Source organism: Oryx dammah, unplaced genomic scaffold, assembly GCF_014754425.2.
Source record: "Oryx dammah isolate SB20612 unplaced genomic scaffold, SCBI_Odam_1.1 HiC_scaffold_18, whole genome shotgun sequence".
In the NCBI taxonomy this organism is placed as follows: Eukaryota; Metazoa; Chordata; class Mammalia; order Artiodactyla; family Bovidae; genus Oryx; species Oryx dammah.
The window spans coordinates 73,968,155-74,112,333 of NW_024070202.1; the positions used below are offsets into that span (position 1 = coordinate 73,968,155).

Here is a 144,179-nt window from a genome sequence, read left to right on the forward strand (position 1 = left end):
CATGAGTCATAGGCTCATAGTTTTAGGTTATAGTAACTGAGGACAGCCCTGAAAGATTAAGACCTTTAATTAGAGACAAAGTTAGAGAGCAGAACTCCTGTGATTTTAATAAGCAACTCCAACAACCAAGTCACTTATACTTAATAAACATATAGATATGTATTGGTGATTGACTGGATTAGTGAATCTAAATTTGTTACACAACTCAATTCATTTTTAGCATGGGTTTTAAGATGCATATCCTCGCTATGTTAAAATTCCTTTGGTCAAAGTTAAGCCCCAAAATGACATAGATCTAGTGACTTAAAAATAAGTCTAGTCCATACTAGTGATGTTTAGGTAACTTTGCTTAGATGCAAGGCCCTTAAACCTATCAACTATTCTGAGTTTTTTGGTCAGTAGGGAAAGAGCACTTTTTCTCCAAAGGGTTTTAATAACTTTAATCAAACACAATCTATTCTGTTATTCTTATCCAAGTAGAACTATCCTAACTATTCTTAAAAACACTAAGCAGGGAAATAGATTCAGGATTAGGACAGCCAGAACATGCTATCATACCTTTGCAATGTACTTTTACATTTCTTTAAGGAAGTGAAGAAAATACAAAGGATAAAATCTTGATTCCCAGATATGTCAAGAGAAACACAGTTACATTTGTGTTCTTAACCTTTATTCACATTATTGAGATTTGTACTTTGCCACAACTCTCTGCTCTGTAGCTCTAGAACAGGTCAATTTGATTACGTGATAGTAAATAATGATTTAAGGAAGTCAGCAGTTTGAAGGAGGCCAGAAAACCAGAAACTGTAGCTGTTTTAAGAGTCATGGAAATAATACAGAATTTGGAGTTGGAAGAATTTTGGTTCAAATCACATCTCTTTTACTTATCTGCTACTTAATCTTTTTAGGATGCAAAGTGTCCAGTGTAATGGAGACACATTCTGTGAGGACTAAATTAGCACTTTCAGTATATTTTAATACTATCTGAGTGTTCAGTATAGCAGCCAACAGCTACTTGCACTTATTGAGCACTTGAAATGTGACTAGTCTGAATTACCATATGCTATAAATATAAAAACAGCCTGTATATTGGGAGTGAAGTGAAGTGAAAGTCACTCAGTCATGTCCAACTCTTTGCGATCCTATGGACTAAACAGTCCATGGAATTCTCTAGGTCAGAATACTGGAATGGGTAGCCTTTTCCTTCTCCAGGGGATCTTCCCAACCTAGGGATCAAGCCCAGCTCTCCCAAGTTGCAGGTGGATTCTTTACCAGCTGAGTATATTGGGAGACTTAGTACTAAAAAAAAATAAATGTCTCATTCCTAATGTTATATTGATTGCATTTTGAAATGACATTTTAATAATATTTGACATATATCTAAACTTAATTTTATTTTTATTTACTTTATTAATGGAGCTACTAAAAAAAATACAAATATTTCTACTGTAAAGAATTGCCCTATATGAATATTTTGCCTTTCTTCTCCCCTCTAGACTAAAATAGGAGAAGGCAATGGCAACCCAGAGGAGCCTGGTAGGCTGCAGTCCATGGGGTCTTGAAGAGTCGGACATGATTGAGTGACTTCATTTTCACTTTTCACTTTCATGCATTGGAGAAGGAAATGGCAACCCACTCCAGTCTTCTTGCTTGGAGAATCCCAGGGATGGTGGACACTTTCCTAAAAAAGCATTGTATTTTTTAATAGGCAAATTCAAACCAATCTTTCTTGATTTTCTATCTCATTTATTACCTGTAGTTCCATATAACATTTGTTTTTGTCTCACTGTATCATATAATCCATGGGTTGAAGGAGAAATTACAAGAAAAATTAGAAGTTATATTGAACTAAATGAAAGTTTGAATAAAGCACATATTCACATCTGAAGAATGTATTTTATTTAGTTCCTAGAAGAATATTTATAGCATTATATGGAATGGGAATTCTGAAATAATCTAAATCTATACCTCAAAAATCACAAAGAGGCAATTAAAGTCAAAGGAAGCAGAAGAAAGGGGATAGAAAATTTTAAGTGAATAGATATCAGTTAAGTAAAGGAGAGAAATAAAGGAAAATAAATGTACCTAAAATCTTATTTTTTGAAAGATAAAAACGTATAAACCCTTAGCTCAGAAAAAAGATCCTATGTTAAATCATAATAGGAAATGATTATAACTTATTGCCAACAAATTCAACATATATGGAATAGACAATTTTCAAACTAGCAAAACACTAAAAAAAAGAAAAGAAAATACATACCCTGAATCATTTACAGCTATTATGTTAGTTGGGTTTGTAGTTTAAAACTCCACAAAGAAAATTCCAGACTCATGTGACTCCAGTGGCTAATTTCATCAAAGAAGAAACATCCATTTTATGCATACTTTTACAAAAACCAGAAGAGGAAATATGTGAAATGATGGATATGTTAGCTAACTCAGTGGGGGAAATTCTTTCACAATGTATACACATCAAGTTATCATGTTGTACACTTTAAATAGCTTACAACTTTATGTTAATTATACCTCAGTAAAGCTAGAAAAAAATCAAAAGCACAAACCAATATCCTTTATGAACATAGAAATAATATTTGCTAGCTAACTGGGTCCAGCAATATTAAAGGAGTAACTTATGACCAAGTATACAGTTCAAAGATTTTTGACCAATTTCCAGGAATTCAAGGTTAACTTAACATTATAAGTGATTATTATAATTCACAATATTAATAGAAAAAGAAAGTAAACCCATTAAATTGTAACAACAGAGCCAGAAAATACTTTGTCAAAATGTAACTCCCACTGATGATAAACAACAAGCACAACACAATAATTTGTGGCAAACTAGCTAACATTGTACTTAATGTTGAAAGACTAAACGTATTCACCCAGGATAGAGGAAAAGTCAAGTATATTCCACTCTCAGCGTGTGTATTCCACTCTCAGCATTTGTATTCAACATTGTATTGAGGCCCTAATCAGTGCAATGATATAAGAAGATAAAACAGTGTGTAGGTAGAAAAGAGCAAAAATTTATCTTTATTCATAAACAACATAATTCTAAGGAATCCTTAAAAAGAAAGTAAAAATTTATATATGACTTGAACAGAGACTTCACTAAATATGGCATATTAATTGCTTAAAAAATTAATTACAGATTTCATGGACTGTAGCCTGCCAGTCTCCTCTGTCCATTGACTCCTGCAGGCCAGAATACTGGAGTGGGTAGCTGTTCCCTTCTCCAGGGGATCTTCCCAACCCAGGGATCAAACCCAGGTGTCCTGCATGGCAGGTGGATTCTTTACCATCTGATCCACCAAGAAAGCCCAAATATGACATATTAATTGCTTTAAAAAACACATGAAAAGATGCTCGGCATTATTAGGCTCAGATGGTAAAGAGTCTGCCTGCAATGAAGGAGAGGAGACTTGGGTTTGATTACTGGGTTGGGAAGATCCCCTGGAGGAGGGCATGGCAATCCACTCCAGTATTCTTGCTGGAGGATCCCATGGACAGAGAGAAGCCTGGTGGGCTACAGACCATGGGGTTGAATAGAGTTGGACACAACTGAGCACCTAACACATAGATGATGCACGTAAAATCTACTATGCCATACCCAGATACCACATAAGCATCCTTTAGAATGGTTAAAATAAGAAACAGTGACTATACCAAGTATTGGTGAATATGTATAGTAATTGAGAAACATTTCTGATAGAAGTGTAAGTGATAAAACCAGATGGGGAAATATTTTTGCAAATCCTTAATAACCTAAATACTGTTACTCATCAATCCTGGGACTTCCCTGATAGTTCAGTTGGTAAGAATCCACCTGCAATGCAGGAGACCCCAGTTCGATCCCTGGGTTGGAAAGATCCACTGGAGAAGGGATAGGCTACCCACTCCAGTATTCCTGGGCTTCCCTTGTGGCTCAGCTGGGAAAGAATCTGCCTGCAATGCAGGAGAACTGGGTTCAATCCCTGGCTTGGGAAGATCAAGCTCATCAATCCTAATCCTAGGCATTTATCAAAGAGAAACAGGCATAGAAGCACACAGAAACTTACACATGTATATTTATAAGTTTGATTCATAATATTCAAAAACTGGAAATAACCAAATGTTCAACAGTAGATAGAGAAACAAATTTTGGTAATGTTTGTACAATAGTTTATTACTTGGCAATAATCACATAGATAAATCTTAAAAAAAAAAGTATGCTGAGTGATAGAAATCAGTAAAAAGGGTAAGTACTATATCAATCCTTGTATATAGAGTTCTAGAAAAGCAAAACTGTAGTGTTAGAGGACATAAGTCTTTGCCTCATTTTAGGGTGTATGTGAAGGGGTATAGAGGTGACAGCAAATTTGATAGTAAAGATTCATAAATAAAATCATGTGGATACATTCTGTATTTTGAATGTAGTGATAATTTGTCAAAATTCACTGAAACATTTAAAATATGTGCTTCTACTTGCTTGTAAGAACTTCCCAGGTGGCACTAATGATAAAGAATCTGCCTGCCAATGCAGGAGACATGAGAGACACAGGCTCCATCCCTGTGTCAGAAGATCCCCAGAGGAGGTCACAGCAACCCACTCCAGTATTTTTCCTGGAGAATCCCATGGACAGAGAAGCCTGGCCAGCTACATACAGTCCATAGTGTTGCAAAGAGTTGGACACGACTGAAGCAACTTAGTATGCACATACACTTGCTTGTAAATCACACTTCAATGCTATAAATTTAAATAGTGAAAATGAACTGGTTACTAGGGAGAGGGAATCAGTTTGAATAAGGTAAATGAGAAAGGCACCTAGAGAGGAAAGCATATGGCATGTGTGGGGAGCAGTAATGAGTTCCATTTGAGTGGAACAAAAGAGAAATGTATAGGAATTGTTGCAACACAAACTGGAAAGTTAGAGTTAGAACATGCAAGATCATAGATACCAGAATAAACATTTCAAACATTAATTTGTGAAACAATGAATGATGGGGCATCAATTTGTTTGCCTTTCCCTTCCCTTCCCTTTCTTAACATTTGGAGTGACATCGCTCAGACATGTGGATAGACAAGGCTTGAGCAAGCTATGGGAGAAAGAATGCCATGTTTCCTCCTTAAATGGTAGGATCTCTGGGTTGTCCGATTTGCATAAGCTCCCTGTCCATCAGTGGCAATGTTCATTTGTTTCTATCATGTCAGCCTTTCTCAGTTACCATGTCAGTTACCATCAGCAGAGCTCTTAAACACATATGTTCACACAACCAAAATTGAACCACAATGATGGGCTTTCAGCCTTTCTTGAAATTCTTTAAAAAGCACTGGGTAAAAATCAAGTATTTTTAAATATATATATTTTAGGCACTATTATTTAAGTCTTTCTTTCCAAAATAAGTGCCTTGAGATTTGGATGGAATATGAAGGCTATGTCCATTATTTATTCCCAACTCTCAAGCTTAATTTCCATGTGAAGAATCATAAGGATTGATCATATATACTGGAATACTGCAAAGGCTAAAAGATTCTTTATAAATCTATAAATCTGTTAAGCTCAATATTAAGTAAAACAATATTTTTCAATCCAGATGGCTAATTTGCATGGCTTCATTTAACACCTGACTTTTCCACACACATTTGCTTATTATAAAGACTGTTATAAAAAATGTTACTTAAAATTTTGACAGAAAAAAAAAATAACCTGCAAAAAAACTGCTTGCCGGATTTGAGTCATGCTATTCATGTTTCTAAAACAGAGAAAAGAAGTTTAAAGGATTTGGAGCTTTGAAAAGGCAGTAGCCTCTTCTGCACCCTCCAATGAATTAGTCTTCTCTTGGATTAACAAGCTATTAAAGTTTCAGATAAAAACATTTTAATGCAAAGTCTTACCAGAGAAGTATAGAGTCAAAATACAAGTAGAATTCTCTGTACTACTGTTATTTAATAGTTAAAACTATAATACAACATTTTTCAAAGGTTTTACAAGAAATAATAAAACATTTATAATAAAATGTTTATATTGCTATGATATAGAATTTTGACATCACTCATTTCTTTTAATGTATCACCAAGTGGACATTCATAATCCTTGCCTTCAAGACTAAACCCTACCAATGTTATTTCCTATTTATATGTGACACTCCTGAAATTTATTTATTAATGATTATTTTAGCACATTTTTATAATCCCATATATTGCATCCAGCATTGAGTACTGGACTTTAACAGTAAAGTACCTTAGAAGCACTTTCTGAAGTAGTTCAGTTCAGTCGCTCAGTTATGTCTGACTCTTTGTGACCCCATGGACTGTAGCACTCTAGGTTTCCCTGTCCATCACCAATTCCTGGAGTTTGCTCAAACTCATGTCCATCTTGTCAGTGATGCCATCCAACCATCTCATCCTCTGTCATCTCATTTTCCTCCTGCCTTCAATCTTTCCTGGCATCAGGGTCTTTTCCAATGAGTCAGTTCTTCACATTAGGTGGCCAAAATATTGGAGTTTCAGCTTCAGTCCTTCTGAAGTTGAGGTGATGAGATATAAGGACTGGTCATTTCCATTCCTTCTATCTGAAATTTTCATTCTGCACTGCAGTGAATTTGTACAGTCATTTCATAGTTATTACAATTGCTTTCTCCTGGGCAACTCAAGGTATAAAAAAGCCAGGCATTATCAAATAAAGGACGACATTTGAAATTATAGAGATTGGCAAAGGACATTTGGGAAGAAATAGATCTTCAACTTTGATTTTGTCATAATTCAGAATGAAGCCAGAGAGATAGAGGCTGAGATTTGTATTCTACTTCTCCAACTGAGTGTTGCTTAGGAGAACTGCAAAGTCTCTTGACCTCAGTCTTGTCACCTATAAAATGATAAAAGCCTACTATACATAATAGGGCCTTGTACAATAAATAAAGATAAGTTGTAAAATTTTCAAGCAAATTAAACATCATCTGTATCCAGTTCAGTTCAGTTGCTCAGTAATGTCTGACTCTTTGAGACCCCATGGACTGCAGCATACCAGGCTTCCCTGTCCATCACCAACTCCCAGATTTACTCAAACTCATGTCCATTGAGTCGGTGAAGCCATCCAACCATCTCATCCTGTCATCCCCTTCTCCTGCCTTCAATCTTTCCCAGCATCAGGGTCTTTTCAAATGAGTCAGTTCTTTGCATCAGGTGGCCAAAATATTGGAATTTCAGCTTCAACGTCAGTTCTTCCAATGAACATTCAGGACTGATTTCCTTTAGGATGGACTGGTTGGATCTCCTTGCAGTCTAAGGGACTCTCAAGAGTCTTCTCCAACACCACAGTTCAAAAGCATCAATTCTTTAGCACTCAGCTTTCTTTATAGTCCAACTCTCACATCCATACATGACTACTAGAAAAACCATAGCCTTGACTAGATGGACCTTAGTTGGTAAAGTAATGTCTCTGCTTTTTAATATGCTGTCTAGGTTGGTCATAACTTTCTTCCAAGGAGTAAGCGTCTTTTAATTTCATGGCTGCAGTCACCATCTGCAGTGATTTTGGAGCCAAAAAAATAAAGTCTGCCACTGTTTATCCATCTATTTGCCATGAAGTGACAGATAACTATATGGTATCAGCATCAACAAAAAGTTGAAATAGTGAAGATGAATTGAGCCTTGGCTCCAGAATTGTTAATTATATGAGCTTGAAGAATTTTCTAAATTTCTCTGAGCCTTATTATTTTTGATAATAATAATTTCTTTTTATAGAATTTATGCTATATGCTGTTGCTTCCATTGTGTCTAGCTCTTTGAGATGCTATGGACTGTAGCCTGCCAGGCTCCTCTGTTCATGGGGTTTTCCAGGCAAGATACGAGAGTGGGTTGCCATTTCCATCTCTAGGTAGTTTTTCTGACTCAGGGATCAAACTTGTTTCTCTTAACATCTCCTGCATTGGCATTGGAGAATAGCTGAGGGATTTAAGTGTTACTCTGCTTATAGAAACATATAAAATGGCTATTTTTTTCTATAATAGCAATTTTAAATTTTAAACAACTGCCCAACAAATGAAGTGGTTCTCTCATCTCTTGGTTCAAAAGAAAGGCAAACTCTTCAAACATACCTAAGGGAGAAAATATAGTCAAAGTTCTTTATACTACTCTAATAATTACTACTACTAGTTTTTTTTTTTTTTTCTCTCTTTAGGATAAGAATGAATGCTTTATCAATGGGTAGGTTGGTGTGTTTCCTTATAATGCTGCTAAGTTGCCTCAGTCGTGTCTGACTCTCTGTGACCCCATAGACGGCAGCCTACCAGGCTCCCCCATCCCTGGGATTCTCTAGGCAAGAATACTGGAGTGCGTTGCCATTTCCTTCTCCAGTGCATGAAAGTGAAAAGTGAAAGTGAAGTCGCTCAGTTGTGTCCGACTTAGCGACCCCATGGACTGCAGCCCACAGGCTCCTCCATCCATGGGATTTTCCAGGCAAGAGTACTGGAGTGGGGTGCCATTGCCTTCTCTGTTTCCTTATAATAACCCATAATAAATGCAATCCAAGTATGCTGAAGTATCAATACACAAATTTAACCCTATATTCTGTCTTTCCCTAACTATTTTTTGAAAACTAATTTCCATAATATACCTATGTCCCTTAATTGATCATCTCTTTCCCCCATTTTCTCTGTTTCTTCTGTTTTGTATACTTAGCAACCTAAACTGATTTTCTCAGTAGGTTAAAAATTATCATTTTCTACCCAAATTAAAGAACAACTAAAAGATCAGCAGAATGCAGTTTTTAAATTTCTATTTCAATTAACCAATTTTTCAATAGTCAGTTAGTTCTAGAAGATGTTGTGCTAAGTTTCCAAGGTAAATTTTTAAAGTATAGACCTCAATATATCTAATTGTAGATTTGAAAAAAAATGTACCTATATCCTGGATGTTAGATACATTATATTTTGCTTATTTAGTTCTCACAATAATCCTCTAAAGTGTGCATTATCATCATACAGATGGGGAAACCAATGTTTAGAGAGATTCCACAGCTTGCCCAAGGTCACACGACTAGGAAGTATATAATACCATTTGAATAGAACCCAATTTGGCTTCATATCCTTCATTCTTTTAATTGTGTCTCCTAACACATGGTTATGTTTTTTTTTTGAAAACACCCTATTGATGCATTTTATTTGCTAAATATTTTTCAGAGACATTTCATAAAGGATATTGGTCTCTAGCTTTCTGATGGTTTTGGTCTGCTTTTGGTATCAAATTTAATGCTGGCCTCATAAAATGAGTTGAAACATGTTTTGCTTCTTTTATTATCTTGAAAATATGTGTATAATGTCTATTGTTTATTCATCTGTTTGGTAGAATTCATAAATAAAGCTACCTGGATCTGGAGTTTTCTTTGTGGGAAGTTTTTAACTGTGACTTAAACTCCTGAACAGATAAAGGGACATTTTGGTCATATATATTTTTTACCTTGAATGAATTTTGTTATTTTGTGCCTTTCAGGACATTGGCCCACCATAAATTGTCACATTTATTGAAAAAAAAGTAATTCCTGATATTTTCTTATTTCACTTCCTATGTCTATAGAATCCAGTATGCCCTTCTTTCTGATACTGGCAATTATTTTTCCTCCTCTCTTTCACTGTCAGCCATTTATTTTGGTTACTATATACTAATATTTTCTGGGGCCTTCCCAGGTGCCTTGGTGGTAAAGAATCTGCCTGCTGATGCAGAGCATGCAGGTTTAATCCCTGGGTCGGGAAGATTCCCTGGAGGACGAAATGGCAACCCCCTCCAGTATTCTTGCCTGGAGAATCCCATGGACAGAGGAGCCTGGTGGACTTCAGCCCATAGCATTGCACAGAGTCAACTGAAGTGACTGAGCAGCGGCAGAAGTGGGACTGTAACCCACCAGGCTCCTCTTGTCCATGGGGATTGTAGGTAGATTCTTTACCATTTTAACTACAGGGAAGTCTTAAATGCATTAACTAATATGTACTACTTCTTATAATTAAGAAGATAAAAGTATAAAAAAAAGATAATTGTTTAAATTAAGATAGTAACAATGTATTATCAGATTTGTAGCATATAGAGAGCTAAGACGCATGATAAATTTTTAGGAGACCAGGGTTTTATACTTGTGTTGGGAAGTTCCTCTGGAGAAGGGAATGGCAGTCTACTCCAATATTCTTGCCTAGAGAATTCCATGGACGGAGAAGCCTGGCGGGCTACAGTCCCTGGGGTCACAAAGAGTCAGACATAACTGAGCAATTAACACACAGTGCATTTTAAATATATCCATTTTCCATTTCTCTCATATTTTGTGTGGATTCACATTTCTGTCTGATATGGCTTCCACTTGACGAACTTTAACATTTCTAGTTTTTCCTTATCTTTATTTTCTATTGAAGTAAAATTGATTTATAATGTTGTGTTAGTTTTTCAGATATATAGCAAACTGATTCACATCCATGGGCTTCCCACGTGGCACAGTGGTAAAGAATCCACCTGCCAATTCAGGCGATGCAAGAGATGCACGTTCAATCCTGGGTTGGGAAGATTCCCTGGAGTAGGAAATGGCAATCGGCTCTGATAGTCTTGTCTGAAAAATTCCATGGACAGAGAAGCCTGGTGGGCTACAGTCCATGGGGTCACAGAGTCGGACACAACTGAGTACAAAAGAATACATATATATTTTTTTCATGTTCTTTTCCATCATAGGTTATTATAAGATATTGAATAAAGTATCTGATGCCATATGGTAGGACTGTTTATCTATTTTACTTACAGTACTGTGTATCTGTTAATCCCAAACTTCTAAATTATCTCTATCTTCTCCATTCCCCTTTGGTAACCATAAGTTTGTTTTCTATGTCTGTGAGTCTATTTCTGTCTTGTAAATAAGTTAATATATATTGTTTTTTTAGATTACTCATAAACATATCATATATGATATCACTTATTTCTCTGATTTACTTCATTTAGTATGATAATCTCTGGGTCTATGCATGTTGCTGCAGATGGCATTATTTCATTCTTTTTTCACAACTAATATTCCATTTCATTATATATATATATATGTGTACATATATATATATACACACACACACACACACACATCACATCTTCATTATCCATTCATCTGTTGATGGGCATTTAGGTTGGCTCCATGTCTTGGCTATTGTAAATAGTGCAGCTATGAACACTGGGCTGCATGTATTTTTTTCAAATTATGGTTTTCTTTAGATATATGTCCAGGATGGGATTATGAGATCATATGGTAACTATTGTTTTTTTTTTTTTTTTTAAGGAACCTTCATATTGTTCTGCATAGTGGCTGCACAAATTTGCATGCCCATCAAGAGTGTAGGAGGGTTCCCTTATCTCCACACCCTTTTTAGTGTTTATCCATGGTAGACTTTTTGATGATAGCCATTCTGACCAGTATGAGGTAATACTTCATTGTAGTTTTGGTTGTCCCTTATCTAATAATCAGTGATGTTGAGCATCTTTTCACACGCCCATTGGCCATCTGTGTGTCTTTGGAGAAATGTCTATTTAGGTGTCTTAACATAGTTAGGGATTGGGGGCAGGAGGAGAAGGGGACGACAGAGGATGAGATGGCTGGATGGCATCACTGACTCAATGGACGAGTCTGAGTGAACTCCGGGAGTTGGTGATGGACAGGGAGGCCTGGCGTGCTGCGATTCATGGGGTTACAAAGAGTCGGACACGACTGAGCAACTGAACTGAACTGAACATAAGTTAGATTTTTATGTGTGTGTGATATTGAGCTATGTGAGCTGTTTATATATTTTGGAAATTAATACTTTGTTGGTCACATTGTTTGCAAATATTTTCTCCCATTCCATACGGTTGTTTTTTCATTTTGTTTATGATTTCCCTTGCTGTACTAAAGCATTTAACTTTATTTGGGTCCCCTTCATTTATTTTCATTTTTATTTCCAATACTCTGGAAGACAGATCTAAATAACTATTATGGCAATTTATGTCATAGAGTGTTTTGCCTGTGTATTCCTCTCATTTTATACTATTCAGACTTAGATTTAGGTCTTTAATCCATTTTGAGTTTACTTTTATATATGGTGTTCAATTCAGTTCAGTTCAGTCGCTCAGTCGTGTTCGACTCTTTGGTGTTAGTGAATGTTTAAATTTAATTGTTTTATAAAACAATTTATAAAAATTGTCCAATTTTCCCAGTTCCGTTTATGGAAGAGAATATCTTTTCTCCATTGTATATTCTTACCTCCATTGTCAAAGAATAATTTACTGTAGGTATGTGGGTTTATTTCTGGCCTCTCTTTTCTGTTCCATTGATTCATGTGTATATTTTTATGCCATTACTAAGCTGTTTTGATTATGGTAGCTTTGTAGTATTTTCTGAAGTTGGGAGGGTTATGCCTTCAGCTTTGTTCTTTTTCCTCAATTAGCTTTGGCAATTGTGGGTCTTTTGTGGTTCCAAAAAAAAATTTGGGATTTGTTCCAGTTCTGTGAAAAATATCATGGGTAATTTGATAAGGACTGCATTAAAACTGTCAATTGCTTTATGTAGTATGGCCATTTTAACAATATTAATTCTTTCCATTTAAGAGCACAGGGTATCTTTCCATTTCTTTGAATCATCTTCAATTTCAATGTTTTGTATTTCCCAGCATATAAGTCTTTCACTTCCTTGATCAGGTTTATTCCTAGATTTTTATTTTTTCTTTGGACACAAATTTGAAAGGGATTGATTTTTTTTTTTTTAACTTTCTGATTTTTCCTTTTAGGGTTAAAAAAAATGCAGCCAATTTCTATATGTTGATCTGGTATCCTGCTACCTTGCTGAATTTTTTCATCAGCTCTAATAGTGTTTGTGAGGAGTCTTTAGGGTTTCTATATATGTATCATGTAATCTGCATAAAATAACAATTTTACCCTCATCATTTTCATACTTTTATTTCTTTTTATTGTCTGATTGCTGTGGCTAAGACTTACACCAGTATGTTGAATAGAAGTGGTGAAAGTGGATATCCTTTTCTAGCTTAAGATTTTAGTGGAAAGACTTTCAGTTTTTAACCTTTGAGTATTATGTAGGTTTGTCATAAATAGTTTTTATTGTGTTAAGATATGTCCCCTCTCACACTGGTGAGAGTTTTTATCATGAATAGATGTTGAATTTTATCAATTGCTTCTTGTGCATCTATTGAAATGATTCTTATAATTCAGGTCTCTGCAGTCATTCATCTGAAAATACATTTATTTCTCCTTCACTTTTGAAAGATATTTTCTCGTTGTATATAACCTTGGATTGACAGGGGTTTGTTTTGTTTTAAGGTGTTTATGGCAATGCTACACAACTTGTGAGATCTTAGTTTCTCAATCAGGGATCAAACTTGGTCCCTGGAAGTAAAAACATGAAGTACTAACCACTGGAATACCAAGGAACTCCTCTTTTTTCCCCCATTTTTAAGGATGCCATACCTTTGTCTTTAAAAATGGGGGGGAAAAAAAGAGGAATTCCTTGATAGGCCAGTGGTTAACACTCCATGTTTTTACTTCTTTTGTCTTCTGGTTTAAACTCTCATAGTGCTTATGTTGAAATTGTTACAATTGTTTTTTATTTACAGTATACCCTCAAGATTTCTCTTTATCATTCTGTTTTCCACAATTTGACTATGCTATGCCTAAGTAGAATTTTTCTTTATATTTGGGAAAGGGTATTTAACTTTTGGTTTGTTGAAATTCATTAATTTGAAAACTTCTGGACTATTATCTCTCAACACATTATTGCCCGGGGGATTTTTGAAGACACTAATGCATATGGCTATAATGTCTCCAGTCAATAATGTATTAAAATAGTTCCGTCTTATTCTCTTGTTACTAAGATACCAATTCTACACGTGGTAGATGGTTTGACAGTATCCCAATGTTTTGGATGTTCTATTAAATTATGTTTTTCATTGTGTCTTTCAGTTTGGATAATTTATGTTAAACTATCTTAAAGATCACTGATTCTTCCTGGAACATGTTTATTTTATTGCTAAAAGCCTACTAGTAGGATACCTCTTCTCTGATAACCTTTTGATTTCTTGAATTTCTTATAGTTTTATATAGTTTTCATTTCTCTGATAAAATTCCTCATCTCTTCATACATGTTCTCTATATTTTCATTTTACTATAACTTTTTTATATACGAATCATGTGGTAATGGTGATTTGGTCTCTTAGTCCTGTCTGACTCCTGTGACCCCTTGGACTGTAGCCTGCCAGGCTCCTTTGTCCATGGGATTTTCCAGGCTAGAATACTGGAGTGGGTTGCCATTTGCTTCTCTAATAGATCTTCCTGACCTAAGGATCAAACCTGGCTCTCCTGCATTGCAGGCAGATTCTTTACCACTGAGCCAAGGTACATTATTTTAGTGTCTGATATTTCAAGTATCAGGATAATCTCTGGGCCTGGTTTTGTGGATTGAGTGTCTCTTGACAATGAATCTTTCTTTTTCCCCATGCATTTTTATGTCTCAAATTTTGGAATAAATTCCGGACACTGTGTTTAAAAGAAAAGTGGAAACTGAGTTATACAGTATTTACACACAGAAATAGATTCACCCCTTCCTTTATAGACCATCACTGTAGTTTTATTCAGTGGCTAAGTCATGTCAGACTTAGCCCATGGACTGCAGTGTGCCAGGCTTCCCTGTCCTTCACTATCTCCCTGAGTTTACTAAAACTCATGTCCATCAAGTCATTGATGCCACCTAACCATCTTATCCTCCGTTACCATCTTCTCCTGCCCTCAAACTTTCACAGCGTCAGGGTCTTTACCAATGAGTCAGCTCTTCACATCAGGTGGCCAAAGTATTGGAGTTTCAATTTCAACATCAGTCCTTCTAATGAATATTCAGGGTTGATTTCCTTTAGGATTGACTGGTTTGATCTCCTTGAAGTCCAAGGGACTCTCAAGAGTCTTCTGCAACACTATAGTTCAAAAGCATCAATTCTCAGTGCTCAGCCTTCTCTATGGTCCAGCTCTCACATCCACACAAGACTACTAGAACAACCATAGTTTTGAATATATGGACATTTGTCCAAGTACTGTTTCTGATTTTTAATAAGCTGTTTAGATTTGTCATAGCTTTCCTTCCAAGTAGTAAGTGTCTTTTAATTTCATGGCTGCAGACACCATCCACAGTGAGTTTGGAGCTCAAGGAAATAAATGAAAGTCATCACTGTTTCTACTTTTTCCCCATCTATTTACCATGAAGGGATGGGAGTGGATGCCATGATTTTAGTTCTGTGAGTGTGGAATTTTAAGCCATCTTCTTCACTCTCTTCTTTCACCTTCATCAAGAGGCTCTTTACTTCCTCTTAGATTTCTGTCATTAGAGTGGCATCATCCACACATCTGAGGTTGTTGGTTTTTCTTCCAGAAATCTTGATTCCAGCTTGTGATTCATTCAGCCCAAAATTTTGCATGATGTACTCTACATATAAGTTAAACAAAGATAACAATATACAGCCTTGTCATACTCCTTTCCCAGTTTTGATCCAGTCCCTATTCCATGTCTGGTTCTAACTGTCACTCCTTGACCTGCATATAGGTCTCTCAGGAGGCAGTTTAGATAGTTTGGTATTCCTATCTCCTTAAGAAATTTCCACAGTTTGCTGTGATCCACACAGTCAAAGGCTTTGGCATAGTCAATAAAGCAGAAGTAGATGTTTTTCTGGAACTCTCCTGCTTTTCTTATGATTCAGTGGATGCTGGCAATTTGATCTCTGGTTCCCCTGTCTTTTCTAAATCCAGCTTGTATATCTGGAAGTTCTTGGTTCATGTGCTGCTGTAGCCCAGCTTGAAGGATTTTGAGAATTATGTTGCTAGCTTATGAAATGAGTGCATTTGTATGGTAGTTTGAACATTTTTTTGGCATTTCCCTTCTTTGGAATTGGAATGAAAACTGATCTTTTCCAGTACTGTGGCAATTGCTGTGTTTTCCAAATTTGCTTGCATATTGAGTACAGAATTTTTAAAGAATCATCATTTTTAGGATTTTAAATAGCTCAGCTGGAATTCTATCACCTCCACTAGCTTTGTTCTTAACAATGTTTCTGAAAGCCCACCTGACTTCAAACTCCAGGAAGTCTGGCTCTAGGAGAGTCACCACACCATCATGGTTATCTGGACCATTAAGATTTTTTTTGTACAGTTCTGTGTTTCCTTGACATCTCTTCTGTATCTCTTCTGCATCTGTTAGGTCCTTACCATTTCTGTCCTTTATTGTGCCCATCCTTGCATGAAATATTCCCTTGATATCTCCAATTTTCTTGAAGAGATATCTAAGTCTTTCCCATTCTATTGTTTTCCTTTATTTTTTTCATTGTTCATTGAAGAAGGCCTTCTTATCTCTTCTTCCTATTCTGTGTAACTCTGCCCTCGGTTGACTATATCAGCCCCTTTCTCCTTTGCCTTTCTCTTCTCTTCTTTCCCTCAGCTATTTGTAAAGGCTCATCAGATAATCACTTTGCCTTCTTGAATTACTTTTTCTTTGGAATTATTTTGGTCATTGCCTGCTGTACAGTGTTATGAAATTCTGTCCACTGATCTTCAGGGAACCCTGTTCTACCAGGTCTAGTCCCTTGAATCTATTCATCACCTCCACTCTATAATCTTAGGGATTTGATTTAGGTCATATCTGAATGCCTTAGTGTTCTTCCCTGCTTTCTTCAATTTAAGTCTGAATTTTGCAATAAGGAGTGCAGCCACAGTCAGCTCTGGGTCTTAATTTTGCTCATCGTATAGAGCTTGTCCATCTTCGCTGCAAATAATCAATCTGATTTCAGTATTGACCATCAGGTGATGTCCATGAATAGAGTTGTCTCTTGTGTTGTTGGAATGGGGTGTCTGCTATGACCAGTGTGTTCTCTTGACCAAACTCTGTTAGCCTTTGCCTTGCTTCACTTTGTACTTCAAGGCCTAACTTACCTTCTACTTTTGCATTCCAATCTCCTATGATAAAAAGGACATCTCTTTTTTGGTGTTAGTACTAGATGTTGTAGGTCTTCATAGAACCCGTCAACTTCAGCTTCTTTGGCATCTGTGGTTGGGACGTAGACTTGGGTTACTGTGATGTTGGATGATTTGTTTTGGAAACAAATTGGTGTTATTCTGTCATTTTTAAAGTTGCCCCCAAGTACTGCATTTTGGACTCTTGTTTACCATAAGGGCTACTCCTATACATGTCCTTAAAGCTGACATGAGTTTACTAGGCAGCATATATTTGGGTACTATATGATTGTTTTATCTCCAGACAGTCTATACCTTTTGACTGTAGAATTCAGTTCAATTTAAATTTAGAGTATAAATGTTATTTAAGGACTAACAAATGACACCTTATTCTGTTTTCTGGCTATTTGTACTTCGTTTTTTCTTCTTTTTTTCTTGCTGCCTGTCTTTGTAAAGTACTAATTTTCATCAGTTGTGTGCTTTGATCCACTTCTATTTACCTTTTGCTTATCTATTGTAGATTTTGCTTTGTGGTTTTCATGAGGCTTAGATAAAAACTATACACATATACACATATATACACAAAAAAGGTGTATTTTACACTCATAAAATTTTAATCTTAATCACATATATGAGTATTCTTTTATTCCACCTTTTATGTCTTTGCTGTCACCATTTATATCTTTATTTTATTTTGTGTTCATTAGCATATTGTTTATACTAAAGCTACTTTTAATACTTTTGTCCTTTATTCTTTATTCTAAAGTTAGCATCTCAGTTTGTGTTAACATACAATAAAGTTCAGCTATTATTGTATGTTTTCACCAATTAACCAGAGATCTGTTGCTTCAGCTTGAAAACTCCTTTCAACTTTTTTTTTTTTTTTTTTGGTAAGTCATATTTAGTAGTGATGAGTTTCCTCAGCTTTTTTTAAATTAGGAGAAGTCTTTATTCCTCCTTTATTTCTTTTTTTTATTTTTTAAATTTATTTATTTTTTATTTTACAAGGACAGCTTTCATGGTTAAAGTATTTTTGGTTGGTAATTTCTTTTTTCTATCATTTTGAATATATCACCCCCTGCTCTCTGGGCCTGTAGTGTCTGAGGAATCTGCTGACAGCATTATTCCAGTGCCCTTGTATGAGAAAAATCATTTGTTTCTCTTGAAGATTTTAAAATTCTTTGTCTTTAGACAGTTTTATTATATGTCTTGGAGAAGAATCTTTTGGATTGAAATTTTAAGGTGACCTCTCAGTTCATAAACTTAGATGTCCAAATCTCTCCCCAGGTTTGAGAAGTTCTCAGCCATTATTTCTTTAAAAAGCTTTCTTCATTTTCCCCCTTCTCCTTTCCTTTGAGATTTCAGTAGTTCATACACAATTTGATGTCCTGTCCTTAACTCTCATAGGTTTCTTCATTCTTTTCTCTCCTCAGGTTGGATCATTTCAGACTCTTCTTGCTCGCTGATTTCTCTCTTCTGCCTGTTCAAGACTGCTATTGAAGCTTTCTATTGACTTCAGTTCAGTCATTGTATTCTTCATCTCCAAAGTTTCTATTGGGTTCTTTTATGTTTTCTCTATGAACTGCTGTTTTATTCCTGTATTGTATTCTGATGTCAAGTTGTTTATCTGTGTTCTCTCGCAGCTCTTCAAGCATATGAACAGTTGATTTCTTTGATCTCCATTTCTTTGTGGTCAGTTACTAGAGGTTTGCTATATTTCTTTTGTAGATATACTTCCCTGATGCTTTGTGATCCCTGTGGCCTTGTGTAGATGTCTGCACATTTGAAGAAGCAGCCACCTCTTCGAGAGTTTATGGATTGATTTCAAAAAGGGAAAACTTTTACCTGTGAATAGGAGCTCACTACATCATGCTGTGACCTTAGGTCTATTAGTATAGGGTGTCAAGCTCAGGAGCACATGGAAACATCCAGTCTGGGCAGAGTATTATGTCTCTGAGTTCACTAGTGTCCACAGTGTCAACAACTGTGTTGTCTTTGGTGAACACTGTGGTGGGTCCACAGGGTCTTTAAGTGGCTCTTCTCATTTCAGTAGCTAAGAACTAGGAAGCAGTGATGGCTAAAGACAGTGGTTTTCACACACTTGGCTCTGTGGGTCAACTGCAGTTGCCTATATAGTGGCAGAAGCAGGAGCAGACACACTGATAGTGATTGGGGTTGAGGAAGGTAGCAAGGCCAGAACCAACTATAGGCTTACTTGCAGCTGCCAGGGCCTTGGCTGTCGGAGTGCTCTCCTGTGGCTGCATATTCTATGTCTATGTGCACAATGCAGTGGAGACTGGTGTCAGGGATCAGGTGGGTGGGCATGCAGGTACACATGTGGAAGGGCTAGTTACAAGTTGGAACAGTGGTGTCAGCTGTGACGGAAGGCTGGGCCTGCAAGCGATTGTAGGGACCCAGGGGTCAGTGCGGTCACATGTAGCCCCACAGTCTCCCCCGAGCCTCTACACTGCACTTGAGGCCAGTGCTAGGGGTTTAGCTGGGAACATGCAGGTGCAGTGCTGGAGAGGCTGTCGCACTGTAGACACGGTGGTGGCCGGCAAGCACTGAGTGTGATCTGGACCCATGAGAAGGGGCCCTGATGTTGGTGTGTTCTTCTGTGGTGTGCACACTGCTATGGAGGCTGGTTATAGTATACAGCTGGCAGGGCAGAGAGGGAGTGAGGTGGTCACCATTAGTGAATGCAGACATTTCTGTGGTGATAACCTGCAGGGCGTTTGCAGTGGTTGTGCTATCATAGAGAAGCTGCTGGGTTTGGCTAGAACGTCTCTCTGAACCACAATCATGCCCCATGTGTGACTGCTAATAGTAGTCTCTGCTTGTTTTCCTCATTCCTGCCAACTTTCTCAACTTTACCCAGACTGTCAAAGTAAAACCCTAGTAGGACCTTTGCACAGTGCTTGGAGAGGCTGGTTTCTCACACTATGCTTCTTTTCCTGGTGAGAGAAAAATTTCTAGCTAGGAAATTCCTTCTTGCCACAGAACAATGCTGATTTGCCAGATGTGATGATACAGGTGAAATGAAGCTTATTCTCTTGTGTGATTATTCTGACTTTTTGCTCCATGATATTGCTAAAATTTCCTAAGTGATCTACCAGAGCCTTTTCTGTGAATAGCTGTCCAGTCATTGATCTTTGTGGGAGGATGGGGAAGCTAGGTTCTTGTATATTGCTATTTGTGTGTGTGTGTGTGTGTGTGTGTGTGTGCAACCAATTTCTTTGGTATCTTGATGAAACTATTATATATTACCCTGTAATAAAAAGAACCATGACTCGAACACTTACACATTCATTCATGTTTCATGGAAATTTTGCATATTTGTTACAATGTCCACCCTACAAATTATCTTCCTATTTTAAAATAATTCTTGTAGATAAAAAGAATCATCTGATCTCATACAAGCTTTATATGTTTTTCCTAGTATGATGTAGAAGTTTCCTTGTACAATTAATACATGATGTAGGTTTAATGCAGTCATGAAGAATCAAACACCTGTGTTTCCATATGTTCTCACTTATTTCACTAAGATGAAAGTTCATGGATAAATTTCTGTATAATTAGAGGAACATAACTTCCCAGAAAGACAGGATTGCCTGGATACACTATTATCCAGGTACATGTGAATCTGGAGAGGAGTAAGGGTGGATGTCTACAGAGTCACATGTGTACACTAACCAGTCAGTAAACTTGAAACAACCAATCATTTCAGAGATATCAAGAAAATAATGAAAATGTGAAAAAATGTGATCTGCTAATATGTTTTACCAAAATACTTTTTGTATAACAATAGATCACAATAAATAGATGAGGTTATGCAGTACAGGCTGAATAAATCTGTGCTCTCTGGATTGGGTCAGTATTTAGGTTCTTTAGAGAAATGATATGCCACAGTGACAAGACTTAACATGATGACCATTTTGAAGTGCATAGAAATATTGAAGTGCCATTAGTGTACTAGTAACTGACATAGTGCTGCAGGTCAATTATACTTTAAGAATATATTCATAGAAAGAGAGATCAGATTTATGACTACCAGAAGCAGGGGCTTGGGAATTGGATGAAGGTAGTCAGAAGGTAATAACTTCCAGTTATAAGTAAGTACTAGGGATGTAATGTACAATATGATAAATATAATTAACACTGCTATGAGTTATATGTGAAAGTTACTGAGAGTAAATCATGAGTTCTCACAAGTGAAAATATTTTTTCTATTTCTTGAATTTTGAATCTATATGAGATGATGGATATTTGCTGAACATATTGTGGTAAATATGATATAGTAAGTCAAATAATTATGCTGTATATCTTAAACTTATACAGTACTGTATGTCAATTATATTTCAATAAAACTGGAAGAAAAAAGAAAAGTATATGCAGCTCCTCAGAAACAATACATGTTTTAAGAAAATCATTCTCAGTCTTTTAAAAAATTGAAAAGACATAGACATGCATATAGTTTGATTTTTTTAACCAAAAGTCAGAGTAAAATTTTTATATTTATGATGAACTCACAGAAAACTCAGTTGGTGAACTTGATATTAAAAAGAATTATATGTATGGCAAATCTGAACAGACACTTCATTATAACTACCAATATTATTTTCATCTAATTAGATTTCACTCTTAGTTATTTTCAGAATAATTAGAACTATACAGACTTGTGAAATAAAAATGAACTCTCACTTTCTGAACCATGAGATATGAAAAGTTTATAAATTATTATTGAAAAGTCAAAAGAACATATTCCTTTGAAAAATAAAAGAAGCCTAAAGAAAAATGATTTAATGGAAAAATAAATGAATTAGAGAAATGTCATAAACCAAATATGTATTATAGATCTAACATTTTCAAGTCTGTTGATACAATCTAAATATCAACACAATGTTTTTGTGAGAAATCAAATGGAATTTTCAATGACAAGTGTAAGGGTTCTGTGCTACAATGTCAACAGAGAATTGAAGTACTTTGTTAACTCCCAGTTTTGACAAATTTAAGAAAATCCTTCTGTTAGAATCTGTTTTATAAATTATTGATGCACTAAAGAAATAAAGTCTTTGGAGATACAAAACTCTTTCACTACATTAACGTGATTGTTACTGTCAGTCACCTCAGTCATGTCCAACTCTTTGCGGGTCCATGGACTGTAGCCCACCAGGCTCCTCTGTCATGAAATTCTCCAGACAAGAAAACTGGTGTGGGTAGCCATTCTCTTGTTCAGGGGATCTTCCCAACCCAGGGAAGGAACCCAGGTCTCCTGCATTTCAGGCAGATTCTTTACTGTCTGAGCCACCAGGGAAGCCCATTAATATAATTAAGAATTGTTTTCATTAATTCTTATTGTGATTAAGAATGTAATAAAACAATTATGTATTAACAGATCATTCTAAGAATGTAACTCAAAGAGCAGCTTAAATTCCTACAGATTAGCAGAATGTAGATACCAAATTATGTAAGTGAAGAGCTTATTAAGTAGTTCTAAAATTCACAATAGAAAGTAGTAGAGGAGGAAATAAGAAAGAAATTGGTTTAAGGCTGGCTGGTGGAAACATAAATAATTCAGGTTTTATAGGCAGGATAGAATCTGTAATTATTAATAGTGAAGCTCATGGATAAAGTTAATTTTTAAAAATCTTGTGAAAACAAACACCATACACATATCAATGAAATGTATACTGATGCCTGGGGTAAAAAATATTAGTGGCTATTCAGAATATCATTTTTCCCTAGATCATTGATTAATTATTGTAACTGCATGATAATACAAAATTCTTAGGTCTTCGGATATCAAAAATGTTAGCATTTGTGACAAAAATGAAAGCAAAATATAAATTAACCTGTCTCTTACCATATGTATTGATCCCATTCTAAAACTGCAAAAGTTACTCATGTAATGTTTTCTCCTTCAGAAACCATGCTGTTTTCATCCAAATTTTATATTAAGAGATTCTATGTATTTTTATATCTGTCAGCTACCTAAATTGTGGAAATGAGAGGAATTAACTATTTATTGCTCTCTACTTCTCTTTACTAAATACCTAAAATCTAAAATTAAAATATTATCCTTAGTTTCATTAGCCAAAATTCACTAGTGAATTCACTTTTTATGTTGAAGTATAGTTGATTTACATTTTATGTGTTTCAGATGTACAACATAGTGATTCAATACTTTTATAGATTATACTCAATTCAAAATTATAGGTGTTTCCCTCTGATGTATGTTTTTATAGTTTATTTTATACATAGTAGTTTGCGTGTCTTCATCCTCTGTTCCCCATCTTGACCTTCCCCTCTGCCCCCTCCCTACTGGTAACCCCTAGTTTGTTCTCTATAACTGTGAGTCCGTTTTGCTTTATTCCTTTGTTTTATTGTTTAGATTCCACATGTAAGTGATAATATACACTTTTTAGGACTTCTCTGGTGGCTCAGACAGTAAAGAATCCACCTGCAATGTGGGAGACCTGGGTTTGATCTCTGGGTTGGGAAGATCACTTGGAGGAGGGCATGGCAACCCACTCCAGGATTCTTGCCTGGAGAATCCCCATGGGCAGAAGTGCCTAGCAGGTTACAGTCCGTGGGAGTACAGAGTCGGACATGACTGAACAACTAAGTCCATAGACTTTTTAGACTGTCTGACATATTTCATTAAGCATAAGAAGCTCCAGGTCCATCCATGTTGTTGCAAATGGCAGAATTTGATTGTCTCTTTATGGCTAAAATTTCATTATATGTGCACATAACTTCTTTATCCATTCAAGTATTGATGAACACTTAGATTGCTTCCATATCTTGGCTATTGTAAATAGTGCTGCTGTGAGTATTGGGGTGTACTTCTTGGCTACCATTGCAGGTCTTGCAGATAAGAACATTTCTGTCCACATAGAAATGTATGTTAAGCAGGCTGGTCTAGAATACACAGTGCTTGTATCATTTATTACTTTTTTAATGTTTTTCTTGTAATTGAGACAAAACTGAAATACTACAGCCTGTAAGTTTAAGGTATACAGTGTGTTTATTGATACATTTATATATTGCAAGATGATTAACACCTCTATCAGATCACATAATTATCATTTTTTTGTGTGTTGGGAATAATTAAGTTTAGTGTCTTAGCAACTGGAAGACAGTATTATTTCTATAATCACTATGTTGTGCATTAGATATCCAGGACTTTATCTATTGGTGGCCAATTTTTACCTTACACAGTATCTCTCCAGTTATTCCACCCCCCAGCACCTAGCAGTCACATTTCTACTCTGTTTTTATGAGTTTGGCTTTTTCAGATTCCACACATAATTGAGATCACACAGTGTTTGATTTTCTGTGTCTGACTTATCTCACTTAGCATAATGTGCTCAAGGTCCATTCCTGTTGCAAATGGCAGGATGTTCTTTCTCAAGGCTGAATAATATCTGTATGTTTGTATTCCACATTTTCTTTATCCTTTCATATGTTGATGAACACTCATGTGGTTCCATATGTTAGCTATTGAGAATAATGCTGCAATAAACGGAGTGCATATATCTCTTCAATATCTATTTTCACTTCCTTTCAGTATATACTCTGAAATACAATTGCTGGATCATATAGTAATTCTATTTTCAATTTTTTGAGGAACTTCCACATTTTCCATAGTGTTTGAACCAATTTACATTCCCACCGAGAGTGTAGAAGGATTCCTTTTTCTCCACATCCTCGCCAGTATTAGTTATCTCTTGTCTCCTTGATAGCCATTCTAAGAGGTGTTTGGTTACAGCTCACTGTGGGTTTGATTTCTATTTCCCTGATTATTTGTAATGTTGAGCATCTCTTCATGTAGCTGTTAATCACTTGGATGTTACTGAAAAAAATGTCTAATTCCCCTGCCCTTTTTATTGTATTGGTTTTTTCCCCCTATCTAACTGTATAGGGTCCTTGTATATTTTAGATATTAGCCCCCATCCTATACATACATATATATATACACACACACACACACACACACACACATATATATGTATATATATATAGCAAATATTTTCTTCCATCACATAATTTGCCTTTTTTGGCTGTTTATTTTGCTTTTTAGTTTGATGTATTCCTACGTGTTGATTCTTGCTTTTGCTGCTTATACTTTTAGTGTCATATCTAAAAAAATCATTGCCTGATTAATATCAAGGACATTTTTGCCTATGAATTTTTCTAATACATATATGGTAACAGGTCTTATGTTAAAACCTTGCATATGTTTTAGTTCATTTTTGTGAGTGGGTAAGATCCAGTCTAATTTCATTTTTCTGCATGAAGCTGTTCACTTTTTCCAGCACCATTTGTTGAAGAGATTATTATTTTTCTAATTGAGTGGTCTTGGCTTTCTTGTCAAATATTAGTTGACTGGAGGGTATTTCTGGACTCTCATTTTTGTTTCCCATGTTTATGTATGTAATTTTCTGTCAGCACATTACTGTTTTGATTACTATATCTCCATAGTATGTTTTGAAATCAGGAAGTGTAATACTTCCTTCTGTGTTCTTCTTTCTAATGATTTCTGTGTTTTCTTAAGTAGCTAGGATTTTTAAAAATTATATGATTCATCCAGTACTGTTGGAATTTTGATAGGGATTACACTTGATTCATAGATGGCTTTGGATAGTAAATACATTTTTAAAAATAACCCTTCTAACCCAAGAACAAAGGATATCTTTTTGTGTCTTCTTTAATTTCTTCACAAAAGTCTCATAGTTTTGAGAGTATAGATCTTTGATTTCCTTGGTTACATTTATTCCTAGTTATTGATGCTATATTGAATGAGATAGTTTTCTCTAATTCTTTTTCAGATATTTTGTTTTAGGATATATAAATGCAACTAATTTTTGTATGTTGACTTTGTATCTTGCAACTTTGCTGAATTAATTGACTAGTTTCAGCAGTTACTTGGTTGTGTCTTTAGGAGTTCAAATCATATTATCTGAAAATGACAATGTTACTTCTTTCATTTCAGTTTGCATGCCTTTTACTGTCTTTTCTAGCTTAATCTCTATAGCTAGGACTATTAGTATTGTGATGAATAAGTGTGAGAGTGGGCACCCTGTCTTATTTCTCATCTTAAATAAAAAGCTTTCAGTTTTTCACCATTGAGTATTATTTTAAGCTGTGGGTTTGCCATATATGTCCTTTTATATTATATTCTCCTTATACTCAGTTTTATTAGGAAAAGATATTGTATATTGTCAAATGTTTTTTTTTTTCTGCATCAGTTGAGATGATCATGATTTTTATCTTGAGTTCTATTATTGTGGTGTGTCACATTTATTGATTTGTTTTTGATTAATCATCCTTGAGATGGTTTTGGGATCAATCCCACTTGATCCTAGTGAAGGACCCTTTTTACTGTGCTGTTGAATTTGCTTCGCTGATAGTTTGTTGAGAATTTTACATCTGTGTTCATCAGGGATAATTTCTAGTTTTCTTTTTTTTTTTTTTTTTGTAGTGTCCTTTCCTGGATTTGGTAAAAGAGTAACCCTAGCCTTAAGTTTGCAAGTATAGAGGACTTTGAGAAGGATAAGAAAAAATTCTTCTTTAAATGTTTGATAGAATTTGCCAGTGAAACCTCTGATCTAGGGCTCCTCTGTGTGGGTAGCTTTTTTATTATTGATTCAATCCTTTTACTCATTACACGTGTACTCACATTTTCTGTTTATTCAGATGAGTGGGTTTGTGTTTCTAGGATCCTATTTCTTTTAAGTTATTCAATTTATTGACATAATGCTGTTTACAGTAGTCTCATTATATTTTGTATTTCTGTGGTGTCAGTCATGATGTCTGCTCTTTCCTTTGTGATATTTGGGCCTTCTCTTTTTCCTTAGTTTATCTGAATATATTGTCTGCTGGAACTTCTGGTCTCATTACTACACCAGGAGCTGACTGCAGCGTGGTAGGAGGTGTGCAGAGTGTTCAGGGTACCCAGGGTGACTGCTGACCCCAGTACGGAGTACTCCTCCTGTGTGACGAGTGTGGTACTCCCCATGCTCATGAGTGGACTTACTGCTGAGCACAGGCATCAGGGTCTGTTTCCCTTTAATGTTACTTAAATTTTCTCTTTCCTGATCTCCTCCATCCTCCAGTCATAGACTGGACTCCCCAGGAGTCTGAGTGCTGCTAGAGAGAAACAGGGTAGCGGGGCAATCATTCCCTACTCTCCTTTTCTCCTATGAGAGAGGTCACCACCCTCTGATAGGTCATCATTGTATAGTCTTTCTTTGGGAGGGGCAGCACTGTTGAAGTTGTTCTTACCATCTCCATAGCACCAATTGCATGCTGGAATCTCCCTTCAGGAAGGCTGGACTTCAAAAATCTCTCTCTCGTCTGCAGGAATCTGCCCAGGTCAGCAGTTCAGGTTTTTGCCCAACCGTAAAAAAAGAGGTTGTAAGTTTGCTTCTCTTTTGGTTCCACAGTTCCACAATAAGATCGGTCTACTTATTGCTAATGCCCAGATGGGCAAGACTCCTCATATGACTCCTCATAGGTCCCTTGGCATATGGTGCTGGATCCCACAACTTCCACACAAGTACTTTTGTTCACGAATAAATGTCTAATTTTTTGTTGAAAAGGAGGAACTAAAAAGAGGAACCATGTAAATATCACCATTGTGTAATTATTACCTTTAATTTGCCAGCTTGACAACATATTATACTACTGAAACTTTCTTCTATACATGTTTTTTTAGTTATGTGTCTAATGTCTAACAGAAACAAATAATTCAATTTTTTCCCTGATAACTCTTCAATCTTCAAGTATAAATATCCTCCTGGATTCTATGTGCACAGGTAGTGTTAGTTTGTATTCCATAAACAATAATTTCCCTTTGTTTTCCTACTCTAATGATCTCTTATTTGGTCTAATTTATTTAAGAAACATTTAAAATGTTTACCATAATCATAGCTAACATCCACTAAGCCTTTAATATGCTATTATAACAAGTCCTTTACATTGAGTCCAATTCTAAATTCTCAGAATAAAATATATAATAATTCCACTTTACAGATAAGGGAAATGACTGCAGTGAAAGGGTAGATGATTTGCCTAAGGAAACACAGCTAGTTTTTTCAAAATTCAATGTTAAAATATCATAATCTGCCCTCTGACCTACTGTGATATTTCCTTTGCGCCAGATGCCTTAATACCCTTACCCTGATTGTGTGGAGAAGGGAGGAGGAGAAAAGAAAGTAGCTACAAGTTTAATAGGCATTAAATGTGTCAGAATAACAGACAAGCTCACATCTGCTACAAAAACAGGAATGAAAGCTACTAAATATGTCTACATATGCTGTGTAGAGACTTGCAACATGCAGTGTGATTATGCACAAAAACACATGTGATTATGGCATAGGTCATATGGCTTGGGTCACTAGCATAAGAGGAATCAAGGGACAAATTATGTTCATTTGCAGATAAAAGAGTGGCTGCTGCAAACAAAAATTGGAACGTTTTGAAGTAACCATTTATGTAGGCCAAAACTGGATAAAAAAACTTAAACTAAGATCTCTTCCACTTGGGCAGAAACAGGCAAATAAGAGCAAGCTGGGAAAATGGACCCAATTTGTAGGATAAGCTCTTTGGAAAACAAGATGGGAAGGGAGAGTCCTGCTATTCAATGCCTAGTGACTTAAGAAACAAAGCCTTCCCTAATTTGATCAAGTCAGAAGTTGAAGTCCAAACCAAAACCTATATCATAGGCACAGAGCCCAGAAAGTAGGTTATAGGAGAAAACAGGTCTGAGGTTGAAAGCTTATCTCTGTAAGCTTTTAGTTAGTACTGAAGATGCAGAAAAGGATTCATCACCCAGAGGACAGGGCTTCACACAGTGTTAAAGTATCCGAGCTGCAAACAATAGAGCTGAAGTTCTAGGTAAGACTTCAACTACAGCAGACAACTGTAGTGCCAGGCAGAGTCACAGAGGAAGAACCCCAGGCCAAGGCAGTGGGTGGTACAAGTTTGATTCTCAGGGGACAAGGGGCTATTCACAGCTCACACTGTTATATAACAGACAATATATAATACATCTTTGGCAGGAAGATGTATTTTATACTCACCATCTGGTAGACCTGGAGCTCTTTGTAAAATACTCTTTGATTAAAGCAGAGATTATTCTATATAGGAGATGAAAGGGTCTGGAAAAAGGCAAAAGTTGGCCTTCTCCATTGAACAAAGGTTGTTCTGACCTCTAATTCTGGAGTCAAAAAACCAGTCTTCTGACTTGCAAAGTACTTGTCAGTCACTGATAAACTACCTTAGCTGTCTTTCTTGCATAAGCCCATCAAAGGCAAATTTGTATTCATCCATATATTTTCTAGTAAGTTCTTTTGCCCTCCTTCATAACCATAGAAAATATATTCTTGGTATATAGATCACTCACATCCTGAAGTATATCTACATAGAATTTTAAAATACTCATTGCATATTCTTAGTGGAGCTCATGTGGCTTAGGTTATATGGTTTTATAGCCGTATATAAGCAATATCCATTTACAACACTTGATTAATGCTATTCTAAAAGATTCATTTAGGTTGTTAACATTAACACATATTTTCTTTTCCCTTTTCACATGTGGATTTTTATATTTGTTTACAAAATGTTCTCAAACTTCCTAAGAACTATTTCTAAGGTCTCTCTGTAAGAATGAAAGAAAAACACATAAGGGATTTTTGGGTTTTTGCTTTTTCTTAAAACATTAATAAAACAAGTACCCAGATTGTTAGAATTCAATCCCACAACTATTTTATTTGTGTACATACACTGGAGACAAAAAGGTGGATAAGATGTTCTAACTACTATCAAGAATTTCAATGTATCCTGAGTGAAGGGAAAGAGATACATTCACAAGTAACTACAATGCAAGTCTGCAGTGATAAATGCTATAAAACAAATATAAACATTTCCTGTGGGAGCAAAAAGGAAATGGTGATTGATTGAGTTTATGGGTATTAAGAAAGGGAAGCCTTGAAAAATGTATAACATTTGAGTTATACCTTTAAGAACAGCTATATCAAGAAGGCAGAGAAGGAAAATGAGAGAAGGGGTAAGGGAAAAGGCTATTTTTGGGGAGAGGAAGGAAAGAATGACACTGAAAATTGCTTGTTTTATTCAAGGGCAGGGAACAGTATCCTGTGTCTGAAGTACAGAGGAGAGGGGTAAAGAGCAGAGGGAAGGCTGTTGGAGACAGCAATCCCAATTATGAAAGGAACTGAACACTATATTGAGATTTCATTTTCAACCCCTAGGAAATGGGAACCTCTAAAAAAGACTCATATTGGAGACTCAGTTAAGAGAATATCAATAGCATATTTATAAATTTTGAAAACTCATTGCTTAGATTTTGGAAAGTATTTTAATACTCAAAATCAATTATGTAAAAGATACTGTTATCTAGAGGAGGGCAATGATTTAAAAACAATGCAGTTGAGTGGAGAAAGGTCAATTTGCATATTGCTGAGCTAGTACCCTCAAAGAGCTGAATGATCTTCCTTTGACTCCATAATCAAATGAGTAAAATGAAGATTCTACATGTTACAGATTCAGAGAATGAATGAAATGAAATATAATGATACACAGTAGGACTATAATGAAATATAATTAAGCACATTTCAGATTATTGTCATCAGGAAACAATGAATTTGTTTGAACTTTATGTTAGAGGCTTTTAATATGCCTTGGTATGGCATAAGCCTCTTGGAGGAGATCACCATTAACCCCACAGTAGAGCCACCAGAACTTACACAGGACTGGGGAAACAGACTCTTGGAGGGCACAAACAAAACTTTGTGTGCACCGGGACCCAGGAGAAAGGAGCAGTGACCCCACAAGACACTAACCCAGACTTGCTCATGAGTGTCCAGGAGTCTCTAGCAGAGGTGTGGGTCAGCAGTGGCCTGCTGCAGGGTCGGGGGCACTGAGTGAGGCCTCCAGGTTAAGCAACAGGGAGAAAACATAGCCCTGCCCATCAACAGAATATTGGATTAAAGATTTCCTGAGCCACCCATCAGAACAAGACCCAGTTTCCCTCTCAGTTGGTCTCTCCCTTCAGGCAGTTTCCATAAGCCTCTTATCCTTCTCAATCAGAGGGCAGATGGAATGAAAACCACAACCACAAGAACACTAACCAATCTGATCACATGGACCATAGCCTTATCTAATTCAATGAAATTATAAGCCATGCCATGTAGGGCTACCCAAGAAGGATGGGTCACGGTGGAGAATTCTGACAAAATGTGGTCCACTGGAGAAGGGAAGGGCAAACCATTTCAGTATTCTTGCCTTGAGAATGCCATGAACAGTATGCAAAGGCAAAAAAATAGGACATGAAAGATGAACTCCCCAGGTCGGTAAGTGCCCAAAATGCTACTGGACAAGAGTGGAGAAATAACTTCAGAAAGAAGGAAGAGATGGAGCCAAAGCAAATGTCCAGTTGTGGATGTGACTGGTGATGGAAGCAGTGTGCAATGCTACGAAGAACAATATTGCATAGGAACCTGGAATGTTAGGTCCATGGATCAATGTAGATTGCACATGATCAAACAGAAGATGGCAAGCGTGAACATCAACATTTTAGGAACCAGTGAACTAAAATGGACTGGAATGGGTAAATTTAACTCACATGACCATTATATCTACTACTATGGTCAAGAATCCCTAAAAAGAAATGGACTAGCTGTCATAGTCAAAAAGTCCAAAAGTCAATACTTGGTTGCAGTCTCAAAAATGACAGAAAGATCTGTTTCTTTCCAAGTCAAACCATTCAGTAAACAGTAATCTGAGTCTATGCCCCAACCAATAATGCTGAAGAAGCTGAAGATGAATGGTTCTATGAAGAACTACAAGACCTTCTGGAACTAACACCCAAAAAAGAGGTCCTTTTCATTATAGGGGACTGGAGTGCAAAAGTAGGAAGTCAAGAGATACCTGGAGTAGCAGGTAAATTTGGCCTTGGAATATGGAATGAAGCAGGGCAAAAGCTAATAGAGTTTTGCCAAGAGAGCACACTGGTCATAAAAACACCCTCATCCAACAACACAAGAGAAGACTCTACACATGGACATCACCAGACAGTCAAGACTGAAATCAGATTGACTATATTCTCTGAAGCCAAAGATGGAGAAGCTCTATACAATCAGCAAAAACAAGACCAGGAGCTGACTGTGGCTCACACCATGAACTCCTTATTGGCAAATTCAGAGTGAAGTTGAAGAAAGTAGGGAAAACCACTAGACCATTCAGGTATGACCTAAATCAAATCCCTTATGACTAGATTATACAACGGAAGTGACAAATAGAGTCAAGGGATAGATCTGATAGACAGAGTGCCTGAAGAACTATGAATGCACGTTCATGACATTGTACAGGAGGCAATGATCAAGACCATCCCCAAGAAAAAGAAATGACAAAAGGCAAAATGGTTGTCTGAGGCCTTACAAATAGCTGAGAAAAGAAGAGAAGCAAAAGGCAAAGGAGAAAAGGAAAGATATACTCATTGAATGCAGAGTTCCAAAGAATAGCAAGGAGAAATAAGAAAGCCATCCTCAGTGATCAATGCAAAGAAACAGAGGAAAACAGCAGAATGGGAAAAAACTAGAGATCTATTCAAGAAAATTAGAGATACCAAGGGAATATTCCAAACAAAGATGGGAACAATAAAGGACAGAAATGGTATGGACCTAACAGAAACAGAAAATATTAAGAAGAGATGGCAAGAATACACAGAAGAACTATACAAAAAAGATTTTCATGAACCAGATATCCATGATGGTGTGATTACTCATCTAGAGCCAGATATCCTGGAATGAGAAATCAAGTGGGCCTAGGAAGCATCACTACGAACAAAGCTAGTGGAGGTGATGCTGGCAAATTTGGAAAACCCAGCAGTAGCCACAAGACTTGAAATGGTCAGTTTTCACTCTAATCCCAAAGAAAGGCAATGCCAAAGAATGCTTAATCTACCGCACAATTGCAGTAATCTCACATGCTAGCAAAGTAATGCTCAAAATTCTCTAAGCCAGGCTTCAATAGTACATGAATGGTGAACTTCCAGATGCACAAGCTGGTTTTAGAAAAGGCAGAGAAACCAGAGATCAAATTGCCAATGTCCGTTGGATCATCGAAAAAGCAAGAGAGTTCCAGAAGAATATCTACTTCTGTTTTATTGACTATGCCAAAGCTTTTGTGTGGATCACAACAAACTTTGGAAAATTCTTAGAGATGGGAATACCAGACCACCCGACCTGCCTCCTGAGAAAGCTGTATACAGGTCAAGAAGTAACAGTTAGAACTGGACATGGAACAACAGCCTGGTTCCAAATCGGGAAAGGAGTATGTCAAGGCTGTATATTCTCACCCTGTTTATTTAACTTATATGCAGAGTACATCAAGCTGGAATCAAGATTTCCAGGGGAAATATCAATAACCTCAGATACGCAGATGACACCACCTTATGGCAGAAAGCAAAGAAGAACTAAAGAACCTCTTGATGAAAGTGAAAGAGGAGAATAAAAAAGTTGGCTTAAAACTCAACCTTCACAAAACTAAGATCATGACAAATAGATTGGGAAGGAATGGAAACAGTGAGAGAATTTACTTTGGGGGTCTCCAAATCACTGCAGATAGTAACTGCAGCCATGGAATTAAAAGACGTTTTTTTCCTTGGAAGAAAAGCTATGACTAACCTAGACAGCATATTAAAAAGCAGAGACATTACTTTGCCAAAAAAGGTCCATCTTAGTCAAAGCTATGGTTTTTTCCATTAGTCATGTATGGATGTGCAATTTGGACTATAAAGAAAGCTGAGCTCAGAAGAACTGATGCTTTTGAACTCTGGTGTTGGAGAACACTCTTGAGAGTCCCTTGGACTGCACTGAGATCCAGCCAGTCCATCCTAAAGGAAATCAGTCCTGAATATTCATTGGAAGGACTGATGTTGAAGCTGAAACTCCAATACTTTGGCTATCTGATATGAAGAGCTGACTCAATGAAAAGACTCTGATTTGGGGAAAGATTTTAGGTAGGAGGAGACTGGGACTATAGAGGATGAGATGGTTGGCTGGCATCATTGACTCAATGGACATGAGTTTGAGCAAGCTCTGTGAGTTGGTGATGTACAGGGAAGCCTAGCATTGTGTAGTCCATGGAGTTGCAAAGAGTTGGACATGACTGAATGATGAACTGAACACTTTGCTGTAACCCAAAGACATTGCCAAAGTAGTCTCAAATAGAAGCATTCTTCTCTCAAGACATGTGACACAGTGGGGGAAAGCAAGGATAGGACAAGCTGAGAAAGCAGTGTGTATATATAGTCTGTCATGTGTAAAATAGATAACTAGTGGGAAGCTGCTATAATGTAATACAGGGAGCCCAGCCTAGTGTTTTGTGACATCCTGGAGGGGTGGGATGGGATGGTGGAGGGAGACTCAAGAATGAGGGGATTATATATAAAATGACTCAATTGCTTTGTTATGTGGCTGAAACCAGCACAACATTGTAAAGAAATTATTCTCCAATTAAAAAAAAAAAAAGCATTCTTCTCTATTCTTGACGGATCTTGAAGCCTACAGTGCTGCAGTCCATGGGGTCACAGAGAGTCGGAATGACTGAGTGACTGAACTGAACGAAACATAAACCACCTGGCTAGCTGCATAACCAATCTATATTTCCCAGATACACCGTAGTTAAATGAACCACTTAACTGAGCTCTGCACAAGGGAATATAGCCAGAGTGATATGTAGCACTTCCACACCTAGACAAGAAATTCCTCTGTACATCTTTCTTGTTTTATTGCCTCCTGCCACTGAACGCAAGTGACTGTCCTGTCCTAGAAAAAGGAGATGATGCCTCAGTTTATGGATGAGATACCTAAGAACTAGACACACTTTCCTTGAACTGTTAACTTGAGTGATCAGTAAACCGCTGTTGTTTTTAAGACATTGTATTGGTTTTGAGACACTGGGGTCTGTTTTATTCTGAAACTTAGCTGAACTGAATACAAATGTATTGCATTTGAAATTTCTGTAACACAACATTTACACTACAATGACCCATGAGAGATAAATAAGCAGCATCCCTAGATTACACAGAGGAGAAGCACCTGATTTAGAACGAGAAGGCTGAGAAAGCTTTGCAGAAATTTATCTTGAGACCAGGAGTTTGATGAGATAGAAAATTACTGGGAAAGGCATACTGAGAGTAAGAAAGAGTCGTATATGAATAGAAGATAGAATAGAAGATTAAAGTCCAGACTTTGTAAATTTTGTTTATTGCCATTTGGATTCTTGGAAGCAGAGATATCAATTAGTTGGTCTTACTGAGATGTATTGATATTAGTTCTATTAAAGGTTATTTTGTTAAAAGTATAACTCTAAGAAGGCTCTTTTGTCTACTGGATTAAAAGAAGGTCTTTATTTAATACATGCAGGCTTTAATGATGTGAGAAAACATTAAGCAAGCTTTAATTCAGCTACCCATGCCTTCTACACTACATTTTGAAGCAACTAAAAGTCCCTAGGCCAAGAAAAGAAAGGTTTCTTAGCATTACAGCAAGGGGACTGCAGAGACTGTCAACAGAGAAGGGGAGGTAAAGGTATTTTGACAAATTGTGATGACAAAGAAAATTGGATTTTCCCTCATTTTGTCAGAGGAGGAAAAGCACTTCCTTGGGAGTCTGGGAATAACAGCACAGACCAAATTCATCTTCTGTTACCTAAATGATTCTCCTTTGCATTTCACATAAATTTTAAAACCAACTAGTTCATTTCCAAAAAGGCAAAATAGGTAGACATTTTATTGGGATGACTGTAAAGCTACATATCAATTTATATAGGACTGACATCTTTATAGTACTGAACGTTGTAATCAGTAAACATCATAAATCCCTATATTTAGGCCTACTTTAATTTTTCTTCTTGATGGTATGCCACTTCTTTTTGTATAGAGTAGTAGCACTTGCAGTTCTGTAATGCTGCTGTTGAAAAATTATGATGTGGAGATATCATATACATTTTATTAGATTTATTCCTAGAAATTTGCTGGCTTTTATCTATTATAAACTGGTAATATTTTCCCTACTTAGTTGATAACTTTTAGAAATGTCATTTCTAGTTGTTTATTGCTGATGTAGGTGGACAGTTGATTTTATATACTGATCTTATAGTCAGTGACCATGCTAAATGTAATTAAATCATTTGTTCATTCTTTGGATTTTCTCTAATCACAGTCATGTCATCTTAATAATGGCAGATCTGTCTCTCATTGCTTTCCATGACTTACAACACTGTTAAGATCTTTAATACAGTGTTTAATAGAAATGTCATAAACTCGCATCATCCTCTTATTCCTAATCTCAAGCAGAAAGTTTTCAGTATTTCATTAATAATAATGTCTGCCAAATATTTTCTTAGATACCATCTATTAGGTAAAGGAAATTACCTGTATTCCTAGTTGAGTTTCTTCTACTACAGAGTGAACTTTACAAAAATTTTATTTACACATGTAGCAATGTTATCATATGATTTTTCCCCTTTAGTATCTTAATTTGCTTAGTGAATGCATATATACATTCGCTTACATAAATAAGTTTTTTTTCAAACAATTGGATGTTACAGATATTTTAATTAGGTTCAAAACCCACTGAAACTCTTTGTATGGAAGATTTTAATCTTTGCTGGAAAATTCTATTTCTATGTATCTATATTTATAACTTTATAGAAGATAAAAATTTTTATAATGCATATTTATATTTGCTTCAGAATCACATAGAACTATTTTAAACAACAGTTTACACAATGCTTTCTCCAAGGTATGAGTTTCTTTCACAAACATGAATATTTCTGCTCATTTTCAAAATGTTTGCTTTCCAGATTCACCATCTTAAATGTACTACCGAAACTTTCCTGTCAAGTATTAATAAATAAGCATCTCATAAATGCCTAGTAAACAAAAAGTGATAATTCCACTTCTGAGAATTTAAACTTCAGGTCCCTTGACACATTTTCGGAATGATGTATGTTAAGTCATTGTAGTTTTATTTGTTAGAGCAAAAGGCTGGAGAAAGCTTACATATCAGAGTAGGCTACATTAGGCTGAAGTAACAGACAACACCAGGATTTTAATGGTTTAAAGCAGTAAAGTTTTACGTGGATTCTGCTTAAAGAATTTTTATGGAACAGGAACTGTCTGGAAATGGTGAGGGCTGCAGTGATGGAAAAGAAAATTACAAAATATACCCCCATGCTATAAAAACTCCTACCACATAAGTTCTAGGTTTGTTTCTTTTTTTGGTGGGGGGCTGGGAAGCAAGACACTTGGCCAACATGAGAAGGAATGTGATTACGATTCTCTTCCATGGTAAGAAATTAAATATTGATGAACTATAGTTAGACTGACCAGTCTTCTTTTCAGATCACAAACCTTTGGTTTCCTTTCTCAGATACTCACTGCTCCCCCTCCAATGGCAACTACTAGAACACATCATCAATTTACTTCTTTGCTATTAAAGCCCTAGGTCTCAGTCATTCCAATTTACCACGTGCAGATGGACACTCTCTACCAGAAGCACAGTAGTGAAATAAGGACAGCAACTCTGCTATGAACACCTCCATTTAGATGGAGAAATATTAAGAAACATACAACAATTACTCATATTTAACAAGGCCAATTCACACTGGTCATTTATAGAAAAGAGCATTTGTCCTGAAACTGGGAAATAAGCCTTTGATTTGTCTTCCTAAGAGCAGTCCCCATGCCACAGTTATCCATGATCCTTAAGTACACCCTCTGGGAGGCAATTCTTTTTCCATTATCTTCCTGGGCTACAACTGAAAAAGATATGTGACAACTTTTTAAGTGGTGAAAAGCTTTCTCAGCCCATTTTCTGCCTACAGAGTGTTAGAAACACAATAGTCTACTTCATTTCAGGTTAGCATTTGTCTTGATAGGATAACTCTCTGAAATAATTTGTTGACCTCTTATTTGATTTGATTTCAACCAGCATTATGTAAATACAAGTAGCCAAACTCACAACTCTTCCTAAGACACGTCCCTCTATGTATACGTAACTGTGCATACCTTGAGCTATCAGAGTTTTAAAGAAAAGTACACTTAGTCTTTTTGTTTTCTTTCTTTTTTAAAAATAAACTTTTTCTAACACGCTGAATCTACTGCTAGCCACTTAATCTAGTCCCAGCTCTTATTTTATGGTCCATAGGTTTTATATGATCTTTGCTACAAGGTTGATTTCACAGGCTTTTTCTCTTAATTTTGCCTTTTATTGTTAGAAATCAAGACACAATTTCCACTTACAAACCACAAGTCCTAACTTTCAGGACTATCTTCCTTTCCATTTTCCCTTTCAAACTGGCAATTTCTGCTCTGGCCTTTTTTCTTCTTCTTCTAGTTAACAGACAACCCACACTACTCGTATTCTGATTCCCAACCTTTTCACCAAACTATGAAGGATGTTAGTGACTTGTCAAGTTATTGCAGACTACCATTTTATCACTGTTTCTCCAAAACTTAATGTAGACCTCTATCCTTCCAACTTAAAAAAATTCTTGCAATTTATTTCCTAACCAAGATGATGCTGACACATAGGTCTATATTATGGTAGTGCACAAATTCTGGTATCATTTTTCATATCAATTATGATCATCTAGGTAATATTATGGCAACAAATGAAAAAATATATGCTTTGTGCATTTTAGCAATTGTGTTTCTCATTCACACATAGCATTTAGCACAGGTCCTAATTATTATACTCACATGGAAGGAGTACCTTTTTCCAGGTTGAAAGGGAATTGTGCTGATTCTCTTGTCTGGCTGAGGGAGAAGGGGAAGAAGACAGAATACTACAAAAAATATTCACTGTCCCTTAAAGTTTTTACCGTAAGTGATACATCATTGTCACTCATATTTCACTGCTCAAAACAAGACATGTGGCTGGAAAGAAATAGAGAAATGTGATCTCAGAAGTCAGGAAATAAATGGATATTGGAGTGATCAATGACACAGCCTACCACAAATATTCACCAGTGGGGGGGGGTTGTAAATTAACTGTGTGAAATCCATATAAAGAATCACAAGCTGTTGTTTAAAAAATAAGAATGATGACTTATTATATGTATCAATATGGAAAGACCTCCCAGACCAGTGTTTTTAAAAGAAATTTAAATTTTGAATAGCTTGTATAATATGCTAAATTCTGTGTGAAAAGAGAGAGGCATAAAGTCTGCAAGAATATATAAGAGACTGGCCAGAGAGAGTAGACTATTCACTATATAGTACTTTTTATTCTCACATTTTGAACTACATAAATGTATTTCCTCTTCAGAATTTCTGTTAGACAGATACATTTTTAAGGGACAAATTGTTTTGTTTTTAAGTTTAGAACGATATGGTAGATAGCACATGACTGACAACTATATCACAGAAAGTGTCGAGTACTATAAAACTGCTGGCTTGGTGAAAATAAAATGTTCAATTTATGTCTAACTCTGTTAGTTATTTTTGTTCTTTACCCTAATATCCAGGTAACCTTTTTAATATAGAAATATAAAACCCATACCCATGTCATTACTTAATATTCAGGGATTTTGTTATTAAGGGTCCTATTTTTATAAAAATAACCACACTGATGATACCCCACAGTATTTTGTTCACTTTGGGTTTCCATGTCTTTGTTTCTGAACCGTTTCTCTGAATGATGTAAGAAATGCATTACAGGCATGTAGTTACAGCTGGAAACCTACATTAAATTCTTTTTAAAATCTCAGATAAACTAGTTCCAACACTGCTAATGACATTTGCAATTTTTTACCTTAAAATATTTTTGTTATGAAAGAAAACCTGGATTGTCAATAACTCACTGTTTTTTCATAGGATGCTAATGTACCAGAAATTATAAGTTTCATTACTAGAAAGTCTGCGTCAAGCAATCTGAGACTGGTTTTCGAAATCTATTTTTAACCTACCATATAGCAAAACTTCTAAACTCAATACATTGTTCTCAAATACATTCAATACACTTTGTTTTCTTTAAATTTCAAGAATTGTTTTCCAACACGAGATCCTGACCAAGGTACATGACTAGTAAATATTATACTGTTCTTTCTACAATGGTATTTGATGTTTTAACTTTTACTGCTAAGTAGAAATTTCAAAATCACCTGCTGGACATTTATCAAGTTTAGTGAAAACATTCTAAAACACACATTTTTGTGCTGAATTTCAGATATTCCAACTGAAATAAATAAAAGCTTTTACTTATAATTTTGGTGCTAAGATTTTGAAAATTTCCCTAATCACAAGGGCTTCATGTTGTCATTAGCTCAATACTTATATACGTAGACAAGTTTCATCATTAATTTTGTTTTTAGTCACTAAGTCACGGCTGATTCTTTGTGACCCCATGGACTGTAGCCTGCCAGGCATCTCTGTCCATGAGATTTCCTGGGCGAGAATATTGCGGTAAGTTGCCACTTCCCTTCCCAGGAGATCTTCCCAATCCAGGCATTGAACCCACATCTCCTGCTTGGCACCAGATTCTTTACCACTGAGCCACCTGGGAGTAGACTGCTAAAGAATCTTCTTGTTAATTTAAAATTTAAACAGATTTCTTGTTACATGTACTATTTTAACCTCATCATATACCCAAGAAAGAGACTATTCTATTCTGTAAACATGTAAACTATACAGTTCACATGTAGAAATCAATCGACATTTCAGTCAAGGTTTGGTACATCACCGATGTTTACATTATTCATATCACATGTAATCTCAGGGTGAATTTAGTTGTTAATGAAATCATGGATGAGATGATAGAAACTACAAAGCATTGTAGTGAAAGCTGCTCTTCTGTATAATGAGAAACCCAGTTTTTCCTTACAACAGCTCAGGAGCTACATTAGGCATAGGAAAATCTCATCTGTGGAATAAAGGAGGATACCCTGGTTAATCTATATAAAAGATTTTAATTTTTAACTTTATTTTTAAAATAAATACAAATAATATTCATCTCCCTTTCTAATATCTCTAGGTGTCTACTAAATGCACTGGTCCATGCACCCTTATGGGTTTCCCAGGGGGCACCAGTGGTAATGCAGAAGATGTAAGACACGTGGTTCGATCCCTGGGTTGGGAAGATCCCATCGGGAAGGAAATGGCAACCAATTCCAGTATTCTTGCCTGGGAAATCCCATGGACAGAGGAGCCTGGTGAACTACAGTCTATGGGGTTGCAAAGAGTCAAATATGAGTTAGCGACTGAACATGCACTCAGGCAAACATTATCAACTAATAGTAGAACAGAGAAGCTTTCATCACTAAAGATGGTGGAGTGAAACAATGTTTTCATATAAAAATAAAAACTCACCTGCAAACCACATCTGAGATTTCACTTGGAATAAACTTCCTATACACAGCAATTAGGTCTCTTCTCACAGAGTATGTTTCAACTATACTTGACCCTTGAACAACACAGGTGTTAGGGATGACCACCCTCTGTAACTGTGGCTCTGTATTTACTAATTATGTAGTACTGTACTACTATTGAAAAAAGCTGCATGTAAATGAACCCATATGGTTCAAAGCCACGTCACATCGTTCAAGGGAGAAGTGGCTGTATGTTGCCACAACATAACCCCATCATATTATTTAGTTCGGCTTGCAGTGAACTTTATAAAAATGAAATCAGATTGCAATTAATCTTCTATAAGCTTATTTTTCTGTTCAATATTATTTAAGATGCTTTTTTATATATATGACTCATTTATTTTCAGTGCTTTAAAGTATACAATTGAGTGATTGTACTATAATTTATTTATAATCAACCTTATTTTTGATGACTATTTTTTTCCTCCACTTTTTTTTCTTTTCAATTACAGCAATGCTGCTAAGAACAGTCTTTTCCACATGCACTAATACATGAGTGATTTTTCTCTATGGGTGGTTGTAATTCTGCACATACACATTCCAGTTTACTAGCTTGTTCTTGTTTTTCAGGACTCCCATTAGCATGTCATGAAGCCCTTAGTATTTTCAGACTTTAATTTTTGCTAACCTGGAGGATTTGAAATCTCCAAGTTAGCAGGATCTCCTTGAGTGATGATATCTATCTAATTAATCAAGCTTCTTATATGCTAAAAAAATTAAAAGGTATTATCTAATACTGGGAAAAATGGTTGGCGCTGTCAGAGAATACTGTATTTAAAAGGGAATTTACCAAAATAAGTAGATTAACCTTTTTTTGTTTAAAACAAAGTTTTTACTATTATGCACTTACCTATTAGCTCAGATGGTAAAGAATTTGCCTGCGATGCAAGAGACCTAGGTTTGATCCCTGGGTCGGGAAGATCCTCTGAAGGTAATGGCAATCCACTCCAGTATTCATGCCTGGGGAATTTCAACAGAGAAGCCTGGTCGGCCCCAGGCCATGGGGTCGCAGAGTTGGACACGACTGAGCAACTAACACCTTCACTTTCCTATTACTGTGACACAATTCAGTGATGTTCTCAGGGGTGCCTGGGACTATTACTGGGCTCACCAGAAAGTTTGTTGTGGCTTTTCCATCGGATGTGATGGGAAAACCCCATAGAACTTTTGAGCCCATCCATAGATTGTTTTGGAGAAGGCAATGGCATCCCACTTCAGTACTCTTGCCTGGAAAATCCCATGAATGGAAAAGCCTGGTAGGCTGCGGTCCACGGGGTTGCGAAGAGTCGGACATGACTGAGCGACCTCACTTTTTTCACTTTCATGCATTGGAGAAGGAAATGGCAACCCACTCCAGTGTTCTTGCCTGGAGAATCCCAGGGACAGCAGAGCCTGGTGAGCTGCCTTCTATGGGGTCGCACAGAGTTGGACACGACTGAAGCGACTTAGCAGCAGCAACAGCAGCAGCATAGATTGTTTATCCTTTTACTACATAGTCTCCAGCTACCTGAAACACTTTTTCCTCCTCTCCTGATAGCATCTACTCAGGTTTTTCCCTCTCTTTGTATCATATCACTTGCCCCTAGTGGTGCCAGCACCCTCTTAGTGGTGGTTTCTAATAGGCAATCAACTGGGGAACAGAAAACCAATCTCACTTTAAAATATGGATAGATTGATGTAGATATTTGCCTTATAGTTATTATGCTTCCTCCTTCTAATTATTAAGTTCCTGGATTTCTGTTTATGGGTGAGTATCAGTTCTCTTACACTCTAAGATAACATTTTAGTTGCCTGGAGATGTTTCTCTCATCTTATTTCAGATTTTAAAATATCTCCTATAGATCTTAGTTATTAGTGACTCAACCCTGGGAGAATTGCTTAAAAAAATAAATGCAATTAAAAAAAACCTTTTTTCATGACTAATATTAAAAAATACTATTTTGATTATATCTTATGTGCTCCTTTTTCTTCAAAAAGCCAAAAACTATTTACTTTTACATTCTTGCTAAGGTATCAGTGAGCTTTCTTTTAGCATTTGCAATATGTGTGTTTTTATTTTTTGAAAAGGGCAAGTACTTAAACAGAAAATAAGTTTGTTTCATCTATCCTAAACATGGAAGATAAATCATTTCAGAGTGAGTTATTAAAGTGTTAGCTGTAAAATAGCAGAGAACTGGCCAGAGTTCTAAATACAGATTTTTATATTTATGCTACAGCTTTGTAACCCTAGCAAGTACTATAGAATGTACCAACAAAGGAAGTGACTATCTACTTAGAAATTGCTCTCATAACCAAATACATTAATACCTGATTTCCCCTGCATAAATTCATAATTAATTGTGTATATGTAAACATTATCCAGAATCCTGAAAGAATTCCATTTAGGAAGTAGATTATGCATGAAATTAGTTGATGCATTAATCAATGCATCAATTCTCAAACATGTAAAAGTAGTTATCTTCCATGTTGCTTAATTCATTGTGAGTTTTTTATAACAATTCTTGAGTTCTACAGAGATTGATCCAACTTCAATTGCTAGGCCCACCTCTCATGGTAAATATTAGAAGCAACAAATTTTAATTTTACAGTAAGAAACATGTAACTAAAAGTAAGCTATTCTATGTAAAACAATATTTGGCATCATATCCTTATTTGAGTTACAATAATCCACAATCATGCTGATCAAAATATAAATGCTTTAATTTCCCCTAAGAATATGAGTGAAAACTTCTTAGGGGATTATGAAACATAAGAGCTAAACGAAGCTTTTCTGAAGCATGATGAATAATAAAAATGAGTACTATATAATACATTTGAAATTAAGGAAATTTAAGTGCACAATATCTTTAATACAATATCTTTTAAAAATCTTTCTCCAATATCTTTTAAAAATCTTTCTTGTGAAAATGAAAATTTATCTACTTACACAGATGGTAAATGGAGAGGATTTTCAATCTGGATAAAAGATTATAAAGAGTTTCAATCTTTATACAAAAGAGTTGTTTTATACAAGCATTTCTTTCTTCACACCCACAAGACTGTAACATTTCCTGAAATACGGAATTTAAAATTGGAAAATAAACTCCTATAAGCCAAGTGATTTCTTTAGTTATATTTTGGGTTTAAAAGATAAAAGCTCTGTTTTAGCCCCCCAAAGATTGTCTTTTCTCATATTCTTCTTGGGCATATTATTGTAATTTGAAAAGAGATTCTGAAAATAGAGGCAATAAAACTGTTTCTGCTTGCATGCTGTGAAATTCTCCCCACAAGGTTTTAAACTGAACTTGCTCAACAGGCAGGGAGAACCACCTTCTTTCTTCAAAGACATAAGAGGATTTGCTCAGTAAAAGGAAAAGGTCTAACAGCATTCTCTGAAAGGGACAGGTTGAGTGAGTCTGTGATCGCCACTCCTATCAACTTTCCTCCTATCGTCAGAGCATGCCAAGGAAGCCAAACTGTGCATGCGACATGTGGGAGTCAGTTAAAGCACAAGCTAACCTAACTATCTGCAAAAAGACATCTCAAAAAGATAAGATGATTTGATTTATACATTGTGTGGTTTGAAAGTCCAAAAGAACCGTGGCTTAGCATATCAATAGATTCCACAGTCTGCTACAGGTAAAACTGAAAATAAATTATTTTCTCCTTAATACAAGGAAGCATAAAATTTACTTTGACTCTAGGTTGAGGAGAGGGGAGGAGGTAATAGAAAGATAAGGAAATATCTTATTCTTCTTCTTCAAATTTTCTATAATAATCACTCTTTCTAGTCAGTCCTTCCATAAAGACAGAAGTGAGTTTAACTGGAAATATATATTTTGAAATTCTACTGAGTTTCAAATCATAAGCCTTTTATATATTTGGTAAGCACTGTGTAAAAATGCAATATACCATTTCCATTTTTAGACTTTCCAATGTGGGGGTAACTAAAAAGATCAATTAGCTCAAACTGAGTGTTTGTTACAGACTGAATGCTTGTGTCTCCCTAAAATTCATATGTTGAAACCTAATTCTCATTATGATGTTATTTTTTGGTGATCAGGTGATCTTACAAGAAGAGGTCGATCACTTTCTGCCGCAAGAACACAAGACCTCAACAGTCTGCAACAATGAAGAGGGCCCTCACCATAACCCAGCCATACTGACGTGATCTGAATTCCAGTCCCTGAACTTTAAGAAGTAATTTCTGTGTATAAGACCTCACCACACACACAAGTCTATGGTATTTTGTTAAAGCAGCCAGAACTGATTAAGATACTATTTGACCCTATCCAGAAACTCTTTGCTTGGACTCTGCAAGGTGAGAAGCTGTTAATGAACACATGAGGAGAGAAAGTTCCATTGAAGAATTTAATGATTAGACAGGAAAATCTGAATCTAGAAAGGAGTGAGAAGTAGCATCACAATGCTTTGAACTACTCCAGAATATAAAACTAACCCTCAGGAAAGTGTTTTGAATAGATAAAAACCAATAAAACATGGAAGACACTCTTAGACCCCACATAGAGAGGCATGTTGGTTCAGTCTTCAATGGAGAAAAGCATGTAGAACTCTGAGTTCGTCATCACAAGTGACGGGGGACTATTCTGCGGCGCAGTTGGCTTCTCCCCATCCATTCCTCTCAAGCCAAACAAAACACAGCCTTTCCTCAATATTAATTGTGCACACTGCCAGCTTGCACCTCTGGAGCTTTTCTATTGTCTCTGATGATGAGATGTGCAGAACCCTCTTCATACCCGACCTACAAGCAGACAGAGCTGCTTGTTCATACCTGTTTGCTAGCCCACCATGGTTGCTATTATCATAGGCAACCTGACTTCTGCAATTACTGTTTGGAAGACCCAGATGACATCACGTGAAAATGTTAATACCCTGTAGAATGAATTTTCACCAACATTGGATAGGAAATGGAAAGAAGCCAGATAAACTCTTTTTTTCTCCTCTAGCAGATTCATCACCCTTGTAACCAGCTGTACTTTCCAATAAAACTGTCACCTCAGCAGTGCACGGCTTTCTCTGCCCTGTTTGCCTTTTATTCTCACATTTGTTTCTGTAAAATGGCACCCCACACACTCATTGAATAAAATTAGTATGTATGTCTTACCGCATCCTCTTCTTTTTGGAAACCTGAATAATTGAAAAGTGGATTGTTGGGGAAAAATAGAAAATAACCCCTTTTTTGCAGCTATTTCTCTCAACTATGTACGGATGAAAGAGATGAAATTACAAAACAGAGCAAGTAAGCAATTATGCAAACAGGAAGAGGAAGAAAGCAAAAATTGAAAACATTTCACCTAGTCATAAAACTCAACAGTTGAGGCAAGAATAAATATATTAGCTAAGCTGCTTTACTTTGGACCAGAGCTTCATAGCATAAGTTGGCAAACTTTAAAGTGAATTCACTAAGACTTTTTATAAAGGTAGTCCATGTTTCTAGGACTTATATGCATTATATATGTTTTGAGAGTAACTATCAAGTAAATAAGATCTGATGATGACTTTCCATTATATTGCATAATCTTGGGAAAACTAATGAGAAAAGATATAAGCTTTAAAATAAGTAATTGAAAGAAGAGTCTAAATTTTCTCAGACAACATAGCCCAATGATATAACAATATTGGTGGCATAATATGGGTATGGTGATTTTAAAAGCTATTTCCAACCTCTTCAAATTTAAAGCAGGCATTGTATACCCGTAATATGTTTAAAAGTGAACTAGGATGTCTAGACTGCTTACTATCTATATCCAAGTAGCCATATATGATATGGATTTCAGCTTCATTTTCTTCCCTTATCACTTTTTTTAAACAAAGTCCCTGATAGGTGGCTCAAAAGCAGGCTCATATACTTTCTATGCCAAAATAAAATAAAATTTTTGCCTGGAAAATACCAAAATTGAAAATAATAGTTGGGTGAAGTCACACACATTAAGAGGCAGCTGATTTCCATCAGGCAAGTAAAGCCATGTAGGCAAAGGATAAGAAAATATGAACTGCCTGATGCAAATACAAGGCCAACCTTCATGATCACCTTGCAAGTTGAAATATATCTCTGAGACTTCATTCCAGCTTGGGTGCATGCCAGAGACTAGGATAGCCACCACAGAACTGAAGAAAAAAGCAATGTAATTGTTGTTTAGTTGGAAAACATCTGACACAGAGCTGTAACTGAGCACACCATAAAGTCCATGGGAAGAAAGAACCACACAATAGCTAGAAATTACCTGCTCTTCTCACTATGGAGCAGTGGCAGAAGTACAACAAAAATCGAAAAATGTGCAGCATGGAAGTCACTATTATTATCAGAAGTAGTGGGTGATGGCAGACCTCATTCTGTTACCAAAATAGATTCTGGAAGAGACTTGTAATAAAACAGAATAATATATCAATTTTTAAAAAAGAAATAGCCATTTTTTAAAAAAACCTAGGTTGAGTTGAATCTGTTCATAATATATATTAAGAGTAAGAGTAAATAAAATCTTAACTTCTTTGTACTGCTATAAAAAAGTAAAAATTCAGAATGTTTTAAAATCCTTTGAGAAAACTATGTAAGAGCACCAGGAGAATGTTACATCTCCTATTCCTAGAAGAATAGTGGTCCATTAGATTATTTATGAGGATGAGGAAAGTTAGCCTCACCCAAATATGATGTGCTATTTAAGATTTATTACTCTTGAGTAAGCAAACTTTTCTCTAAAATGCAAGTTCCCCAACAGGATTAAAGTTATTAAAGCATGATAGTTATTAAAAATTCATATGAATTCACTGAATTAAATACTTTCTATAAGGCCAGAGTTTCCATCAAAAATACAAGGAACTTAGACTTAGCTAATGAGAAGGAAGTATGTGCCAGGCTGGATAACCACACTGGGGAAACAGCTAGGATTCTGGAAGCCACTTGGGGATGCAAATGGAAAAATAACATTGGGTCCTTCAAAGTGTTGTACATGTCTGATTTTTCCTACTTTTATTTTTCCCTACTGATAGCAACTTCAAGTTCCCTCTAAAAAATCATCACTAAAAAGACTGTAAGTGAATCAGAAATTTTATGCCATTTAAGAACAAACCAAGATACAGCAGAATAGATATAGAGCAATGACCTCAAATGAACTCTATTATTTTTGTCTCACCCCATTATTCTCCTTTCTTCTGTTTTCTATTTTCTGTCTCATTTTTCCCATTTTACTCAAACTTTTTTTTTCCAAAACCCAGCAGCTCTGACATCACCTTGGGAGCTTGTTAGAAATTCAAAATCTTTAGTCTCTCCTCAGATACTAAATTCTGCAGTTTTACAAAATTTCCCAGATAATTCATAAAATTCCTTCTCAAATTTTATTTATAAATTTAAACCTTTTCTCCATTATTTTATTCTTCTCCCTTCTCACCTCTATCTTTCTTGAATATCTTCATCACATTCTTTAGGTGTTGTGCTTTTGCTCTCTTTCCATTACATCTTGAGATGATATTTCTTTATTAAGTCTCTAATACCACTTTCCCAACTTCAGTCATGAAATTCCTGTCAAGAATGGCCTTCTGCTTTATGTGTTGGTATTAGAGCTAGATAAAAAAGCTATCATCTCAATGACCCTTTCTCAATGAAGTCATTGATAAGTCACTTTTGCAACTCTCATATCAGAGTTTCCACAAATCTTGCATTGCTACATTTTTTCTTATTAGATTTTAAATTATTGGAGGGATTTAAATGAAGTCCCTAAAAGCCAACATGCTCTTAGTAAATCCTACCCAAGTCTTAACTGAAACACACCCTTTAACAAGTTCCAAAGGAAGCTGGTGAGCTGCCCTGGCTTATGCACACCCTACTCCAAATGAGACATCACCTGCTGAAGTTTTTAAAGAAGGCCTGTCCACTTCCACAGTATATGCAAAGTGGCCCTTCCCTAGCTGTGACATCAAATATCTGACTAACTGCCTAAGTGAAATCTCCAGAGAATATTGTTTTTCTGTCTCCTGAAAGACCAACCAAACTAACCTCATTATATTACATTGCTACACATATCAGTCACTGCCAAAAACTCAAGCCTCCCAGGAAGGTTATCATAATCTAGATATAAAACAGAGCATATGTCTGTTCATCTATCATCAGCACCATTTTCCACCTGGCTGTAATTCCCTAACCACCATTTCCTTTGTAATTCACGTTCTGATATGAGTACAATTTAGTCATCTATCTCTTCTCTGAAAGCTACTCATATTATTTGCTCTAATCAAAACCTTGCTGTAACCCAAAGACCTTGCTAAAACAAGATGGCAGAGTAAAAGGACATGCACTCATCTTCTCCTGCAAGAACTCCAAAATCACAACTCGCTGCTGAACAACCATGGACAGAAGAATGTTGGATCATACCAAAAAAAGATACCGCACACCCAAGGGCAAAGGAGAAGCCCCAGCAAGATGGTAGGAGGGGCAAAATTGCATTTAGAATCAAACCCCATACCTGCCAGAGATGCTGAGAGGGCTCAAACAAAACCTTCTGTGCACCAGGCCTCACGGAGACTGAGTCAGACTTGCCTTTGAGTGTTTGAGTGTCTCCTGCAGAGGTATGGGTCAGCAGTGGCCTGCCACAGGGGCAAGGGCTCTGGATGCAGCAGACCTACGTGTGGCATAAGCCTTCTTGGAGGAGCTCACCATTAACCCCACTGTAGAGCTGCCAGAACTTACAGAGGACTGGGGAAACAGACTCTTGGAGGTCACAAACAAAACCTTGTGCACACTAGGACCCAGGAGAAAGGAGCAGTGACCACACAAGAGACTAACCCAGATTTGGCCATGAGTGTCCAGGAGTCTCTGGAAGAGGTGTGGGTCAGTGGTAGGCTATTGCAGGGTTGGGGCATTGAGTGAGGCCTCCAGGTTAAACAACACAGAGGAAACACAGCCCTGCCTATTAACAGAAAATTGGATTAAAGATTTCCTGAGCATGGCCACCCATCAGAACAAGACCCAGTTTCCCCCACAGTCAGTCTGTCGCATCAGGAAGTTTCCATAAGCCTCTTATCCATCAGAGGGCAGACAGAATGAAAACCACAATCACAGAAAACTGATCGCATGGACCACAGCCTTGTCTAACTCAGTGAAACTTTGAGCCATGCCATGTGGGGCCACCCAAGACAGATGGGTCATGGTGGAGAGCTTGGACAAAATGTGGTCCACTGGAGAAGGGAAGGGCAAACCACTTCAGTATTTTTGCCTTAGAATCCCATGAACAGTATGAAAAGGCAAAAAGAAGGACAGTGAAAGATGAACTCCCCAGGTCGGTAAGTGCCCAAAATACTACTGGAGACAAGTGAAGAAATAACTTCAGAAAGAATGAAGAGATGGAGCCAAAGCAAAAAACATGCCCAGCTGTGGATGTGACTGATGATGGAAGTAGTTACCAATGCTGTAAAGAACAATATTGTGTAGCAACCCGGAATGTTAGGTCCATGAATCGAGGAAAATTGGAAGTGGTCAAACAACATGTATAATATCATATATGAAATGAGTCGACAGTCCAGGTTCAGTGCATGATACTGAATGCTTGGGGCTGGTGCACTGAGATGACCCAGAGGGATGGTACGGGGAAGGAGGAGGGAGGGGGCGTTCAGGATGGGGAACGCGTGTATACCTGTGGTGGATACATGTTGATGTATGGCAAAACCAATACAATATTGTAAAGTAATTAACCTCCAATTAAAATAAATAAATTTATATTAAAAAAAAAAAACAGGAGATGGCAAGAGTGAATGTCGACATTTTAGGAATCAGTGAACTAAATGGACTGAAATGGGCAAATTTAACCCACATGACCATTATTCTACAACTATGGCCACGAATCACTTAGAAGAAATGGAGTAGCCCTCATAGTCAACAAAAGAGTCCAAAATGCAGTACTTGGGTGCAATCTCAAAAATGACAGAATGATCTCTGTTCATATCCAAGGCAAACCATTCAGTATCACAGTAATCCAAGTCTATGCCCCAACCAGTAATGCTGAAGAAGCTGAAGTTGAACGGTTCCATGAAGACCTATAAGACCTTCCAGAACTAACACCCAAAAAAGAGGTCCTTTTCATTATAGGGGACTGGAATGCAAAAGTGGAAATCAAGAGATACCTGGAGTAACAGGCAAATATGTCCTTGGAGTACAATATGAAGCAGGGCAAAGGCTAACAGAGTTTTGCCAAGAGAAAGTTCTGCTCATAGAAAATACCCTCTTCCAACAACACAAGAGAAGACTCTACACATGGACATCACCAGATGATCAATACTGAAATCAGATTGATTATATTCTTTGCAGCCAAAGATGGAGAAGCTCTATACAGTTAGCGAAAACAAGACTGGGAGCTGACTGTGGCTCAGATCGTGAACTCCTTATTGCCAAATTCAGACTGAAATTGAAGAAAGTAGGGAAAACCACTAGACCATTCAGGTATGACATAAATCCCTTATGATTATACAGTGGAAGTGACAAATAGACTCAAGGACCTAGATTTGATAGACAGAGTGCCTGAAGAACTATGGTTGGAGGTTCATGACATTGTGCAGGAAGCAATGATCAAGACCATCCCTGAGAAAAAGAAATGCAAAAAGGCAAAATGGTTGTCTGAGGAGGCCTTACAAACAGCTGAGAAAAGAAGAGAAGCTAAAGGCAAAGGAAGAAAGGAAAGATATACTCATTTGAACGCAGAGCTCCAAAGAATAGAAAGGAGAGATAACAAAGCCTTCCTCAGTGATCAAAGTGAAGAAATAGAGAAAAACAATGGAATGTGAAAGATTAGAGATCTCTTCAAGAAAATTAGAGACACCAAGGGAACATTTCATGCAAAGATGGGACAATAAAGGAACACAAACAGTATGCACCTAATAGAAGCAGAATATATTAAGACACAGCAAGAATACACATAAGAACTATACAAAAAAGATTTTCAAGATCCAGATAATCGCAATGGTGTAATCTTGTGCCAGACATCATAGAATGTGAAATCAAGTGGGCCTTAGGAAGCATCACTATAAGCAAAGCTAGTGGAGGTGATGGAATTCCAGTTGAGCTAGTTCAAATCCTAAAAGATGATGCTATGAAAGTGCTGCACTCAACATGCCAACAAATTTGGAAAGTCAGCAGTAGCCACAGGATCAGAAAAGGTCAGGTTTCATTCCAATCCCCAAAAAAGGCAATGCCAAAGAATATTCAAACTACTGCACAATTGCACTCCTCTCACACGCTAGCAAATTAATGCTCAAAATTCTCCAAGCTAGGCTTTAGTAGTCCGTGAACCATGAACTTCCAGATGCTCAAGCTGGGTTTAGAAAAGGTGGAGGAACCAGAGATCAACTTGCCAACATTTGTTGGATCACTGAAAAAGCTAAAGAGTTCCAGAAAAACATCTATTTCTGCTTTACTCACTGGGCCAAAGCCTTTGACTGTTTGGATCACAACAAGCTGTGAAAAATTCATGTGGGTCACAACAAACCATGGAAAATTCTTAAAGAGACGGCAATACCAGATCACCTTAAGTGCCTCCTGAGTATTCTGTATGCAGGTCAAGAAGAAACAGTTAGAACTGGACATGGAACAACAGACTGGTTCCAAATTGGGAAAGGGGTATGTCAAGGCTGTATATTGTTACCCTGCTTGTTTAATTTATATGAAGAGTACATCATGCAATTGAGGACTGGATGAAGCACAAGCTGGAATCAAGATTTCCAGGAAAAATATCAATAATCTCAGATATGCAGAAGACACCACCCTTATGGCAGAAAACAAAGAAGAACTGAAGAGCCTCTTGATGAAAATGAAAGAGGAGAGTGAAAAAGGTGGTTTAAAACTCAACATTCAGAAAAACTAAGATCATAGCATCTGGTCCCATCACTTCATGGCAAATAGGTGAGGAAACAATGGAAACAGTGAGGGAATTTATTTTTTGGCTCCCAAGTCACTGCAGATGATGACTGCAGCCATGAAATTAAAAGACACTTGCTCCTTGGAAGAAAAGTTATGACAAACCTAGATAGCATATTAAAAAGCAGAGACATTACTTTGCCAACAAAAGTCTGTCTAATCAAAGCTATGGTTTTTCCAGTAGTCATGTATGGATGTGAGAATTGGACAATAAAGAAAACTGAGCACCAAATAATTTATACTTTTGAACTGTGGTGTTGGACAAGACTCTTGAGAGTCCCTTGGACTGCAAGGAGATCCAACCAGTCCATTGTAAAGGAAATCAGTCCTGAATATTCATTGGAAGGACTGATGTTGAAGCTGGAACTCCAATACTTTGGTGACCTGATGCAAAGAACTGACTCATTGGAAAAGACCCTGATTTGGGGAGAGATTGAAAGCAGGAGGAGAAGGGGATGACAGAGGATGAGATAGTTGGATGGTATCACCAACTCAATGGAAATGAGTTTGAGCAAGCTCAAGGAGTTCGTGATGGACAGCGAAGCCTGTTATGCTACAGTCAATGGGGTCGCAAAGAATTGGACATGACTGAGTGACTGAACTGAACTGAACTGAAAACCTTGCTGTAACCCAAAGACATTGCTAAAACAGTTTAAACAGAAGCATTCTTCTGTGTGGACAAAGTGGGGGAAGGAAAGGATAGGACAATCTGTGAAAGCAGCATTGACATATATAGTCTATCATGTGTAAAATAGATAACTAGTGGGAAGCTGCTTTAATATAATACAGGGAGCCCAGCCTGGTCTTTTGTGACATCCTGGAGGGATGGGATGGGATGGGATGGGGGAGGGAGGCTTAAGAAGGAGAGGATTTATATATGATGCTTTTGAACTGTGGTGTTGGAGAAGGCTCTTTTTTTATTGTTTGTTTTTTAAATTAATTAATTTATTTATTTCACTTTACAATACTGTATTGGTTTTGCCACACATTGACATGAATCTGCCACGGGTGCACATGAGTTCCCAATCCTGAACCCCCCTCCCACATCATCTCTCTGGGTCATCTCAGTACACCAGCCCCAAGCATCCTGTATCCTGTATTGAACCTAGACTGGCAATTTGTTTCTTACATGATAATATACATGTTTCAGTGCCATTCTCCCAAATCATCCCACCCTCTCCCTCTCCCACAGAATCCAAAAGTCTGTTCTATACATCTGTGTCTTTTTTGCTGTCTCGCATATAGGGTTAGAGTCCCTTGGATTGCAAGGAGATCCAACTAGTCCATTCTGAAGGAGATCAGCCCTTGGATTTCTTTGGAAGGAATGATGCTGAAGCTGAAACTCCAGTACTTTGGCCACCTCATGCGAAGAGTTGACTCACTGGAAAAGACTCTGATGCTGGGAGGGATTAGGGGAGGAGGAGAAGGGGACGACTGAGGATGAGATGGCTGGATGGCATCACTGACTCAATGGACGTGGGTCTGAGTGAACTCAGGGAGTTGGTGATGGACAAGGAGGCCTGGCATGCTGTGATTCATGGGGTCGCAAAGAGTCAGACATGACTGAGTGACTGAACTGAACTGATATGTATTATATATATATATATATTATATATATATAATTATGATTCATTTGCTTTGCTGTATGGCAGAAACCAGCACAATATTATAAAGAAATTATTCTCTGATTTAAAAAAAAAAGCATTCTTTATTCTTCTCTATTCTTGACAGATATCAGAGTGAGTGGATAGTTGCCCTTTTGACACTAAAAGTTGATGTTTCTTATATATTTCCTCAAAAATACTATTCTACTGAAGCTCTTTTAGATTGCGCCATCATCTGTATTTATTTGTTGAATATTTCAGCCTTCTTCTTCATGAATACACCAAAATTTCATGGAAATATCAACACCTACATGTGTTATTTTATAGTACCTCTGCCTTCACTTCTTTAAACTTAGATATTTAGCTAAGGAGATTTCCAAGAAAAGTGTTGAAATATAGTATGGCCTAATTCTTCTTGCACTTTTAGTAAACTGCAATTTTAAAGAGATAAATTAAGGGACAATTTTTTAAATCATAACATGTATTTTTTATTTGTAAAGTTGAAATTCAAAGTAGGTATAAAACTTTCAGAATTTAGATAGCTAAGAGAAAAAACAAAGAAGAAAAATTACTCTTCTCCAATTTCAAAGTTGGATAGGAAAGATGTGGTTAAAGAATTTGAAAGTTAATACTCACTCAGTCATGTCTGACTATTTGCATCCCCATGGACTGTAGCCCGCCAGGCTCCTCTGTCCATGGGATTTTCCAGCAAGAATACTAGAGTGGGTAGCCATTCCCTTCTCCAAGAGGACAAATTTTTAAACATAAAGAAACTGGAGCATGACCTCCTTACAGCCTACATCAACATCTCAGTCATCTTCGGTCATAAGGAAATATGTGAGCTCATCAAAATTATTGTGCTATCTCTAAAATCTCTGATCATCTTTTCCTATACCTCCAGTTAATAGACACTAGGAACAAACTTTGATCAGGGCCAAGTAGAAAACCAGACCTTTCCTTTTTTCATCCAATAATAAGGTGTCCCTATTTGTGGTGTCAGTGATGACTATGTGAATAGTTGGAACTCCCACTCCTATCCAGCAGTAATGAGAATGTTCCCTTGTTTCCCTTGGATCAGTAAGAGCCAAATGGTGAAAGCATGTTCCATATTCACCTGCCAGTGATGAGACAACACCCCTCATCCCTGGCAGGAACAGTACCAGAGAAAAACAACTACATAGGATTAAATAAGATTCAGAGTCTTATAAGAAAGTACACCAAATGTCCAAGTTCCAATTTTAAAAAATCTATCACTCATCATATCAAAAACCACAAAGATCTCAAAGAACCACAAATATCTCAGTAAAAGACAACAAAGGTGACAGACATGCTAGAATTATCTGACAAAGACATTAAGCTGACATCATTTAAATAAATGTTCAACAAGTACCTGTTAACATGCTTAAATGAAACAGCAAAATATAATGACTCAGCAAAACTACAGAAAACATAACCCCCCCCAAAAAAATGTAAAGAAGAAGCAAAAATTTTAGGATTGAAAAAAAAGTAGATATTTAAGCAGATTTCCAAACAGTGTTGAAGCATAATATTGGCCTTATTTCTTCCTGAGCTTTTAGTAAAATGCAACAAGAAATCGATAAATTAAGAGACAGATTTTTAAACATAAAGGAACCAAGGCATGATGATTTTGGAAACCCTCATCTTTCCAAATGAGGCAATGATGGCAAAAGATGCTGAAATTAAGAGATTTACTGTCAAAGTATCATATAGAGAAAAATCTGAGATTTGGGCTTTTTAGGGTTTTTTCTAATACTTTCAACGGATCAAAAGTTCACAGTATGCCATTAGAGAAGTATTTTTAAAGAAATTAGGGATTAAATGAGGATTTACTAAATAGCTCATAGAACTATATTCAGTATCTTATACTAATCTATAATGGAAAAGAATTCGAAAAAATATGTATGTATAACTATCATGTCACTTTTTATAAGAAACTAATACAATATTGTAAAATCAACTATATTTCAATAAGAAAAGAAATTAAAGGTTGACTTAATTCCATCTATGTCAGTAAAAATAAAAAATAGAGAAGATTGTTTCAAGAAAAACCTGTGCACAAATCTTATGATAATGTAGTAAATCCCTTGGGCATATGTGGGAGATCTACATAGCACCTCAGAATGTTTTAAGAGTAGAAACTCTACCAGTTTGGCTTGAAAGAGAAGGAAGGAAAATGATGGCTGGCTATTGAACCTGCAATATTTTATAAGCAGGATAATAGGTTGATAACACTATTCAGCTATAGACAGTCTACTATCCATGAAAAGGGACAAATGACTCAGAAGATGAAGACAAAAGCCCAGGACAGAGTTGTGATTTCAAAGAGTGAATCTGTGAACCTCATAAGATTATTCCCAGGCCCTGATGACAAAAAGTGTTTGCCCAACTACATCTGAAACTTGTTTGGGGCCTGTAACTGTGTTTTCCCTTTATTTTTCCTCTTTTTGAATGTGAATATTTATAACTACTATCCTATGCCTCTCACTATATTTTTGAACAGAGAATTTGATTTTTGAGTTTCAAAGGTTCACAAATGAAGATGAATTGTGCTTCCCTGGTGGTTCAGATGGTAAAGAATCTGCCTGCAAAGAGGGAGATCTGGGTTCAATCCCTGGGTTGGGAAGATCCCCTGGAGAAGGGAATGGCTACCCACTCCAGTATTTGGCTACAGAATTCCATGAACTGTATAGTAAATGGGATTGCAAAGAATCAAACATGACTGAGCAACTTTCACTTTCAGGATAGATTATACTCAGAGACTCACTCTATCCTTATATTTATTATTTAGATAATGAGATTTGGGACCCTTCAGATTCTATTATTTAGATGATAAAGATTTTGAAATTGAATTGATGCTGTAGTAAGTTGAGATTTAGGAGAACATTTGAATGGGATGAAGGCATTTTGTGTGTGATAGGGTGGTAAATCTTTGGGGGCTATAATGTAATAGAATAATGCTCCTTGCCAAAGATGTCTACATCCAGAACTTGTGGATATGTTTGGTTAAATGAAAAAATAATAATAATAACATAACAGAATTAGGATTCCTAATTTGGCTTTAACCTAGATGGGCTCAACGTAATCACGTTTCTTTAATATATAAGACAAATGCACAAGCATCAGTAACAGAGAGATACAACTGAAGATCTGACCAGACATTACTGGCTTTGAAAATGGAAAGTGAAAGTGAAGTCGCTCAGTTGTGTCCAAATCTTTGCGACCTCCTGGACTGTAGCCTACCAGGCTTCTCCACCCATGGGATTCTTGAGGCAAGAATACTGGAGTGGGTTACCATTTCCTTCTCCAGGGGATCTTCCCGACCCAGGGATCAAACACTGGGTCTCCTGCATTGTAGGCAGATCCTTTAACCTCTGAGCCACCAGGGAAGCCCCTTGAAAATGGAAGGGAGCTACAATTCAACAATGCAGGAAATGTCTATAAGCTTGAAAAGATAAGGAAAAAAAGTTTCCCCTAGAGCCTCTAGAAAGAAATACACCCTTGCCAATACAGTGACATTCAACTAGAGAGACCAATAAAAATATAAGATAACAAAGTTATATTGCTTTAGGCCACTATAGTTGTGGTCATTTGCTATAACAGCCATAAGGAAAATAAAGATTTCAATATGAACACAACCATTTGTTAGAATTATGTCACAAAGGTTTTAAAGCAGCTGTCATAAAGAAGCTCCAAAATCAATTACACACATTCTTGAGAATGATGAAAGAATTAAAAGCCTCAGTAAAGAAATAGAAAGTTTTAGGAAAGAAAAAGAAGTAGAGATAAATGGAAATTTTAGAAGATTAAAGTGTAATACTACATAAGACGCTCAGTGGATAGACTCTGAAGCAGAGTGGAGGAGATAGAGGAAAAAATTTGAAACTGAAAGATTAAAAAATACAAGTTCTTCAATTTAAACAGAGAATTAGACTTAAAAAAAAAAAGTACAGTGACATGGAGATTTATAATAAAAGTCCTAACATTTATGTCATTGAAGAAGACAGAGGGGAGGAATGAAAAAGTACTGAAGAAATGACTAAAAACTTTTCAAGTATGGCAGGAAATACAAAACTACAGCTTAAAGGCGCTAACAAGGCATAAATGAGATAAATCAATGCAAAGACACAAAAAATTAAAATTCTGCCAACTAAATATAGAATGTTACAAGGCACCAGAGAGAAAAGAAATCATATCTACAGGGAAAAGAAAATTCAAATAGCAGTGAATTTTACATCAAAAACTATGGAAATAAAAAGGAAATGGCACCGTGTTTTGCAAATAATGCAAGAAAAGATCCATTAACCAAAAATCTTAGCTCCAATAAAAATACCCAAAGAAAGAAAAGAGAAATTAGGGCATTCTAAAATGAAAGATCACTAAGAGAGTTTTCACCAGCAACTTACCCTAAAAGAACAGCTAAAGGACATTTCATAAACAAAAAGAAAATGATAAAAGAAGGAACTTTAGAACATCGCAAAGAAACAAGGTGGCAAGTAAAAATACAGTAAATACAATAGACTCTCCTCTATTTTCTAAATTGTTTTACAATTGAAGTAAAATTATAACACACTCTGAAGTGGCTCCAAATGTAGATAAAAGGTTATGACAATTTATTATAAATGTAGGAGGATAAAAAAAGTTAATGTGAAGAACTTTTTCTACACTTCACTTTTACTAGCAAAATGAATAAAAACTGAGGCAAGTTATGGATAGAAAATGTTTTTAACTCAGTAAAAATAAAAATATTTTCATAATTTGTGAGCTGTAACTTAAGCAATGCTTAAAGAAGATTAATAGCTCTAAATACATATACTGAAAGAACTAATAACAAGTTTTTACCATATAAAACTAGAAAAACTAATAACATAAGCTCTAAAAGTAATTACACAAGCTTTTACCATATAAAACTACAAAACAGAAAATAAACCTGAAGCATACACAAGAAAAATTAAAACAAAAATTAGAATAGAAACCAATGAAAACAATAGAGAATAACAACTAAACCAAAAGATGGTTCCTGGAGAAGTGCAGGGGAGAATACATTCATAAACATCTAACCAGAAGCAGAAGAGATTAAGAAGGGGTGCTAAGAATATACAGAAGAACTATACAAAAAAGGTCTTAATGACCCAGATAACCCCAATGGTGTGGTCACTCACTTAGAGCCAGACATCCTAAAATGGGAAGCTACATGGGCCTTAGGAAGCATTAGTATGAACAAAGCTAGTAGAAGAGATGGAATTCCACTGAGCTGTTTCAGATCCTAAAAGATGATGCTGTTAAAGTGCTTCACTCAATGTGCCAGCATATTTGGAAAACTCGGCAGTGGCCTCAGGACTGGAAAAGGTCAGGTTTCATTCCAATCCCAAAGAAAGGCAATGCCAAAGAATGTTCAGACTACCATACAATCACGCTCATTTCACATGCAAGCAAGGTAATGCTGAAAATCTTTCAAGCTAGGTTTCAACAGTACATGAACCAAGAATTTCCAAACATACAAGCTGGATTTAGAAAAGGCAGAGGAACCAGAGATCAAATTACCAGTATCTGTTGGATCATAGGAAAAGCACAGGAATCAAAAAAAAAAAAAATCTACTTCTGCTTCATTGACTACAAAAAGCCTTTGACTGTGTGGATCACAACAAACTGGAAAATTCCTTAAAGAGATAGGAATACCGGACCACCTTACCTATCTTCTGAGAAACCTGTATGCAAGACAAGAAGCAACAGCTAGAAATGGACATGGAACAAGAGAGTGATTCAAAATTGGGAAAGGAGTGCTTCAAGGCTGTATCTTGTGTCACCCTGCTTAATTAATGTCAATGTAGAGTACATATGCAGATGATACCACTCTAATGGCACAAAGCCAGGAAGAACAAAAGAACCTTTTGATGAGGATGAAAGAGGAGAGTGATAAATCTTGCTTACAACAACATTCAAAAAACTAAGATAATGCCATCTGGTCCCTTCGCCTCATGGCAAATAGATGGGGAAAAAGTGGAAACAGTGGGCAGATTTTATTTTCTTGGGCTCCAAAATCACTGTAGACCGAGACTGCAGTCATGAGTAAAAGACACTTGTTCCTTGGTGGGATTCCTTGGTAGATCAGATGGTAAAGAATCTACCTGCAATGCAGGAGACCTGGGTTCAATCCCTAGGTTGGGAAGATCCCCTGGAGAAGGAATGGCAACCCACTCCAGTATTCTTGCCTGGAGAATTCCATGGAGAGACCATGGGGTTGCAAAGAGTCAGACACAACTGTTCCTTGGAAGAAAAGCTATGGCAAACGTAGATAGCATATGGAAAAAGCAGAGACATCCATTTGCCAACAAAGGTCCACATAGTCAAAGCTATGGTTTTCCCATTAGTCATGTACAGATGTGATAGTTGGACCATAAAGAAGGCTGACTGCCAAAAAATCAATGCTTTTGAATTGTGATGCTGGAAAAGGCTCTTCAGAGTCTCTTGGGAGTAAAGAGATCAAACCAGTAAATCCTAAAGGAAATCAAGAAAAAAATAAGACTCGAATAATCAGGAATGAAAGAGAAGTTACAACAGATACCACAGAAATACAAAGAATCATGAAACAATTATACACCAACAAATTGAACAACGTAGAAGGAATGGATAAATTCCTAGAAATATACAACCTACCAAGACTGAATCATGAAGAAATCAAAAATCCAAATATAGTGATTCCCAGTAAGGAATTGAATCAGTAATTTAAAAAAACTCCAACAAAAGCCCAGGACACAATGTCTTCAGACATGTGCAAAAGGATTAGCACCAGTTCTCAAAATCTTCCAAAACACAGAAGAGGGGGGAATGTTTCTGAACTTATTATATACAAATATGAATGCAAAAGTATCAAAATTTTAGAAGAAAACAGGAGAAATCTATGTGACCTTGGTAAAAGTGTTTTTAGATACAACACCAAAAACACAATCCATGAATGAAAATATTGATAGTTTGGACTTTTTAAAATTTAAAATCTCTGTGAAAATCATTGATAAGAGAATGTAAAGATAAGCCACAGACTGGGAGAAAATGTTGCACAACATATGTGTCATAATGAATTTGTATCTAAAATACACCAAGAACACTTAAAGCAGCCCATTTTAAAAAATAGGCAAAAGATAAGAACACAGACATGTCACCAAAGAATGTATAGAAATAATAAACATATGAAAATATACATAATATCATTTGTCAAACCTAAGCGCCAAAGAATTGGTGCTTTTGAACTGTGGTGTTGGAGAAGACTCTTGAGAGTCCCTTGGACTGTAAGGAGATCAAAGCAGTCAATCCTAAAGAAAATCAGTCCTGACTATTCATTGGAAGGACTGATGCTAATGCTGAAGCTCCAATACTTTGGCTACCTGATGCGAAGAACTGACTTATTGGAAAAGACCCCAGTGATGAGAAAGACTGAAGGCAGGAGGAGAAGGGGACGACAGAGGATGAGATAGTTGAATGGCATTACCGACTCAATGGACATGAGTTTGAGCAAGCTCTGAGAGTTGGTGATGGACAGGGAAGCCTGGCGTGCTGCAGTCACAAAGAGTTGGACACAACTGAGTGACTGAAGTGATCATTTGTCATTAGGAAAAGGCTGCATAAAAATACCATGAAATACCACAACATACCTATTAGAATATCCAAAATCCCCAAGACTAACAATAACAATAGATGTTAACTTTCAGTGCTAAGTGAGAATGCAAAACGTTCTGTCACTTAGGAAGACAGTTTGGAAGTTCTTACAAAAGTAAATGTAGTCTTATCATAGGATCTAGCATACACATTCCAAGGTATATACCCATATGACTTAAAACTTAAGTTCAGTCAAAAACCTGCATATGAACACTTACAGCACCTTTACTCATAATCACCAAAAATAGGAAACAATGAAGTAAATAGGTATATGAAATGTTGCATATTTATAAAATGTAATACTATTCAGCAATAAGAAGGCATGAGCTCTCAAGCCATATAAAGACACATGAATCTTCATTACTTACTGAAAAGAGAAGGAAGGCTACATACTACATGATTTCATTTATATGGTATTTGCAAAAAGTAATTATAGAGACAGTAAATAGATTGTAGCCAGGCTCCTCTGTCCATGAGGATTCTCCAGGCAAGAATATTGGAGTGAGTTGTCATGCCCTCCTCCAGGGGTTCTTCCCAACCCAGGGATAGGACCCAGGTATCCTGCATTGCAGGTGGATTCTTTATTGACTGAGCCACCAGGGAAACCCAGTAAATAGATCCGTTTGCCAAAGGTTTAGGGGTAGGGGAGATCTGGAGGGTGAGATAGACAAGGTACAAGGAATTTTTTAAGGTGGTTATTTTTATATGATACTTAAATGGTAGATATATAAACTATGTTTTTGTCAAAACAATTAAAACTTTACACCCTCATGTAAGAATGAGCCTTAAAGATGAAAATATTTAGGAAGCTGAGGACCCAGGATGAAATATAGGCTGTGACACAAAAACCTAACTATAGTACAAATAAATGAAATAATCTAAAGAGGCAAGGAGGGTAAGCTAAATAACTTCAGAAATATGTGGTTTCTGTAAGACTAAAGGCCAAAGGAACTACACTTAAACACTGTGCTATCACTGATATAGTTGTTTACCAAATGGGTATGAGTAAAAATTCTGAAATCACTACACATTTATACTATAATTAAATAATTAAGCAAATGAATAATGCATGCTGGGAACTGAGTTGACATTCACGGTTACAGCAAAGCTAGGGAAGAAGGCCAGAATGATCCTTGTGATAAAGGAAACACCAATACAGAATCAAGTTTAGCTTAATAGCTATAGGTATGTGTGTATCTTAATATTTAGTAAATACCTTAATATTTAAAGATATATGTATATATACCAATTAATATACGCAAATATATTTATTTGATCTGTCAGCTGAGATGGCCTAGAAATAATGGCACCCCGGTAGTAACAATCAAAACTTGAATTGCCACTCATCTTCAACTATTTACATAGCACTTACACTATATTTGGGCTTTCCTGGTGACTCAGACAGTAAAGAATCTGCCTGCAATGCAGCAGACACAGGTTTGATCCCTGAGTCAGGAAGATCGCCTAGAGAAGGAAATGGCAACCCACTCCAGTATTCTTGCCTGCAGAATTCCATGGACAGCGGAGCCTGGTGGGCTACAGTCCATGGGGTTCCAAACAGTCAGACACGACTGAGCAGCTAACACTACTAGTAACAATCATACCTAGCACTCATCTTTATTTCTAATATTATCCTCTGAATGGGAAAATGGCTTATTTTTCTGCTGGGGCAGGAAATATACACGATGAGCATGGTGCACCTTATAATGCCAGAAAGTACTCTGGAAAAAACCTACAGTGATTGGGGGTATGTCAAGAGACATAGGGTCACTTTACAAAAGCTTACTATTATCAAAGCTGGAACAATGTGACAATCAAAAAAGTGGCATCGGATTATAACTCAACTTGAAGTATAAAATAATTAGAGTCTATCCTGATACAGATAGGAGACTGACTACATAAACAGAGAGCAAACAAATCTGCCTTGCAGAAGAATACTACATAATTAATGTAGATAATCCATTTTCAAGGAGGTAGAGCATAACTCTCCAGTATGTAAGTTTGTGTTGCACAATAGTGAAATCCTTCCAAAGAGTACAAGGAGCAGAAAAAGTGTAACTTTACAGTAGTGAAACCTGACAAGCACTACCTCAGCCTTGGTGATAAAGGACCAACATCAACAGTCATAAATCATGTTGGTAGTCTTTATCTTTGATGTGATGTGACAAGAATGGTATTTAACCTCTGTGGTTCCTACTCCCAAAAACCCATAACCCAAGTCTCATCATGAGAAACACATCAGACAAATCCCAATTAAGAGACATTCTACAAAATATCTGACCAGTATTCAGCAAAACTATCAAGCGCATCAAAATTGAGGAATGTCGGAGAAACTGTCAAAGTCAAGTGGGTCCTAAGGAGACACAATTAAATGTAATGCAGTATCCTGGATGAGATTATATTGGAACTGAACTAGGTAATAGCTAAGGAAATCTGAATAAGATAATGGACTTCAGGATAATGTAAAGCTATTGTTTCATTAATTGGGAAAATGTGTCGTAACATTTTAATGAGAAAAGCAACTGGCCATTTGTTTATCTGGACTCTATTACCTTCACAACTTTTTTATAAATCCACACCTATTCTGAAATACATTTGTTGTATGGATCAAAAAGCACGTTTATCAAACTTTTACAATGGTTCTGTTGCTGGTGGATTTAAGGTTCTTTCTTTTTTGTGAAATTATTCGGAGATGAAGTAATATGTAAGAAGAAAATTTATGTAAAGAGAAACTCCACAGAGTGTGAACCATCTCAGAAGGTGAGAGAGGGTCTCAAAATACAGCATGGTTACTTTTTATGGGCTGAGTAATTTCATAGGCTAATGAATGGGAGGATTATTCCAATTATTTGGGTAAAGGGGCATAGTTTCCAGGAATTGAGCCACCACCCACTTTTTGACCTTTTATGCTTAGCCTCAGAACTGTCATAGTGCTGATGAGTGTTTCATTTAGCATGCTAATATATTACAATGAGCATATGATGAAGCTCAAGGTCTACTGGATGTCACTTCTGCCATCTTGGACCTCATTGTCTGTAACTAGTTTTTGTCATGTCCTATGGCCATGTCTTTTTTTTTTTTTTAATTTTTATTTTTACTTTATTTTGCTTTACAATACTGTATTGGTTTTGCCATACATTGACATGAATCAGCCATGGGTGTACATGAGTTCCCAATCCATGTCTTTCTTTTAAAGGTTGTGCCCACCTGCCCACTTCCCTCCTATTTCAGTTTTACATTTAGCTAAATATGTATATTCTTACTTCTAAAGACAGAAAATCAAATGTTACACCACAATTATAATACATAAGGATCACTGACTCGATGGACTTGAGTCTGAGCAAGCTCTGGGAGTTGGTGATGGACAGGGAAGACTGGCATGCTGCAGTCCAAGGGGTAGCACGGAGTTAGACATGACTAGCGGTACTGATGGAGAAGGCAATGGCGGCCCCCTCCAGTACTCTTGCCTGGAAAATCCCATGGATGGAGGAGCCTGGTAGGCTGCAGTCCATGGGGTCACTAAGAGTCCGACACGACTGAGCGACTTCCCTTTCACTTTTCACTTTCATGCATTGGAGAAGGAAATGGCAACCCACTCCAGTGTTCTTGCCTGGAGAATCCCAGGGACGAGGGGCCTGGTGGGCTGCCGTCTATGGGGTCGCACAGAGTCGGACACGACTGAAGCGACTTAGCAAACTTAGCAAGGGGTACTGAACTGAAGGATTTTCGAGCCAACTTATTTGTGTGTGTGTGTGGCAAACTCTGGATAAATCAGAACTTCCTAGTATGGGTGATGACACTATCTAAAAAGTGTCTTAAAAATACAATTTCTGGAATCAGATCAGTCATCGTAGTTAACAGATAATTCCTTGACTCATGTGGGATAAGGATAGGAAGATTACTTCATAGGTATTGTTATAGGGCAGGAACAATAATAAATCTTTTTATGTTAATTTCTCATCAATACCACTTCCTTCAGAGTTGAGTAGAACTTGGGGTGGTTGCATTTGGTCTACCAGACAGGCCTTATTGAATCAGGAATTTTTAATCTATAGCTTACTCTGATATTGTTACTGTTAGCAACAGGCTTTGGTGTTCTTGCCAACTCACCATCCTACCTGTCTCCCCAATCAAGAACTCATCTTAATGTCTTCAGTCTTGGTTTCTAAGGAAGTTTAAAGCATAGTAGCCTAGGATGTATAGTTAGGTTCTCTCCCTTATCCCCAAACCTAGATCTCTTCAGAGACTACTAGTAACCTCTGCAGTTCTCAGATTGTGGCAACAAGGACTATACCACAAAGAAAGACTGAGAGGGATCTGGTAGACTAAGAGGGATCTCAGTAAATTGAGTGGTTGCTTGTAAATTACTGAATCAGTTACTTGTAAATTATTGAATCAATTACTGCACTCAAGAGGAAGTAAGGTCCTAAAGGACCAGGCCTGCATCAAGGCACCATCATCAAAGCAGGATTCAGACAGCCACATTTTAAATACACATGCAAGAATGAAAAAATATGGATGCTCTTACCAGAAGATGTTAGAATGAACACTAAAGCAGACAAAAGCAGGAGGTACCCGCTACCAGGCCCTTGCCTTATTATCTAAAGTTTTATTCAGTAAAATATGAAATCCATGCCTCAGCATCTTCATGGCTATTCTTTTGGGAAGCAAGTACCGAGATGCCACCTGCTTCTGTTTACTCTGCTCAAGCGTATACTACTATCATATATATGAAAATAATCATTTGTTCACACTATTCCACTGACTCCCAGGAACAATATGAAAACTCATTAGGTTACAGCTGTGAATCGCATCGAGTATTTATGAGGGCAGTGTCATTTAAGTGTAATCTACAATGTTATTAAATAATTGGTATGACCTGTGATTCTGAAAATTTCCACTTCTTCCTATTTATAGTTAATGATAAAACATTATTCAAATGGCAATTGAAAAAAAGATTTAAAGCAGATGTTAAAGTAAATAAGCTGTAACATTGACGTTCTGAAGTAACTGATAGAAAAAAGAACAATGAAAATAATTCTGGCATAGAACAAAACAGCATTGATATAAATTTGTAAAAGAAATAATTTTTCTATAAAAATTGTAAAGTAGAAATATGTGTATTTTCACACATAGCTCAGAGATCACATAAATGCCAAAAGAAGTGACGGTTGCTGAAATAAATGTGTTTTTTATGAAAAGCAAAGTAGTAAAACAAGCAAAATAGATGCATAAAATGGGTAAATTTTCAGTGTATTAGTTATCGCTGCCTCAGGGCAGCTGTAAATTACAAACTTGTTTTTAACTTTTTTTTTTGGTGTTCATGAATGTATTTCAGATCTGTACTTTCTTTCATAGCCCTTGTGATTTGACCCTTTTCTGATTTATAATCTTTTTTAAAGTTTATAAATCAAAGGATACCAGATAGTTGGAGGAAAGATTAATATGAAAAAAAAAACTAAAATGTGATACTAGGTAAGATACTAACTTTAGAAGTATCATTGTTAAAGTAAGTTTTAAAAGTTAAAACAAGTGCAACATTTTATTTCATCTCCCTTTATTTAAAAAATGTTATTTTTAATGAATGTAAAACCTGTTATTTTGCTTTATTCTTACAAAAAACAAGCAGTGCTACACACAGTGACTATGAAATGTTTAAATGACAAATTCTTATTCTTATGGTCATAGTTTCCATATAAGTCAACGTGATTATCTCTGTGGTGAAAACATTTGTGATGAGACAGAACAATTATATATTAAAAATGCTTTTATGGCATGCCAATGAATCCTTCAGACAGAAGAGTCATTTTATTTTCTTATATTGATGCCTAAACAATTCACCCTAGCACCTAGAGCCACAGAGAAAAGAACAGAGAATATGCACCTCTGATTAGCATGGGCTTCCCTGGTGGCTCAGATGGTAAAGCATCTGCCTACGATGCAGGAGACACAGGTTCGATCCCTGGGTTGGGAAGATCCCCTGGAGAAGGAAATGGCAACCCACTCCAGTATTCTTGCCTGGAAAATCCCATGGACTGAGGATCCTGGTAGGCTACAGTCCATGGGGCTGCAAAGAGTCGGACACGACTGAGCGACTTCACTTTCACTTTTCACTTTCAAATAACTACACACCCTGATGTGCATACCTGGCATCTATCTATACAAGCATAATTAAGAATTGCAACAAAAATGCAAGAGCTATTAAAAATGTTTGATTCTCCATCTTGTAAGGGGACTATCAGGCCTAGGACTGAATTTTCAGTTCAGTTCAATCGCTTAGTCATGTTGGACTCTGCGACTCCATGGATTGCAGCACACCAGGCTTCCCAGTCCATCACCAACTCCCAAGAGCCTACTCAAACTCATGTCCATTGAGTTAGTGATGCCATCCAACCATCTCATTCTCTGTCACCCCCTTCTCCAGCCTTCAATATTTCCCAGCCTCAGGGTCTTTTCAAATGAGTCAGTTCTTCGCATCAGGTGGCCAAAGTATTGGAGCTTTAGCTTCAGCATAAGTCCCACCAATGAATATTCAGGATTGATTTCCTTTAGGAAGGACTGGTTGGATCTCCTTGCAGTCTAAGGTACTCTCAAGAGTCTTCTCCAATACCACAGTTCAAAAACATCAATTCTTTGGTGCTCAGCTTTCTTTATAGTCCAATTCTCACATCCATACATGACTATTGGAAGAACTATAGCTTTGACTACATGGACCTTTGTCAGCAATGTCTCTGCATTTTAATATGTTGTCTTAGTTGGTCATAGCTTTTCTTCCAAGGAGCAAGGATCTTTTAATTTCATGGCTGCAATCACCATCTGTTGTGATTTTGGAGCCCTAAAAAATAAATTATCTGTTTCCATTGTTTCCCCACCTATTTGTCATAAAGTGATGGGATCAGATGCCATGATCTTATTTTCTGAATGTCGAGTTTTACGTCAACTTTTTCACTCTTCTCTTTCACTTTCATCAAGAGGCTCTTTAGTTCTCTACTTTCTGCCATAAGGGTGGTGTCATCTGCATATCTGAGGTTATTGATATTTCTCCCAGCAATCTTGATTCCAACTTATGCTTCATCCAGTCCAGAATTTCACATGATGAATTTTGCATAGAAGTTAAATAAGCAAGGTGAGAAAATACAGCCTTGACGTACTCCTTTTCCTATTTGAAATCAGTCTGTTGTTCCATGTCCAGTTCTAACTGTTGCTTCTTGACCTGCATACAGATTTCTCAGGAGGCAGGTCAGGTGGTCTGGTATTCCCATCTCTTTCAGAATTTTCCACAGTTTAATGTGATCCACACAGTCCAAGTCTTTAGCATAGTCAGTGAAGCAGAAGTAGGATGTTTTTTCTGGAATTCTCTTGCTTTTTCTATGACCTAGAAGTTGTTGGCTATTTGATCTCTGGTTCCTCTGCCTTTTCTAAATCCAGCTGTATACCTGTAAGTTCGTGGTTCACATACTGTTGAAGCCTCCTAGCTTGAAGGACTTTGAGCATTACTTTGCCAGCGTGTGAGATGAGTGCAATTGTGTGGTAGTCTGAACATTCTTTGGCATTGCCTTTCTTTGGGATTGGAATGAAAACTGACATTTTCCAATTCTGTGGCCACTGCTGAGTTTTCCAAATTTGCTGGCATATTGAGTGCCACACTTTAAGAGTATCATCTTTTTGGATTTGAAATAGTTCATTAGAATTCTGTCACCTCCACTAGCTGTGTTCATATTTATGCTTCCTAAGGCCCACCTGACTTCACATTCCAGGATGTCTGGCTCTAGGTGAGTGATCATGGTTATCTGTGTTAATAAGATATTTTTTGTATAATTCTTCTGTGTATTCTTGCCACCTCTTAATATCTTTTGCTTCTGTTTGGTCCACACAATTTCTGTCTTGTATTGTGCCCATCTTTGCATGAAATATTCCCTTGATATCACTAATTTTCTTGAAGAGATCTCTAATCTTTCCCATTCTATTGTTTTCCTCTGTTTCTTTGCATTGTTCACTTTAAAAAAGGCTTTCTTATCTCTCCTTGCTATTCTCTGGAACTCTGCATTCAGGTGTGTATATCTTTCCTTTTCTCCATTGCCTTTGGCTCCTCTTTTTTTTTTCTCAACCATTTGTAAGGCCTCCTAAGACAACCATTTGCCTTTTTGTATTTCTTTTTCTTGAGATGGTTTTGATCACCCCCAAAGATTTCTTCTGATCTTTTGTATTTCTGTACTATCAGTTGTAACATTTTTTCTTTATCTGGTCCTAAAGTAGCAAGTCTCGTTGAGATTTTGTACAAACGTTTAGGCTCTTAAAGATATTTCATACCTATTTTCCATGCCAGATGAACATAATAAGACTTGACTGAAATTTCTGATTATCTTTTACAAAGCACTTCTGATCTCTAAACATGGATTCAAACACCTTTCAACATTCCATGATAAAAGCTTTTGTTTCTCTTTGGACATCACATGTCAGAGGTTATATTAAAAAGTTATTCATTATTATGTTTAAATGCTGACTTTTTTAAACTAGATTTTTGTTTTCTTAGTTAGAATGCTAATCCAAGCCACAATCATCAAACTTCTTATGTTGGTCTTCTCCTAATGGTTTCCTCTACCATTAATCCTTCTGTTCCAACCTGTTTATGAGTGACTGAGCGCTTAGTCACTCAGTCATGTCCGAAACTCTTTGTGACCCCATGAACTGTAGCCTGCCAGGATCCTCTGTCCATGGGATTTTCCAGGCAAGAATACTGGAATGGGTAGCCATTCCCTTCTCCAGGGGCTCTTTTAGACCCGGGATCAAACCTGGGTCTCCTACACTGCAGGCAGATTTTTACCATGTGAGCCACCTGTTTATAGAGGCAGAATCATCTCTGTAAAACAATCAGATCATCCTTCCCCTGGCTTCTGTTTTGTTGCTAAAGCTTACAGATACTAAAAGATTTTGTCCTGCTGTTTACTTCCCTGTTTCACCCCTGTGGCTCCCTCGTTCACTGCTGTCACAGTGACCTTCTAGCTGTCCCTCAAACAGGCCGACTCTGATACTACCTCAGGAACTTTGCATTTTCTCCTTCCATTACATACCTCTTTTCACTGAAATTTTACTGTGACGTTTTATTATTATTCACGTCTCAACTTTGAGTTGGATCTTCAAAGTAGCTTTCTTTACCCACATTACTAAAGCAGTGCCCCTAAAGCTTTTTTCTCATTGTATCTATTTAAAAGCACCTGACAGGTCTAGAAAATTTCCTGGCCAGTTTAGTTAGCTAGTTAGTTCAAGTGAGTCAAGAACAGAGGTGGATCTGAAAGTTTACTTTACTTGCAACTTGATACATGAGTCTGTCATATATTTATGGTTGCCTGAAAAAGACAAGAGACTCTTGGATAAGGCAACTTCTGTTAGTACTCATAGCAGTAGCATTTGTCTACTCAAATTCCAGTTCCCTTAGAGTGACTCAAAGAGTCAGAAATGTGAACATAGAATGAGTTGTTATAGGTGAGAAATTCTAACCCTAAGAAACTCAAAATTCTTATACTGGATTTAAGCAAACCTCTGCTTCAAAGGAATACACTATATATATGTTATGTTATATGTTTGCAGGATTGTTCACTTTACAGAATGCTATCTTATGTTTCACCATCATGTATATGCTACTTATTAATTTATCACCTCTTACCTTGGAATTTACCATTTGATATATGTTCTGTGATAATAGAACAGGGCTATTAAGCAGGACTTTAAGCTCTCTTCGTACCAAGTGCTGGAGGGAAATAGTCAGGTAGAAGGGGCCCTTCACTATCTTCGAGCCATAGCACAAGGTAGAAGTGTCAGCATTATGGCTGTGAAGACAATGGGTAGAGCTCTGCTGTAGCCACTGCCCCAGAATGCAAGAGTCTTTGGCAGCCTTACAGCCCTGGCCTAGAAATAAACTTTCTGTGCTCACCTGACCCAGACAACTGTTGCCCTAAAGGTGTCTCACCCACATCAGCACCCCGATGTCCTCTACAGTTCCCCGAGCAGCATGCCTGCAACCTGAGGATCCTGTGCCCTTGCTGTCCTCTCTGCAGTTCCCTATGCCACCCACCCACACCCCAGGGGATTCTCACTGAGCCTCTACTAACTCTTATAGCTCTCCTTCAGCCCAAAGTATTCTCACCTCTCTGTGCACTTCAGCTACCACTTGCTGAATTCTACCATTCCTTGCCTGCATTCTAGAGGGTTGCTTCCTACTTGCCCAGTAATGGTCCAGCTTGTCTCTACTATCCAGTAAGCTCAATCATCCCTTCTTCAAATGTATTTGTTGCGTTAGTCAGGTGTGTAGGGGTGTGTGTGTGTGTGTGTGTGTGTGTGTTAGTTATTTTCTTTATCAGAGTTTAATACTATTGTAAACTTCCCCTGTATGTTTCTATCTCCTGATCGGATCCAGATGGATACAATACAATTGACCAGTTCAAACTGAACCTCTTTGCTGTTCATAATTTCACTATCATTAATAAAACAACCCAAAGTGAAGTAAAGTCATTCAGTCATGTCTGACTCTTTGCAACCCCATGGACTGTAACCTACAAGGATCCTCTGTCCATGGAATTTTCCAGGCAAGAGTACTGGAGTGGGTTGCCATTTCCTTCTCCAGGGGATCTTCCTGACCCAGGGATGAAACCCGGGTCTCCCGCATCGCAGGCACTTTACCGTCTGAGCCGCCAGGGAAGCCCAACATCTTTAACCATAAATCTTTGCAAGTGTCTGTGATTATTTCCTTAAACAAAATTCCTAGGAGAAGAATTTCTATTTCAAAAGTTATATACATTTTTGAGACCTTGATATACTGTCCAAATTACCTTCCCGAAAGGATGTAATAAAAGTATACTTCTAGGAAAGTGTAGAATGCCCAAGTCCCATTACCTTATAATGTGCATGGTTTATGGAAAAAGAAACACACTGAGAGTGCCCAAGAGCATCCCCATAGCCTACAAAACTTCTACCAAAGGAGAGTAAACCCATTTATCACAGCTTGTGTTGGATTCTCAGGGGTTATACTTAAAGAAATAAAAGTATTATTGAATGGAAAATTATTTCTAGGTCCCTCTTGACTTGTAAGCCCTCCACATCCCAGGGCCCTCTCCACTGTCACTTCCACCAGAACCCAAAACCTCTTACCTCATCTCTACATTCATTAAAAATCTCAAAGAAACTCAGAAGGCTTATAGATAAGCCAAGTGTGAGTTTAAAAAGGTAATCAGTCACTTTAACCATCATTTACTGTTTCCTTGGAAAAAAGCATTCTGATTTCCAAACATACTACAGTATTAAAAACAGAAAAAAAATTTTTTTAACTAATGAACTATTAGGCTTTATTTCCTCAGTGAGGAGCATGATTAAATTCTGAGAACTGAAGGACATTTGCTATGGACACTCAAAATCTGAAATTTCTAAACAGTGATCTGGCTTAAATCAATAGACATCACTTTAAGTTGATAATAATAGCCCACTAAATTATAAAGACAATGGAGCAAATTTTAACAAGCTGGTAGTAAAATTTTAAATTAAGCTAACTAGGAAAAGGCAATGAGTCAAGATGACTACAGACTTGGAAATCAGTTGACTTACCTCCCAGTAAACCCTGAGAAATTCACTTCAGCTTCTGACCCTTGTTCAATCATTAACTAGTAAATCCAGAACCTATATATATATATATATTCAGAGCCACCTGTATTTAACAACTATATTTATAAAGAGGTAAATGTCTATGCTCCAGAGCACTTCACTGTTTCTGAATATTTGCTGTTTATTCACTTACCTAGATTCTGGACCTTAACTCTTTAAAATCTCAGCAAGTTTGGCAGTCTTCATTTATTTCAAATACATCGACTGCTTTGCTCAGGTACCTGGGCTCCTACAGGTCATGCCATAATGACTTGATAACTAGGCTGAACATCTACAATGACTCCTTAAGTTGCAAATATTTTCCAGACATGATATTCTATGATCACTCATATGAACATGAAAAAGGGACTAAATCCTCAGGCTGCTTGATTTGGTTACTTGTACAGATGTAGCCTTCATTTTTTGAAATAGGCCATAGTTTTTTTTTTTACATTATTGCTAATTAGAGTGTGAAGATCAGTAACTTCATGTCTTTAAAAACTTTTTGGTGTCCTCAAGAGTAAGATCTCACTAATAGGCAAGGGGTCATTAATGTCTCCATTGTGTTGTTTCATAACTGCCCAAAGAGATGAAAAATCTAATAACCTAATTCCATTCTCATTAGTCCCATGAATCTACTATAAACTCCTGGTCAGAACCTTGGCACTGTCCTATTAATAGACATATGAGAAAGCAAGAAAAAAGAGCATATTCTTTTGAACTTGAACTCCTTGTTGATAGGAAATGAAAAGAACACTGTTTTCTTTGAGAAGTCCCTGCACTCAGCAATCCCAAAGCTGTGGCTGCTTCAAAGAGGCTTCCCACAGAGTGACAGACTCCCTTCTGAGGAAGAATGATGGGAATGAAAGCTCTACTGGATCTCAGCATCACAGGGTCCTGCACATGGCAGAATTTCAAAGTCTCCCTTATTCACTTTAGTGGGACAATGTCACTTTAGTAAAACGCGACCAGGTAAAAAGGTAAAGCGAAATCACGCAGCTTTTTGTCGCCTACTCAGCACCTCTAAAGTTCTGTCATCCCCTGCTTTGCTGTGAAGATAAAAATGTTCAGTCAAGTTTTGGGGACTCAAAGAGTTCAGAACTCACAATTTGGCAATGACATTTGCAGAACTCTAGTCAGCTAAATAATGCCCCCAAAGATATCCACATTCTGATTTCTGGAACCTGTTGATATACTGCCTTACTTGGGAAAGGTGACTTTGTAGATGTGCTTAAGTTAAGCACCTTGAGATAGAAAGGTTACCCTGGAATATTTGAGAGGGCCAAAGTAATTAGAAGTGATCAAAGTCAGAAAAAGGAGATGTGACCACAGAACCAACTGCTGGAGTGCTGAGTTCTGAAGACAGAGGAAGGGGCCACAAGCGAATGTATGCAGGTGGCCCCTAGAAACTGATAAAGGCAAGGAAAGTGATTCTCCCTTGAAGCTTCCAGAAAGAACACAGCCCCACCAACTCCTTGATTTTAGACTTCTGAACTTTGGAACTGTCGGAATATGATTTTTTAATGTCTGTAAGTTTGTGGTAACTTGTTACAGCAGCATAAGGAACTAATACAAGAACCAATGAGCATATATCAAGTGTCCGTAATGAATTTACGTTTCTAACTGCTTAGGGATATCATACGGATGATATTCATGATAAAAAATGAGTGCCACTAAAATTTTCAAAGACACAAGAAGAGAACAGTATAGAGACTGATAGGAGCTAAATGGTGGCCTGGGAGAGGCCAGAGCAATTATTCTGAAAACCTAAAAATGTCATCCTGAAATCCACCTCCTTATTGAGTCACATTCCCACTTGAAATGACTTTGGTCTAATAGATTACTTGTTAAAACATTGAGCATGGTATTAAAACATGTTAGTAATTTTTTTTCCAGTCTATCTCTTGGGCCTCATCTCCTCCTTGCCTAGCACATAACAGATGCACAAACTGGAACAAGCTCCCTGGTCCTGGGCCCTCTGATTAGAATGCCTGACTTAGTCAGTATATGTCTACTAGTTCAGAGTATCCAGGTATACAACTTCTTTTCTAAAAGGCCTTTCCTAACTCTCTGGATTCCATCATCAAAAGCCTAAATCCTTTGTTTAACAAGATGTTATTGTACTTTCAGTTTTATTATTAATATAATTTATAGTATGATATAATTTGTCTTTCTAGAAATCTGCCTATCCCCATTTTTTATGAAATCAGGATGAGGAGAGATTTATCTTATGAATTCTTTGACACAATATTTCAGATTGGCACTCAGAAAATGAATGAATCATTGTTTCCTTAATTTCTTTTTCTACTTTCTCATTATTAGTGTACAGGAATACAAGGGATTTCTGTGTGTTGATTTTATATCCTGCAACTTTACTATATTCATTGATTAGCTCTAGTAATTTTCTGGTGGAATCTTTACGGTTTTCTATGTAGAGGATCATGGCATCTGCAAACAGTGAGAGTTTTACTTCCTCTTTTCCAATTTGGATTCCTTTTATTTCTGGTTTCTGCTCTGATTCCTGTGGCCAAAACTTCCAGAACTATGTTGAATTTCCCCTTGTCTTGTTCCTGACTTTAGGGGAAATGCTTTCAATTTTTCACCATTGAGGATAATGTTTGCTGTGGGTTTGTCATATATAGCTTTTATTATGTTGATGTATGTTCCTTCTATTCCTGCTTCCTGGAGAGTTTTTGTCATAAATGGATATTGAATTTTGTCAAAGGCTTTCTCTGCATCTATTGAGATAATCATACTGCTTTTATTTTCAATTTGTTAATGTGGTGAATTACATTGATTGATTTGCAGATATTGAAGAATCCTTGCAGTCCTTCGATAAAGTCCATTTGGTCATGGTGTATAATGTTTTTAATGTGTTGTTGGATTCCAATTGCTAGAATTTTGTTAAGGATTTTTGCATCTACGTTCATCAGTGATATTGGCCTGCAGTTTTCTTTTTTTGTGGCATCTTTGTCAGGTTTTGGTATTAGGGTGATGGTGGCCTAATAGAATGAGTTTGGAAGTTTACCTTCTGTATATAGAAAACTATAAAACAATGGTGAAAGAAATCAAAGAGGACACTAATAGATGGAGAAATATACCATGTTCATGGATCAGAAGAATCAATATAGTGAAAATGAGTATACTACCCAAAGCAATCTACAGATTCAATGCAATCCCTATCAAGCTACCAGTGGTATTTTTCACAGAGCTAGAACAAATAATTTCACAATTTGTATGGAAATACAAAAAACCTCAAATAGCCAAAACAATCTTGAGGAAGAAGAATGGAACTGGAGGAATCAACTTGCCTGACTTCAGGCTCTACTATAAAGCCACAGTCATCAAGACAGTATGGTACTGGCACAAAGACAGAAATATAGATCAATGGAACAAAATAGAAAGCCTAGAGATAAATCCACACACATATGGACACCTTATCTTTGACAAAGGAGGCAAGAATATACAATGGATTAAAGATAATCTCTTTAACAAGTGGTGCTGGGAAAACTGGTCAACCACTTGTAAAAGAATGAAACTAGAACACTTTCTAACACCATGCACAAAAATAAACTCAAAATGGATTAAAGATCTAAACATAAGACCAGAAACTATAAAATTCCTAGAGAAGAACATAGGCAAAACACTCTCCGACATAAATCACAGCAGGATACTCTATTACCCACCTCCCAGAATACTGGAAATAAAATCAAAAATAAACAAATGGGATCTAATTAAAATTAAAAGCTTCTGCACAACAAACGAAGCTATAAGCAAGGTGAAAAGACAGCCTTTGGAATGGGAGAAAATAATAGTAAATGAAGTAACTGACAAACAACTAATCTCAAAAATATACAAGCAACTCATGCAGCTCAATTCCAGAAAAATAAATGACCCAATCAAAAAATGGGCCAAAGAACTAAATAGACATTTATCCAAAGACGACATACAGATAGCTAACAAGCACATGAAAAGATGCTCAATATCACTCATTATCAGAGAAATGCAAATCAAGACCAAAATGAGGTACCATTTCAAACCAGTCAGAATGGCTACGATCCAAAAGTCTACAAGTAATAAATGCTGGAGAGGGTGTGGAGAAAAGGGAACCCTCTTACACTGTTGGTGGGAATGCAAACTAGTACAGCCACTATGGAGAACAGTGCAGAGATTCCTTAAAAAACTGCAAATAGAACTGCCTTATGACCCAGCAATCCCACTGGTGGACATACACACCGAGGAAAACAGAATTGAAAGAGACACGTGTACCCCAATGTTCATCGCAGCACTGTTTATGATAGCCAGGACATGGAAGCAACCTAGATGTCCATCAGCAGATGAATGGATAAGAAAGCTGTGGTACATATACACAATGGAGTATTACTCAGCCATTAAAAAGAAGACATTTGAATCAGTTCTAATGAGATGGATGAAACTGGAGCCGATTATACAGAATGAAGTAAGCCAGAAAGAAAAACACCAATACACTATACTAACACGTATATATGGAATTTAGAAAGATGGTAGCAATAACCCTGTATTCAAGACAGCAAAAGAGACACAGATGTATAGAACAGACTTTTGGACTCTGTGGGAGAGGGAGAGGGTGGGATGATTTGGGAGAATGGCATTGAAACATGTATAATATCATGTAAGAAATGAATCGCCAGTCTAGGTTCGATGAAGGATACAGGATGCTGGTGCACTGGGATGACCCAGAGAGATGGTATGGGGAGGGAGGTGGGAGGCAGGTTCAGGATTAGGAACTCATGTACACCTGTGGTGGATTCATGTTGATGTATGGCAAAACCAATACAGTATTGTAAAGTAAAATTAAGTAAAATTAAAAAAAATAATAATAAAGGATGGGTTGTATAGGGCAAGAGTATGCATCAGTTTTCATGAATACACATAAATATATCATATGAATTTCAATTACAAAAAAAAAGAAAATTAATAAATCAAAGAATGAATGAAAGACTTTAAGTTCTAAAGCATGGTATAAAGCATACAAATGATGTGGGGACTTACAGATTTCAATATGTTCTGTGGCAGCAAAATCTCAATACCTGATCATGGCTAACAAGACCCCGTATCACTTGGATCCAGACACATCTCTCTTGCCCCTGCTTCCTTGCACTCATTCCCAGCCATACTAACTATTTTCTTGTCTTAGGAATTTTGCAAATGCCTCTGCCCATTATACAACCTATATTGGCCGAATCCATTTTCACCCTCCATTCCACAGTGGAAGCTTCTTTCTATCTCACATTAAGTACCAGTTTTCATAAAGGCCTTCTGTGACCACCCTATTAAGAGCATGTCCCCTATTATTATGCTCTCTCATGGCTCATATTCTTTTCCTATATAGAACAACTTGTAATGATATGCCTATTTATCATCTAAATTTAGATTCATCCCACTGGAATTAAATTCTAGAAACACGCCATGTCAATTTTCTTACCCACTGTTGTTCCGCTATACAAGAGCCACACACAATGTCAGTGCTCAAAAAAAATTTTATATGGTTGAGAGTACATCATGTGAAGTGCCAGACTGGATGAAGCACAAGCTGAAATCAAAACTGCTGGGATAAATATCAATAACCTCAGATATGCAGATGACACCACCCTAAAGGCAGAAAAACAAAGAGGAACTTAAGAGCTTCTTAATGAGGATGCAAGAGGAGAGTGAAAAAGCTGACTTTAAACATTCAACAAACTAAGATCATGGCATCCAGTCCCATCACTTCATGGCTAATAGATGGGGAAAAATAGGAAACAGTGGCAGATTTTATTTTCTTGGGCTCCAAAGTCACTGTAGACAGTGACTGACATCATGAAATTAAATGATGCTTGCTCCTTTGAAGAAAAGCTATGACAGACTTAGGTACCATATTAAAGATAGACATCACTTTGTGGACAAAGCCCATCTAGTCAAAGCTATGGTTTATCCAGTAGTCATGTACGGATGTGAGAGTTGGATTAAAAAGAAAGCTGAGCGCCAAAGAATTGATGCTTTTGAACTGTGGTGCTGGAGAAGACTCTTAAGAGTTCCTTGGACTTCAAGGAGATCAAACCAGTCAATCCTAAAGGAAATCAGTCCTGGGTGTTCATTGGAAGGCCAATACTGTGGCCACCTGATGCAAAGAGCTGACTCATTTGAAAAGACCCAGATGCTGGGAAAGAGTGAGTGTAGGAGAAGAGGGCAACAGAAATGAGATGATTGAATTGCATCACTGATGAGTTTGAGCAAACTCCAGGATAGAGTGAAGGACAGAGTAGCCTGGTGTGCTGTAGTCCATGGAATCACAAAGAGCTGGACAAAATTTAGTGATGGAATAACAACAAACCTAAAGATAATGCATGAAAAAACACATATGTGACTTCATAGCCAGTTTCCTCACCAGAGATGGGATACTTTGTCATACATATTGTCAAAGAGATTCAGTTAAGTAAACACAAGTTGATGACTATCAATCTATCACTTTGTAATAAGTGTTCAGATCTGTCTATTTTAATTCTAGGTTGCAGAAACACTTGCTAAATATCATGACAAATAGGTGCTGGCTTAAATAGAAATTAACACTGTGGAGATGCAGAGTTCTATACAAGCAAAATTCATAAATTCTACACAAACATCAAAGTTTTGTTCAAAAAAATCACATACATTTGACACTAGGTTGCCCTCACACTCCAACAGTAAATATTACTTCTGACCTTTGGAAGTCCCTTTCACCCAGAGATTCAGAGTATTACTCTTGGTTCCTACTTTGCACTTAAATGTGTTTTCAGGGAATAACAGAATTTGTACAAATTTCTCCATTAAGAGTTTGCTTTCTGTTTCATTTATGTGTTGTTTGTTTCATATTACAGAGAAACAATTTGGTATCAGGATGTTAAAAGTGCCACTTTCTAGAAGGTATGGATTTTTCAGTCTAGAGTGATGGCTCTATTGCAGTCACCAGTCAAAGCCCCACAATTTCATCAGGCACAAGTAATCTTTTTAGAGCTATTTAAAAATGTAATTATGATCATTGTGACTCTTACTAAAATCTTAAAATAATTAATCTCTTGTTTTTAAGCTCTATTGAATTTCTGCTGTTTTCTGGGGCTAAGAGACTAAGAAGCATATACAGGTAATGATAATAATTATAGCATTTTATTTGTCTTTCTGCAATTTTGTTCTTAAAGTACATATGCATTTATTCTTAGACAAGGACAAGAAATGTATTAAAGATTCTCTTTCTCCTCTATGTCCCCTTACCATTGTGAACATCTTTATCACATTAAATAATAATAAATAATAAAACTGTATCAACCAGATAGATAAATAGATATTTGTTTCCACGTCAACAAAAAATTCCAGTTTATTCTTTCTTGTTTCACAGCCCTCTACAATACCTATCACACAAAAGACCACGAGGAACATTTACTGAATTGAACAGACTGGAGTAGTGATTGTAAATATTAAATATCTCTTAGAAATTAGAATTTTACTTTAAGTGTGTAATCTACTTACAAGGTTTGGAATTGACAAGTAGTAAAATTAGGATAGAAGTTACCTGATACCCCAAGTAAAGCTCTTTCCATGAAACAGCATCTCTGAGTATTTTTGACATAATATATTTACACATCCACAGGAATCAGAAGTAACTAGCAGAACTAATACAACAAATGGCTTTAATTGAAAATAATAAAATATATAGTTATATAAAAGGTTTCCCAGGTAGCACTAGTGGTAAAGAACCTGCCTGCCAATGCAGGAGACATAAGAGACTTGGGTTTGATCCCTGAGTAGAGAAGGTCCCCTGGAGGAGGGCACGGCAATTCACTCCAGTATTCTTGCCTGGTGAATTCCATGGACAGAGGAGCCTGACAGGCTAAAGTACATAGGGTCACACAGAGTCAGACATGATTGAAACAACTCAGCAGACAGAAGCACACACAGGTGTATAGAATACTATTTCTTTGAATTTTGGTAGGTTTGGAGTTAGTACAGTTGTTTAATTGTTGGCTAGACAGATTTTAAACAGTGATAGTGGAGGGAGGGCTTGAGCATAAAAAGGAGGGTTGGATTTTTGAAGTCCTTTTCAGTGGGAAAAATTATGTCTCTTTTTCAGGGAATTATACTTCTAATGAAAAACCTAAGTATCCCATCATATTTTATCTATAAATCTTTTGTGATAACTAAAAATTAATATGGGGAAAAAAACCCTAATAGATCCTAAGCCAAAAATAGCATTCTAAATCTAGCAGATTGCCCTGGGAAAAGTAATGGTAGCACAGTGAAATGATTCTGAGTGGGAGATCTGGAGTTACTTTGCTGAATGTAAGTCCTGACTTGACTTTGTGTCCTAGGTACATAACTTAACCTCTATAAGACTCAACTGCCTCATCTATAAAGTGGAGATGATTCCACCATGAAGTTTCTATCAGGATTAAATGGAATAAAAGCCATAATATGCTTAGCAGAATTCCTGATCTGGAACATAGTACATATTCAATAAATGGCATTCATCATTCCCACCCTGTTTCCTCAGATGTTAAAAAAAAAAGAAAGTGTTAGGTCTGAAATATCAAACCAGATATAAGAGTACTACTAATCTCACACACATAGCAACTATTTCCAAGCAATTGCCACACAGAATCCTGAGGAACCGGCTTTGAGAATCCTCACACAAACAATAGCCACCAGAGTGATCAAAACTGGCAGAAGTATTAGAACCTACTTGTGTTACCTAGACATGAAGGCTCTAAGATTACTTGTGGTTCTCTAAAACAAAATAGCAATACAGTAAAATGATACAGGGTCACAGGACTGTAGATGTGATGCTGTCATTTGTCTTACAAAACTTTACTGGAAAATATAGTAAATGTGTGTGCACACACAATCACAGTGTGTTTTACTTAACTGAATCCTTATTCCCTGTCCATGATAGAAAAAGAAGAACATTTTTCTATTCACTCTCTCCATCTACACAAAATTATATGAGGGGATTTCAAGAGAATGATCCAAAGTCAGAATGAGGAAGAAAATTCTAAGTTTATAGCATCAATTGTATCATATACACATATTGTTTATACAATCATGTAGTATTAGATGTATAGTGTCAATATATATTTTAAATGGTTTGCCTTGGAAATGAACAGAGATCATTCTGTCGTTTTTGAGATTGCATCCAAGTACTGCATTTCGGACTCTTTTGTTGACCATGATGGCTACTCCATTTCTTCTAAGGGATTCCTGCCCACAGTAGTAGATATAATGGTCATCGGAGTTAAATTCACCCATTCTAGTCCATCTTAGTTCACCAATTCCTAGAACGTCAATGTTCACTCTTGTCATCTCTTGTTTGACCACTTCCAGTTTGCCTTGATTCATGGACCTAACATTCAAGGTTCCTACGCAATATTGCTCTTACTGGCATCGAACCTTGCCTATATCACCAGTCCCATTCACAACTGGGTGTTGTTTTTGCTTTGGCTTCATCACTTCATTCTTTCTGACGTTATTTCTCCACTGATCTCCAGTAGCATATTGAGCACCTACCGACCTGGGGAGTTCATCTTTCATTGCTCTATCGTTTTGCCTTTTCATACTGCTCATGGGGTTCTCAAGGCAAGAATACTGAAGTGGTTTGCCATTCCCTTCTCCAGTGAACCACATTCTGTCAGACCTCTCCACCATGACCCATCCATCTTGGGTGGTCCCATACGGCCTGGCTTAGTTTCATTGAGTTAGACAAGGCTGTGGTCCATGTGATCAGATTGGCTAGTTGTTTGTGACTGTGGTTTCAGTCAGTCTGCCCTTTGATCCACTCTCTCAGTGCCTACCGTCTTACTTGGGTTTCACTTACCTTGGATGTGTGATCTCCCTTCACAGCTGCTCCAGCAAAGTGCAGCCACTGCTCCTTACCTTGGATGCAGAGTAGCTCCCACATAATCAAATTCTATGCTCCAACCAGTAACACTGAAGAAGCTGAAGTTGAACAGTTCGCTGATGACCTACAGGACCTTCTAAAACTAACAGCCAAAAAAGATGTCCTTTTCACTATAAGGGACTGGAATACAAAAGTAGGAAGTCAAGAAACACCTGGAGTAACAGGCAAATTTGGCCTTGGAGTACAGAATGAAGAAGGGCAAAGGCTAATAGAGTTCTGCCATGAGAACTCACTGGTCATAGGAAATACCCTCTTCCAACAACACAAGAGAAGACTCTACACATGAACATTACGATATGGTCGACACCAAAATCAGACTGATTATATTCTTTTCAGCCAAAGATGGAGAAGCTCTATACAGTCAGCAAAAACAAGACCAGGAGCTGACTGTGGCTCAGATCATGAACTCCTTATTGCCAAATTCAGACTGAAATTGAAGAGTGTGGAGAAAACTATTAGACCATTCAGGTATGACATAAATCAAACCCCTTATGACTATACAGTGGAAGTGAGAAATACATTTACGGGACTAGATCTGATAGACAAAGTGTATGATGAACTATGGATGGAGATTCATGACATTGTAAAGGAGAAAGGAATCAAGACCATCTCCAAGAAAAAGAAATGCAGAAAAGCGAAATGGCTGTCTTAGGAGGCCTTAAAAATAGCCGTGAAAAGAAGGGAAGTGAAAAGCAAAGGAGAAAAGGAAAGATATACCAATTTGAATGCAGAGTTCCAAAGAATAGCAAGGAGAGACAAGAAAGCCTTCCTCAGTGATCAATGCAAAGAAATAGAGGAAAACAACAGAATGGGAAAGACTAGAGATCTCTTCATGAAAATTAGAGATACCAAGGGAATATTTAATGCAAAGATGCACTCAATAAAGGACAGAAATAGTAGGAACTAACAGAAGCAAGGATATTAAGAAGAGGTGGCAAGAATACACAGAAGAACTGTACAAAAAAAAGAGCTTCATGACCCAGATAATCATGATGGTGTGATCACTCACCTAGAGCCAGACATCCTGGAGTGAGAAGTCAAGTGGGCCTTAGGAAGCATCACTACAAACAAAGCTAGTGGAGGTGATGGAATACCAGTTGAGCTATTTCAAATCCTGAAAGATAACACTGTGAAAGTGCTGCACTCAATATGCCAGCAAATTTGGAAAACTCAGCAGTGGCCACAGGACTGGGAAAGGTCCATTTTCATTCCAATCCCAAAGAAAGGCAATGCCAAGGAATGCTCAAACTACCGCACAATTGCACTCATCTCACATGCTAGTAAAATAATGCTTAAAATTCTCCAAGCCAGGCTTCAGCAATACATGAACCTTGAACTTCCAGATGTTCAAGCTGGTTTTAGAAAAGGCAGAGGAACCAGAGATTAAATTGCCAACATCTGCTGGACCATCAAAAAAGCAAGAGAGTTCCAGAAAAACACTATTTCTGCTTTATTGACTATGCCAAAGCCTTTGGCTGGGCAGATCACAATAAACTGTGGAAAATTCTGAAACAGATGGGAATACCAGACCACCTGACCTGCCTCTTGAGAAACCTATATGCAGGTCAGGAAGCAACAGTTAGAACTGGACATGGAACAATGGACTGGTTCCAAATAGGAAAAGGAGTACATCAAGGCTGTATATTGTCACCCTGCTTATTTAACTTCTATGCAGAATACATCACGAGAAATGCTGGGCTGGATGAAGCACAAGCTGGAATCAAGATTGCCAGGAGAAATATCAATAACCTCAGATAGGCAGATGACACCACCCTTATGGCAGAAAGTGAAGAGGAACATAAAATCCTCTTGATGAAAGTGAAAGAGGAGAGTGAAAAAGTGGTCTTAAAGCTCAACATTCAGAAAACTGAGATCATGGCATCTGGTCCCATCACTTCATGGCAAATAGATGGGGAAACAGTGGAAACAGTGGCTGACTTTATTTTTTGGGCTCCAAAATCACTTCAGATGGTGATTGCAGCCATGAAATTATAAGATGCTTACTCCTTGGAAGGAAAGTTATGACCAACCTAGGCAGCATATTAAAAAGCAGAGACATTACTTTGCCATCAAAGGTCTGTCTATTCAAGGCTATGGTTTTTCCAGTGGTCATGCATGGATAAGAGAGTTGGACTGTGAAGAAAGCTGAGCGCTGAAGAATTGGTGCTTTTGAGTTGTGGTGTTGGAGAAGACTCTTGAGAATCCCTTGGACTGCAAGAAGATCCAACCAGTCCATCCTAAAGGAGATCAGTCCTGGCTGTTCATTGGAAGGACTGATGCTGAAGCTGAGATTCCAATACTTTGGCCACCTGATGCAAAGAGATGACTCATTTGAAAAGACCCTGGTGCTGGGAAAGATTGAGGGCAGGTAGAGAAGGGGATGACAGAGGATGAGATGGTTGGATGGCATCACCAACTCGATGGACATGCGTGCCAGTGGACTCCAGGAGTTGGTGATGGACAGGGAGGCCTGACGTGCTGCGGTTCATGGGGTTGCAAAGAGTTGGACATGTTTGAGCAACTGAACTGAACTGAATATATAGTTTGGGTTATAATAAAAAAAAACTGAGTACATCTTTTCAGTGAGGTCTGACTTGATTGTGTTGGTATAGCTGATTTAGATAATATGTTTAAAAACTAAATTAATTTTCATTTCACATACCTTATTTTTATTCATTTAGTGTACCCTCTTACTTATTTTTATCACTTTGCCTTTTATACTAAGGAAATATGTTGTTAACCAATGGTAACAAAAATATGAAATGCCTTTACTTAAGGTACATTTTCTATCAATTCATACACATTTAACATTTCAAATGAGAGAGAAGATGGTGCTAAAGTTAATAGGAACCACCCAGAAAAATCTGTTCCTTTTGTTCCTCTTACTAAAGGTCAGTTGCACCTATTGTCTCCCTGATGGTTGGCTCAAAACCATTTATTTGAGTAGTGTACCAATGGCTGTCAGTCACATAAACTGAATGTAGGAGACTAGAAAATCTGAAGTTTCAAATAGAGCAGTCAGGTAGATTATCAAAATCCGTTTTGTTGTCTTTTGTGATTTTACATTTGAAGACCACTATCTACCATTTGGATAGGGAAGATTATGAAAAATTAAACCATTCACCTTTCAATTCTGGCTTTTGTTGACACTACAAAAATGTTTTAGTGGCTGTGATGCTTGTTTATGATTGTCTCTAGATGTAGCTTCAAAAGCATTTGATTTATCTGTCCCAACTTTATAGTCAATATCTAAAGCACCATTTTAACAGACATTTAATAAACAACTTGTTTCCATTTGATTTTGTTTGAATCACATCTCAGGTAAATCCTAATGTCTCTCAGGTATATATTAGCAAGATTTAAGAAGTCATAAAGAATATTCTGTAAAATAATAATTCATTTGGATTTATCTTAGCACATCATTATCAATCTGCCTTCCTATACAAACACTAATTGTGTCAGTTCAGTTCAGTCGCTCAGTCGTGTCCGACTCTTTGCGACCCAATGAATCGCAGCACACCAGGCCTCCCTGTCCATCACCAACTCCCGGAGTTCACTCAGATTCACGTCCATCGAGTCAGTGAGGGAAGGTATATAATAGAATCCTGAAATAAACCTGTAAATTATGTAAGTTCTAATGATCTGATTTTGAAGTAATTACTGAATATATCAAGTAATAGACAATGTTATAAGGAAAAGAGCAAGAATAGAAAAATAGTTTCCAGATACAAAACAAAGTTTCTTTGCCTTTCTCCAAATTTTAAAGCTATCCTTGAGAATCTTTCTAAAATCAAATATTTCACAACTAGATAGTAGCAAATTGTTTGCAGGTAGTTGGGTAATGTATGAAATTACATAAATACAAATATTAGTCAACAGAAAACATATTGTAATTTTTAAGATTGTATGTATTTAAGGAAAACAGTTGTCTCTAGAATGGCTGAATTCAGCACAAAACATAATTGTATAGACAAATGGTCCATATGATATTGACATTTTTTACTTTTCAGAAATGTCTATTTCATATGATCCAATCTTTTTTAAAACAAAAAACCTTCTAAATGCAAACCATAAAATTAAATTCTACCAACTAGTCGCAGACTGGACTTAAGCTCTTCTTAGAAATACCCTAATTTCATAGGAATTATTATATCAGAATGAATGTTTAAAGAGAAAGATTTTTTTAGTTTTTCAGAAAGTATTTCAACAGGAGGAGTAAATTTGTCTGGAAGTCTGAATTGTCTAGAGTCTAGACTACAATATTATTGTGAAATATACTAATTACAAGCAAAGCATTTTCCAAAAAATTTAATAAAAACTAGATACTATATTTGTAAAATAAACATTTCCTATTCAACTCACAATGTCACCATCTTCCAATTGTTGAATCATTCATTTTTAGCTATATCTATGTTATATTTATAAAAGAAATAATAGAAATAATTTTCAAAGTTTAAAATATAATAAGACAATTCTACACCGGCCTTTTAACAGACATAACAATTTTTTCACTTAAAATATATTCTCCATGAAAGTGATTTTAAATAAAATAAAGAAAAAAAATGTTTTTACTGTGCTTCAGAGATTTTGGGCAGTAACAAGTCGAGTTTTCCTATTGCAACCCGTACCACCCTTTCTACAGGACTCCTTTTGCAATGCAAAAAGAAGGGGAAAAAAAAAAAAAACCTTTATTTTTCAGCAAGTGGAAAAGAAGCATGCAAAATGAGAGCAGGAGTAGGAATTTCTGATCTGAAGTTCAGACCAGGCTGTCATTCTGTGAAAATTGATGTGGTCACACCCCTAGAGGTCATGCAAAAACCTTTCACCTGGGGAACTCCTTGAGCTGAAGAGCAAATGAAATCTGAGTGTTTAATAGCAGTGTTGATAAGAAGTAATGACACCCTGAAGTCCCAGCCTCAGGGAGACGGTTGACAAGAGTAATTTACCTAACACTTTGGAACCTCTGGAGTCTCTGTCTCCTAATTATCTCCCTGTCTTGCCGTCTCTTCATTTATTCACCCCTTCTTCATTCATTGTCTTTAATTCTAAGAATGTGCTTCCACAGTTTTGTTTCCTGACTTCTTAATTTGTCTGAGTCAATCTCTACAATTTGAGCACCCCCTCCACACACACACATATTAATGCCACATTTATATTTTCTTTCCTTTTCTCTCTTCCTTACTATGCTTATAACCTCCTTAAGGAACTGCATTGGGAAACTCTATTAAATTAGAATATTAAATATTGATTGTACTTTTTAGAATAGCACCTCATTTTCTTTTTATTGTAAAACTCAGGTGAATAAAATATCACCTATTGCTTCTTTTTTAAAATTTCTATCTAATTTGCCTTCACTTTTATTCAACTACCATTATATAACTCAGTGAACTGTAATGAAAAAACTTATACGAGTATGATGTATCCTTACCAAAATATATTTTGGCATAACTAAATCTTATGACAAAATCAAAGGGGGTGGAATGAATTGAGAGACTGGAATTGACATAGACTTACTTTTGATACTATGTATAAAATACAATGAGAACCTACTATATAGCTCAGGGAACTCTACTCAGTGTTCTGTGGTGACCCAAATAGGAAGGAAATCCACAAAAGAGGGAAAATATATATATGTATAACTGATTCACTTTGCTATACAACAGAAACTAACACAACTTTGCAGAGCAACTATATTTCAATAAAAATTCATTTTAAAAACAGAGGACATAGAACCTCTCCCTGCTTTAAATACATTTCTGTGTAATTTATCTATGAAATTTTGATTTAATTTTTGGAGTCACAGCAATCATTTAGGTAGAAAAAATAGCTATAACTGATATTGTCTTATACCTCTCAGGTTTATTTTCCTTTTTCCACTAATATGACTTTCCCTTTGTGCTTAATGCAAACACATGACTTCAAACAGCAGGCAGTGAAAAGTCATTCAAGCATTTTGCACATTTATACTTTCAGCAAATCATTTAGGCAAAACCAATACAATATTGTAAAGTAATTAGCCTTCAATTAAAATAAATAAATTTAAATTAAAAAAAGAAAATCCAACACCTAAAATTAGGGACAGTATTCTGAAAAGTCATAATTTATCAGTGCATTTCCTCCTTTGACACAATCAAAAGCTCTTTTCAGAGATAAATTACAATGCTTGCCTCACACAACAGACATCAGTTTGACTGGACTACCATGTCAGGCCACAAAATGACCTTATTAATTGAAAGTCACTGCAAGCAGCAGCAGGGATTTAACAAGATTGGATTCTCAAAGGATCGAAAGGCTTACTGAATCCAGGAAAAGCAACCCTGAATATGGTACAATAGTGATGTGTTCTGGCTAATGATACAGTATTCATTTATGTCTTATTCTGATAGTCATGTATCCTGAAGGGTGAACAGGATCAATTATTAAACGTTAAAAATTAATTATTATTGCAAGTATAATTCTAGAAAATGGGATTTTCCCCCAATCACAAAACACTTGGAAAAAGTCAGTTTGTCACCATGATCTGAGCAAAGAATGCCAAAATAAAAGCAGTATTCAGCCTTCTTATCTAAAATTGTCCCCTAGCATGTACAGGTAGGTGTGCATTTGTGAGAGTAGTGTGTGTGTGGTCTTGCACCTTGTTTTTGTCCCCTAACCATTTATTCAAGATCTGGGAGCTTCTTCCCACTAATTCACGAAGAGCCGTTTCATCCTGTGTAATGGCTCTGGAGCAATCCACAGAATTGATTTTACATAATTTATTTACCCTGCTATGTATCATAGACATTGTTATTTTCATTATTATGAGATTACAAACAACACTGCAATGAATATCCCTGTATGTAAATCACCTTGGATATATGTGAATTTATTAGTAACAACATAGACACAGAATTTCTAACTCAAAGGTCACCCTCTTTTAACAGAATTCATCAAAATGTCATCGAGCAAAAAATACATAAAAAGATATTTCCCTAAACTTCACCAGCAGTATAATCACATTTTGATATTAAGTATTTAGATTAAAATGTTGTCTCCTTATTGTTTTAATTTACAGTTTCCTTAAGAGAGTATTGAAAATGTCTTATGTTACCTTTGTTTTTGTGTCTATTCTATTTTTATAGGTTATTTAAATTTTTTAGTTATATTATTAATTTTCATATAAATACTTAAGAATTAGATTTGAAACACACAAAACAAATTTTCCATGCTGTCATTTGCTTTTGACTATTTCAGCTGCATTGAAGCATAATTTACATGCAATAAAATGCACCCATTTTAAGTGTAAAGTTGTATTGTATCATGTGATATAGAATGTTTCCATAACATAAATACCTAAATAGTATTCTCATTCCCCCTTTTGTCATTTCTCTCTTCTCTTTCCAAGTTACCATGATCTGGTTTTTATAACTATATATTAGTTTTCTTATTCTAAAATCCTGTATATAAATGCATAGTATATACTGTTACTACCTGGCTTCTTCTGCTTAGCATCATGGTTTAGACTTTGTCCATATTATGTCTGTAGCATAGTCTTCTTCATTCCTGAGCAGTATTATATTGTTTGAATATACAAAATTTGTTCATCATTTCATCAACTGACAGACACTTGATTTGGGTTGTTTCCAGTTTGGGGCTGATACAAATCAGTTTATTTACAAGCCTTCATGTGACTATTGTTTTTGTATTTTCATTTTTTATATGATAATGTTTAACCTTTAAAAAAATTCAAACTGATTTCCAAAGTGTTTGGAAAACTTTACTCTCCATCCAGCAATATATGAGAAGTCTGGTTGCCTGATGTTATCTCAGTCTTTCACTTTTAGCTATTCAAGTTAATGTATAGTGGTATCTCACTGTAGTTTTACTTTGAGATACACAATAAATAAATATGTTGGATACCTTTAAATATGTTTATTTTCCAGTAATATAGTTTATGGGGATGTTGCTCAAAATTTTCTGTTGGATTGTCTATTATGTTAATATCTCTTGTATTTTAAAATTTTCTATTAGCAAGTCTTATAAATCTTTGTTGCATTTATCTCGTGTTTCTTGTATTTGTATACTATTACAACTGGTATTTAAAATTTTTCTTTTCTAGTTGTATGCTGATAGCATATATAAAGAGTTGCTAAAGCTACCTTAGTTTTCATAGTTCACTGTGCATTCCTACAAGTTCCCTAAATACTTGTACATATAGTTTCCAAAAATATACAGTTTTACTTATTTCTAATATATATGACTTTTATTCCTTTGAATGACACATATTATTGAGGAGCAATAGTAGGAGGTAATACTTATACCTTTTTTCTTGATTTTGGAGGTCAAGTATTCACTCTTTCAACATTAAATGTAATTTAACACTAGGTTTTGGATAGCTTATTTTATTAACTTAAACTATATTCCTCTGCTAAAATATGAAATCTAGATTTGAGTACGTATGGTATGTGCACATATTTTTGCACTTGACATTGGTTTCTACTTTCTATTTGTGTACAGTTACCTCATGTTGGTTCGGAGAAGGCAGTGGCGCCCCACTCCAGTACTCTTGCCTGGAAAATCCCATGGACAGAGGAGCCTGGTGGGCTGCAGTCCATAGGGTCGCTAAGAGTTGGGCACGACTGAGCAACTTCACTTTCACTTTTCACTTTCATGCATTGGAGAAGGAAATGGCAACCCACTCCAGTGTTCTTGCCTGGAGAATCCCAGGGACGGGGGAGCCTGGTGGGCTGCTGTCTATGGGGTCGCACAGAGTCGGGCACAACTGAAGTGACTTACCAGCAGCAGCATGTTGATTACTTTGGCTTTATTTTACATTTTAATGACTATTATGACTAACTAATTACTTCCCTCTCCTGACCCCAATTTTCTGGTATTGTTACTTCTCTTTTTAATATATGAATTTTATAATCAGATTCTCTAGCTCTTCAGAAATTCTATTGTTTTTATTGGGATGTTGCAGTTTCAATAATTTATATATTTAGATAATATTTATTGTGATGATTAATGAGTCTATCCTATCCAAAGCATTTTTTTCAAGTCATCATTTTGTTCTTCAATAGCATTTCAGAATCCTTCAGAGAGAGCTTGTCAGTTTATTGTTAGCTTTATTCTTACTTCTTTTATCTTTAAAACAATTTTTTTGGTAAATAAGAATCTCCTATTGCAACTTCCTAAAGGGTTTGATTCCTTAATGACACAACCTTTATTAGGTTGCTGAAGTCTACCTTCAACTGTTCAACAGGTAAACAACATGTAAACCACCAAATTTCTTGAGGTCAAAATATAGTCCAAATGGCATTTTCAGCTTCCAAGTTCAATGAAGCCGTTGATGTGTCCTTTCATATAACCATCCTTTTGGAAATCATGATTGGGAAAGTAGCAAACAGCAGAATTATGAGTACAGAAGACAAAAATTCTGTAACTGAGTAGTTAAGTGACATAAGAGAAAGTCACCTCCATTTTGACTGCTAAGTTAGTGGACATGTGTATTTTGGTCAATAGGTTAAAGTTCATATTTTCTCTATAGGATAGCACCCAAATCTTCAGGAAGTTGTCTCTCAACCTAAACTGTAATGTAAGTTTCAGTGAGCAGTTCCACATTTCTGTAAGGCAGATGCTTTTAGACATGAGGTCTGTGATAAGACCAATGACTTACATGGGTAGAAGCATGTGAGAGACTGATCGCCTCTAAGACATTCTGTAACTCAGTAGTGGTGGTGATGGCACAAGCACTGCAGGCTTGCAACATCAATACAAATCGGTGTATATAGAATAGGTATATACTCTGATAAGAATACTTCATCTCAGTGAGGAAAGAATTCGAACGTATCCCATCTTCTACAAGGTAGAAGATGGTAGTATGTAGAAGAGATGCCCCTCATCTCTTGCAACAATGTTATGGATTCGGTATTGGCAAGTTGGGAAGTAGGCAATGAAAGAAGCTAGAGAATACATTGCCAAAGGCAGAGCCCTAGAAAACATATTTTTCAGGGGTTAGTTTCTATGATACAAAGAAGAACAGGATAGAAGAGGATATGAAAGCATCAAACATATGACTGGCCCAGGAGTTTTCTCATGATTACCCTCATACAATTTCCACTCTTCTCTCACAAGACTTTCTTCCCTCCTACCACTGGATTTTATCTACTTTTCTTATTTTTCTTTAGACTCCTTAGTGCCCCCCCTTATACATTTAAATATACTTATACCCTATTGCTGATTTTTTTCAAGTGACCTAGTTGTACAGTCTAAGTCACTTCAGTCATGTCTGACTTTTTGTGACCCTATAGACCATAGTCCACCAGGCTCAACTGTCCATGGGGATTCTCCAGGTAAGAATCCTGGAGTGGTTTTCCATGCCCACCTCCAGGGGACCTCCCTGACCCAGGGATCAAACTCACATCTCATAGGGATCAAACTCACATCTTGTACATCTCTTGCATTGGCAGGAGGGTTCTTTGCTACTACTGCCACCTGAGAAGCCAACTTGGAATACCCAGTTATACATATCTATTCTTTTTCAAATTCTTTTCCCATTTAGGTTAATAGAGAGTGAAACAGGCATGAAAATAATGTAATTCAATAAATGTTAAAATAAGTATGCATATAAAGATCCTATGGGGGTACAAAGAAGAGAAGCCTTAAACCAAAGCTTTTGAAGTGAAGTGAAAGTCACTCAGTAATGCCCAACTCTTTGCGACCCCATGGTCTATACAGTCCATGGAACTCTCCAGGCCAGCATACTGGAGTGGGTAGCCTTTCCCTTCTCCAGGGGATCTTTCCAACCGAGGGATCAAACTCAGGTCTCCCACATTGTAGGTGAATTCCTTACCAGGTGAGCCAAAAGGAAAGCCCAAGAATACTGGAGTGAGTAGCCTTTCCCTTCTCCAGGGGATTTTCTTGACCCAGGAATCAAACTGGGGTCTCCTGCACTGCGGGTGGATTTTCTTCTGTGTCAATTTGGAGATAAATTATCAAAGTACAGCATTAAAAATCAGACAAGTTGTTAACTATTTCAGTAGTAAAAAATTGTTTGCTGATGGTCTGATATCCTCTGGTAAATAGCAGAAAATGTTAGAACATGAACTGAAGCTACCCTAAGGATATTTAATCTACAAACACCTATCACTCTGTAAGAATCTGAAGAATGGGCAAATGTGGGTAACATTTTGGGTCAAATACAGTATCAGAGGAATAGAGGGGGAAAGGCCTATTTAGATGCTTCTGAGGACTGATGTAGCAGGGCAAAGGCTAATAGAGTTTTGCCAAGAGACCACACTGGTCATAACAAATACCCTCTTCCAACAACACAAGAGAAGACTCTACACATGGACATCAACAGATGATCAACACTGAAATAGACTGATTATATTCTTTGCAGCCAAAGATGGAGAAGCTCTATACAGTCAGCAGAAACAAGACCGGGAGCTGACTGTGGCTCAGATCATGAACTCCTTATTGCCAAATTCAGACTTAAATTGAAGAAAGTGGGGAAAACCACTAGACCATTCAGGTATCAAATCAAATCCCTTATGATTATACGGTGGAAGTGAGAAATAGATTTAAGGGCCTAGATCTGATAGATAGAGTGCCTGATAAACTATGGATGGAGGTTCGTGACATTACAGGAGACAGGGATCAAGACCATCCCCATGGAAAAGAAATGCAAAAAAGCAAAATGGCTCTCTGGGGAAGCCTTATAAATAGCTGTGAAAAGAAGAGAAGCGAAAAGCAAAGGAGAAAAGGAAAGATATAAGCATCTGAATGCAGAGTTCCAAAGAATAGCAAGGAGAGATAAGAAAGCCTTCTTCAGCAATCAACACATAGAAATAGAGGACAACAACAGAATGGGAAAGACTAGAGATCTCTTCAAGAAAATTAGAGATACCAAGGGAACATTTCATGCAAAGATGGGCTCGATAAAGGACAGAAATGGTATGGACCTAACAGAAGCAGAAGATATTAAGAAGAGGTGGCAAGAATACACAGAAGAACTGTACAAAAAAGATCTTCACGACCCAGATAATCACGATGGTGTGATCACTCACCTAGAGCCAGACATCCTGGAATGTGAAGTCAAGTGGGCCTTAGAAAGCATCACTATGAACAAAGCTAGTGGAGGTGATGGAATTCCAGTGGAGCTGTTTCAAATCCTGAAAGATGATGCTGTGAAAGTGCTGCACTCAATATGCCAGCAAATTTGGAAAACTCAGCAGTGGCCACAGGACTGGAAAAGGTCAGTTTTCATTCCAATTCCAAAGAAAGGCAATGCCAAAGAATGCTCAAACTACTGCACAATTGCACTCATCTCACATGCTAGTAAAGTAATGCTCAAAATTCTCCAAGCCAGGCTTCAGCAATACATGAACCTTGAACTTCCAGATGTTCAAGCTGGTTTTAGAAAAGGCAGAGGAACCAGAGATCAAATTGCCAACATCTGCTGGATCATGGAAAAAGCAAAGAGTTCCAGAAAAACATCTATTTCTGCTTTATTGATTATGCCAAAGCCTTTGACTGTGTGGATCACAATAAACTGTGGAAAATTCTGAAAGAGATGGGAATACCAGAGCACCTGACCTGCCTCTTGAGAAACCTATATGCAGTTCAGGAAGCAACAGTTAGAACTGGACATGGAACACCAGACTGGTTCCAAATACAAAAAGGAGTATGTCAAGGCTGTATATTGTCACCCTGCTTATTTAACTTCTATGCAGAATACATCATGAGAAACGCTGGGCTGGAAGAAGCACAAGCTGGAATCAAGATTGCTGGGAGAAATATCAATAACCTCAGATATGCAGATGACACCACCCTCATGGCAGAAAGTGAAGAACTAAAGAGCCTCTTGATGAAAGTGAAAGAGGAGAGTGAAAAAGTTGGCTTAAAGCTCAACATTCAGAAAATGAAGATCATGACATCTGGTCCCATCACTTCATGGGAAAACGATGGGGAAACAGTGGAAACAGTGTCAGACTTTATTTTGGGGGACTCCAAAATCACTGCAGATGGTGACTGTAGCCATGAAATTAAAAGACGCTTACTCCTTGGAAGGAAAGTTATGACCAACCTAGATAGCATATTGAAAAGCAGAGACATTACTTTGCCAACAAAGGTCCATCTAGTCAAGGCTATTTTTTTTTCCAGTGGTCATGTATGGATGTGAGAGTTGGACTGTGAAGAAAGCTGAGCACCGAAGAATTGATGCATTTGTACTGTGGTGTTGGAGAAGACTCTTGAGAGTCCCTTGGACTGCAAGGAGATCCAACCAGTCCATTCTGAAGGAGATCAACCCTGGGATTTCTTTGGAAGGAATGCTGCTAAAGCTGAAGCTCCAGTACTTTGGCCACCTCATGCGAAGAGTTGATTCATTGGAAAAGACCCTGATGCTGGGAGGGATTGGGGGCAGGAGGAGAAGGGGATGACAGAGGATGAGATGGCTCTATGGCATCACTGACTCAATGGACATGAGTTTGGGTGAACTCCGGGAGTTGGTGATGGACAGCGATGCCTGGCGTACTGTGATTCACGTGGTTGCAAAAAGTCAGACCTGACTGAAGTGACTTAGCAGCAGCAGCACCAGCGTCAGAGTGATGAATGGCAGTGCAAGAGATATGAAAACTGAGTAATTCCCATATATACCATTACCAAGTAGTCTTTCTAGCTAAGCAATGATTTCAAATGCCTTGACTTTTAAATATGTGTATGCATAATTTTTCTCAATGCATCCTTTTTGACCTTATATGAAATGCAAGAATTGTTTTCTCTGTCCTTTCTACACATTTCTCTGTTTTGAATTTCCACCAAAGAGAGCAGCAATCTTCATTGATACGTCTACATTTTAAAGCTGCAAACATCACATGTGAAACAATAAACTTAAAGCAATGGAAATCCACAAAATTGATCCATTAAATCAAACTTTCATTCTTTGGAATAAATCTGGAAAATGAGTACTTGGAATAAATCATGATTTTTTAGGCCTCATATAGTCTAAGAATTTCTCAGGTGAATTGATGGGCACACACAGCTTTTGCAACCATCACTCTAGACACAGAGGTCTTTCATCTGGCAATTTTTTTGAATTTCAGAGTTATGTTTTATTCTTACTTTTACGTCTATATTTTCATGATGTCTGGTATAGAGGAATAAAATTTTTATTGACTGAATTTTATAATAATCACAATAAATCAATTGGTTCATATAAAGCTAACATTTTAAGTAGATTTCAAAGTATAGTCATCAAAGTGTAGGTTTTCTTGATTTATCATTTACAAATAATAAATCATTTTCAACTGTTCTAACTTTCAACTGAGAGGTTTTAGAGGAATATCATAGTCTCAATCATAGGCAGTTTACCAATTTCAGACTGCATAACAGAGGTTTCTGAAGGGGTAGTTTTCTAGTGATCTCTACTTCCTCATTTCCCATCCATTTCTCATTTTATTGGGCTTCCCTGATATCTCAGATGGTAAAGAATGTGCCTGCAATGCAGGAGACCTGGGTTCAATCCCTGGGTTGGGAAGATCCCTAGAGAAGGGAATGGCTACCCACTATAGTATACTTGCCTGGAGAATTTCATGGACACAGGAGCCAGGTGGGCTATAGTGCATGGGGGTCACAGTCAGACAGGACTCAGTGACTAATGCTTTCACTTTCTCAATTTATTAGTCTCTGCCTCCATTATTCAGAAACAAGTCTAATTAATGACCTTGAAACTGCTACGCAACAGACACTTTCAATCCTGACTTGAAGTTTGCATTGAATAAGATGATGTTTTTTCCTCCTACTACTTATTGAAGCTTCCCTTATTTGATTGTACAGACCCTCTATAATCCTTCCATCATTTTCATTCTTGGGGTTATCCTTTAAATGTCTGTTTTTTGAGGGTGCTGTCATCATCCTCCTCTTACCTACTCTGAGTGATGTCATCCAACTCTAATAATCCCTATACTCCCTATGGGAGATATTATTTTTCTTTAGAATGTTTCCTATTATTTCCATCATCCCCTCTATGGAGGGCAGATTATACTTCTTGGCCCTTTTGATGATGGACCTAGCCATCTGATTTGTTTTGGTCACTGGACTATGAGCATAAGGCAACTTGCCTGATGTACCCCAAGGTCTCAAGAGACATCACGAGCTTTTGCTAGCTCTTTTAGCATTTTTCCATCATCCACTATAAAAAAATTTTTTTTTAATCCCTTAATAAATTTCTAACCACAGGATAAGGAGACCCATGAAGCAGTGATGAGATGAATTGCAGCCTGAAGACAATGCAATCTATTGGGTTGGCCAAGAAGTTCATTCTGTTTTTTTTTTTTTTTTTTTTATAACATCTTATGTAAATCTTTGAGTGAACTTTTTGGCCAGCCCTGTAGTTCAGCAGGGCCACAGCCAATCCACAGACCCAAAATTAAAAAAAAAAAAAAAGTACTTGTCAGTAAACCACTGAGGCTTGGGACAGTTTCTAGTTGAAATTTTTGATACAAGTATTTGCTACTATGCCACTTGCCACTTCTTTGTTAACGTCTCTCAATTCATTCTCCTGAAGCTTAAACAAAAATTTCAAACTCTCATTTTAATGTCCTCACCAGGATGCTTTGTGAAAGTGAAAGTGTTAGTCGCTCAGTTGTGTTCAACTCTGTGATTGTAGCCAGCCAGGCTCCTTTGTCCATAGGATGTTCCAGGCAAGAATACTGGAGTGAGTAGCAATGCCCTTCTCTAGGGGATCTTTCCAACCCTGGGATCAAACCCAGGTCTCCTGCACCGCAGGTAGATTCTTTACCATCTGAGCCACCAGGGAAGCCCTGGATGATTCATAGATATCTCAAATTTAATATATACAAAAATGAATTTACCTTCTCTCAAGGTAAGCTAATTTCTCCATGGTATTTCCTATTTCAGTAAAGAAGAATTGCATATGTCTACTCTCCAAACATAAAACCCAAAGCACTATCCCCTCTCCTTCTTCCTAGACTGGTTGTTGATCGATCAATCATGAATCCCCTTGCGATTAATATAATCCCTTCAAGTGTATGGTTTTTCCTGGGTCATGTATGGATGTGAAAGTTGGACTGTGAAGAAGGCTGAGCGCCGAAGAATTGATGCTTTTGAACTGTGGTGTTGGAGAAGACTCTTGAGAGTCCCTTGGACTGCAAGGAGATCCAACCAGTCCATTCTGAAGGAGATCAGCCCTGGGATTTCTTTGGAAGGAATGATGCTAAAGCTGAAGCTCCAGAACTTTGGCCACCTCATGCGAAGAGTTGACTCATTGGAAAAGACTCTGATGCTGGGAGGGATTGGGGGCAGGAGGAGAAGGGGACGACAGAGGATGAGATGGCTGGATGGCATCACTGACTCGATGGACATGAGTCTGAGTGAACTTCGGAAGTTGGTCATGGACAGGGAGGCCTGGCGTGCTGCGATTCATGGGGTCGCAAAGAGTCAGATACGACTGAGAGACTGAACTGAACTGATGAGCTATGATGTTTTTCTGTAGCATTTTATATATCCCTAAAAGCTACCTTAATTTTTCCATGAAACAAGGAAAAATAGAAACAAAAAAAAATGTTGTTGATTTTTTTTTTCTCCTCATCCTCAATGCTACTACATTGAACGGTCATAATTTCTTACAAGGAACAGTACAAGTATATATCTAACTTTCTCCACATTATTCTTCCATGTGTTTCTCTACTCTTCTTTCAGTGTTCCTTTTATTGCCTCTTTGATCTACTTAAAATCCTCATTTGCTAGCGATTTTCAGAGTAAATAAGATCAAAGAACATATAAGCCTAACTTGCTATCAAAATATGGTTAACGCACCTAAAAATATATACTATGAGAATTTGGAGTACAGAATTCAGAAGAAGAAAATATGGTTAATTTTGTTCTTTCTACAGTTACAGGGTGTTTAAAATCTATAGGATTTCATCTTTAAGAATGGCTTCAAGAAAATGAGTTGAATTGTCTCCAAATAAGCCAACCAACTGAAAGCAATGTGTAATTGCACCTAAGATTTATATCAGTCTCAACTCATTACAGTCCCTAATAGTAACATGTAAGAAAATCTCCTTTTATAAAATTATTTCTAATCCAAGTGAGTTCTATTTTATGAGTTTAGCAGGTCTTTTCCTAAACTCTTCAGTGTATTTGTCTTTAATATGTATCTATATTTTTTATGTCTGTGTTCAAGTTCCTCCTATAAAAACTATCATGTTTGGTGGATGGTCTGATTTTAAGAACTGTGTTTTTCTCTTTTCATATTGTATATCACCCTAATGTTATCATTTTCATGATAACTTAAAATATGTAAGTGCTACTGGGTGACATTCTCATTACATGCTTTCTATTACAAATTCAGACTAGTTTATTATTATATTTGAAGAGCTCTAAAAAATCAGTAAACACATCATAAAAGACTGTCTAAATTCTTCATGGATTTATCACCAAGATTGTATTTTAAAATACATAAATATTATGACAACAATTAATTAAAAACTCTGCTTTGAGGATATAGGTGGATAAATTAATAATCTTCTATAAAGTAATAAAATATTGTGATGTCTAGTACCTACATAATGTCATATATTTCACTTTCTTCTACAATTAAAATAGCTAAGGAATAATTCAGAATTAAAATAGTGACTTTACTTCTATTACTGTGAAGCACAGAGAATTCTTTGATTAGCAGCTGTGGCTATTGACAAAATTAGGCTATCTATGCTAGAGTATTGTTTTGTATTTTGGGAGTCCAAAATCATTTGGGGGAAGATTCAAATTCTAGATATGTTTTTATAGATGTCATATTCTTACTCCATGTTTTCCTTTGGAATTATAGCCTAAAGCATTTAAGGCCTTAGAAAACATGAACTCTGAGGTCATTTGAAAAACCTTGAAATCAATGATCCTGAGACAGTCCTTCCTCTATATCACTTCCCACAGCATCACAGTGAAGCCTGCTATAATGACTGAATTGTCCTTTATACTCTTATCTCCTAGTCCAAGTGGCATATGTGTGGTATCGACCATGCAGGATAAAACAATATACTTAACCACCAACTCTCCAATTGCACATATCTGTAGTGCACTTAACTTCAATGAACTTCATTCTGCCTGGTCCTGGTCATCTTTTCAATTTATAAAGATTACTTTATAAATGTGCTGTGCTGTGCTTAATCACTCAGTTGTATCCAACTCTTTGTGACCCCATGGACTGTAGCCTGCCAGGCCCCTCTGTCTATGGGATTCTCCAGACAAGAATACTGGAGTGAGTTGCCCTGCCCTCCTCTAGGGGATCTTCCCAACCCAGGGATCAAACCCAGGTCTCCCACATTGCAGGCAGATTCTTTACCATCTGAACCACCAGGGAAGCCCAAGAATACTGGAGTGGGTAGCCTATCCCTTCTCCAGGAGATCTTCCCAACCCAGAGTCTCCTTAATTGCAGACAGATTTTCACCAGCTGAGTCACCAAGGAAGTCCATTAGATCTTACTATATACCTTATCTGAAATAATTTGTAAACTTAATGATCAAAGCTTTCATTTCAGGTTTAGTCACTGTTGGAAGATTGCTATATTCCAAACTTGACTGCTGTACATTCTTAGAATTGACATTGATTCATTGTTAAATATACTCATCTTGAAGGGAAGTATTAAAACTCTGTAATATATCAAGATAGACTATGACTATTTTTAAATTTTTCATTTTAAAAAATATTTATGAAAGTTATTGAAAGAACTTTATTTTTTATGTTCTATATGAAGTTGATATCAAATTCCTGATTTCACAAAGGGATTCTGAATATCATACTGAAAGAGGTGGACTACCAATGTATTTGTAGTATATAAACATAACTTTATTTAAAATATTTTTGGTTTCTTAGCTTTTCAAAAAATTATTTAATTTTTCTGTTGACTTAGAATGTTACTAATTAGAAACTTGCTAATTAATTGGTCTAGCAGTCATTAGTCTTCAAATTGTAGATGGTGATTACTTTCAATAAGTTTCTATTGAAGTTAAAATTATGCCAAAAATTAAAAAAAAAATTATGCCAATAATGCCAAACTCTGGGCAAGCATGATATGTGCTTCCATATTTACTGGTCAGTCTAGAACCAATTAGAAGGTTACTGGGATACCCTTTTGAAACTGCCAGTATCATTGAAAATAATAAAAAATCTCACATGCCCATGGCATTTGATTTCTGCTTCCAAATTACATAGTTCTCAAATTCTGTAACAATCGTACAAAGTTAGTTCTCAAACTCTATTGTAAAGCATGTTTTGGATCACCTCACTATCAAAGAATGTTACACCTAGAACAGGCATTATAGATTAACTAATTCAAGTTGATTAACATGCAAGGAAATCAAAGTCCCAATTGACAGAATATACTACCTTGAAAATGAAAAAGTTTGGATGGGACAGAGCAGGAATCAGAAACCAACTCTAATTCTCAGACCAATGTTCCTTCTGGTTATTTGAGGAAAGGAGTGAGGATGCAGTTCAGCACCAGGGAAAAAGCCTAGAGGGAAATTTTGGCAAGGTCCAATTATAGGATCAGACTCTTACTATCTCCCAGCACTGGGGGAAAGGAAAGGAAGGGAATGGGAGGAGATGACATATCCAGTGAAAATTAGATTCTTGCTTTGGTTTGTGTGTGCACTTTTTCTCTTTAGATGCTAGTATGATTCTCTTATTCGGTGAAATTAATTTAATGAAATAGGCCTAATGGTAGGTCTTTCTTTTATCTTTCCTTTCAGAGCATCTTCATTTTGGAATACCTTGCCATTTCCTAAGTAAAGATGTTTTCTTCTGCAGTTATTTTTCTTGTTTCTCCTCACTCTCTTGCTTTGAATATTGCTGTTCTTTAACACTTGAGGAACTAATAGTCCTCATTTTCAGCAAATGTATGATCTCTTCTACAGTAAGATTTAACTCTATTTCACAAAGATTTTATAATACAAAAGAAAGCAATAGGAATTGTAATATGGTATAGCCTGCTAGATACATACGGCTTCCAGAGTTACTAATATTTGGAAAAAAATTATTTCTTAAAGATCAATAAATAAGGAAAATCCTATATTTTTTAGAAAACAGGTTAGTCCTCCCTTATAAGTTCAAAGTCTTTATTATTCTAAATTCTGTTAGCATACCTCAAGCTCATCTTCTAACCAAGTTTAATACAATAATACCTGTCACTGCATACTATATTTTATACAGAATAAACATTTTTAATTTTAATAATTGCTTTAATTTCTAAGAACTTTGGTTCTCTAATTTGGAACATTTTAGTGTTGTGTTACACTCTCTAAATGTCACTTTCATTATTAAATAGAATATTTTAAAACCTGAGTATTTAAAATTATTTGATTTGACTGCTCAGAGGCCCATACTGTTGAACTTCAGGGTGGATTTAATTCATTCTAACTTATTTAATGTTGGTAATTATTAGCTCTGTCAGAAATTGTAGTCACATCTCAGTTTTATCAATGCCAAATAAAATAGATGAAAATAAAATATGAAAAATAAAAATATAAAATTTAGAAAACTTACTTTATTATTTTTGAAGCTTCAGGATCCAGTGTGACTGCCATGGGAGGTGGGATAGAGTTTTAGGCAAAGAAAACCATAATTTCACAGAAATTTATTCCTATGAATTAGATGCCAGATGCTACCATGCTTTTTAGCTGTCTTCAGTAGGTGGTCCAGGCTCCTGGATGCCTGTGTTCAAAGTTCATGTGACTTCTGTGGGATACTTTACTTTGAAGCTGCAGGCACTCAGCTAAAAGCTTAAAATTCATCTCTCCATCTCCTTGCCATGACTCCAAAGTCCATCTTTTGGTTCAAAGTTTCCTTTTTCTTTAATATTTATTCATTCATTCATGTGGCTGATGCTGCTGCTGCTGCTGCTGCTAAGTCACTTCAGTCATGTCCGACTCTGTGCAACCCCATAGACAGCAGCCCTCCAGGCTCCCCTGTCCCTGGGATTCTCCAGGCAAGAACGCTGGAGTGGCTGCAATGGGTCTTAATTGCAGCATGTGGGATCTTGTTCCTGGAGCAGGGGTCGAACCTGGGCCCTATGCATTGGGAGTTTGGAGTCTTAGCTGTTGGACCATCAGGGAAGTCCACAAAGTTTTGAATTAAAAGATGTAATTGGGGTTCTAGAAAAGTTGGAATAGGGAAGGTTAAGGAATCTCTTTACCCTCCACTGAAGCCTCTATTCCATCTAATCCGCTTTCTCAATGTAGTGCAGACTGGCATAAGCTTTAAATATCACATACATGATTGGAACATCTCTATTTTCTATCTGTTATAGAATGCCTTAACTCTTAATACACTCAGTGATACATTCTGGGAAACAAAGAGAAATATAATATAAAATATCCATAGCTTCAGTATACCGTCTCAATCAGTGTATTCAAATTCTAGGCTCTACTTTCTAAACTGGAAATTTACTAAGATAATTTTTTGTGTGTAAACTTAGCCTATGCCCACCTATATAAAAGGGCGTACTCATTAGAACTGCAAGTTCCTTGATAGCATGGTCTCAATCTTTTCAAAGACATTACTCAGAATACTACAAATGTTCACTAAATTTAATTTTTTACTAGTTAGTCACAGTTCCCTGAATCGATTATGTTCTTTCAGGCCCTCTTATGTTGCTTATTAAGCCTGAAACATGATCCTACACTTCTGCCTAAGAAATATATTCCTGCTCATCTTTCTAGACTCAGTTCAAATATCTATTTCATGAAACCTTTTCTAGCCCCTTCTACCCTATTTGGACTTCCACAATGCCTTTATTATTGGATTTATTTGATAGTCTGATTTATTTATGTGGATTTGTTGTATGTGACTCAATTTCCACCACATATGCAAAGTATAAGGCCTATTTTATAGTGATTAAAAATATCAATACTTTCCCCATCCCAACGGCCTGTTTTACAGACTGCATGGAACCTTAGTGTTGGCCAATGTGTTCTGCTTATAACACTCTTCAGAGCTATATTTTTGTCATTTAGTAATTAGCTAATATAAACATTGAATACAAAAAATAGCTTGCATACATTTTAAATAATACTAATTGCAAAAACATGTGAAGGCAGGGCTAACCCAAAATAACATTTTCCATTTGAGGGTTTTATCAAAACATTTTTTTGGCAATCTCAGCTCAGACCTTTCAGAATTTCCTTCCTATTTCCAGGTGGTACATCCTTTTCCCAAATTCCAGACCAATTACCCAGAGGTCTGAGCTCATTAGTTTGGTTTTTCATTGTTATTATTCCTAACTCAATATGTCTAACACTTTCTGAGTACTTTAGATACATTAACTCATTTAATTGAGTCCTGAAAACAACCCCTAGGATGTGGGTGCAATTATTATTCACATTTAATAAGTAAGGAAGCAGAGAAAAAAGGAAGAAATATCTTTGACTCTGTAAGTCTTTCCTGGTTCCCTCAAATCATATCATTATAGTATCATAGCACTATTTTTATTGGTCACAAGAAAATGGTTGTTGTTTAGTCGCTAAGTCAGTCCAATTCTTTTGCGACCCCACAGACTATAACCCACTAAGCTCCTCTGTCCATGAGATTCCCACATAAGAATACTGGAGTGTGCTGCCATTTCCTTCTCCAGGGCATCTTCCCAACCCAGGAATCAAACTTGCATCTCCTGCATTGGCAGGCATATTCTTTACCAATGAGCCACCAGGGAAACCCCCAATATTTTATTAGAGTAAATGTCTGATATTAAAATATTAACATTGCCTTATAGTTGTATAGTGCTTTATCACTTAGAAAACACTTTTATAAACATGATCTCATTTAGTTTTTGCAGTGATACAGTAATGTGAAGGATGAATCAAACTGAGGCCTAGCGAGATTAAAACAGAGCAGATTCATACCAAAGTGCTTATTTTATGCCAAGATACCATTTTATGTTTAAACAGGTCATTGTTGTAAGTCAAATAATGGTTCATTGATGACAAATTCTAATCTCTGAAAGAATATGATTAAATTAGGAATTTGAGATGGGGAGATGATCTTGAATTACACAGGTGGCCCTTAATGCCGTATCCTTACAAGAGAGATTGTGAGAGACTGCATAGAGAGGAGAAGCCATGTGAAGAAGGAGCAGACAGAGATTTGAAGGCACTGGCTTTGAAATCCAGAATTATATGCAGCCACAAGCCAAGGAATGCCAGCAATCTACAGAAGCTGGAAGAGGAAGAAGCAGATGTTCCCCTAGAGCCTGAAAACAGTGTGTGGCTCAGCCAACACCTTGATTTTGGCCCAGAAAAACAGATTTTGGACTTTCAGCTTCTAGCACTATAAGAAAATATTCTGCTATTTTAAGCTACAGTGATTGTAATAATTTGTTCAGCAGCCACAGTAAAATAATACAAGCATGAACTGAAACGTATTTTAGTTCTGAACTGATTAGTAATTAAATAAGCATGGGTGCCCCTTAGTTACTCAGTATGTAAGGTCCAAATTGCCATTTCCTTCACCAGGGGATCTTCCCAACCCAGGGATCGAACCTGGGTTTCCTGCATTGCAGGTGGATTCTTTACTGACTTAGCCACCAGGGAAACCCCCAGAGGAATCTAGTAAATCACAATTTCTTTGCATTCAATAGAGAAGAGTCTCTTAATTTCCCCAATATCACAAAAATGAATATCAACAATAGGCAACTGGTTGCTATTGTTTCAACCCAATTTTCCTGCTGCATCAATATTCATCTTATAACAAACATCAAATGCATAAATAATTGCCACCTCTCAGCAATTATTGTCCTTGAAATTCTTTTGCCTCTAGATTAGTGTCTTCTTGACTCTTGCTTGCCTTCTCCTTTCCCATGATTTGTGTGTCCCCCAACAATTTACCTCTCTGAGTATCTGTCCTCAAAGTTTTCTAGGACATTCCCCTCTTCTTCTTCTATACTCTCATACTACGTGATTCCCATCTTCCTTTATTTTTCTGTTTGATTTTTAACCACTTCTTTATCCACTTCCCTCTTCTGGTTTCCTGGTATTTCTATGAGATTTTTAAATTTACTTGCTTTGCTAATGTTTACTTCTCAGGGTTTTTTTTTTTTTTTCTTTTTAAGCTATTGCCATGAACTCTTTAGAATAGCTCAGTGACAACAACAAATTCCCATATCCCATTTGCAACAGAGTTGTACAGCATCCTTTTTTTTCTAATACAGTTTTACATTTCTGAAAATGTGAAAGGGGTGTGATGCTTTGACTTGTAACGATCACCACTTTGCTGATGTACCACATTCTGAGTCTGTACCAGCATACTTTTATCTAAATTGAGCTGACACAGATTTTGAAGTAATTGTTGAAGGACCTTAATTTCTTATAACGCCTCTTTTACATCCTTTGAATCTAGTTACTCTCTCAATTAAAGAAAGGGGACACCAGAGTGAAATCTTTATCAGTAGGTCCAAACCCTGATCTTTATAATGCAATGCCTGGGCCTTGTCACTAGGATCTACTAACAAAAGCATAACAGCCAAGTTAATGATTTAGTGTTCAGTTCACCTAGTTTGGGAGGACTGACAGCTAAGCTTTGGAACTCTGCCTACCTGCAAATTTATAAGTGGTTCCTGGAAACAACCTACCTGAATTTTATCCACATATTTGCTTATTTATACCCTGACTAATTCCAAAAAAGAATTTAAGGTATCTTATCGAGATAAGATTATTAAAAGAGGGTAAGACCAAAAAAGGGGAAGCACATTGATCATAATGTCATATACATGTAAAGGTGGGCCGCAAATTCTGCACCAAGCTTTCTGAGCAGGCAAAGAGGGAAAATAATTATAACTCAGTTCAGTGAACTCAGCTCTTCTTCATCTGAAAAGTAGAAAGAAATTCCTCCCAAAGGTCCTTATGAAAAAGATACTGCACAGGAAATGAGCACTTTCCTTACATGTGTACTGCAAACTTCCACAGGGCCATTTACAATATTCATAAATAGAAGTCCCTGGTATCAAAATAAAGTATTTCTCAATAAAACACTAGTCTAAGGGAAGGTGACAATTTCATTCGTTCAGTTCAGCTGTGCTATCAGGAAACCCACAGTCCAAATAATATTTCTGACACTTTCCAAATCTCTACCTCTGTTTTCACTGTTATTTCTGATTATTACTGATAATTTCTGATCATATATCTCTAACTTTCAAAAATCTACAGATCTGTCAAAGGCTAGTTCACATATTATGTTCAGGCATGTAATAGAGAGGTTAAGAGCAAAGGATTTGGAGTCAGAAAGAAGCAGGTTAGAATCCTGGCTCATTTATGTAAAAGCTGTGTGAACTTAGGCAAGTTAATTAAATTCTCCAAGCATCTGCTTCCATATCTTTGAAATGGAACTAAAATTCTCTCTCACTAAGATTACTAATAGCTTTAAATCTAATCATGGAACATAAGAACTCCATCAATAATAACTTTAGCTGGTTAGAAGAGCCTTTTTAAATGTCATTTCCCTCTTCATGTTCACATAAAAGCATGATGTAAAGATGCACAAGATATACAGCCATGTCTACTTTGTTTCCTATCACCTACGTGACACTACTGACCTTTAGGTTAGTCAAATGCTCCAGAGATTTCTGCCCACTGGTGTACACCTTCTAGCCTGTGTCTGGGTTCCTGACCCACAGGAAATAAGATGATGAATTCTGTCAGTTTAAACAGCTAAATATGTGTTATTACATTGCAATAGAAAACTAATACAGGCATGTTATCAATAGTTAAGCTTTATTATCTCAAGCTGCCTCAAGTATAAAAGGAGAAGATAGCATTCATTTTTCAACAGTGTTGTGAGGGTCAGTTATAAGTGTACACGTGTTCATAAATACCAAACACTCTGAAATCTGGGATGGCATTATTAATCTCGCAAACATACAACACTTAAGGATTCCTTTCGTACTCTGGTAATTTCTTCATGGCTCTTATCTCCCCTCATTACATTGTGAACTACTGAAAGACAGAGCTACTATCTTATGTATCTCTGGATCTGAAAAAAAAAATTCTTGCAAAATTAGTGATGATGATAGAAATCAGAATAGTGGTTTCCGCAACAGCGCAAAGGAGAAGATCAGACTGGGAAGGGACACCTGTATCTTAACCTGGGGGGTATATGTGCAAAATTCTTTAAGGTGGCCCCTTAATATTTGTGCATTTCATAGATTTTTTTGTATGTAAATTATCCATTTTTTAAAAAAAATATTTTTTTGATGTGGACCACTTTTTAAAGTCTTTATTTAATTTACTACAATATTGCTTCTGTTTCATGTTTTGTTTTGGCCATGAGGTATGTGGGATCCTAGCTCCACAACCAAAGATCAAACTCATACCCTCTGCATTGGAAAGCAAAGTCATAACATCTGGACTGCCAAGGAAATTCTCCTAAATTATCCAATTTTTGATGATGATGTTGAACTCATTAATCCATGATGAACATAGTATTATTTTTAGTGGAAATATATAATTTTTATTACTTAAGCAAATTTGACAGAAAGTAAAATGGACACGCACTAGGTTTTCCAGGGTGAAAGCCATAGCAGCAGCTATACTCCACTGTCAAAAATGGCAAGATGGATATTATAATATCGTGTCCCTGAGAGACGGTCTCAGGCTTGTCAGGGAAAACTTTAGTGATAAGTGGCTTCAAAATAGACCTATCTATTTTCTATAAATGAATATAGAAATAAGTAAATCAAGATCATAGAAGTACCTCATTCCATCCTATCTTGTGCCTAGATATTTCTATATCTCAATACCTCCAGAGCTTGATAAATTATTACAGTCACCAGCATATTTAAAAATTAAAATTATGTATTTAAATAGTCTTCATAAATTATTTAGCTTTGATAAGGAAAATAAAAGGCATAATATTCACAGGACACTGAGGCCAACAGTAAAAGTAGCAATGGGCCATGTGCTTCTAGGACTCTTTCTTGAAACAACATTGAACTCTCATTGGCAGTGTCAGCAGGTTAATGAAGAAATCTCTTTGGCATGGCACGTGTTCAATCCAAATTGACATTACTTGAGACATGGTTTTAACAAATGCTTGTTCATCAATACTCATCCAGCTGATTAACCTGAGTTAAAATTAGAAAAATGTCACCGGCTGCAACAACTGAATGCCTGCAAAATTACTGCACGGAAGAGTGAAAGGCAACCATCTGAGGAAAATCAGAAGATGCACAGCATTCAGTGTCAGACCACTGCAGTGGCTTACTCCCTTCAGTGACTCTAAAGCATGTTTTAGAAAGTAGTACAGCAGCCACTCCTTATGACTTCAATCTCAAGAAACCAGGAAAATCCTTTTATAATCACCCTTAGCTTTCAGACTTCGTGTCAGAGCCTGAAGGGACTCAGAGATCACCAAATTCAAACTCCTCTTTTTGCAGGGAAAAAAAGGAAAAAAAAAAAATATATATATATATATATATATAGCCCAGAGCTTACGCTTCCGGGAGAAAAGAGACTAAGAAAGGACTTATATTAAAATGAGAATAATGATTACATTAAGACAAATGTATCAGTGCAGTAATCAATTTTAAGAATTATAAAACATATACTTTATGGAAAATCTTGTAAAGGATTTTCTGAACTGAAAAACTGTTTTCAGTTCTCTGGTGAGATAATAAAAACTCAGAACTCTCTTCTGGTCACTGAGAAATCTCTGGTCTAGAAATACAGAGGACAAGAATAAATGCATGGTCACAAAACAATTTGTGGTCAGTGGAGTGGGAAAAGCAGAAAACAAAAATGGAATCTGATGAGGCTTAAGCATAAATTTAACTGTTTTTGTGCCCCATCACTATGGTTTCCCTGATAATAGACATGCCTCCTTGAGTCAATAAGAAATGACTATAAAAATGAAGTTAATGATAATCAGGAGGCTGAGAATCTGCAATTAGCAAGCCCCACTGGTAAAGGCCTGGAGAGAAATTTAGTAATTGTTGGTGCTGCAGATAAAGGATGAGATTATGGGAGGAAAAAATTATCAAGCATTTTATGAAAGGCATTAAACTCATCTATATAATCAATCACTCCTTACTGCTGTACATATCCATTATTTCTTTCTCTAGTTTGGACATGGGCAATATCAAAATTTTGAATGTTCACAATCCATCTGATCTACCTAGAACTACTTGTTGGCATGGTTACCAGAAAGAGTTTTGATCTGGAGTGCTGCCAGTTTCAATGAATTGGTAAGCTAGGTAGACTGGCTGGAAATTACAGCAAGTTAGCCACTTGCTCTGTAGATCGCTCTCCCTGCTGCTGTCTAAGAAGTCAAGTGTACTCAGAAGGTTGTTGGCATAGAAGCAGGGGTCAACATAATAAATTGTGAAACACCATGGCACTATGGACATGAAACAACAGACTGGTTCCAAATAGGAAAAGGAGTACGTCAAGGCTCTATATTGTACTCTGCATATAAGTTAAATAAGCAGGGTGACATCATGAGAAATGCTGAGCTGGATGAAGCAAGCTGGAATCAAGACTGCGGAGAGAAATATCAATAACCTCAGATTTGCAGATAACACCACCCTTAGGGCAGAAAGTGAAGAGGAACTAAAAAGCCTCTTGATGAAAGTGAAAATGGAGAGTGAAAAAGTTGGCTTAAAGCTCAACATTCAGAAAATGAAGATCATGGCATCTGGTCCCATCACTTCATGGGAAATAGATGGGGAAACAGTGGAAACAGTGTCAGACTTTATTTTGGGGGGCTCCAAAATCACTGCAGATGGTGACTGCAGCCATGAAATTAAAAGATGCTTTCTCCTTGGAAGAAAAGTTATGACCAACCTAGATAGCATATTGAAAAGCAGAGACATTACTTTGCCAACAAAGGTCCATCTAGTCAAGGCTATGGTTTTTCCTGTGGTCATGTATGGATGTGAGAGTTGGACTGTGAAGAAGGCTGAGCGCTGAAGAATTGATGCTTTTGAGTTGTGGTGTTGGAGAAGACTCTTGAGAGTCCCTTGGACTGCAAGGAGATCCAACCAGTCCATTCTGAAGGAGATCAACCCTGGGATCTCTTTGGAAGGAATGATTCTAAAGCTGAAATTCCAGTACTTTGGCCACCTCAGAGTGCAAAGAGTTGACTCATTGGAAAAGACTCTGATGCTGGGAGGGATTGGGGGCAGGAGGAGAAGGGGACGACAGAGGATGAGATGGCTGGATGGCATCACGGACTCAATGGACATGAGTTTGGGTGAACTCCGGGAGTTGGTGATGGACAGGGAGGCCTGGCATGCTGCGATTCATGGGGTCGCAATGAGTCAGACACGACTGAGTGACTGAACTGAACGGAGCTGATGGCACTAGTCCCTTGGACTGCAAGGAGATCCAACCAGTCCATTCTAAAGGAGATCAATCCCGGGTGTTCATTGGAAGGACTGATGCTGATGCTGAAATTCCAATACTTTGGCCACCTCATGGGAAGAGTTGACTCATTGGAAAAGACTCTGATGCTAGGAGGGATTGGGGACAGGAGGAGAAGGGGAAGACAGAGCATGAGATGGCTGGATGGCATCACTGACTTGATGGACATGAGTTTGAGTGAACTCTGGGAGTCGGTGATGGACAGGAAGGCCTGGCATGCTGCAATTCATGGGGTTGCAAAGAGTCGGACATGACTTAGTGACTGAACTGTACTGAACTGTACTGATGGTCCTAGTTACAGGAGCTAGCACCCAAACAAGTCTTCATGATTCCTTACCCAGTTCTTTCTATCCCATCAGATATTTGCCCATGAATGTATCTTCCAAATTCACTTCTACCCTGTACAAATTCTGAATATATGTGTTTAACAATATAAACAGAAGCTAGAGACAGATCAAGTACAACAGTTACATGAACAGAGTGAGTCTGTGTAAAAAACCTTCTCATTCCACATCCTGACTACCTTAAGTAGTATTCTTCTCCATTTTCCATCACACTATTACCAGTTACAATCACATGTACATGAGGATAGCAATTTCCCTGTTGGAACATTACCCCAGGTATCCGAGTCTTCAAGTTAAGTGTCCAGTTGCTACTGTTCAGCGTGATACAAACAACTCCATCCTCTGCCCCACATCTTATTTTCTTTGCCTTCTCAACAAGTTGCCTGCCCTGTGCCACCTCTTCACCCACGAGGTATGCTCTTTGATCAATAGCAGCTAATAAACAATCCGCAAGCCATTATGTTTTCATGCTATAGAGTCAGAAAGATCAAGGTAATCTAGTTGAAGCTCTTCATTACGTGAATGGGGAAATTTTAGCCCACAGAATTTTACTCTTTATCTTTAAAGTAGTAGGACTACAACATGGAATTTTGGACATAGAACAGGGTGATTATTTTTATATCTTAATATAATATCTCAAACCATACCAATTATGCTACCTCTATAAAGAACTGATTAACATGCACAAATTATTATATGTTAACCATTATGATTTTTTAATGTTCAAAAATAAAATAAAGTTAATCCACAGAGATATATGTATATTTATGTATAATAGTATACACTACTGTGAAATTTGTAAGAAAATAAAGGACTGGAACAATTCTTGACACTCTTAGCACTCTGTATACAGTTTACCCTTGAATAACTTGAGGGTTATGCATGCTGACCTTCTGCACAGTTAAAAATCCTCATATAATTTATAGTTGGCACTCCACATACATGGTTCCTCTGAATCCATGGTTCAGCATCTGTGGATTCAATCAAGCCAGGATCATATAGTACTGTAGTATTTACTACTTTTAAAAATCCATGTATAAGTGACCCATGTAGTTCAAACCCATGTTGTTCAAGGATCAACTGTATTCTATTTCACATGAAACTGAAAAACATTTCAATTTTTCCACAAACTAAAACTATAATGTTCAGATACTTGAGGAAGCCAGAATTTTCACATAATACATTACAACCTGGTTTCTTTTTTTGCAACTCTTTCATTCAGAAAAAGTTTTTTTCTAGCCAAAAAAGAAATTGTCTGGACATATTCCACCTGATCCATCAATAAATAAAACTGCTTACATCTTTGAAAAACATTCATTTTCTTCATGAAAACCAGTAATCTAAAAAATTATCAGACAGGAAAGGACAATAACAGGATAAAACTATATCATAAGAGTAATGAAGAAAGGATTGATAAAATTGCATGGCAAACCCATGATCTTTTTTTTTTTCATGTAATGTGATAAACTACTGCTGTTTCTTTCTCACTGCTAACAGCATTAACCTTGTCCCAATCATTCACTCAAAATCCAGTCTTATTTAAAGTTTCCTATCTCTCTGACTACCTCTCATTCAGAGTAAGCAGTTCTCATTGGGTCTATATTCTCAAGGTTTTATAAACACACATTCATTCTTCTTTTCCTTCCCACTATTTCAGTTTCAGTACCAATAAACCTGTTGTTTGCTTTCCCACTGTCTCATCAGTAGGAAGCATCAGGCACTTGACTGTAAGGGTGATGTTCCATAAACAAAGTCCAGGCTTATCATGTCTTTAAAAAAATAAAAATCATTCTTCTCTGAGATTATAGTTCAAATTCCTTACTTATGCATTTAAGAATCTGTGTGATTTGAGTGAAATCTACTTTCTTTCATTTCTCAATTTTCCATTGAGGTCTCCATGCTCCAGAGCAATGCTGTCCCATAAAGCTTTCTGCAATGATGGGAATGTTACATGTCTGTCCTGTCCAATATGGTGGCTACTGACTGTCTATGCCTACTGACCACTTGAAATGTAACTAATGCAACTAAAAGTCAAACCCTGATTTTAATTAATTTAGATTTAGATTGTGCAGCAACATGTTTCCAGTGGCTACTATATGCGACAGCTCATCTCTAGTGGTTCTCAAATTTCAACATGCCTCAGAGGTACCTGGAGGGCTTGTGAAAACAGATTATTGGACTCTATCCCACAGTTTTTGAGTTTGTAGTCTGCGATGAAGCTCAAGAATTTGCATTTCTAAAAAGTTCTCAAAATATGCTAGTCTACAGTGCACATTTGAGAACCACTGACCTGACAAATTTAAGCCCTTATTTCTCTTGAACAGATCTAGTATGTACATGTATTTATATCTGCATAGATTTCTGTTCCACTCTGCCTTGGTTCTAGTCTCTTAAATGTCCATTATCTCTTCCATAAACCATAAGTTACCTGACAACAAGGACTTTGCTTTCTCATACTTGCAAGACCTAAAGATCTAAAATATCTTGATCAGTCATACAAACATAATAAGCATAGAGTAGGGGTTGTTGGATTAAATTAGAAGTCATTTTTAAAACGCTGAACATTTTATTTTACATTGCTTTTATTCATTCTAAATTTAAATTTTGGTTAGATTGAAGAGGTAGTGATAAAACTAGATAATCTTAATTCCCAAATATAGATTACATAATTTTGAGATCCTCATGGCTCTCCATAAATCCATTCATGCAATTATACTCCACTTGCACTGGTTATCATATTTCTGAAGTAAAAGTGACAAATATCACAGAAGGAGTTGAGAGAAGTTAAAGTCACAGAATTATTAACTTTAAAAAATAAAACAAGCTGACTTCTCTGAGCAGAATTTTTAAAAGATGAAAAGCTTTTTTTTAGCTGCTTTAAACTTTTTACACTAATTCTGATTTTCAAAAAGTGAAAATAGCTCACATTTTCTGTTGAAATAAGGCTCAATACAAAAAGAGTATGGTATCATTATATTGAAGCTCAAGGTGATACAAACACCAGGAGAAGAAATATTTTCAAGATCTCTTACAGCAGTGAGCCTAGTTAAAACCAGGCAATTAGTTCCTTACTGTGATCAGCCACCTTTAAACCTGCCATTTGAAAGAAACCACCTATAGAGAAATCACTTCCACTTCTTTTTAAATTATAGTAAGTCACCACCAAATTATTTTTTCTGCAAATTACACACACACACACACACACACACACACACACAGAAGTTTACTCAGCATACTTTTAAAGCAAGAGATTCAAATAACATGTGGCTATTTCATGAAACAAATCACTCTTTCCCATTTTTCACACTAATATGGACCTTTGCATGAACATTAAAGAAATATAGTTAATGAATAAACACTCAGAATCACAGCACAAGGATGAGCCTAGATGGCATCGTCTGGCCTTAGTTCAACATTATCTGTTGCTAGGTAACCAGAGATAATAAAAGGAGATCTGAAGCAAGCCAGTGAATGAAATCCAGCCCCAGCCCATCTTTAATATTAGCTCTACTGCCACCATTAAGTATGTAGGAGGTCCAAAATAAAAATGCAGCACCAAAATTGGAGGAGGTAAAGTTGACTTTACCCTGTGATTTAATGCCAACCTTTCTACAACAATAAAAGGCTTAGCTGGCAGGAACCTCTCAAAGGAAAAAAAATATTCCATTTTGGGTGTAGTCAATGTCACTCTGAACTCGAGAGTCATTTCTAACATTCTAAGACAGCCATTCAAATACTCACTCAGTAAATATGTGACAGCTTGAAAAGCATTCTGGAAGGGTCTTGTGGGGGAAGAGTTTGTTTTGGTTGATAGTATTTTTATTTTGTTGTCTGTTGTTTCTTGTTAAGGTAATTTATGATATAAGAATGTTAACTTTCTTTAGGAAAGAATACCTACATAAGCAAATCAACAAACAACAATAGTGGGCCACGACTCCAGTTAAGGACCAAAGAGCACAAACAAAATTTAGACCTAGATTCAGAAACTTCTATGTTCTGTATTCATGGAACAAGACCTGTTGGAACCTGGGTTTCATCTAAGGGAAAATAAGTTACATAGATAGTAGCAGCAACTATCCACAAGGCAATGGGGATCCAAAGAGCCTGTGTATTCAAGATAAAGTGATGCTTGCCTCAAAAGGAAAGTTCATTTTTATTTTTTAGTACATTGAAGTCTATTCCAAATTAAAAAAAAAAAAAAGAGAGAAAAGGAAAAGGTACCTTTTGTACCTGATCTAATTAATCATGATGGCAAGCCTCTGAAGTGGGTACTATTATGACAATTTTATAGATAAGGACAGATGGATAGACAGAAATATAAAGAGAAATAACTAATACTAAGCTTAAGACATTTAAAATTTCCCTAAATTCACACAACCAAAATCTAGGTATGCCTGATTTGCAAGTTCAAGTTCTTAATTACACTTTTACATTCCCACTATGAATACTGGAAGACAGGAGAACAATACAGGGTATGTAAAATTAAGATAAATTATCAGAATTCAAATTTGATTTGGTGATTCCATCCAATATGGATACTGAAAAAATAGCTGTTTTAAGTAAAAGAGTGAAAAAAATTAATATTAAAACCATCAGAAGAAAATTTCTCAGCCTAACCAGATTGCCATTTTTTTAAACAAGATATTATATTTTGTTGTACTTTATTATACAGACATCTCAAAAATGTATTTAACCACTATGATATTATTGAAAATTTGATCATTTCCAAGTTCTTATCCACTACAAGGTACTTCCTTGGTGGCTCAGAGGTTAAAGCATCTGCCTCCAATCCTCCACACATATCTTGACAAGTCTTTGAAATTATGTCCGTGAGCATATTTTAGGCAGGAACACATATCTGTTATATCTACAGGAACAGGGTTAGGACCTTGCTACCACCATAAGGACAGGAGACTCTGCTGCAGGAATGATCCTATAATGAGGCTGAAACATTATGGGCACTAATATAGGGTTAAGTTATTTTTATTCAAGATAAACTAATTTTAAGTACTAGAATTAAAAAAAAAACAAAACTGCATCTGAAGAGATACTTCTCAAGGGAATAAAGTGGATAATCACTGATTAGTGTTTCCTGTCAACCTAAATCTGAGATGAGTAAAGAGTCATGGTTTAGGTAGGACCTGACGAACCCTCAAAGTGACCAGTGAGTTGCATCAGTTCATTTGAGCTTCTATGCCAAATGCACTCAGGTATGGCATACAGGTCTGGGCCTCAAGGACCGGGGAGAAGATTCAATATTATATCAAGTTTATTTTTTTGGCACAAGGCATTTTTAATGGATTAGATTATGAATGTACAACAAAAAGTAATATTAAGATTTTCTACTGCTTACAAGTGACTAAAAGTCAGAGATCTTGCCTGACTTTTGATCAAGGGAGAAGAATAACTGTTCCAGCTGAAAAATAAATTTTAAGGAAATGGGAGAAACAAATATGGTATATACATAAAATGGAATGTTATTCAGCTATGCAAAAGAATTGAATTCTGACACACAATAGATGAGCCTTGAAAACATTATGCTCAATGACAAGCATTAGGCTAAGCCAGACACCAAAGAACAAATATTTTATGATTCCACTTATATGAAATATCTGGACTAGGCAGGTTCATAGGGATAGAAAGTAAACCACAGGTGACCAGGGGCTGGACATTACTTTGCGAACAAAGGTCCGTCTAGTCAAAGCTATGGTTTTTCCAGTAGACATGTATGGATGTGAGAGTTGGACCATAAAGAAGGCTCAGCACTGAAGAATTGATGTTTTTGAATTGTGGTATTGGAGAAGATTCTTGAGAGTCCCTTGGGCATCAGAGGGCAGACTGGCTGAAACCACAATCATAGAAAACTAACAAATCTAATCACATGGCCCACAGCCTTGTCTAACTCAATGAAACTAAGCCATGCCACGTAGGGCCACCCAAGACAGACAGGTCATGGTGGAGAGTTCTGACAGAATGTGGTCCACTGGAGAAAGGAAGGGCAAACCACTTCAGTATCCTTGCCTTGAGAACACCATGAACAGTATGAAAAGGCAAAAAGAACACTGAAAGAGGAACTCCCCAGGTCATTAGGTGCCCAATATGCTACTGGAGATCAGTGGAGAAATAACTCCAGAAAGAATGAAGGGATGGAGCCAAAGCAAGAACAACACACAGCTGAGGATGTGACTGGTGATAGAAGCAAGGTCCAATGCTATAAAGAGCAATATTGCATAGGAACCTGGAATGTCAGGTCCATGAATCAAGGCAAATTGAAAGTGGTCAAACAGGAGATGGCAAGAGTAACCTCAACATTTTAGGAATCAGCAAACTAAAATGGACTAGAATGGGTGAATTTTACTCAGATAACCATTATATCTACTACTGTGGGCAGGAATCCCTTAGAAGAAATGGAGTAGCCATCATGGTCAACAAAAGAGTCCGAAATGCAGAACTTGGATGCAATCTCAAAAACGACAGAATGACCTCTGTTCATTTCCAAAGCAAACCATTCAATATCACAGTAATCCAAGTCTATGCCTCAACCAGTAATGCTGAAGAAGCTGAAGTTGAACGGTTCTATGAAGACCTACAAGACGTTTTAGAACTAACACCCAAAAATGAGGTCCTTTCTGTTATAGTGGACTGGAATGCAAAAGTAGGAAGTCAAGAAATACCTGGAGTAACAGGCAAATTTGGCCTTGGAGTACAGAATGAAGCAGGGCAAAGGCTAACAGAGTTTTGCCAAGAGAACACACTGGTCATAGCAAACACCCTCTTTCAACAACACGAGAGAAGACTTTACACATGGATACCACCAGACAGTCAATACTGAAATCAGATTGATTATCTTCTTTGAAGCCAAAGATGGAGAAACTCTATACAGCCAGCAAAAACAAGACCTGGAGCTGACTGGCCCAGATCATGAACTCCTGATTACCAAATTCAGACTTAAATTGAAGAACGTCAGGAAAACCACTAGATTATTCTGATCCAACCAGTCCATCCTAAAGGAAATTAGTCCTGAATGATCATTGGAAGGACTGATGTTGAATCTGAAACTCCAATACTTTGGCCACCTCATCCGAAGAGCTGACTCATTTGAAAAGACCTCGATGCTGGGAAAGATTGAAGGCGGGAGGAGAAGGGGATGACAGAGGATGAGATGGTTGAATGGCATCACCGACTCAATGGACATGAATTTGAGCACACTCCAAGAGATGATGAAGGACAGGGAAGCCTGGCAATCTGTAGTCCATGGGGTCTCAAAGAGTCAGAAATGACTGAGCGACTGAACAACAAGAGGCTGGGAGAAATGGGGAGTTAATAATTGTCTAATGGAAAGAGACTTTCTGTTTGGGATGATGAAAAATTTTGGAAATAGATATTAACTATGACTATTTAATGTTATGAATACACTTGATGCCACTGAATAGTACACTTAAAATGGTTATAAATGGCAAACTTCATGTCAAATATATTCTACCACAATTAAAGATAATATTAAGAGGAAAGATGAGAGAAAACTTCTTTGATAATAATACCTCATAATCCATCATGATTATGCAATACAATCATCATATGTGTGTGTGTATGTGTGTGTGAAGGCAATGGCACCCCACTCCAGTACTCTTGCCTGGAAAATCCCATGGATGGAGGAGCCTGGTAGGCTGCAGTCCATGGGGTCGCTAAGAGTCGGACACGACTGAGCGACTTCACTTTCACTTTTCACTTTCATGCACTGGGGAAGAAAATGGCAACCCACTCCAGTGTTCTTGCCTGGAGAATCCCAGGGATGGGGGAGCCTGGTGGGCTGCCGTCTATGGGGTCGCACAGAGTTGGACACGACTGAAGCGACTTAGCAGCAGCAGCAGCAGCATATGTGTGTGTGTGTATATATATATACATATATAGCCATTTTCTAAAGGTAGCATGAAGGGAAATCAAGAAAACTCAGTGCACAGGGAGGAATGATGGGGCCTGCAACTTGGATAAACATATAAGAACTACATAACTCCAGAGGCTAGTGTGGAGGAGAGACCCTAATGAGAAGAGACAGCCAGAGGCAAGTCCAAAAGAGTAGAATATAATGTGTCTCTGTGAGGCTTCTAAAATTGAGTATAGAAAGTATGAGAAATAGTGGGGGAGAGTGGTTTACAAACAATTAGTATGAGATGGAGCATAATTCTCCATCCTCTAGAGCCCTCAATGGCCCCTAGGGGAGGGACAGGAAAGAGAGGACTGCCATTCAGGATTCTAGATAGGGAGCTCCAACCAGCCCCCTTGTGAGGGTGACCCTACCGGGGCAGTTACAGCTAGGTATGGCCCAGGCATACACGAATGTGACCCCTCTCATCAGGGTGCTGCAGCAATCCCTGACCATGTGGAAAACCAGAACAACAACAAACATAAAGGGGAAAGAATATGAATATATATATAAATATATATATGGGCTTCTCTGATAGCACAGTTGATAAAGAATCTGCCTGCAATGCAGGAGACCCCAGTTTGATTTCTGGGTTGGGAAGAGCCCCTGGAGAAGGGAAAGGCTATGCACTCCAGTATTCTGTCCTGGAGAATTCCATGGACTATAGCCCAGGGTGTCACAAAGAGTCAGACACAATTGAGCAACTTTCACGTGTGTGTGTGTGTGATTCCTTTTGTCATGATCATGCTGTCCTATGCAATTAATGTTTTATGAAACAGAATACATTGATACCCACTATGTGAATATATTTACCATAATATCCAAAAACATTTTATTTACCATAACTTTATTCTCTAATTTTAATGTTAAAATCTCTGAGTTCTCATACATGTGTGCCATTTTAATCCAGTTATCCATTCCTTCCATAAAATGTATCCAAAGACATTAAGAATGGATTATTGAATGTAAAATTATAAAACCATGGAGTATTTGAATCATAATACAACAGTGAATTTAACCTATGATATTATGAATAAATATCTTTAAGTAAAGCTAGCTTAATGACATTATTTCCCTATGGACATGGTAATTAGAAAGTTAGAGAAGTCTAAATGGATTATCCAAATAACTTCTAAGATCGCTTAATTAACATGAACTTGGAAATCAGTTTTTTGGTTTGCTTATTTATTTCTTTGACAGCCAAAGGATCAATTCAATCCAATTGTTGAACTTTACTTAACTGCAGATAAAAAGAAGACTGGTACAATTTTCTGAAACATGTAGAAGTGAGAAATGCAGTTCCTATGTGTTATTCTAATCAACTGTTATACTGTGTATATTGTATATTATATTCTAATCAGGAGTGATATTGCAATTCAATTGGTAGAAAAATTTAAGCAGCTTGTTTGATTGTCTTGGAAAAATTTCTAGGCATCTATGGCTCCTCTGGGTAAAAAGCAGGAGTCTTGCTAATCTTAGCTTTCACTCCCTTTCCATCTATATTCTACTACCTCTAGTCTTCTCAGTATTCACCTCCTGCATAATGGCTAATGAAAAAACCTACATATAATTCCCCCTGCCAATTCAATCTGCTCAGGCAGAGTCTTTTCATTACTAAAAAATTTCAGGTTTTATACTAGAAAACTGGGTCTTTATTGGTGGGAGGCAATTTGGCATCTCTGAAAGAAGGATGTGAATATTTTTCATGTTCATCAAAGGTGCAATAGGTTAAAAACCAATTGAGAAAGAGTTCTATCAACATTGAACATTTATCTGTCCATCCTGAGTGATTTGGCAATTGCTATCCTTCTGCTAATAATTTCCTTCTCTGTCTTCTCATGGTCAATGTCTATACATCCTTTAGGATCAAGTTTAGGTGGCATTTCCTCTGAAAGCCTTCCCATGAACATTAGACTGGATTTATGCACCTGTCTCCCACCTAGATTTTTAAGTCCTTCAACACAGAGACTGTGCATTATTTCTGTTTGGATCATAGATACCTATCACAATTCTTGTCACGTAAGAGACACCCAAATAATGTAAGATGAACTGAAATGAACTGGACTTTCGCTTATCTAAGTAAGTGATCCTATCACTGCTCTTACTCAGAAGCATGAGAAAAAGTGTTTTCTTCCAATGTACTGTGTCTCTTTTACATCACATGGTCTCTTGCATATAGCCTTTTCTGCAGCCTACACTTAACACCACCCTCTTTCTCTCTGAGAGGAGCAAGAGAATTCTACTTTCCAAAAATAATACCTATGCTCCCTGTGCATACATCCCACCATTATACCCTTTCTCTTGCAAAGTCTCACTCTTCTCCTTATTCATTTGCTTACAAACATGTTCAGTTTACTTAGTCTGAAACTTTCTTGAGAGGCCTTATTAGCCTCTTAAACTATAATTCACTCCCCACTCACAGATTTTCCCAAAGAAATCTGCAGGTCAGTATTAAAAAAAAAAAAAAGATCAAAATTATTTGTACATAAATGAGGAAGAGAAAGAGGGGAAGATATTGAGAAGCTGATTTGCAACTATTAGAGAAGGAGTGGGCTGGAGGGAAGCAACAAAATATACTCCTTAGATAAAGACTAACATAGTACTTAAGATAAATTCTACTTGCTCACCAAATCCTATACAGTAATAGAGTTGTTGCAACTCAAGTCACTTACCATATATGAGCATTCACCTCAAACTTTTAAACTCTGAAATTTGTTTGGTATATATCTTAATTTCATGTTAGATATCTTAATTTTGAAGTATGGGTATGCAAAATGAGTGTTACATGTAAATTTCCTCTTAAACACTTGATCTGCTTTTTGCAAATGTTTGAGAGTTTTAGTCTTTATTGGATTTGTTTGTTGTATAGAGTCCATTTTATGTCAAAAGAAACATATTGGTCATGATTTAATTTTTTGAGGGGCTAATGATGGAGGGAGAGAAGATTCAAGTTCCCTACACAGAAACAATATAGAGACACGTGTGTCACTAGGAAATTATCTTCTATAGGGGATGTTATCAAGGAAATAAATTACTGTGGCACTGAGAGAGTCAATTACTAGGTAGGCTGATAAGAAGTCCAGGGCCCCCGAGGAGGAGATAGGGGTCCGGAGCCCTTGAGAAGGAGAAACAGGTCTGGGGCTCTCAAAGTGAAAAGGAAAAACATTTTTTTTTTTTCTATATTGCTTTGTCTTAGTCAATATAATAATGTATCTTGCTTGAGGACATGTTTCTTCTTCAGAAGAACTGACTAATCTTGTTATCTTAAGAAGTATATTGTGGGAGTGGGTCTGGTAAAAGTATATAAGGCCTTAGCAAGACTAGTGAGTGGGGGCACTCTCTGTCCCCATTCTGATGTCTGTGTCAGAAGCATTCTCTGTCCCTTTTCATACTTTAATAAAACTCTGCCACACAAAAACTCTTGAGTGATCAAATCTGGTCCCTGGTCTTGAAGCTAAAGCTTCTTCTTTGGAGATCATGAATCTGACATCATTCACTATAAGCTATCATCTTGGGGGCTCATCTCGGATCTTCAGGACAAGGTAAGAACACTCAGAGATCTAGCCACTCTGCTTTCTCAGTATGTATGTTTTCTGCTTTATTTTACTAACCCTTCAGTGTGCTTGTGTGAAAGAATGACACAAACTGTGTGAAGCAAGTGATGAACCCTGCTCTAGGGTTTTGAAGTCCCTCATAATGACTGAAGGCAGCCCCAAAAGGAGAGCCTTGTCAGGATTTATACCAAACTGCCAATGCCAAAAGACACCCAATGTCCCTGCAAGGGGAGCAGCCAGAGATGGACAAAGCGTGTGGACCCAACTTTCCTTTCTCGGTCACCTTTTCCTGGTTTCTTTGACCATTTCATATTTGCGTGGGGAATTAGAACTACTAAACTAATCTGTCAGATCATAGACTTTCAATGGACTTGTGATTCATGCCATTACTATGTACTTTTACTTAGACTCCATGTATGGAAGCACTTAGCCAAGAGTTACAAGAGCATGTTTGGGAGCAAGGCGGAGCTCTAGCTCCAGGAACGTCTCTCAAGCTAGAGGTCACTCTCTTGACTGCCTGCCTCAAGAGCCAGCAACCTGAAAGTGAGTCTTTGTCATGGCTATGCCTCCTAGCTATGTAAATAGAAGCACTGTTTGTGACCTTGAGATTTTTGAGGACACAGATGGGGAACTGCAGGATCTGGTCAGATTGGAAATGCAGTGAGCTTCTTCCTTTGGTAGTGTTAGCTATTAGTGGACCAGAGGAGACTCTCTGGTGGCCTTTGCCTCAACTCCTTAGATATTTCTTTATGTGGAAACTGTGGGAATGAACTGAAAGGATTGGCCCTAATAGCTTGAGAACAAAAATCACTTTTTCCTCGGTGGCCAATCCTCTACCACCTCTTTTGCTATCACAGATACTGGCATGGTGACACTCAAAGGGACATCTTGGGTTTTTTGTTCATCCCTTTATTACTCACCACTTTTACTGTAGTCAGTGTGCACAGGCACACATAAGACAGATGCTTCCTCTAGTAGTCCTGGCTTGGAAACATTCTGGGAAACTACTCTGCTCCACCCCGAGTGGCATCAGAGAAAAAGGACAAGTCAAACGAAGGTTGTGGTGGTATGGAACTAGAAATCAATTTGGGATGCCATCAGGTCTAACCCAGTGCGTCTCCACCCTGCCTTGGTGGTAGAACCGGGAGGGATGAGTAAGGTGTCTGTGTCAGTAAGGGACAGACTAGGTCTGACCAGGGAAGGAAAGCTTTGGTGGAGAGTCTGTCTACACCCCCATCTAGAGCAGGGAGGGACGCCTCCAGTGGGAAGAAGCCATGGCTGTGGATGCCGCTTTTTTCTCTCTTACAGATGGAAGCTGATAGTTCAGAACCACTCTTTTAAAATGTATTTTAAAAACTGGGACAAGTTTGATCACCAGAGTTTAAAAAGACATGCCTGATCTTCTTCTGCGATATTGAATGGCCACTATATTTTGGAAGATGGGGAAAACTGACCAGTTACAGGGCCTCAACTATAATACTGTTTTATAATTAGACTGGTTCTGTGGAAAACGAGAGAAATGAGTAGATGTGTCATATACATTGCTGTTTATCTCTCTGTAAGACTTGCCAGACTTAAATCCCAAGAATACAGATTTGGCTCTGAAACCTTCAGCTCCTTCCATCCTCTACTTTGCCCCTGTATTGGGGGGTCCCAGCTGAACAGGCTGAGAACTGGGGCATCCTTCCAGGTGGGGTTGCTTCAGTCTCTGTAGAAATTCAAACAGTCCCAGTTGGGGTTGAGACTATCGAGAGGATCCAAAAAGGTATATAGAAGCCTTTATGGGACTAATTGTACTTTATGACCTTACTTGGAGAGATGTAATATACGTCTTGGGACAGATGCTGATTCCTGACTTGAAAACTTGAGTTTTGGGGGAAGCAACTACTTTTGAAGATGAATGGGTTGAAAGTGAGATAACGGGAAGGAGGGAACATGAACAGAAGAACTATACAAAAATGATCTTCCTGACTCAGATAACCATGATGGTGCAATCACTCACCTAAAATCAGACATCCTGGAATGTGAAGTCAAGTGGGCTTTAGGAAACATCACCACAAACAAAACTAGCGGAGGCGATGGAATTCCAGTTGAGCTATTTTAAAGTGCTGCACTCAATATGCCAGAAAATTTGGAAAACTCAGAAGTGGCCACAGGACTGGAAAAGATCAGTTTTCATTCCAATCCCAAAGAAGGGCAATGCCAAAGAATGTTCAAACTACTGCACAATTGCACTCATCTCACATGCTAGCAAAGGAATGCTCAAAAATTCTCCAAGCCAGGGTTCAACAGTACATGAACCATGAAATTCCAGATGTTCAAGCTGGATTTAGAAAAGGAAGAAGAACCAGAGACCAATCTGTTTGATCATTGAAAAAGCAACAGAGTTCCAGAAAAACATCTACATCTACTTTATTGACTATGCCAAAGCCTTTTACTCTGTGGATCACAATAAATTGTGGAAAATTCTGAAAGAGATGGGAATACCAGACCACCTGACATGCCTCCTGAGAAATTTATATGGAGGTCAAGAAGCAACATGGACATGGAACTGGACATGGAACAACAGACTGGTTCCAAGTCGGGAAAGGAATACGTCAAGGCTGTATATTGTCACCCTGCTTATTTAACTTCTATGCAGAGTACACCATGCAAAATTCTGGGCTGGATGAAGCACAAGCTGGAATCAAGATTTCCAGGAGAAATATCAATAACCTCATTTATGCAGATGGCACCACACTTATGGCAGAGCGAAGAAATAAAGAGCCTTTTGATGAAAGTGAAAGAGGAGAGTGGAAAAAGTTGGCTTAAAGTTCAACATTCAGAAAATGAAGATCATGGCATCTGGTCCCATCGCTTCATGGGAAATAGATGGGGAAAGAGTGACAGACTTTATTTGGGGGGGCTCCAAATTCACTGCAGATGGTGACTGCAGCCATGAAATTAAAAGATGCTTGCTCCCTGGAAGAAAAGCTTTGACCAACTAGACAGCATATTAAAAGGCAGAGCTATTACTTTGCCAACAAAGGTCCATCTAGTCAAAGCTCTGGTTTTTCCAGTAGCCACGTATGGACATGAGATTTGGACTATAAAGAAAGCTGAGCACTAAAGAATTGATGTTTTTGAACTGTGGTGTTGGAGAAGATTCTTGAGAGTCCATTTGACTGCAAGGAGATCCAAGAAGTCCATCCTAAAGGAAATCAGTCCTGAATATTCATTGGAAGGACTGATGCTGAAGCTGAAACTCCAATATTTTGGTCACCTGATGTGAAGAACTGACTCTTTGGAAAAGAACCTGATACTGGGAAAGATTGAAGGTGGGAGGAGAAAGGGACAACAGAGGATGAGATGGTTGGATGGCATCACTGACTCAATGGACATGAGTTTGAGCAAGCTCTGGGAGTTGGTGATGGACAGGGAAGCCTGGTGTGTTGCAGTCATGGGGTCACAAAGAGTTGGACACGACTGAGCAATTGAACTGAACTGAACTACTGGGAGCCAAGGGGTTCCAATAACAGAGCCACTTTGCTGGATGTATTCTTGAAAGACTCAAGCTAGCACATGCTGAGACTTTAGATGATGCTAAGTTGGCTGACATAGAACAGGGAGAGAAGGAAAGTCCTGGTAAATGCCTAGATAGACTACAGGAAGCTCGCCACAAGTTTACTGACATTGATCCCAAAAATTCAGAAGGAGGAGAAATCTTAAAAGACAGATTTGTCACTCAGTTGGCTCCAGATATCTGCCTTAAGTTATGAAAACAGGCTTTTGGAACAAATCGGTGTTTAAAAAAACTGTTACAGCTGGTTCAGATGGTATAGTATGGTAGAGAATATGAGGAAAATAGGAGGCAAAAAATAAATAAATAAAATAAGAACCAGGCAAAAGACTGAAGCCCCACCATGGACTGCAGCCCACCAGGCTCCTCCGTCCATGGGATTTTCCAGGCAAGAGTACTGGAGTGGGGTGCCATTGCCTTCTCCTAATGTCTGTTAGACCTGCTCTGAAACAGCCTGAGAAAAAGACCCAGAAGAACCCAGGTGAAAAGGGATGGGCTTGTTATTATCGTGGGAAGGAGGGGCATCTCAGGCAAGATTGCAGTTAGGCATCTAAGCCACCCCCGGCTCCATGTCCAGTCTGCAAAGGACCCTACTGGAAAGGAGACTGCCCTCTGAGGCATAGGCCCCAGGGGTCAGATTCTCAAGACAATTGGGTCTGAAGGTGCCCAGGGGACCCCACACAAGCTCCCATCCTAATTACACCTAAGGAACCCCAGATATAAATACCTGTAGGGGACCAAGCAGTCAATTTTCTTTTGCACACTCAGGCAACTTTCTCTGTGCTCACTGAAGCCCCTGGTCTGCTTTCCTCCTAATTCACTACTGTAATGGGACTGTCTGGACAAGCCAAACATTATTATTTCAGTCATCCTCTAAGCTGAATCTGGGACTCTGTGCTATTTTCACAAGATATTCTGATCATGCCAGAGTCTCCTTCACCCTTTCTGGGGAGGGATATACTGAGAAAGGTCCATGCCTCTGTTTTCATAAATATGGAACCTGTTCTTTTAATTGAAGAATATGCAAATCCTATAGTGTGGGCTGATAGAAAAACTGGGTTGAACATAAAATGCTGTTCCAGTTTTTATCAACCTCAATGACCCTCACTTATTTCCATTTCAAAAGCAGTATCCATTAAAGCCTGAGGTTAAGGTAGAGTTAAAACCCACCATTGAAAATTTAAAGGAACAAGGGCTATTAATTCCCTATAACAGTCTATGCAATAGTCGTATTTTGGGTGTAAAAAAGTCAAATGATAGAGATTTGTTCAAGATATAAAAACAGTGTCTAATCCTTATACTTTATTATCTGAAATTCCTAAACAAGCCAAATATTTTTCAGTCACTGATTTGAAGGATACTTTCTAGAGTTAAACGTATACTAAATCATCCTCTACCTATGATTTTAAGACAATTGAGAGGATTCTTGGGCATTACAGGCTATTGCCACATTTGGATTCTGGGTTGTAGGGAACTTGCCCAGCCTTTATATAAACTTATTACTGAGACTCAGAAGGCCCAAACCAAAAAGCTGGGCCAGAGACTCAAAAGGCTTTTAAAGCTCTTCAAACTGCTCTCTTGCAGGCTCCCACTTTGAGTTTGCCCACAGGATCAGAGTTCAGTTTGTTACTGAAAAAAAGCTACGGCTGCATTGCTTACGGGTAATTGCTACTATTGTTTTGCTAATACCTAAAGCTCGTAAGTTTACTAATGGGCAAAATCTTACTGTACTTACTTCTCATGTAGAGTGGGATCTTAAACTCTAAAGTTCAGAGCAGCAATGCTCCATCTTTAAAGCTGCTATAACTCAAGGGGTGTCAAAAGCTCTAAGAATAGAATATCACTTACACTGTTCTTAGAGACTCTAATATTTAGAAAAAATTGAAAAGGGCTAATGACGTTATTAAGAGGCATCTGCATAAGCCAGCTCAGGAAACACAAGACAGTTGGTTTCAAGTTTCACCCATGGCTTTAATGAGGGCTCAAACTGTTCCTAAGGGACTGTCTCTATGACAGACTGTTTTTGTGCACAGATACTGTCATAGATCCCGAAGCCTTAGAATTAACTATGTGACTCTGCTTTCAGCTTTTCAACCTTCTCATCAATTGAAGGCTTCATATGGTGGGTTTTTCCACTTCAAGGAAAGGACTTTCTTCAGCTCTGCAAATACCTTCACCAACAACAATCATATGTGACACCTCTTGATCTGATGACATCTAACAATTCTAAGATGGACTGATGTAACTATGGACATAATGTAACTTTTAATTTTGATTTTAACTTGCTTTAATGACTATTTTGCCTTACATCTGTAACTGTAAAATGGGGTTTCTAACTGTCTGAAAGCTTTACAAATGGTTGTTCAAGCTCCTACAAGTGATACAACCTCTTCCAATTATTACTTGGGGCCCCTGGATCAGAGACCCTCAATATGAGGGTTAGGAGAATATGTTGCCTCAACAATTTAGGGATGATGCCCCTCATCAGGAAATAGTTATGGAATGAAAATGATGCTCCTTTTCCTTGGCAACATAATTCTCCTAAAAGAAAAGGCTGGCAGGTTCTCCTAAAAGAAAGAGAAAAGGTTCTCCTAAAAGAAAAGAGTCATTTACTAAATAGGTTGATAAGAAGTCCAGGGCCCTCGAGGAGGAGAAAGGGGTTGGGGGCTCTCAAGGGGAAAAGAACAAATGCTTTTTTTCCTACATTGCTTTGTCTTAGTTAATATAACAATGTATCTTTCTCAAGGACAGGTTTCTCCTTAACATGAACCTTCTGACTAATCTTGTTATCTTAAGAAGTATGTGTTGCAGTGGGTCTGGTAAGACCTTTCTATTGTTAGTTCTAATCTTGTTAATTTAAGATGTATGTTGTGGGAGTGGGTCTGGTAAAAGTATGTGAAGGCCTCGATAAGACTAGCGAGTGGGGGCACTCTCTGTCCCCCTTCTGATGTCTGTGTCAGATGCATTCTCTGTCCCTTTTCATACCTTAATAAAACTCTGCTACACAAAAGCTCTTGAGTAATCAAGCCTGGTCCCTGGTGCTGAAGCTAAACCTTCTTTAGAGATCATGAATCTGACATCATTCACGGTAAGCTATCAGCACCAACAAATATAATTCTAGATGAATAGACAATGTTTCCATTTTGTGTTTTGACTATTTTATTATGAAGTAAGAAAACACCTAATGTGAATAATCCCATAAGTTTTTACTGTGGTAGATTATCCTAGCATAGTACCAAACCAATACATGGCATCCTGTGTCCTCATCTTTGACTGAAGCTGCTGTACCACACTGACTGATAGGCTTTGTTGTGTGTGTGTGTGGTGGGGGGGGGGGTGATTTAGTCTCTCAGTCATGTCTGACTCTTTGTGACCCCATGGACTTCTCTGTTCATGGAATTCTCCAGGCAAGAATACTGGAGTGGGTAGCCATTCCCTTCTCCACGGCACCTTCCTGACACACAGATTAAACCCAGATCTCCCATATCGCAGGCAGATTCTTTACTATCTAAGCCACCAGAGAAGCCCCAAGAATACTGGAGTGGGTAGCCATTCCCTTCTCCAGGGATCTTCCAGACACAGGGATTGAACCCAGGTCTCCTGCATTGCAGGCACATTCTTTACCATCTGAGCCAATGGGATATAACATAATACAAGCAGAGATTCAAAAAGTGCTGGTGCTTTGGTGGTTATGTTCTTGCTTCTTTTGAAATGGCTCTCCATGTGAACAAGCCTAGGCTGGTCAGCCAGAGTGAGTCATTGTGTTGAGGCCGTAAGTCCAGCTCAAATTACGAACCGATAATTGAATAATTTAGTCTGGTATTTTTATCCCATGATAATTGTATTAGATGAATTAGTTGTACTAATGAGCTTGTAGTGAATATAAATTTTAGCAGTAATAGATGAACTATGAATACTTAAGTAAAGCAATGAAGGGCTAAATTCAATAAGGTACAAGTACTTGTGACATGCTCATTTTATCCTAGAAGTTCTTCAATAATGTTGAAGTTCTAAATAAACTCTTAAAAATAAACTATCTGTGTTATGATTCTAAGAAAATATTTCTTACTTAAAAATACAGACTTGTATTTTATTTACTATAGTTTCTTATAGGAATATTTAACATAGTAATATAGCACTGATTATTTAATTCACCTACTTTTTCCTTCTGATTTTAAATGCACACTACATTTTAAAGACAATATTCTTGAATATTTGAGGCTATATGTCATGTTTGTGGTAGGATAAACAAACTAATGACAGAAATTACAGTTTCTCAATCCAGATAATTTTAGGATATGCAAGAAATCAGTGAAAACCTAGAATGATTTATGGGCTTATCTAATCAGGGATTTACTTTGTAAATCCCTTCTTCCTTAAAGAAAACCTAGTTAATATTTAGTTTCCTTTATTTGATACTTTCCTAAATGTTACACATTTTTAAAAATATAATATTTGTCTAAGGCAGAATTCAAGTCTACAAAATCATAGCTCTATTATAATGATTACATAGCTATATAAACTAGGGCATTTACTTATATTAAATTCAAGGTTTACATACTGGCAAATTTTACCTGGCTGAATCATCACTGCTCTTCTGCCACAGAAAAATAGTGAGATGAAGCAGTGTAAATATAAAAATATTGCAGCATACTCTATTACTATCCTCTCCTGATGAGTAAAACCATTTTACAAGAAAAAAAAAAAAAAACTTTTTAATGAAGCTGTCATAAGGCTTGTTAAAATATTATTTATACCCACAGAAGGCAAATTTCATCAGATATTTGTGATTAAAAATATCTTTCTATGAAAAAAATCAGATCTTTGTTTTCTTATGTTTGTACTAATATTTCTTTATGTTTTCTCTGTTCTTGAGAGGATTATATGAGGTGAAGTTGTGAGAAAAGGATAGCTATGAAGCTGAGTGTCCAAAAGAAAAGAAAGAAACAATAGAGCCAAGAGTGTAGATGAATCTGAGAAGCTAGAATATGGTCAACTATCAAAAGCATGTATGTTAGAATTAGCATTTATAATAAGCAGTAATATCTTGGGGAATAAAAAGTCAAAGCCAGACAAATATTCAAAACTCAGCTATGAAGGAAGAAAAAAACAACCATTTGCTGAGAGTCTACTAAGTACGGGATATTATGTTCATGTTTGGCCTAGATTACTTTGTTTATTCCTCACCACAACCTTCAGATGAAGGTATTATTGTTTCCGTTTTATCAATATGGAATTGGGGCACAGATAAATTACATGACTTGCCTGTGTTTACTCATTTAAGTGACTTAAATAGAGTAGAAACCCAGGCATGCTGGGGTACAAAGCCTGTGCTCTAAATCTGGAATCGATGGCAAGACAAGAGAAGAATGATTGAGGACTTAAGTTTCTGCCTCAGCCTCAGGACTCTTTTACTAGCATTTCAGTCTGATACACTCAGTTTACTAACAATCCATTCTTAGAAATGGTTACTACCACTCCTTGTTCTTACCATGGTTTGTAAGTTGTCCATGGAGTGGTGGTTTCTCTGTCATATGTAACTCTAGTAGGCTTGGATGATTTTATTCAACTCATCTATATGTCAGACTAAAATTTGTTGTTGTTCAGTCACTAAGTCACGTCTGACTCTGTGACATGGACTGTAGCATGCCAGGCTTCCCTGTTCCCTACACTGTCTCCCAGAGTTTGCTCAAGCTCATGTCCATTGAGTCAATGAGGTATCCAACTATCTCATTATCTCTCCCCCGCTTCTCCTCCTGCCCTCAATCTTTCCCGGTATCAGGGTCTTTTCCAATGAGTTGGCTCTTTGCATCAGGTGGCCAATGTACTGGAACTTCAGTTTCAGCACCAATCCTTCCAATGAATATTTATGATTGATTTCCTTTGGGAATAACTGGTTTGATCTTGCAATCCAAGGGACTCTTAAGAGTCTTCTCCAACACCACAATTAGAAAGCATCAATTCTTCAGCACTCAGCCATCTTTATGATCTAATTCTTATATATGTAATGAATACTGGGAAATTACTTTGTTATAAAATGAGCTATCCTTATTTAAGAGGTTTTTATTCTTGTAACAAAATGTAACAATATGATACAACCACTGCCTTGTAAGAGGTTAAAGCCATATACAAATAGCGTATATATGCATGGCTTATTTCCAAGGGCAAATAGCCTGGGACATAGAAACCAAAAGAAATTTCATCTTAGAAATAGCAAGACTAGTTAATCACCCGGTATACCCATGTTATAGGCAGAGTTAAGCCATGACTAAATATACATGGTGAGAAGAAACTAGCACATAGCCCAAAGCTTCAACATAGCAGTGGCTCAATAAACATTCACAGTTTTAATGTTACAGTGAGTAGCAAAATAGTAAAAATTGTATAGGAATAAGTATTTCCCATTCTCTTTCACTTCTTCTGTGGAAGGAAAACATGCATGGCTTTTGCTTTTAGGAGAGACTAAAAAGAGAACTGCCTAACTAAGCTATGACAAGTATTTATTATAAAAGAATGATAAATATAATGCAGTGAAGGAAATAAGGTATAAAGAAGTTCCTATGAGAGTTAAGATGAGAGGAGGTTATTTCAGGACATAAAATATGAATTCATTTTATCTTTGTTATACCTATGGCTGTCAAATTCACTGTTTGTTCCTGAGTATATATCAGGACTGGCTTGTCCCCTTAGAACACACCAAAAGTAAGCTAGATAGAGTGGAGAAAAATATCTAGATAGCCAAAAGCATCTCACTGAACAAATATAAAGACTCAGGAAGAAAACGTATGTAGATTACTCAATGCCATTTCAGAATAAGTGATATTTGAAAAATAAAGTAGCCAAAACTCTATACCTAAGGGAACCAAAGCATGTAACATAAAGAAGGTCAACCCATTTAATTAGTATAGTCTTGAATTTACATGGACAGCTGCACTATTGGTTTCAGAGTCCACTGAGAGCTCTGTCCAGTGTTAAGTTGGGACAACATTACCAAAGCAGATTATTTATCTGATTTTGCGAGTTACAAAATCTTTGAATGGAGCAAGAACTTTCAAGAGTCAGTCTTACACCAAATGTCTTCCAAGTTTTCACTCAGAATTATTTGAATAGCTCTAATGTGGTGAAATTTTGCATCTTAGAATACACTCATGTTTAGTACTTTGATAGTTAAACTTCTTAATGATTGAGTCAAAATCTTATATTCATTTCTATTAACATATTTTAGTTCTATCCATACATAATGAGCAATTGCTCCTTTTCCTATGCTGACTATTCAAATTTCAAAATCATTGCTAAAACCTGATGCTAACTCTCCAGTTTATCATTCATCGTGTGATGCCATTTCCAGGTTGGTAATTATCCTAACTTCCTTTCTCTGAAAGTTCCACTTAAATTTCACACCCGAGTATATATAAGTACCACAGACATGTGTATCCACTGCCACACATGACCTCCCAGGTGAGCAATTCTCTTAGTATCTATAGTGAAATACCACTGAGCTTTTATTCCTCTCTCTCAAAGACCAAAGTTTTGTTTTAAAAAAAAGTAAAATAGTGAAAAGACAAACTTTAAGCCCTGTTTGTTATTATTAGATTCATCTAACATAAAAGTACTCAGTTGATTGTTTCTTCTCAATTTATTTTCTTATCTCATCATAAACCAGTAACAGTTATGGTTGGCAAGCAATTAGGGCCATGTTTGAGCAGTGCTGTCTCAGGAAATAGATGCTGTGCTTAAATATGTGTATCTCATGCTTGTACGAGTATTGAAAGTAAATGCCTTCATTAAGACTCTATCAGTGCACCAGCACACTGCATCGAACCTAGACTGGTGATTCATTTCTTATATGATATTATACATGTTTCAATGCCATTCTCCCAAATCATCCCACCCTCTCCCTCTCTCCCACAGAGTCCAAAAGACTGTTCTATACATCTGTGTCTCTTTTGCTGTCTCGCGTACAGGGTTATCGTTACCATTTTTCTAAATTCCATATATATGCGTTAGTATACTGTATTGGGAGGGATGGTGTTGGGGGGGAGGTGGGAGGGGGGCCGAGGATTGGGAACATGTGTATACCCATGGTGGATTCATGTTGATGTGCGGCAAAACCAATACAATATTGTAAAGTAAAAAAAAATAATAATAATAAATTTAAAAAACAGACTCTATCAACCAAATTCACATTAACATCTACTAATCCAGACTATTTCATCCAGACCTACTGTGTAGCAGAGAAAACTCTATTCAATATTTTATAGTAACCTACAAGAGAAAAGATTCTGAAAAATATATCTATATATACATAATATATATAAATATATACACATACACAACTAAATCACTTTTGTGTATACCTGAAACTAACACAATATTGTATATCAACTCTACTTCAATAAAAATGTTTTTGTTTATTTTTGAATGTGGTAAAGTAAACAAATAAATCCATCCAGGTCTGTATTATTGAATTTCTTTTCAAAATATAAATTCAGTAATCTTAACATATTATTATGACTGTAAGATATCAATTTATTATGTCAACAATTCCTATCTTTATTTTTATAATTAAATAATACCTTTTCAATGTGAAAAGATGCAAAAATATGTAGTATGTAGAGAATAAAGTAAAGCCATAATCCCATCCTTTAAAACTAGCAAATTAGGCCACTGCCTTTGCAATCAGAAAAAAAAAAAAAAAAAAAAGAATTTAAATCTAAATCCAAAAATTAATATATGTGGACTTTAAGCAAATAATTTGTCTAAGGTTTCTCATTTTAAGAAGAAGTGATAAAATCCTCTCTATAAGTTAGCTGTAAACATTGAATGTAAAAAGGTTATAAATTTCAAAGGGCAAATATAATAAATGTTCCAGAAAGTTAAATATTATTAAACAGGTATAATATTATGGTGTTCATTATCTGGTGTTTGTCTATGTTTTATACAAAATTGAGATTTTACTGTATTTAAACTTATCCTATTTTTTTCCCATAATATATTATGCAGGTATCCTATCACCTTAAATTGTTTTCTAAGAGGTCATTAGAATAGCTTTATTGTTCTCTTCTCCAAAATATTAGACATCTTTACTGCTTCTGTTCCTATGCCACTTTGAAATATAGGTTTTTCTAACTTCATCCAAATTATTGATAAAAAGTATTGAAACAGAAGTAGTTGAGCTTATAGTTCACCAGTAGCAATCTTCTTCTAGGTAATTGTTTCTTGAATTTGATTGTTTTTCTTTTAAAGAGAAAAGTGGTTTTTTCTCATCATATGAAACCATAATATAAGCACTTTCAGAAGTATATGAACCACAATTTTTTTCTTTTTTTAAGAAGAGCATGTCATTTCAGGGCTAAAATTTCCTACTATTTTTGGCCCAAGAAGTACATCTTACATTATCCCAAACAGGACTAAACAAACCACATCCTGCACCCCAAATCTAACCCACATCCTATGTTTCGCAAGTGTCATATTGGGAGAAGCCACACCCTGATGTATGTATTGTCTATGGCGGTTCTCACACTAAAATAACAAAAGGGAGTAGTATGACAGAGACTGCACAGCTTGCAAAGCTGAAAATACTTGCTTTCTGGCACTTTACTGTGCTGTGTTTAGTTGCTCAGTCATGTCCAACTCTTTGTGACCCCATGAGCTGGAGCCCACCAGGTTCCTCTGTCCATGGGGATTCTCCAGGCAAGAATGCTAGGGTGTGTTGCCATGCCATGCCTTCCTTCAGGGGATCTTTTTGACCCAGGGATTGGACCCAGGTCTCCTGCATTGCAGGTGGATTCTTTACCATCTGAGACCCCAGGGAAGCCCAATTGTTGCCCTAGGCAAATGAGAATGAGAAATAGACTCAATGGACAAGTAGTAATTTTATTGCAAGTGATGACCCAAGATATCGTCATGAACTGAGACTTAAATAGAAATTGAACTGCCTTATGACCCAGCAATCCCACTGCTGGGCATACACACCAAGGAAACCAGAATTCAAAGAGACACGTGTAACCCAATGTTCATCACAACACTGTTTATAATAGCCAGGACATGGAAACAACCTAGATGTCCATCAGCAGATGAATGGATAAGAAAGCTGTGGTATATATACACAATGGAGTATTACTCAGCCATTAAAAAGAAGACATTTGAATCAGTTCTTATGAGGTGGATGAAACTGGAGCCAATTATACAGAGTGAAGTAAGGCAGAAAGAAAAACACCAATACACTATACTAACACATATATATGGAATTTAGAAAGATGGTAATGATAACCCTGTATGCAAGACAGTAAAAGAGACACAGATGTATAGAACAGACTTTTGGACTCTGTGGGAGAGGGAAAGGGTGGGATGATTTGGGAGAATGGCATTGAAACAAGTATACTATTATGTAAGAAATGAATCACCAGTCTAGGTTTGATACAGGATACAGGATGCTTGTGGCTGGTGCACTGGGATGACTCAGAGAGATGGTATGGGGAGGGAGGTGGGAGGCGGGTTCAGGATTGGGAACTCATGTACACTTGTGGTGGATTCATGTCAATGTATGACAAAACCAATACAGTACTGTAAAGTAAAATAAAAATAAATAAATAAATAATGAAAAAAAAAAAGTCCCTAAAAAAAAAAAAAAATAGAAGACACTAATAGGAAAACTGGGTCACCGAGACACTTGATAGCAGAAGCAAATCCAACTCAGACAATCTTATGCCACAGCAGCCAGTAAAGCATTTCCAACACAGAGAATGAGTTAATGTCTAGAAAATGATACAATGTTATATTAACAGTTTTTCTACCTCTGGTTAATTTAGTATCTTTTACCTATAATTGAACATCCCTTAATTAAATTTGGGAACTTGGTAACATTATTTCTTTGCATATATATTTTTTTCTCCTCTTTTTCTGGAGCTCTCATTAACATAGGATGAATCTTGAGACTGCCCCGTGTGTCATTTGAACATCTACGGTCTGATCATTTTCCTTTTGTCTTCTTTCTCTCTCTTTTTCCATTTAGAAAATGTCTATTAATTTATCTTCAAGGTGACTGATTTTTCCTTTTGCCAATTCACATGTACTGTTGAATCCACCTAGTATAATCACAGAGGATGAGATGGTTGGATGGCATCACCAACTCAATGGACATGAGTTGGACATGACTGAGGGACTGAACTGAACTGATTATACTTTTTAACTCTAGGCTTTTCATTTGGATGTTGAGGCAAAGAAAAAATTCTCTTCTAGAGTCTTCTGAGCAACCACTCTCCTTACAGATCTCTTGATTTTGAACCCTTGGCCTCTGAAACTTCCAAAGAATAATTGTTGTTTTAAATGACCACATTTGTAAAAACTGATTACAGCAGCCTTTAGAAACTAGGCCCTCTCCAAATTCCTGATACGGACTCTATGAGCACAATAAAATGATTGTTGTTTTATGCTAGTAAGTTTAAGATGATTTGTTATGCAATGATAGATACTGAAGCTGAAACTCCAATACTTTGGCTACCTGATGCAAAGAGCCAACTCTGAAAAGAGACTCGAATGCTAGGAAAGATTGAGGGCAAGAGGAGAAGCAGATGACAGATAATGAGATGGTTAGATGGCATCACTGACCCAGTGGACATAAGTTTGAGCAAATTCCGGGAGATAGTGAAGGATAGGGAAGCCTGACATGCTGCCATCCATGAGGTCGCAGAGTCACATGTAACTTAGCCACTGAACAACAATAGATCTGTTCATGTGTATACATTTGGAAATCCTGACATGTTCAAAAGAACACCGTTAACTATGCACCATTACTGTCCTGAGTTGTTCATCATCAAAATTTTCATAAGCTGTTGTTCTCCCTTTCTCACTTTAAATCAGTGTGAATTGTGTTTTATTACTACTAGATCACTTGATGAGATTGTTTGGTATCCCTAGAATGTGCAGTAGAATCTTTTGCAGATTTTATCCCATGATTTTCCAAATAGACTATAAGACATATACATATGTTCAGTTCAGTCGCTCAGTCTGTCTGACTCTTTGCGACCCCATAAATTGCAGCACGCCAGGCCTCCTTGTCCATCACCAACTCCTGGAGTTCACCCAAACTCACGTCCATTGAGTCAGTGATGCCATCCAGCCATCTCATCCTCTGTCGTCCCCTTCTCCTCCTGCCCCCAATCCCTCCCAGCACCAGAGTCTCTTCCAATGAGTCAACTCTTCACATGAGGTGGCCAAAGTATTGGAGTTTCACTTTAGCATCATGCCTTCCAAAGAACACCCAGGACTGATCTCCTTTAGAATGGACTGGTTGGGTCTGCTTGCATTCCTTGGGACTCTCAAGAGTCTTCTCCAACACCAAAGTTCAAAAGCATCATAGCTTATTTGTGAATCTACAATTTTTTATTGTTAAAGATGGTACGTAAATGTGTGTGTAAATATATATACATAAATATTAATACATATATATGTATATAATTTTGATAGAATTTCCACAATGGCAATTTATTTGTGGTGTGCTGCTTGCAAATTTTGTCATTTAAGTAAACAGCAACATAATATTAAAACAACTTACTGAGTAATTGCTAATTTTATTAGACAATATTGTAATATGAAAATAAGGTTATTCAGTGATGTTCTTCTCTTACAAGCTAAATAAAAACTATTTTTCCACTGAGTGGGAGATAATTATGGGATAATTTTTTTTCTGACTTAGTACCCTTAAGTTAAAAAAAAAAAAAGTTTTATCAGTTTTGCACTAGCTGCCTCAATATCCACTTATAAACTATAAACTGATCAGAATTTCACTTACGAGTAGTATTATAGAGCAAACAATTCTTTCTTGCATAAGCAATCTTTGTGAGATGCTTGGCTTACATTAAGATCTATAAAAACTGTCAGTTTCCTCAACTGTTAGCCTAATTGCCCTTTGAAAAGGAATAGCAGGTTAATTTGGCAAGAGTTGAAGTTACTAAAGATATTAGCTAATTGCATTTTCTTTTCTAAGTACACTCAAACTATTTGCTTAATAATTCATTCTAAACTATCAATATAACTCGAGACCAAGCTCTTTAGTTCTCAACTTCTGAAATCTAATTTACTCTCAATTGGGAAATCTTTTGGGGGGCCTATCTCCATGTTTATGACCTTTTTAGATATTTCCAATAATAAGTACAATGTCCATTTAATCAAGAATCAAAAAAATAACAATCATCATCCTGGATATTTTTTGTTGATCAAAGTGAAAGTGAAAGTCACTCAGTCCTGTAGGACTCTTTGTGACCCCATGGACTATATGGTCCATGGAATTCTCCAGGCCAGAATACTGGAGTGGGTAGCCTTTCCCTTCTCCAGGAGATCTTCCCAATCCAGGGATCTAACCCAGGTCTTCCGTATTACAGGTGGATTCTTTATCCTCTGAGCCACAAGGGGAGCCCACAGTCTAATTCTTGGTTAAACTGACTACAAGTGTTGCTTTCCTCTAGGAAACTGGAAAAAATAGCACAGAAAATGTGTTTGTTTTCTGTTCATTGTGTCCTCATTCTTATGTGTTAGAGTTCAGTAAATTTCTTTTTAATTTTAGAAGTAAAATTTAGAAAGCAAATTCCTAAATTCCTCTGGCTGCCTTTAAGCTTTCATTCTAAATGAAAGACGTACACACACATACTCATGAAAAAAAGAGTTTTAGAAAAACCAACTCTTTTTTTTTTTTAACATTCAATCCTAAACTGTTAAATACCTGTTTTCTTTCCAATACATTGACACTTCTTCTTTCCTTTGCTGTTTATGGAGAGAAGTATAATTAGGGTGACTTTTGCTGCTATAACACAAAAAAAGTCTCAAACCAAAGTCCAAAATAGTTGTTCTTATTAAGCAGATGGCCAAGTTCCAAGTGGAAAATCAGCACCTATTTTCTTTCTGTGTTTTGGTTCCACCATATTCAACATATATTTTCCAAGGTTACCGTGAACATCTGTGTCAAGCCAACATGCTGGGAGAGAGTATGGAAGGCCTCCCCTGAAGAATTATATTCACTATGGCTCAGACTGGTGCCCGTCACATTTGCTAACATTCCACTCACCCACAGATAATCACAAGGGAGCCAAAGTAATGTAGTCCAGGTTTATGCCAAAGAACAGTGAAACTGACTTGGAAAACAGTCAGTCCTTTTCTGATATTAAAAGACAAAAGATCAAAGGGTTAAAAAAATAATGGATAAAATAGATAGAAGTCATCTTATACAACTTTCCTTTTAATCAATTATTCAGATTTGCTACTGATATCTATCTCAAATGATGTAAAACATTAGATGATTCTCAGGTTACACATTTGTTATTAGGTCAAATTTTTACATTAATCAAGGTAATTATTTTCTAAGAAAACTCCAACTTCGTATCCTCAGCATATATCAATATTCATAATTATAACAATATATCTATACAAAAAGCATATTGAAAAATATAAAATATTCATAGAATATTTATATAAATTTTCTACAAAATATTTATATAAAAATATTAAATGTAGTCTCTGGGGGAACCATACTTGTCTCTCAACCACTGATATACCTCAACTGCCTAGAAATGTATCTAGCACAGAGTTAAAACAACAATGTTTGGATGGTTTAAATAAATGCATTTTGTAAGTGCTTTCTCATATACAAACATACACAGAGCTCCAGCTCCTTGAGTTGGTTTATAGTACTGTATGAATATGATAATTGAGCAGACAGTTGGAATTTTTTCAATTGACTTTTTAATCTGTCTGAAAAATGTATTTTTATAGTGTTATAACTTTGCACCCATTTTCTTTTTTAAAACAGAAGAAAATGGTTTAGCTGTCAAAAAACCTTGATATTCATTCTTTCACTTCAATACATGACTATCCATAAATTTATAAAATGGCATTGAACACCTCTTTTACCTAACCAAACCAGTAAGAGTGGTATTTTTTTAAATGTTTGTGTTCATCTTTTTTTTCTACAACAGGTTTCAGTTAAGTTCCATATAGTTTACTCTGCAACACAGGCTTACAAAAACTATAGAACAAAAATTTCCCCTATTATAATCATAATAAAAACTACACACCAGTTATGACCAAAGTTTAGGAACTTTTTTTAAAGAAAGCACAGAATGAAACCAAAAGACATTTACTTTAAGTTGATTAAGCATATGCACTCATGTTTATCAAAAAGTTAAACATAGAATTACCATATTATCTAGCAATGCCTAG

General features: G+C 36.9%; 1 non-coding gene across 1 annotated transcript; it reads left to right on the forward strand.

The window, feature by feature from the left end:
• Positions 1–68,504: 68,504 nt before the first annotated feature.
• TRNAR-ACG lies at positions 68,505–68,576 on the forward strand. Its single transcript has one exon. It is a non-coding gene; the product is annotated as a tRNA-Arg (tRNA).
• Positions 68,577–144,179: the final 75,603 nt, after the last annotated feature.